The sequence below is a fragment of the Mytilus edulis genome, chromosome 7 (genome assembly GCF_963676685.1).
Source record: "Mytilus edulis chromosome 7, xbMytEdul2.2, whole genome shotgun sequence".
In the NCBI taxonomy this organism is placed as follows: Eukaryota; Metazoa; Mollusca; class Bivalvia; order Mytilida; family Mytilidae; genus Mytilus; species Mytilus edulis.
In genome coordinates this window covers 67,210,129-67,354,307 of record NC_092350.1, presented here as the reverse complement: position 1 = coordinate 67,354,307, position 144,179 = coordinate 67,210,129, and the positions used below count along the sequence as shown (strand labels likewise).

General features: G+C 31.8%; 3 protein-coding genes across 5 annotated transcripts; all 3 read left to right on the top strand.

Moving 5' to 3' along the window:
• Window positions 1–65,329: 65,329 nt before the first annotated feature.
• Window positions 65,330–82,543, top strand: LOC139483356 (uncharacterized). The gene is made up of 11 exons (XM_071267381.1): window positions 65,330–65,461; window positions 67,881–68,047; window positions 68,495–68,818; window positions 70,672–70,775; window positions 71,165–71,333; window positions 72,240–72,300; window positions 78,276–78,331; window positions 79,258–79,581; window positions 80,002–80,105; window positions 80,773–80,941; window positions 82,235–82,543. The coding sequence occupies exons 1-11, from the start codon at window positions 65,418–65,420 to the stop codon at window positions 82,345–82,347; spliced, it is 1,635 nt and encodes a 544-aa protein (XP_071123482.1). The 5' UTR covers window positions 65,330–65,417; the 3' UTR covers window positions 82,348–82,543.
• A 20,360-nt stretch (window positions 82,544–102,903) lies between these two features.
• Window positions 102,904–116,911, top strand: LOC139482038 (uncharacterized). Of its 2 annotated transcripts, none has more exons than XM_071265679.1 (11): window positions 102,904–103,501; window positions 103,987–104,584; window positions 105,401–105,692; window positions 106,332–106,442; window positions 107,177–107,347; window positions 107,609–107,857; window positions 108,464–108,702; window positions 109,429–109,599; window positions 113,272–113,426; window positions 115,155–115,215; window positions 115,624–116,911. In XM_071265679.1, the coding sequence occupies exons 2-11, from the start codon at window positions 104,051–104,053 to the stop codon at window positions 115,816–115,818; spliced, it is 2,178 nt and encodes a 725-aa protein (XP_071121780.1). In that variant the 5' UTR covers window positions 102,904–103,501; window positions 103,987–104,050; the 3' UTR covers window positions 115,819–116,911. The 2 variants fall into 2 exon arrangements, with proteins under 2 accessions (XP_071121780.1, XP_071121779.1); XM_071265678.1 differs by having other exon boundaries at window positions 103,987–104,599.
• Window positions 116,912–127,501: 10,590 nt separating this feature from the next.
• LOC139482036 (M protein, serotype 5-like) lies at window positions 127,502–140,781 on the top strand. Of its 2 annotated transcripts, XM_071265676.1 has the most exons (10): window positions 127,502–128,045; window positions 128,856–129,165; window positions 130,852–130,962; window positions 131,181–131,366; window positions 132,372–132,620; window positions 132,877–133,757; window positions 135,791–135,937; window positions 136,640–136,794; window positions 137,470–137,530; window positions 138,295–140,781. In XM_071265676.1, exons 4-10 carry the CDS (start codon window positions 131,342–131,344, stop codon window positions 138,475–138,477), a joined length of 1,701 nt encoding a protein of 566 aa, XP_071121777.1. In that variant the 5' UTR covers window positions 127,502–128,045; window positions 128,856–129,165; window positions 130,852–130,962; window positions 131,181–131,341; the 3' UTR covers window positions 138,478–140,781. The 2 variants fall into 2 exon arrangements, with proteins under 2 accessions (XP_071121777.1, XP_071121778.1); XM_071265677.1 differs by lacking the exon at window positions 128,856–129,165.
• The last annotated feature ends 3,398 nt before the right edge of the window (window positions 140,782–144,179 follow it).

Below are 144,179 nucleotides of genomic sequence, written 5' to 3'. Positions count from 1 at the left end.
CCAAATCTTTATATTTATGAAAAAATTTAGTAAATGTTTTGAGTGTTTTATGGTAACAATATCCCTGGTTTAACAATTTACTAGTAATACATAGCTTACGTTCGTTAAAATAAAAAAACATCACAACAGACACGGGCATAGCGACCGAGCTGTTAAATATAAACACCGTAAAATGATACCAAAGAAAAATCTCCATAAAAATGTCCCTTTTGTCGTAAATTTTAGTGTGGAGTTCATTTAAAACCGAAATATCTAAATCTAGGAAAGGACAGTTATTACCGTTTAAATTTGATATATTTAAAGCAAGTTCATTGGGTACATTTCAACAGTATATTGAGAAAATTCTTGATTATTTAGCGATAAAATATCATCAAGATAACGGTAAGTGTTGTTGAATTTATCAATGAGATGCAATTTAGACGGCTCTTTGAGTTTAGTCATAAACTGTGATTCGTAACAGTGTATGTTTGTCTTTTTTCATTTCTAGACATGGCGTTGTCAGTTTATATTCGAATTATGAGTTTGACTGTCCCTTTTGTATCTTTCGTCCCTGTCGTCGTCTATTCAGTTTATTATTTGAAGTATTCCGAAAGTAACTTATTTGTCCAAAAACAATATCTGTCTAGGAGAAACCTTCACGTGTGGATTTCCTCGATCCGTTTCAAAACACACACAAGATGATTTGGTTCTCAATATTGCTGATCTGGAACGATTATATTTCAATGTATTACGTCACTGAGTCGATACATTTGTACCTCTGCTGGTGGACTATCATTTTCCGAGAGTATCATTAGCTCAGTAGAAAGTACTTCGGTACTGACATGATTAAAACAAACTTTTAAAAAATGTTCCGTTCGTTTATAAATTTAAAATTGTTAAGAATCTAAGGTTTTTTTTTTAATCTCCCTCAGGCAAAGTTGACTTTAGATGAATTTGGCTATCAATTTTTTTTTTGTCATACAGCTTTTCAACGGTTTCGGTACTTATACATCATCGGATTTCAAATGTTTGGCTTTTAGCCTTCCTGATGAAGGTAAATCCAGGAAAACGCTTCGAACACATTGAAATTATTAAACATGTTGTTTTCAATTGTTACATCACTGCGTCGGTACCTCTGCTGGTGGACTATCGGTCACCGAGGGCATAATCAGCTCTTTGATACTGACATGATTTAACAAACTAAAATTGTCCGTTATAAATGTTGAAATTAGTTTAACCAAGGTTTCAACACCCTCAGGGAAAGTTGACTTTAGCTAAATTTGTCTATCAATTTTAGTTTATTTTTGGTTATATATAAAAAAAGAAGATGTGGTATGATTGCCAATGAGACAACTGTCCACAAGATACAAGGTCACTTGATCTTCTCCATCGCCTTTGCATCGGAACTAAACGCATGCATTTAAAAACCAGTTGTTGGCATGACACGGGTTATCTTCTTCTCATATATATTCATGTGAAAAAGACAATCTTTTAATCAGTTTAATTGAAGTCTGGAGCAGGCATGTCAGTTAACTGCTAGTATTCTGTTGTTATTAATGTATTATTGTTATTTTGATTACATCTTCTGACATCAGACTCTGACTTTTCTTGAACTGAATTTTAATGTGCGTATTATTTAATACTTCAGTTTTATCATGTATATCTTTTATATTGTCATTTTATAAAATTTACTGTTTGCAAAAGTATAAATTATTCTAAATAATAGGGATGTTCTGGTACTTTTTTGAACTTTTGGTCCTCGATGCTGTTCAACTTTGTACTTGTTTTGGCTTTCAAACTTTTGTATCTGGGCGTCACTAGTAAGTCTTGTGTGGACAAAACGCACTTCTGGCGTATTACATTTTAAACCTGTTGCCATTTGTTAGCTGGTATTCGTGTGTTTCTTTGTCAAATGTGTTCTATTTATTTGTATTGTAGTCCTGTAACGTTGTGTTGTCATTTTAATGTTATATAACATGGCCATAAAAGAGGTAATTTGGCATGCCACAAAACCAGGTTCAACCCACCTATAAAAATGTCCTGTACCAAGTCAGGAATATGGTCATTAATACATTAAAGTTCTTTTCTGTGTATTGTACATTTTAACGTTGTGTTTCTTTAGTGTCGTTTGTTTCCTGTTATATTGGAGTGGGAATTCACATTATTATAAAACGTGTCACGGTACTTTTCTATCCCAAATTCATGTATTTAGTTTTGATGTTATATTTGGTTATTCTCATCGGATTTTGTCTAATGCTTAGTTCGTTTGTGTGTGTTGCATTTTGATGTTGTGTCGTCATTCTCTTGTATTTAATGCGCTTTCCTCGGTTATGGTTTATGACCCGGATTTGTTTGTTTTCTATCGATTTGTGAGTTTTGAACATCGGTATACTACTGTTGCCTTTGTTGTTATGCGTTTACTTTTCTACATTTGCTAAAGGTATAGGGGTTGGGTTTTTTTTGTGCCTGTCCCAAGTCAGGAGCCTCTAGCCTTTGTTAGTCTTGTATAATTTTTAATTTTAGGTTCCTTTGTACAATTTAGAGTTAAGTATGGCGTCCTTTATCAGTGAGCTAGTATATATATTTGTTTAGGGGCCAGCTGAAGGACTCCTCCGGGTGCGGGAGATTCTCGCTGCATTTGAAGACCTGTTGGTAACCTTCTAATGTTGTCTTTTCTATGGTTGGGTTGTTGTCTCCTTGACACGTTCCCCATTTCCATTCTCAATTGTATTGAACCACCTATGTAGTGAGATGCACATAGATTGTATAAACAACATTACCAGCTATCTACTCGGGAACGGCGAGTTAATTCCACGTATCCTGACAAAATATCATCCACCATTTTCTACATATTAAATGCCTGTACCAAGTAAGAATTTTGACAGTTCACTGGCCAGGGGTAAATCTGATCGGTTTTACTGCAGTTACGTATATATCCAGAGATGGCGGAATTCTTCTCTTAACCTGGGACAATAATGTAACAATAGAACATATATACAGAAAGATAAAAAGAACGCATCACACGTCATTTAAATGACAAACAAAGTCGGTACCTATGATCTATGAAACAAGACCATGATGTATTCTGTTTAAGACATTTTTACACTAAATTTATTAGCTGTGTAATGATCGATAGTTTATAGTCTTAGATACATGATATTATTTAGTAGCTGTTAAATTCTTCAAACATGCTGTCAGTTACTGTAAGTATTTTTATATCGGTTCTTGGTTTGCATTTTGTTGTTGGGATGTACAAGTACCCTCCGCCGTCAACTTTGTTTTTTTTAGATGTATTTTTATGTGTACCCATCTAATGAGTTGAGTCTTTTTTAATTGATTTGCAGTCTGTTCTTATGTTCTTTTGTTACATTATTGTCCCAGGTTAAGAGAAGAATCCCGTCACATTATGTATGTGCTTGTATTAAGTCCGGAACTTGTTATTCAGTGGTTGTCGTTTGTTGGTGTGTTAAATATTTGGTTTTCGTAAAAAATTTTGTGCATCAGTTAGACCGTTAGTTTCGTCGAATAATTTGTTTTAAATTTGTTAGTTCAGGGCCTTTATAGCTGGCTATGAGACATGGACTTTGTTGAAGGCCGTATGGTGACCTATCGTTGTTAATTTCTGCGTCATTTTGCCTCTTGTGGAAAGTTGTTTCATTGGCATTTATACCTAATTTTCTCTTTTATACTTGGACGATCATTCACGCATTCGACGTTTTTTCAGATACCTGATGGTTTTGACACATTTGGACACATTTTGGCAAAGTCCTCAATGAACATGTTGTTTGCTTAGACAAATTAAAGGCATGTAAATATGTAGAACATAAATCAGGTTTCATGGTATTCCTTTTAATAACATTTGATATGTTATGATCCATTTTTAAGGATATTCTTCTGGCGTGGCTCGGTACTTATGCATCCCGTAATTTGTATGCTCATTTGTTTTATTATCGGTTGACAATAGTTATGTTGACTGCTGTTCCCCGGTTTTACATGTTATATTTGTTTCTTTTGCTCACACATTATTGTCAATAACATGTATCATTATGCAAGTGAGAGGCTAAGCAAGTTATAGAACTAAGTTTAATTGACGATATTTGAAAAATTGAATTGTCTGTACCAAGTCTGGTTTATAACTTTAAGACAGTTGTTAGCAATTAGTTTGATTTGATTGAGCTTATAATTACATTTTGTCATTATTCATGATTTCGATAATTGGAGACACTAATTTCATCACAATCGAGAAGGACAAATGTATAGAAATGTAATCAGTTACGACTATCAACGGCAATTCATTTTGTGCAGGTACCCCTGTCATCGCGTTATTCGTACGACCGATTTCTCCTTTTAGCGGTTTTACTATGAAAAAAAACCCATAGTAATTCATTTTCAATTTTTGGAATTTCATCTTACAGGACACGACATACAGAGGAATAGTTCATATAAAAAGAAGAGGTGGTATGATTGCAAATGAGACAACTTTCCACAAGAGACCAACATAGCAAAGACAATGACAACTATAGGCCAACGTACGGCCTTCAATAATGAGCAAAGTCGGCTATAAATGGCCCCTATATGACAATGTGAAACAATTCAAACGAGAAAACAAACGGCATTATTTGTATAAAAAAATCAAAGAAAAACAAATATGTAACCCATAAACTACGACAACCGCTGAATTACAGGCTCCTGACTTGGGACAGTCACATTCATAAATAATGTGGCGGGGTGAAGTTCATACTTATTACATAAATGCCAAAAGAAAGTTGTCCGCCATCTTTGGATATAAGTAACTGCAGTTACGGCGATCAGATTTATCCAAGTGACAAGTGTTTTTTTTTTAATAATTTAGCCATTTGATTCCGTATTGTGCCCAATCTTGAAATTCATCTACATAAACGCTGGTTTACACTGGGTGCAATCAACAGTTATTTCTATGACGTCATCTTTAAGGGACCATGCATAAGTGACTCTAAGTGGTGGACTGATTAGTAAAGATACGTGTATACAACTAGATATCACAGGACTCAGAATGTTCTCTAGTTTATAATGAAATAAAAATAAAAATACATTAAAATAATTCCTTCCAAAGAACATGGAGGGAAAATGCCTAATTTGAACATAAAAAACCTGAAATAAGTTCATGTGCATGCACATTTTACATCATCAAAATTTTTATAAAATGTATAGGTATATGAAAATCTTGTTTCAAGGTACGGTCTCCTGCTCCGAAAAAAGCAACTGGATGCAAATAAATTTCAATTTTTACTGCCAAAAAATCAAGGGTTACGATCAACTAAAGGGAGTGGATCGTAACCCTTGGCTAGCGAAGATGAATGTACACAAACCAGTCGTACTATAGAACAGAAAATAAGTATAAAATAAGACTAGACTGAAATGACCGCACAATGTAAAATAGAAGGAATCCAAATTCAGTTCGTATCGTAACTATGTAAATTTCACGAAGGTTTTTTTTTCAAAACAGATGGCGGCGAGGATAGTCGATAGTAAACTTGCAACGTGTTTAAATTCCATCAATAGGAGACTTTTGACAATGTCCGACTAGCATCAGAATTAAAAAAAAAAATTTGTCTACAGAGAATTTCAGGCACCGTATGCAATTAATTCAGTAATCAGTTAAAAATCTGTTTAAATCTTGACGGTGTCCGTGTATTAAAACATAAGACAGGGGATACCCAAAGGATCAGTACTTGGGCTTCTCTTATTAATTGTTTTTATCATTTTCAGATATTAATCATGATACCGTAGTTTAAACCCTTGCGCATGAATGTGGCTAGTTTATAAACTTGTTTCGAAAAAAAATCAAGCCATCAAACCATGTTGACGTACGCATTCACGTCCGGTCAGAATGAGGACGTTAAATCCAAACCCTCATGATAAAAGAAATTATTAGTCTGGAAATACTTGGTATTAATAAAACTCAAGATGGTGTTGACATCACAGAGGTCTTTGAAAATGACTTGTGTTATCCTCTACAAATTATAGACTCAAAACTAAGTTGCCTGCTTTTTGCAGATGACTTGTTAATTTTTTCAGAAACTAAAACAGGGCTACAGAATAGTCTCAACAGTTCAGCTTTATACTGTGATAAATGGCAGATAGAATTGAATATTAAAAAGACAAAATCTATGATATTTAATAGGACATGGTCTAAACTAGAAAAATCATATTTAAATTTTAAAAACAGTAACATTGATAATGTATCAGAATACTCATTTTTAGGCTTATTAATTAAATGCAATGGCAACATGTCTCATAGTACTAAAGAACTTGTCAAAAAAGCCCAAAAAGCATTATTTGGGTTGAAAGCTTACACAAAGTCTTTGAATAATTTACCAGTCAAAGTTGCATGCCACCTCTTTGATTCCCTCATAAAACCAATAATGATATACAACTCTGAAGTTACATATTTAGACACATATATATATCTCTTTTTAGAGCAAAAAATAGAGCTTGAAATACTGGAAAAGAAGTAGATATTTTAAGTTTTGCAGAAAAAAGTCCAATTGAAAAATTACACTTGCATTTTTGTAAATTTTTACTAGGAACTAGAAAGAATGCATCTAATCTTGCAACTAGAGCTGAATTGGGGAGACTTCCTATAGAATTTAATATTAAAACACAAACTTTATTATATTTAAAGAGATTTGAATGCTGTAAGTTAAATCCTCTTTTGAAAGAAGCTTACACGCTTAGTAAAAACTTAGACTCAGAAGGAGTATACTCCTGGTTTACATATGTAAAAAATATTTTAAGTGAACTTAATTTAGATATAGCACAAATTCAGCAAAATACTAGTTCAGACAAAAAAATAAATAATTCATTTAAAATTTATATGAAAACAAGCTCTAAAAACTACTTTGAAAATTTGATACAGGATAAGATGCAAAACATTGATGAAAAAAGTAAACTTTATTTATATAAGAATCTTAAACAAAATTTACGTTTTGAAGACTATTTAAGAACATCAAACTTTACATATAGAAAATTAATAACAAAACTAAGAATTAGTGACCATAATTTAAATATAGAAAAAGGCAGACATACTAATATTCCTAGAGAGCAGAGATTATGCCTTAAATGTAAAACATTAGAAAACGAAAAACATTTTATATTAGATTGTAAATTAAATATGGAACTAAGAAATAGCTTTTTTAACAATTTGGATTTTAATTTTTCTGATAAAGATTTATCTGATGAAGAAAAGTTGATTTTTATACTCAATCCATCAACACCATCACAAGTAAATAAATTGGGGTCCTACATCAAAAGGTCATTAGAACTGAGGACAGGGGACACTGGAATATTTACTGTAAATGAATGATTGTGTATATATATATATATGTGAAATATAGTTATATTGTTTATTATTTTGTATGTCACAAACTTAATGTTTAAAGTTTACATGGCAATAAATATTTGAATTTGAATTTTGATAAAAGAGTGCAACGCTCTTTGAGTGGAAAGTTGTGACCGTAAACAGTGGCCAAGTTTGGATGGATATGTAGAGTAGATGGATTTGACATGGTCATGTATAACACCTATTATGATTGGATATAGCTTTCCCGCTATTAGAACTCAATGAGCCCTGCGTTGTGGAAGGGTTACTAGAGATCGACTCGATATCCCGGATGTTATGACGTCGATCCAATCAAATTTGAATGTAAACATATTCAAGGTAGGGGCTGTGTACTTCCGGTAATCTAGTCCTTACTCTTCAAAATTATTTACCGTTCATATGGAACTAGAGTCAGAACTCGAGTTCCATCCGAAGTTGGCCAGTGAGTGGTGGTCTGTTGGAGGGCCAAAATATTGTCCCTCTCCAATACACCCTCATTTTTCAACGACAGAAGAAATTTTTCGCGACCTTCATGACGGATAGCCTCTTACACGATCTGCCTTTCGTATTGATCGTTTATTTGTTCTCGTTCTGTAAGTTCATGAGATATTTGCCATTGGACTTTAACCTTGCACGTTGGAATGGAATATTTAGACCTTGAATGTATTGGCGTTTACTATCAAGATACAACCGTATCTATATCAGCAATAATTACCAATATACTGGAATACACTGGAAAGTTTAACCTCTTGGTAGTGTGATATTCCGAAAAAGAAACGTTTTCTTTTCTATCGTCGAGATGATAAAAAGATCTGTTATTTATAATTCTTTATTTGAGTGTTGGTTGATTGGACTTGACGGACATATTTGGTTGTCATCCATTCTTATCTGGTGCTTTATTTTTTTTAACCACTGCCGTACTCTTTAAACATGTTAAACCCAGCAGAACATGGTTTACATTTTGTAATTAAACGTTCGGGTTAAATTTCTACTGTATGTCAAGTTCAGTATCCGATCCTTGAAACTACTCAATTGGGATTCTCGACGTGCAATGTCTTCTGACGCATATTTGACGTCACGTGCGCCAAAAGTATCCCTTTATGAAAGAGGGACGAAAGATACTATAGTGAAGGACATTAAAACGAAACGGATAGAAGGATACCAGGCCAGTACGTTATCTCCTACTGTTTAGTCAGCCTTCTGTTCCTTTATCATGTTTAATGTTACATGTATATCGGCACTTGACCCTTCATCATAATTAACAAAGTAATGGATGCCATTATAACTTTAATGTTATTAAGTTCACATACCCTGGTTACGGGTCTCGAGATACAAAAACTTTAAACTTGTTCATCGGATTTTTTACTTGATTCTTGTCTCCTATTATTTTGGAAAAATTTCGTAACTCCTTTTTCGCTTCATTATCCTGGATATGGCAGGGAAGTTTGTTTACGATATTCTGGGTAACACTTGTCAGGTCATGCAAAAGTTTTAAGTACACAAAATTTCGTTCCTTGGAATGTTGATGGTTTTATTTGGAAGATTGGGTTACATTGTAGGACATCATCAAAACGTGTGGTGTGCTAATCCCACGGAGTAGTTTAGTAAGGTTCTCTTGTAGTTGTTAACGGTCTTTATCTGCAGTTTCTATATCCTTTGCTTGTAATTCCTTTACAAGATCGGCTATTTAAGATTTTGAAAGGGACTTGAATGCCTTGCTGCAGTTCTCTTAAGAATTGTGGTTGAAGTAGCTAGTTGGCATCTTTCATCTAGACTAAAAGGTTTCATATAAAAGCATCTCATATAATTGCCCTGTTCTACTGCTTGAATGCCAACAAGAACAATAACCCCTTTGTCGGCCCATCCCCTTTGTAACCTGGTTATATAGCGCTAACCCTCTCACTTTAATGACAGTCTCATCAATTTCCGATATATTTACATTGATGCGTTAAATAAACAGACACAATAAATAAAATAGTCAAAATATGGGTACATCAGTCATCATCGTATAACAATTTAAAAAGGAACAATTTAACAGAACACCAAAAACATCTACTATCTACGAACACATTCATTGATTTGAGTGTCTGACGTCAGAAAATTTTATAGGTCACATAAATTTGTCTTTCAATGTGCATACAAACAATTTTAAAATTTACATAGGAATGTTAGCATATAGGGTTAATAAATCGAAAGTATGTAAGAATAAATTTCAGAAATAGACCGAGATTTAAACTAGTCCAAAAGATATATATAGAATTTATAAGAATCCAAAAATAGTTAATTCCACTACGCGACTGAATGATTTTGACGTTTGTGGTTCAACGTATATTGTAATTCATAATAGAAATATATCATAATGACATATAATAGAACAATATCATACTGACGGGATCTTTTAAAGTACAGAGTTACGTTATAAGAACAAAAGAAATACAAAAAGTCGCATATACAAAACAAACCACCAAAAAATGAAAGCCAATACATTGACGAGATGTATAAGTACCGAGCCACGTGAAACGGATATCACATAAAACCATTCAACAGTAAAAGTAATATAAATAATAGAACAAAGACAAATGAAAGAACTATAAAACACGTTGTTAAGATGATAAACAACATCAATCAGTACGCAGAACCTATACATTAATGTATTTGCTGCAGATCTTCAAGTCGTGTCCTGATATACAGTGTCTACTCCTCGTCTGAGCTTTCGGACTGTCCTTAAATATAATATGGACATTACGGGATTAAATATCATCATATTATGATGTATCTGCAGCATTTGGATTGTTGCTGAGACCGATCTGGTTTTATTTGATATTTTTTTAATGCAGTAAAACACAAATGATGCAATATTGGTGATTTTTAAAATGATAATCTTTCATGATCTTAACAAATTAATATTTCTTCAGCCATCAATATATTTTCGTCATACACTCCACTTAGACTACCAGGTTGATGTCATTACTGATCTAAATCGTGTGGTTGGATTGTGTTGCTTTCCCTGAACTCAAGTTGAAGATTTTTTTTACAGCAGAGTTCAATTTCATTACAGTATTGAAATGCTCCCTTTGATGAACAACTGTTTCTCTTTCATTTGTTATATTGTGTTTACAATCTTCTGGGATGTTGTTTTATTCTGAAATAGTGCTCAATGAATTCATAAAGGTCAAAATTTGGTATGAAAATCAACATCTGTGTTTTGTGGTATATATTGCTGTGTTGCTGTTCCAGCCCTGTCGATATCATGTTTTGTATTTCCATTTGATTTTATCATGTGAGGGGTGTTCAATCAACTGGTTTGAAATTGTAGTAAGTAATCGATGATGCATATTCGAATATGGGATTTTAAAGTCATCTTCCGAGTGAGATGCATACAGACGTTTTTTATCATATAAATAATGTGTTTTAGTATTCTGTTTGTTTTTAAGAATATTACTGATACTGTTTAGTCTGTTGTTGGTGAAATCCATATGACGTGACTCTACTTGGGCATCCCGTCATTGTTTATGTTTATTTAATTTTTGCCGGAAAAACAATATGATTTGGCTATTTGCCTTTTAATGGTTTTTTTTCGAATTTTATTATGGCTATGTACTTACACATCCCTTCATTGTGTCTTCATGTTTGCTGGTGTGGTTTGTCTATATGCCATTACTTGTTTCTTATTTGAATATGACGTGGCTCTGTACTTATATATCCCGTAATTGTTCTATCATAAACATTTGGTTTTTTTTTATTTTTGCTTATGTTTTGAGTAAATACCTTTTTTGTATTTTTTGTTTACATATTTCTTTAATAGTAGTAATTAAGGTTATAACATAACGATGACTGCAGTGTCCTCAGTTTGACATTTTTACCCATCATGTCTGTTTGTTTTTCTTCACACATGGTTGTCAATATAATGGAATTTGTTGCAACCGTCATACAAGTGAGAGGTTTCGCTAGCTATATAAACCGGCTTAATTCACCATTTTCTATGTAAAATATGAAGGTACAATTTTTCAACAATTGTCAATATTTCTATGTTTTTCTATACCAAAAATAAAATAATAAAAAGCTAAAAGAATTACCGAATTGGCAGTTAAAACCTATGGCAAGGAATATTGTCAAACTCTAATTAAGCTAAATAAATCATAATCAAAAATGCTTACATCATCCTGTTTCGTATGGTAACAAATATTCAGACCGAGATTTGAACCTGAAACTTTTCAATTTCCAGTTTGATGCTTTATTCTTTAGCTATCTAAATTTGTAATTCCCCATACACGTAGTTGTAACAAATTTAACACGACATTGTATAATTTACACAATGGTAGCAATATTTTATTGAACATAACGTTCTTTGACAATAATGATAATTGGTTCAAGTACAGTAGTATGGTTATAAACGTATAATTCTTTTTTTAATTTGAATATTTCATTCAAAAAATAATTACTTTGTTCAACAATTGTATGGCGTAGCACTGCAAATACATGTTTGCATGGTAAAATGACTTCAAGTATAATAAAGTCATCACATGAGCATGATAGTAGTCTCTCCTGACAACCGAAATCAACAGTGTATAAGTAATACAGATCTGTTTTACTTTCACTCTTAACAAGTAGTACTCCTTTAGAAATTTCGTCAATATGTTCCTCGATGACTTTTGCTGCATTTGCATATCTTGTTAGGCAATGGCTAATGATGGTTATATTGGCTGGTATACTGGTAATTTAGTCTTCTATATGTACTTATCTGGTCCGGCACGAAATCTTATACATGTATGCAATTATACTAGTAATGCCTGTTCCAATTAGTTTGATGTAAAACGTCTTTAGCGATCCATTCAAAGATACAACACCATAATGGTTCTAACTTGAGAGTTTTATACAATTTTAAGGAATGCTCTGCATCTCTGCAAACTAAATTGGATTGCATATCACAAAGGTCTTTAATAAAAATCAATAAAGAAAAGTTCTCAATCTTTTTGTTACTTTCGTTTTGCTAGTATGAAGTACTGTTTATGGATCTATTTTCGGAAATGTAACAGTATACAGATTTGTGTCCTCAAATTTTTACACAATCATGTGTTGAGGATGTTCCTTCCATTTAATATCATAACTTTCTGATTGGATTCCATTCAAATATCCACCCGCGTTGGACATTAAAGAAACAACAGACACGGCTTCCTCTGTCTTTTTTTCAGACTCATACCTCGAAATTGACATAAGCAGTCATCTCAGTACCAGTCTTTCACAAAAAAAAACAAAGCGATTTGAATTTTGAAATTAACAATCCCCCCCCCCCCTAAATCAATAAAATACTAAATTCACCTGCATATATATTCAATTCAGTCGATACTCAAGAGCTTGCAGCTAATACTTCGATTTTGTAAAACGTCACCAGTTTCCTACAAGAAATTGACGAACCAGGATTATGCCAAAGAAAGTCTCTTCTTTTTCTGAAAAAAAATCATCGGAAGATAGCAAGACCGTGTTGGTATATACAATTGTCTTGACGCACATTTTATAGCGTTCTTTTATTTTTATTACTTTTACTGTTTATAACATTTTTGGAAGAACTATCTATTAGACGATGTTCGGTACTTATAAATCACGTCATCGTGTATGGTTGGTTTTTGTATTCTTGCCCATAATTTTTTTCTAATGTGCTTAATGGTATGCCTTTGTGTTTGCTTTATAGAGAAAACGATTACAACACAATATTGACTGATCTATCCTATTTTGACGGTTTAACCGTGTTTATTTTGTACACACATTATTGAAAAATAATTGAATTTGAAGCGACTGTTGTACAAGTGTTTAGGTTGTTTAAAACCACTGTTTTACATTAAATAAAGAAGTCTATTAAGTCAGATATATGCCATTTGGTATGCATTCATTTGATGTATGCACGTTTTAGGTACGATGTTATTGATGTTTATATCCCATTTCAGGTTGTTGGTGTGCTAAATATGGGTTTTGGACAACATTTATCAAAAGGTACCATGACTATAATTTAACACGCCAGACACGCGTTTCGTCTACATAAGACTCATCAGTGACGCCCAGATCGAACTAGTTATAAAGCCAAACAAGTACAACTTTGAAGAGCATTGAGGACGCCATATTCTAAAAAAGTGCGCCAAATACGGCTAAGGTAATCTATTCCTGAGATAAGGAAGTCCTTAGCTTTCGAAAAATTCAAAGTTTTGTAAACAGGAAATTTTTAAATATGACCATATAATTGATATTCACGTCAAATTATTGAGCTTGTGATACTCTCGAAACGTGGGATGAACAGGTTAGGAGAACGAAAAATAACCATTCCCAAGAAAAATTTATTTTCAGCTTACCAAGTTGTTAATGTTAGACACGTGTTAGAAACCAAAATGTCTTGCTCACTGTGTATAATCCGTAATAAACTACATTTCCCGGATCTTGTTAACGCGTTCATTACACTGACAAATATAATCGTTATCAATTTAATTTAATCTACAAAGCTGGATTTTGCATTCCTAAATAAAGGATGAGTTATAAAAGTATTGGGATGTTTTTTTTAACTATTGTATTTTAAATGTCAGTGTTAGGATCCGGCAATTTAAAAAAAAATCAGATAACAATATAACAACCTAGCCTAAAATATAGCCATGCTATTGTGAAGTTACCATCATCCGGAGTGAAAATTGGTGAATCTTTTGACCTTTCGTCTGGTAATTTAAGTGTTGGTTAAAATGGTAGCAAATGACAAGACTTATCTACTCAGAAAGACTCATTACAATAGATTATAAAAAAAATACCTTTCATATCAAACGCACGAATGTTGCTGAAAAATACCTGGTTGTAATTGTGGTCCTTTCTGGTAAGCACATTAACCAATTATATTGGTACATACATAGATCAAGCCTTCTCATAGTCCCAACCATGCTTAAATAAGCTTTTTTTCTTTCCTGCATACATGTGTAGCTTTTTAGTTGGTATTTCTGGATCATGATCATGTTCATTTAAGTTTTGTAAATCTGCAAAAGAAAATAAAAAGATTAGTTTTTTTACGGTTCGGGTCCGTAGACCTCAAACTGCTATAAGTCACAATTAATGTTAAATGTTTAGCACAACCTTGGTGTTAGGTTAGAAGTTCTCACTTCTGGTTATTATCGTCAACATTACTGGTTTTACCATTGGTAGCATGGCTTGTTAAGGCACTGGTTTCATACTAAACACTTTAAAATAATAACAGAGTCTGAATCAACTCTGTATCAATTTAATATACAGCTGTAAGAAATATTTCATACAAATATAATAATTCCAAAAGCATTAAAACGGTACAGAGACCCCCCTTGTGACGTCAAGCGTCAATCATAGTATTTGGTATTTAAGTTGTAAATTCTGTAGTAAAAATAATCTAGGTCAAAGGCTAGTAAATCTTTATATGGGAAAACCTACTAAGAATTATCTAGTAGCGATGTGAGAACAGTTGCTGGTGGTATATTCTCTGGTTTAGCTTACAATGTATAATAATAAAGGTCCCTGTTATCGGGTTGCAAGCTTAGAACAATAGCCCACGAACGATGCCCTTTTTATACTTAGCGCCCACAACCCACATCCCCATTGTATCAGTGGGCAATTCTACGGTACTTCATTGGTTGATTGCCCACAGGGCTATAGGTCGTGTGTCGTCTCCCCACGACAAGCACATGCGCACACAAGGTACACTGATCGACTTAACATAACAACGAAGGATTTTAAACGAGGAAACGAACAATCAAAGACGGGCTTCAAAGTTATTGTGAAACTGCCTATTCTAGAGGTGGCGTGAATCAGATGTGGATACTTAAAAATTCCAAAGATCTTTTAGAGTACATACAATCTAACTCTCTTTCATCTTGTAACAGTATTAAAACATTTGACTTTTCTACTCTTTACACAAGTATTCCACATTCCAAACTAAAAGACAAATTGAAAGAGTTGGTATTACTTTGCTTCATAAAACAGAATGGCCAACGTAGATACAAGTATCCTGTCTTAGGGAGGGATAAATCATACTTTGTAAAGAATCACTCTGATTCAAACAAAAATTTCTCTGAAACCGATATTATCAAGATGCTTGTTTTCTTGATTGACAACATATTTGTAACGTTAGGAGGACGTGTTTTTCAACAGACTGTCGGCATCCCAATGGGAACAAACTGTGCCCCTCTACTTGCCGACTTGTTTCTTTATTATTATGAGGCTGACTTCATGCAGGAACTTCTTAGGAAGAAAGATAAGAAGTTAGCAATATCCTTTAACTCTACTTTCCGCTATATAGATGACGTTCTTTCACTAAACAATTCAAAATTTGGTGACTATGTGGAACGCATCTATCCCATTGAATTGGAGATAAAGGATACTACAGATACAGTTAAGTCGGCTTCATATCTTCACTTACATCTAGAAATTGACAATGAGGGTCGGTTGAAAACAAAACTTTACGACAAAAGAGATGATTTCAGCTTTCCAATTGTGAACTTTCCATGTCTAAGTAGCAACATTCCAGCAGCACCTGCATACGGGGTATATGTCTCCCAATTGATACGATATTCCCGTGCTTGCATTTCCTATCATGATTTTCTTGAAGGAGGGTTACTGCTCACAAGGAAGCTATTAAACCAAGAGTTCCCAAATGGTGAAGTTGAAATCATCTCTTCGTAAATTTTACGGACGCCATCATGAGTTGGTTGACCGTTATGGAATAACCGTTTCACAAATGATATAGGATATGTTCCTTACGTCGTAACTACAATTCCCTTCCCTTTCATGAATGTGACCTACCGAATTAGACTATTTACCGGATTTGTAATCACATAAGCAACACGACGGGTGCCACATGTGGTGCAGGATCTGCTTACCCTTCCGGAGCACCTGAGATCACCCCTAGTTTTTTGTGGGTATCGTGTTGTTTATTCTTTAGTTTCCTATGTTGTGTCATGTGTACTATTGTTTTTCTGTTTGTCTTTTTCATTTTTAGCCATGGCGTTGTCAGTTTGTTTTAGATTTATGAGTTTGACTGTCCCTTTGGTTTCTTTCGTCCTTCTTTTTTTAACCTTTAAAAACTCATAACCATGGCTAGAATCCACAGTGGTCGTGTTTAGAAATAGAGGTAGTGTAAAAAAAAGTCAAGAAAAATGTTTTTTTAATAACAATCAAATAGATATATGTGACAGTTTTGTTTTGGGTATTCTTTTTAACTATAATGGCAGTTTTTTACATGCACAAAAAATGTCAGCCAATGAAGGAAGAAAAGCTGTTTCTGCTTTATGTAGTAAAATTGTAGATGAATATTATAACTGTGAAACGTTACTGTCCGTATTTGATACTTATGTACTTAACTATAGCTGTGAAGTGTGGGGTAATCATAAAGCTGAATAGTAGATAGCATGCATGTAACATTAAACCATAATTTCGCTTCCAAAAAATAAGTTTTTGTAATAAGATTGAAATACTGCATCATGTCAATTTATTGAAGTCGTGCTTCATTTGTATTTTTAATCTTGTTTCTTTTCATTCTCCATCCAATATATGTATTGATGTCATTTACAATCTTTTTGAAATTTGATAGTCTTTAATAAAATAAATTTTATACTCTTTTATCTTATTCCTGGTGTTTACTGTCTCGCTGTGTTCAAAGGAAATCAAATGTCGTACATATTAAACACTTGTAGTTTTTTGTAATAACTTCTTTTTTGAACGAAGTCAGAATAAGACTCCAAACAATTCCGATACATAAGCGAGTAAACATCATCATTTTAAAAAAAAATGACAGTTTAAAATCAAAAGAATTTGAAGATACTTCACATTCTTTAATAGCACTGTTAACAGAGTGTGAGTTTTCACGTTTAAATGAGTTTACATTTGTCATTTCGGGGCCTTATAGATGAATTTACTATATTGGCTTTGCTCATTGTTTACATCTGTACTGTGACATTTTGTCTAATGTGTAAATTTGTATCAAATGCAATCAAACAACATCTTATGTATATTTAGAAATTTGTTTAACAAGTGCTTGTTTATATTTCCCAACCTCATCTTTTTTTTTAAATATATCCTCAACAACATTTGCTGCAAACCTAATAATGCCACAACTCATTTCTGTAGCCAAAATTTCTTGAACTGTGCTTTTCTGTTCATTTATTTTTTTCTTCTTCATCATGAGAAAGACTTTCTTTGCTTGGATCCTTTGTTATTCGCTGCTTGCTTTCTTTTCTTTCTTTTTGCATCCATTTTGATGTCAAAGTGGTAGTTAAACACAAGGAGATGAATTGAAAGCCTCAATAACCTTAAAAAACAATAACTTGTCTATAATTCAAAGTTATATAAAAAGTGGGTAAAAATTAAACTTTTAACTTGACGTGACTTATATTCAATCAAAACATTATAAAGTTGTTATATAGTATGATCTTGACAAAAATGCCACCAGTATGGACCAAGGCAGAGCCGAGTTATTTAAAATTAAAAGTCAGTGGACTAGAAATAAAACGTTGCTTCTGCAGGAAAGGCAAGATAATGGTGCTTGAAAATATGAATAATTTGTTTCGTCAAAAACTAAAACGATGATTAATTAATGCAAGCAAAGTATTAAATATTTGTGTCCGTCGTACCATTATACAAATAAAAAAACTTATGTAGCACAAAAGGAAATTTATGTGAGAAGAGATGTGTCATTAAACCTTTTAATTTCGTTCGCAATACTACAACTTGAAGTGTACGCTTCGTTCCCGTAATTTCATTCTTCTATAAACCAAAATATAAAAAAGGAAGATTATTGAAATACAATGAGAATTTACCACCTATGTTTGACGCTAATAACTTATCATTTAAGCATCAAATTCCATCTTTATAGTTACTAACAAAAAATCGAGGATTTTACCCTCTTTAAAACACTCAAGTATCATATAAAGTACAGAAACAAATTGTTATTCAAAATAAAGAATCAATTAAAATCACGGCTGTCATTCGGTTTAACGAGAGAAATGGTTGTGAAAGAATATCTAACGATGGTCAAGTATTGCGAGACGATCGTGAAAGCTCTTGTACCGGATCGTGAAAGAATTTTAATGTAAATTCTAGTTTAGAATCTGTGATAAAATCGCTTATTTTTTAAAAACGCGGAACAAATCCGAACAAAAAAATATGTCGGTCAAAATGGTTCAACTTCTTCAACATAGCTGTGCAATAAGATGAAGAAAATATGCAGTGCTTTATGAAAAAAACACAAAAGGCGCAATGCATGTCTATGGAATGGATATGAAAAGTACGCTCCTCCCTTAAAAGCGTGTAGTTGTTTTATGAAAACCTAGAATTTTGTTGAATTTTCATCGAACTTGATCTTGAAAGACCAGGCAACGCATTATTTTGATTGTGAAAGATAATGCATGACCACAATTAAAATTCTAGTTATCACAAATCAATATTTCTGTTACCAGTTGATATACCTGCAACTGGTTGAAGCCCGTAACTATTTTTTTAAGAATGAATATGAATAAAATTGAGAATGGAAATGGGGAATGTGTCAAAGAGACAACAACCAAATAAAAAACAACAGCAGAGGGTCACCAACAGGTCTTCAATGTAGCGAGAAATTCCCGCACCCGGAGGCGTCCCTCAGCTGGCCCATAAACAAATATATACTAGTCCAGTGATAATGAACGCCATACTAATTTCCAAATTGTACACAAGAAACTAAAATTAAAATAATACAAGACTAACAAAGGCCAGAGGCTCCTGACTTGGGACAGGCGCATAAATGCGGCGGGGTTAAACATGTTTGTGAGATCTCAACCCTCCCCCTATACCTCTAACCAATGTAGTAAAGTAAACGCATAACAAAACGCACATTAAAATTCAGTTCAAGAGAAATCCGAGTCTGATGTCAGAAGATGTAACCAAAGAAAATAAACAAAATGACAATAATACATAAATAACAACAGACTACTAGCAGTTAACTGACATGCCAGCTCCAGACTTCAATTAAACTGACTGAAAGATTATGATTTCATCATATGAACATCAGGCACAATCCTTCCCGTTAGGGGTTTAGTATCATACCATCATGACATATATGAAAAGAACATAACCCGTGTCATGCCAACAACTGTTTTTAGAATAAATGTGTTTAGTTCCGATGCAAAGACCTTATCAGTGACTCAATATTAACGCCAAAATATGCAATCTTTAATGACTTGACAACAGTATCGTAATTATATCCCTTCTTAATAAGTCTATTCAAAGGTTTTGTAAGTTTCTGAGGTGAATACTGACACCTTTGTGCTTTATAAAGAATATTACCATAACAAATTGGATTTGAAATACCTGAACGTATTAGAAGTCTGCATGTTGAGCTATATTTACGAATGATGTCTTTATACCGATGATAAAATTTAGTAAATGTTTTGACTAGTTTGTGATATCGAAAACCCTGGCGAAATCGAAAGCTATTTTAATTAAACACTTTACCTCGAAAGTTAAAATAAAATTAATTAAAAACGTGTCTTAATCAGTGTGAAAAATTCTGAGAATCGGACAAGTAGAATTCAGGTAGACCGCCACTATTTAGCCAATAATATGGGTATGCAACGTTTAAACCAAAATGTTACCCATCAACCAAAAACTTATAGCAAAAACAGCATCTTTCTGAACAATTCCAGATTGAACGATAACCAACAATTTGTGCAACAGCACTTTCTTAAATCTGTTTCTGTGTGTATTTACATACAACGAAGCAGATGTTGATTGATTTCCAATGATATAACTATATAATACTGACTTAAGAATACCAGAACGCAAACGGTGGAATGTCTAGCCTTCTTTACTTATGATTTATATTTGTTGAACGTCTGTAATATTAAGGGTTTTCCTAGAAGCGCAAATACGCTTAAAATTGTGAATGGTTCATAAAAAGAGGTCAAGGTCAGATGAACCATTCCATACAGAACTCTACAAACATCCCGTACACAAAATATAGGTCTTCCGAACCTTACAGTACCTTAGAAACTGACAAATGTAAAAGTAATGTTTGGCCAATAAATTCGGAACATAAAGTTGAAAGAATATAAACTAATGAATTCTGACTGCTCGGATACTTCTTTGCAAAGTTACATCCATAGTTTCATTCAAGATCAATACAATAAGTCTTTGCTTTATTCGAACTCTTAACACAATGCTGCTTTCTTCAGACCAACATACAAAATGGCACTAATTGCAACCTAATGCTCCCATTTCCAACATAACTTGGCAAATATATCTTTCTAGAATTTTTTAGTAAACAGGAGTGTTGTATTTATATACTGACATGGGACATTTAACTTCTACGGCAAATGTGATATTTTCTGAAGTCATCACATTTTTCTGTGATGCTCGTATACTTCTGTCGGGGGACACACCAATGATATAACGACTTTCATTTTTCACAATTCTTATACCTTCTTCCTAGTAACTTAAATTTGGAAATTATGATGGCAAAACTTTAGAATGAATGGTAGCCAGCGCTTTTTTTAATTTTCTGTATATCATATGGTGTTGGTTGTCTTTGCTTCAAATAATAATTATCATATAATTTAAGAATAATTTAAACGTCTTCGTAGCATCAGATCGTTCACGATCTTCAAAAAGCGGTACGTGATCTTTCACGATCCGAAAAATGAATTTTGTGTAAATATTTCTTATTTTTACCAAGTCAAATTATGTTTATACAAAATAACGAGCAAGTACTCAGAATCTCCTTTGAATCTGTGTTCTGTGATGCACAAGTTCCTGTGACTTGCATGGGGCATGGGTGTGTCCACATGTTTGTGAAGTGCTTTCACAGATTCACATCTGTACATACAGAGGGTACAGAAAAATGGAGCCACCTCTAGGGCCAGGTGCCTCTTGAAGATATTGGCCTCCATACGGGTCTTCTCAGCCATGTAGGCTTCCTCTGTGGGGGACATCTCAAACATCTGTAGGCTTTTTTTTTTCACTTGTGGAGCACTAGCGTATCATGTATGCGCAATGCGCATGAATATATCCAGAGTGAAATAGACGCACAGGGAAGCTAATGTTGGTCATCGCACATTCTCGTAAAAGACTAAAAAGTAAGAACTAACAAGACATTCTGCGAAAGAATTTTGTTTAAAACACATAATGAAACCATTATAGAAAAGCAAAAATGTTCAATATGAATAACTGAATGTTTACAGTCATGAGTCTAATAAACTGGAAGCCATCTACCAGCTCAAAAGTGTTACATGCAAGTTGAAATTGAAACTACAGATGTTAAGTACAGAATTTGCTACAAATCCAAACATATTGTGGTTTTGACAATCAGTTTGACTGTTCACTAAAACGTTCTGATTTGGCATATCGAAAGAGCGGAGTGGGGTTCTTTCGGTAAAGACAGATTGTTCTGTTTCTGTGTCTGTGAGATAGTTTAGAATGTGAGAAACGACGGTTAAAGTAAAAGGGGCAACTGGTACAAGTGCTGCTGATGACGAAGAGGTACCCGTTGCTACATTGTCCAACGCTGAACTAACTGTATGCTTCTGAATTGTGCTTTGTCTTCGGCAATAGGATTTTAGACTTTCCTCACATTTATGGTCCGACATAAACATGATGCTCTCATCTGTTAAACCAGAATCACACGTTACTGTGACACCTGAATGAGTGTCCTGTGTACGCCATACGTTCTCTTATTGTTGCTTTTCGTCTGTTGCATCATTTGTTTGATGTGTTAAGTGTAAAATTGACAGGAATGCAGATCCCCTATCGTCACGTTCAAACTGATGATGGAATTCTACTCTACGGCTGACGAAATAAATGCCGTAAAGGTTCAATACTCTGAAGCGGAATGCAACAGGGTCTTCTTTTTTCATAAGGTAGGTGTTAATGTTCATCAATTCAGTAGTTGATATAGTTAAGTGGTGTTGTGTTGGTCTTAATAAACCATTGCGCAAATGAAATTTGATCTTCATTTGGTACTCAGCATAGGATTTGCTGATTTAAATTCTGCGTCACGGACAATGTCTTTGAGATGTCTGTCTACGTACATTTTTCAATGAATTTTTTTGTGATACTCCTTTGCCTGCTCTTATGGCATTTTTAGAGCCCTTTTGTTTATGTTTTACGGTTGAGTCTCAGCATAAAATTGATTCAAACTGCTGTTCAGACTGCCTACAGACACGGTTTGAAAGTCCGCAGTACTTTTAAGTATAGTTGAACAGTAATCTATACATGTACTACTGTATCTAAATTTTTTGCACATGTTTACAGTATCAAAATATATTTAATAGATTATTTTAATAATATCCACATGTAAATAACAGCATATGGTGCTTGATATAACAATAGTTTGTTCATGATAGTGTCAAACAAAGGAACGTAACTCGTGAATTACTGTCGGCCCCTCTTTGTCAGAAATATCGACACATCGAGGTGGCACATTTGCGTATCGTAGCGTTTCAAGTGGCACAAATTTGACATACATAACATAATTTAAATTCAGCATAGCTTCCCGAGAAGCTAAGAAAGAACGTTATTATTTTAATTTTCTGTGACCAATTTTTCTCGTCAACACCTTGACTTTGAAGACAGATTTTGAGAGAAAAAAATGAGTTTAATCCATAATTGAGTTGAGTAATATATTTCTTATTAGTTTTAATTTATGCAAAAAAAACATATTCCAAAAAACGGGCTTCACTTTTTTGGGTGAAAAAATGCCCATGTATGGTAATCACATGACGTCCAATGTTGCTTTAAGAAATGAGGTCACACCGGGGTCAGCTTTCCGACTGTATATGTCCCAATGTGCCATAATAGGGATAGTAATTTAATATTAATTTAATATTCCAAGAGTTAATTTAATATTAATGTTTTGGTTAGTATTTTTACTGTTGTAACCAAATTATTTTAACACAGAAATAAATTTCTACTCAATTAATACAAGTGGTAGTCAAAATATTCAGGAATAATGGATCAAGACAGAATTAAAATGATAAAAAATAGGAATTCCTTTTCATTACTGGTCCTACGTACCTTTTTCATTTAAATTTAAATATATCATAATAAAAGTATTCTGAATGTAAAATCTTCATTATTTTAAATAAAAGGAAATAAGTTTGTAAACTTTGTATGAACAAACTAAATACAACAATAAATGATGTCTCATTGATTTCATGCAAGTTAGTTCTAATGAATAGACTTGAGGTGGTACCCAACACTTTCACTAAAATTAATTTGGCTCGTTTAATTTTCATAAAATTTTGTCAAAGTATTTACTTTGACCCTTTAACAAAAATATAAAAATTTCAAAAATTTTGAACCAACCGTTTTGTCAGAAAATTACACTGGTTATACATGTTATATAGCAGTTTGACAAACACCAATATTGATCATTGAGAAGCTTAATATTCCTTTTAGAACACAACGTAAGTAAAACGCTTAGCTGACTTTACAGAGTTATCTCCCTGTAGTGTTAGGTACCACCTTAAATTATAAAAAAACCAACACTAAACCAATAAATAAATTGTGCTAATCATGAAAATAAAGAAAACAAAAAGACTCAGTCATATTTTTCTTCTTCTATTAGAAAAAAAAAATAATAACATTAAAAAAACTATGCATTTTTAAAGTATTTCAGAGCAGTTTCTGGGGGCTATGGATTCTGTTCCAAGCAAAGTTTATTTTTCGCCTTTGGCAACAAGTCGAAAACATTTTTTCTCTTTCAATTTAAGAATTTAATTTAATCATAGCTGAGGGTAAAACAAACATATTTGTTTTTCTCAGAGAAAAAAATATTTTTTTCTCCAAAACTTGGAAACAAACTTTTTTTTTCAAAAAAAACAATAGCACCCAGACAAAAGACAAAATATCAAATTGGCGCCAAATTATTTGTTCCGCGAAATTAACGCAATTTCAGAACGGCGGTTTTTAATATCAGTCCCATTGTTGTCTTAAGAAAGTAGCAACAACAGTCGTTTCTAAGTGCTTGCTTTCCGACTGTGTTTGGTTTGAGAATTAAAAGAATCAAACAGTTTTTTTTCTAGTGGTTATTCACAAATTAACCAATGCAAGCTACGGATTTATTAAGAAATTTGAGCTTTATCTAACAGGGAGTAAAAAAGATCAGCCACACACACACACCTAACAAACCCTCTCTTCAGTATTTTAATGACCGAATTTGTCCTATTAGAATCGAAATAATTCATGGAAGCCATAGATTGTTGGAAATTTACGCATGGCCTGCGCCGTGATATTCGAATTCTATGCTGAACGTTAGCGAGGGATAAAATTAACGAATATCACGGCCCAGATCATGTGTGAATTATTTCTTAAATAACACGTCACAGGTGTATTTCATATCGGATTCTAGTAATGTTGTGCAATTCGGGTATACTGTTAATTTGCGACAGCTTGTTATTGAAATATGATATAAAACTCCTTTGTGATATCTGTGACACTTTACTGAAGTTCTTAACTGATTTTTGTTTTATTGGAAATAACTGCAAGAATCTATACTATTAAGGGCATATCCAACAGTTTATTTTTGACGGTGAGAATTTTTTCCCTTGGAGATATTTCATACTTCAATTGACAGAATCAAATATTGCCAAAAAAAATATTAGTCGTCGATTTCGTTTTTTCAAAAAATACTGCTGAAAATTGAACATTTTTGCCATCTTGGAGTAAAAAACGTTTTTTATTTAAAAAAAAATAAATATGATTTTTTAATCAACATAGACTTATATTATGGGGCTCAAATTAAAGCAAAATAATTCATGATGGTTAGAAAAATCTAACTTTACCATTTAAAGCATTAATTCTTACTCAAATATAGCCAAAAACGTTATGATGGACCCAAACAACGGCAAGAAATGAACATTTGAAATGCATATTTTTAATTTATTAAAATATTTCTAACGGTGTCGATTTGGCCAAAGTAAGATATGTTATTCTTTGAAAAAAATGGAACGTCATAACGTTTTGAAAAAATGTTGTCAGCGTACTCGTTTTTGAGAAAAATCGAGAAATATGATACTGTTTACTAAATCCCTTCCATAAGCCTCACAAATTGCGCCGAAAATTAAGACGTTTCGGAACGATATTTCCCCGCTAATTTTTCAAAGGCAGTGCGACGGCAGACATATGTATTTATACACTGTGACTTTGTTGGATAGTTGTCTCGATAGCACTCATATCTCATATCGCAACTTCTTATTTATAATGAACTAGTATATGGACGAGATGACAATTCAGTTAGTTTTACAATGAAGTAACACTGGACACTTTAAATTTGCAAAACACTCATTTGCAAATCCACCGCCGCCTCAAATAAGAGCTACAGTGTCATGTATATAACCAAAATGTGCGGAATAAGATGGGATTCAATAATTTCATTTGTTTTCTACTGTTACTATTATATTTATTTTGCTATTTGATTTATAAAAACTTGGGATTTTCAATATCCCATGGGATTTTTTTTGGTCCCATGGGATAATTGTTGTCCCATGGGATATTTGTTGTCCCATGGGACAAAACAAATCCCATGGGATTATTATTATCCCATGGGATTTTTAATATCCCTTGGGACAAAATAAAATCCTATGGGATTCAAATTATAAATATATAATTATTATAGATATAAATATACAGTATGTGTATGTTGCAATGAATGCTGTTTGGAAGTAAAAAGTTTTTTTTATATTTTTCATATATAAATATAATTTTTTTTTTCATTTTGTCACAAACATGTTTTTTATTTGTTAATATGATAATATGATAAGATAAGATTATAATTCTGATTTTGGAATGTTTAATAAAATTTAAGGTAAAAGAGTAAAGTTCTTTCACTGAAACAAAATGATGACATGTTTAAATAAATAAAAAAATATTGTTTTGAAATCTTTGTCTTGTTTATTTTATAATGAAAAATAGAACTGAAAAAAATATTTCATATTCTGACTGAATAGTTTACTCTTTTCATGAAGTAAGGTTTTTTTTGTTATAGTTTCATTGCAATACATGAATATGCAAACATTTGAATTATATACCTTTGTGGTGTACATAATATTATGCTTATATTTACAAATTTATAATTTAAACACTTTTTGTGTTAAAGTTTTAGTTTTCTTTTTCGCTGCTTGCTATGTACAATTATTCAGTCCACTATATAAGAGTCGTCAATAAATTATTTCTCCACAAGAATATTCCCTCAATTCTTAGACAAAACATTTTTCAATCTGTTCTTCAAAGATCTTCCTCCGTACATCTTTATTGGGTGGAACGATTCAAATGAAAAGACAAAGCAGGTTTATTTGGACAACAACATACTAATATTTTTTTTCATTCGTTCCTTCTTTCAATTGATAATTACATTGTTGCATTTACATGATCAAGTTCTTGAGCATCTATGATTGTGATGGTACGACTCCTTTTTGTTTATAGTCATTATGTTGAAATTTCCTTTTTCTATTTAATGTAGGAAAAAAACGTTCCATTTCAAATTAATAAAAAAAAGTTGCACTATTGAGAAAAATATCATCTTCCAAGTTTTCTGTTCAGTATTGATCTGTTGAATAATGACCATGAAAACCGAGATGTCTGACCTACAAATACACAAAACTCAAAATTTATCAGTGAAGAGAAATACAGCAATAAAATGGCTATTTTATCATGTTTATGAACATTTTAATAAACTTTCATTTAAATATCTATTGTTAGTACTCTTATTTCAGTGCTTTGTGTCTATGATTTACATATTACTGTTTATGGTTTGGTTCCTTGTTGCAGTCTTTTGAGTGAATATGAAAAAGAAGATCTGGTATGATTGCCAATGAGACAACTATCCACAAAAGACCAAAATGACACAGACATTAACAACTAAACGTCACCGTACCGCCTTCAACAATGAGCAAAGCCCATACCGCATAGTCAGCTATAAAAGGCCCCGATAAGACAATGTAAAACAATTCAAACGAGAAAACTAACAGCCTTATTTTTGTAAAAAAATGAAAGAAAAACAAATATGAAACATATAAACAAACGTCAACCACTGAATTACAGGCTCCTGGCTTGGGACAGGCACATACATTAATAATGTGGCGGGGTTAAACATGTAAGCGGGATCCCAACCCTCCCCCTAACCTGGGACAGTGGTATTACAGTACAACATAAGAACACAAGCCCATTGCTGTTATCATGGTTATTAAAACCACTGTCCGGTATACCGTTTGCTCATTGTCAAAGGCTGTACAGTGAATTATTTTTGTTAAATTAAGGGGGCTCGCAGGTTTCAATCAATTTTTTTTTCTTAATATAGGGTTACGCTATAATTTTCTATAATAAATGAACTTTATCTTATACTTTATAGAAAAATAGAAAAATTAAATTAAAAAAATGGGGACACCATTCATTCACACTCACAATCCGCCTTTGAAAGAAGCATATATACATTTTTGTAAAGGTACTTTTTTTTTCTGTTGAACTAATCATTTCTAATAGGAGAAATAGAGGTAATTTTGAAATGAAAAAAAAACTTAATTACAGAAATCGCTTAAATTTTACAATAGTTTAGTTTAAGTAAAGTTAGTTGAAAATGATAATAAAAAATATAGGTCACTGATGAGCTGGAAAAGATATTACAATTCTCATGCCAATAAATGGCATTTCTGCACCAAAGGGAGATAATTTGGAGCTTTTTCAATGATATATACATTTTAAAAGGTGTCTGGGGCCAAAAAGAAATGATTTTTTAGAATGATTTCTGTACAATATGATAAAGTAAAAACTAATAAAGTTATAAATAAAATTAGTTATGAAAAAAAAATATTTAATATTTTCTGAAATTTTTTATACCCTCGAGCCTCCTTAAATGTCATTTGATCTCTATTGGATTAAAGTCTTATTTGAAATCAGACTGCTTCTTATTTTTATATCAACCCAGCCATAATATGCCTGTCCAATATCAGGAGCTTGTACATAGTTCAGTGGTTGATGTTGTTTCATATCCGTCATATTTGTTTTTCATAATATTTTGTTTTTTTATAAATTAGTCTGGTATATTTGAAGTTTGAATTGATGCTTCGTTTGAAATTTTGTTAGCGTTGTCTTCTATAGATTACAATATCATGTATAGGGTATGAGTTTTATCATTACTAACAGGTCATCACTGGCCTCTAATAAGTAATTACAATGGTTACATCCACTTAATTGAACTCTGATGGATAGTTTTCTCTTTTATCGTACCACATCTTATTTTAATAAATATTTAATCATTACTCAAGGGCTAAACTTTTTTTAACAGTGGACTTACCATTTAGGCTTTGTTGACCTTTGTAAATCTATGTTTGTTGATAATTTCTTCTGTTTATAGTTTTCCTTTATCTTCAATATTCTTGCCCTACAAATAAAAGAGTAAACAATATCATTTAATGACCAAAAAAAAATACTAATACATAAAAAGTAGGCAACTGAAACTTCGACTTGATCCTCATTCTTGCTGTTTAATATTATCATTGTTTTATGAAAATGAGGTCTTAGTAAAATTAACCTTGGCAAACAGACATCTTTTTTATATGACACCTTGCATTCATTCCGTACAACAAGTAGACTATGCTTATAATATCTGATAAAATGACAAAACCAAGAAAACTAAGCATTGACCAAAGAACCATAAAATGCGGTCATGGTTTTATGAATCTGCAAGAGAGACAAGCACACCTTACAATTGTTACATATCCTACAAATATAATCTACCTGTAACTTTAAGCATATTTATGATAAACAATGCAGTGTTTCATTGACCAATGAAAATGAGGTCACGGTCATATAAAATATGACAGACAGACATGTGCATCTTACAATCATTCCGTTCACTAAATAAAGTGGCCTTATTGCTTACAGTATCCAGAAAATAAACCAAACCACAAAAACTTAACATTTTCATAGTTCCTTATACCCTGCCACATTCATAATATATGTGCCTGTTCCAAGTCAGGAGCCTATAATTATTCAGTGATTGTCCTTTGTTTATGTGGAACATTTAATTGTTTTTCTATTTTTTGTACATAAATTAGGTTGTTAGTTTTCTGGTTTGAATTGTTTTCATTGTCATTTCTGGACCTTTTATAGCTGACTAATTGACTATGCAGTATAACTGGGAGTACTCTCAGATCTGTTCATTGTGTCTTTTTGTGTAGGGATGTATAAGTACCTGGCCACGTCCACTTGTATTTTTGTCCATCTGATGATTTAAGCCTTTTTCAACTGATTTTTATAGTTTATTCTTATGTTGTACTGTTATACAACTGTTACAGGTTAGGGGGAGGGTTGGGATCCCGCTAACAAGTTTAACCCCGCCACATTATTTATGTATGTGCCTGTCCCAAGTCAGGAGCCTGTAATTCAGTGGTTGTCGTTTGTTTATGTGTTACATATTTGTTTTTCGTTCATTCATTTATATAAATAAGGCCATTAGTTTTCTCGTTTGAATTGTTTTACATTGTCTTATCGGGGCCTTTTATAGCTGACTATGCGGTATGGGCATTGCTCATTGTTGAAGGCTGTACGATGACATTTAGTTGTTAATATCTGAGTCATTTTGGTCTCTTGTGGACAGTTGTCTCATTGGCAATCATACCACATCTTCTTTTTCATATTTGTTCATTGTTAAGGCTGTAGGGTGAGTTGTTAATTTCTGTTTCATTTGGTCTCTCATGAGGAGTTGTCCAATCATACCCCATCTTCTTTTTTTATATTGTCCTATGTACTATGAAAATAAAGTAAGATGAAACTTCTCAGGCAGACATATGCTCCTAGTTGACCTTTTGCTAATTTGAAAATAAGAAAATAGAGAAACTGGCCAAAAAAACAAAAAAGTAACATTGAGCAATGAACCATAAAAATGAGGTCAATATTGAATAAAACATGCCAGTCTAACATGTACATCCCTAAATCCCTAAAAATTTGCATACAACAAATATACTTGACATGTTGCATACAATATTAGAAAACCCGACCAAAACACAAAAACTTAACAATAACCACTGAACCATGAAAATGAGGTCAGAGGATAGAAAACCAGATAAATTGACACAAATCCCTGTGGTAAGACAAAATGTGCCATAATATTAGTCCAAATGATAATGAAGTCTTGCATGGCTATTCTGTTCTGTTCTGGTTTAGAAAATCCCTCCTTCAAAGGAGCACTTCGCACAATGACTATATATATATACCTAAAAAGACATACTAGGTACGCCTCGTGAGATGAATGTTGGTTACTGTTAAAGACCCTTACGCTTGCTTGGCAGAAGGTTTTTAATTATGAATACGAGTTCGTAGTCCATGAAGAGCAAAGCAAAGCTTCCTTGTTATGTATTCTTGTGTAGCAGGCATCCATGCATTTACATTTGCAACCACAAGCACATATAAAGCTACTAGGGTCCAATATAAAGTTAGTGTCTAACTTAGCTATTCCAACTTTTTTCTTGGACGCCGTCATAGTAAAAAAAAATCCTTTCAAGGCGTAATAATTGTTTGTATTACAAAAAGAAGAAACCTAAATCTTACTTGTTAGTTGTTACGGCCTAACAAAAAAGATTGTTTTAAAGTTAGTTATACATACAATACAGCATAAGCTCTAGAGCTTTTATCCAACATACATATATGACAAGCACAATACATAAAACATTAAGTTCATCACTGAGATAGTAGTCTCAGAAAGAGGGAGACGGGGTCAACCAAACCCCTATGCAATCTGAATGTAGGACAGAAAGTCACAGGACAAAAAGTCACGGTCAACAAGTCACAGACAAAAAGTCACAATTCAGTTTAGAGATTATTTTCTTTGAACAAGAAAACACTTTTTTTTGTATTTTTCTTGAAGTTTTATATAAGAAGCAACTTAGTACTTAAAATTTATTCAATAAATATCAATAATAATCAAATAATTGTTATGAAAACAAAATGTCAAAGTAGCTTGGTACTTAAATGGCTTCAATTTGCCAATAAATATGGCCCCATAAATATATCCTTTGCAAGATTAAAATCTAATACATTTCCATTTATCATGTTTATCAAGCTTTATGAGCAATTTCCTTAAATTAAAAATGAATGTATGTAATAAAAAGAAAATATTTCAAGATCTTTTTCATATATATTCAAACCAATATTGTCAACAATTTGTTTGTGACTTTTTGTCCTGTGACTTTTTGTCCTGCGACTTTCTGTCCGTTTACCTTCCATCTTAATCAGTTAACTGAATAATTGTTTTTTGCAGTAGTCCGGGTAACGAGTCGATATCTGTTATTAATCATACAAATTACGAGTAAACACTTACACACTTTTTTCAGAATGTCAGCTTAAAACAAAGAATCACTGGTGATAGGGGAGTGTAACCGATGAATTGCTCCTGAATTAGCTAAGATTTTCCAAGTAATACGGAGAACCTCTTTATTAGATCACACTCGCCTGGAGATTTAATAATAAGGCTACTAAAAACATTTTATTTCCCCATGTTCGCTGTTTTTCGCTATAATTATTAAGCTGAATAAAGCTATTTGAAAAATACATTAATTTGTGTTTTTTACTGCTACAAGATATTTGAATAAAATTCTAATTACGCACCAGTTGCTGAGCAGAGAATCATTCTAAGCCAGGAACAGTATGTACTAACTGTTAACAGTAAGAATAAAAATTCCCTGTAAAAACGCAGTCAAATCTTATCAGAACTGTAACTTAATGATACATGTATATCAAGTTCCAGCACCTCACCCAGCACCCTGGCCCAGCACACTGAATTAGCAAACTGGTGTGTGTCAGTCCATGGAAGTGATATTACTTCCATTATTACTTCCATGAAGTAATATTACTTCCATGGTCAGTCTTTTAATATAAAACTGCGTAGGTTCATATCGTTAGATTTATCGTTTGTTTGGATATTTTTAGGATCGTTGTAAAATATATATCTTAAACTTTGTTAAAATACTATAATTTTAAATTGTTCAATTCGTTATATTTCATAATTTTGTCAAAGTGAACTTTTTAAAGTTTATAATTTTAAAGATATAAAAATATATATATATATATATACATTGTATATATAAGTACGTCTGAGTCAGTGACAACTCTACAACAGATGTATCCATCGGATCGCCATCAATGATGGTGATACATGGCTGTGTACATAATGTATATATACAACTCGTCTAAACATCAACCCAACAATGTTAGATCTGTAAATTTGCTTTCGCAAATTGTTGGTTCTTCCCTCGCCGGGATTCGAACCCATGCTACTGTGATATCGTGACACCAAATCGCCTGCACTGCAGCCGTCCCGCTAGACCACACGACCACCTGGGCTCTCAAAAAAAGAGCTTTCGGTGGGCATGTGTTACCTTTCCACGTCAGTTTTAATCTAGCGGCGTACTACAGTACATGATATATAAGGCATGAAGATGTTATTGTTACAGATCAGCTAAATTATCTATAGTAAAGGATCCTACAAATTAATGTAATATACAGTCACAGAATATAATTATATTCATAAGTACGTCTGAGTCAGTGACAACTCTACAACAGATGTATCCATCGGATCGCCATCAATGATGGTGATACATGGCTGTGTACATAATGTATATATACAACTCGTCTAAACATCAACCCAACAATGTTAGATCTGTAAATTTGCGAAAACATCAACCCAACAGATCCAACATTGTTGGGTTGATGTTTAGACGAGTTGTATATATATATATATATATATATATATTCCATTTTGATTTGAGGAAAATCTGTTTGAACTGTAATGACATGGTCAGTCAACTGATTTGTTGCAAAGCTGATTACAGGTAATTATAACATACAGTAATTTTCCATTACGACAGTGCGTGTACTCTCCGGTGTGTATAACGTAAAGTTTTCTAGAGAACATCCTGTCTACGTGTAATACAGATTGATGGCATTACACACAATTTCTTTTGTTAAATGTGCTTAGGTATCTGTGTATATTCCCTATTTAAACACCACAAATTTTTCGAAGAAATTAATAAAAAAATCAAATTTGAATTATATGAAATAAAGAAGAAAAGTAGCAAATATCAACTTCAGTAACTAGTAACTGCGCATTGAGTAAACATAATTTCAATATTGCATGAACCAACAAATGAAAGTTTTTAACGAATACAGCCCTTGCACGGTCGGTAATGAATCAACCCTTGACAAAACGTATACATGTATGCCTATGTAGAAGTGTTTAAAAACACCGATTCCTATTGGTTATATTTCAAACTATGGCCTTAGATAACTAGAACTAAGCAGTGGTTGATCCAGAAATTTTCATAAGTGGGGACCCATTGACTGCCTAAGAGGGGGTCCCTGCCAGTTATGGTTCAGTGATTATAATCTCCCATTTTCCAAGATTAGTGTGGGGGGGGGGGGGGGGAGGGGCTGGATAAAAACCTAAATCCGCCTCTGCTAATTGGGAAGTCATTTTGTCTGATACACACATATAAATACCTATTATGTACAAATGCTTCAAATATATGCATATATAATAATGGTGCGTCTAAAAACCGTTAATGATCTCCTCGGTGCACGCAAGACATAAAAAGTCACTTAGGACATGTATTTTAGTGTTGAGGGTATTCATTCGATTCATAACTTATTTCATAATCTTGTAATTTTTGTTTTGATAAAATTTGAGACATAAATACATGTATTGAGACATATATTACATGTATTTTATGTCTCTGATAAAATAAAACCAACTTTAAAGAAGTTATTTAAGTTTGAATCGGCTATCACCTGTGTTTTGCATTGGGATGCCAAAACATTAATGTTATTTACAAAAGTGCCAAAACCTGCAAATATATTTTAGACAAAAAGAGACATTTATAAATCGATGATTTTTACACTAAACGTTTTTGTAATTTGTTATAGAAATATTAATAAGTACATGTGCATAGTTTTATCAAGAATTTGTATAGTAAATATACACATCCTTGGTTTTATAAAGTCCTTCATCGCTTCAACCCCTTGGTGAAATTTAAATCTATCTATCTATCGACATGCGCCGTTATTTGGGATTTTAGAATACGTCACGGATGACCGATGATCATATTCAATACCAATCATCATTTTGTCAATTGATCTTTAATGATTAGGACTGATTGGTGATGGCAGAGAATAGGTCTCTGTTGATGGTTATAAACACATAGAAGTAAACTTTACAAAAAAAAGTTTACTTGGAAAAAAATATATAATTATATGAATAGGCTAAATAAATTTTTCTTTGGTATGTAATAATTGAAGACGTTTAGAAATATAAAAAATCTTCACATAATCTTTGGGAAATTTTCTATTCAAGTTATATCATTTAAAAACGTTTAGAAATATAGATCTTTTTCGATGTACAATTTGGCCCGCTTGGAGATCTTAATAATTGTTTGTCTACTTTCGTCTATTTATATTGCTGAAATTCTTTGATCAAGGATTTGTACAAGCCCTTGCTATAATATAATGAATCTCGTCGCCAATATCCCCATAATAACTTAAAGAACAGATACAATCTTATCCTAAATAGTTTGCCATCTAACAATTCAAAAAGAAATTTTGAGTCGAAACTGAAGTACCAAATCTTTAAAAAGAATCACCTTTTTGGAACAGTATAGACGTCGAAAATTAAACTGTATATATATATTCTTTTTTCAAAACTCCTGAAATAATTTAAATTTATCTTTAGACAGCTTTCATATGCAAATCTTTTCAGAAGTATGTGAGCGTATTACCCCCCTCCCCCCTTTTCCTTCTATAATAAACTATTAAATGAATCTGAATCTATAAAATTTATTTGTAAACGATTTTGTGTCTTAATTTGTGTTTGCTAATTAATTGCGGTCCATGCTGCCAAAAGTCAAAAATGTCTCCTTGTGTATAAGTTATTGATATAAAAATATTTTAAGCCGCCAGAAGAATAAATCATTTCCTGAACTTAAATATATTATCTGTAAAGACAATTTGCCTAAAACATTCTCGCATATATTTAAACAATTGTAAAATAATTAATTCAACGACTTTTTTTTTTCCTTTTTAGCTCACCTGGCCCGAAGGGCCAAGTGAGCTTTTCTCATCACTTGGCGTCCGTCGTCCGTCGTCCGTCGTCGTCGTCCGTCGTCGTTAACTTTTACAAAAATCTTCTCCTCTGAAACTACTGGGCCAAATCAAACCAAACTTGGCCACAATCATCATTGGGGTATCTAGTTTAAAAAAATGTGTGGCGTGACCCGGTCAACCAACCAAGATGGCCGCCACGGCTAAAAATAGAACATATGGGTAAAATGCAGTTTTTGGCTTATAACTCAAAAACCAAAGCATTTAGAGCAAATCTGACATGGGGTAAAAATATTTATCAGGTCAAGATCTATCTGCCCTGAAATTTTCAGATGAATCGGTCAATCGGTTGTTGGGTTGCTGCCCCTGAATTGGTAATTTTGAGGAAATTTTGCTGTTTTTGGTTGTTATCTTGAATATTATTATAGATAGAGATAAACTGTAAACAGCAATAATGTTCAGCAAAGTAAGATCTACAAATAAGTCAACATGACCAAAATGGTCAGTTGACCCGTTTAGGAGTTATTGCCCTTTATAGTCAATTTTTAACCATTTTTCGTTAATTAAAGTAATCTTTTACAAAAATCTTCTCCTCTGAAACTACTGGGCCAAATTAATCCAAACTTGGCCACAATCATCTTTGGGGTATCTAGTTTAAAAAATGTGTGGCGTGACCTGGTCAACCAACCAAGATGGCCGCCACGGCTAAAAATAGAACAAAGGGGTAAAATGCAGTTTTTGGCTTATAACTCAAAAACCAAAGCATTTTGAGGAAATCTGACATGGATAAAAATGTTTATCAGGTCAAGATCTATCTGCCCTGAAATTTTCAGATGAATCGGTCAATCGGTTGTTGGGTTGCTGCCCCTGAATTGGTAATTTTGAGGAAATTTTGCTGTTTTTGGTTATTATCTTGAATATTATTATAGATAGAGATAAACTGTAAACAGCAATAATGTTCAGCAAAGTAAGATCTACAAATAAGTCAACATGACCAAAATAATCAGTTGACCCGTTTAGGAGTTATTGCCCTTTATAGTCAATTTTAACCATTTTTCATAAATTAAATTAATCTTTTACAAAAATCTTCTCCTCTGAAACTACTGGGCCAAATTAATCCAAACTTGGCCACAATCATCTTTGGGGTATCTAGTTTGAAAAATATGTGGCGTGACCTGGTCAACCAACCAAGATGGCCGCCACCGCTAAAAATAGAACATAGGGGTAAAATGCAGTTTTTGGCTTATAACTCAAAAACCAAAGCATTTTGAGGAAATCTGACATGGGATAAAAATGTTTATCAGGTCAAGATCTATCTGCCCTGAAATTTTCAGATGAATCGGTCAATCGGTTGTTGGGTTGCTGCCCCTGAATTGGTAATTTTGAGGAATTTTGCTGTTTTTGGTTATTATCTTGAATATTATTATAGATAGAGATAAATTGTAAACAGCAATAATGTTCAGCAAAGTAAGATCTACAAATAAGTCAACATGACCAAAATGGTCAGTTGACTCCTTTAGGAGTTATTGCCCTTTATAGTCAATCTTTAACCATTTTTCATAAATCTAAGTAATCTTTTACAAAATCTCCACTGAAACTACTAGGCCACAATCATCTTTGGGGTATCTAGTTTGAAAAATGTGTCCGATGACCTGGCCATTCAACCAAGATGGCCGCCACGGCTAAAAATAGAACATAGGGGTAAAATGCAGTTTTTGGCTTATAACTATGAATTCAAAGCATCTAGAGCAAATCTGACAAGAAATTAATTTGTTAATCAAGTCAATATCTATCTGCCCTGAATTTTTCAGATGAATTGGACAACTGGTTGTTGGGTTGCTGCCCTCCAATTGGTAATTTTTAAAGAAATTTTGCGTTTTTGGTTATCTTGAATACTATTATAGATATCGATAAACTGTAAACAGCAATAATGTTCAGCAAAGTAAGATCTACAAATAAGTCAACATGACCTAAATGGTCAATTGACCCCTTAAGGAGTTATTGCCCTTTATATTCAATTTTTAACAATTTTCATTAATTTGGTAAATATATGTAAATTTTTACCAAATATAGTTCTCTGTTACTAATGGGCAAAGTTCATTATAGATATAATTGTAAGAAGCAAAATCGTTCAGTAAAGTAAGAACTTCAAACACATCACCATCACCAAAATACAATTTTGTCATGAATCCATTTGTGTCCTTTGTTTAATATGCACATAGACCAAGGTGAGCGACACAGGCTCTTTAGAGCCTCTAGTTACTTTTCTTCTTCAGTTTTTTTTTTATACCCATTGCTTTTTTTTTATCCTATTTTCGTATAACATGTTAGCAGTTGAACGTAATTTTAAAAGTACTTTTTTCAGGAATTTACAACTTAAATTTTCAACAACAAAATTCCACACTTTTTTACTTGAATTTTTTTCTGTTTTGAAGGCGCCACCAGTGACCCCGTAGCACACATAACCAACACCTCACATGGCGTATTCACGATGTTGAGGTATTGACATACAATCACATTTATCAATATACAGCAAGTAGGTAATTTGTGTTGAATGCCAGTAGGTCAGAATTTGTTAATTGAATTTTACCTGTAAAAGGGTCACTACTACCTGTCAAATTCATGTTCATCGATTTTAATCAAATTCACATAACGTGTGGTGTTGAATTGTTTATTAAAATTCAACGCACAATCTTGGCTGATATGCATAAAACCATTATTTCATGAACCTGCATGAAATATTGACTTATCACAGAACTAAAAAAATAAACCACCGAAAGTCCACATAAGAGGGTATGGTGGATGTGAATTAACAGAATAGAGAATAACGGGCAAAGAAAAAAAGGAACAAAGAATAGTGAAAGAAAAAGAATAATGGTAAAACGTGTAAGTCATTAAAAATATAGTTTAAAAAAAGAAGCCTCTCAGTCTGTCATCAATTTGAGGAATTTTATTTTACCCAAGGTTAATTTTACGGCGGCTTATTTTATTTTGGATTAAAAATAAACACAATTGACAAGTTTTCTTCCCCTGCATTTTCGATCGCACATGTAAATAGCACGTTGGTCTCAAATAAGACACTGATACATTACAACACTTGCCGTCAGTATATGAACATATTAATTAAGAAGGTATAGAAAATTAATGCACGCACACTATTATCCTTCACAGGCCTAAATCGTTAGTCTGCAAACAACGAGGGTGATAAAAAAAAAACCAGCACTTTGAACACAGCCACCGGCATGCTATGAATTTGAAAGCTTCCCAAATTAGCAACTATCAATTTCTACCCATAGAAAACTTTTGTCCTTCTTTATGAAAAATGAAATATGTTGATATTAATGGTATAAAGGTTAAATCAATTTATTCATATATTTGACCGACTAGAATTAATTGGGGAATTTAAACCAATTCCTATTGTAAGTGATAAAACTATTAAAATTTATATCAGATCATATCAGGGTGGTTGAAATGAGGAAAGGGTGGGGGTGGTGATCAGGTATTTTTTGGGGGAAGAAAGAAGGGAGGGTGTGTCCCTTGGGGGTAATCCTCACCCCCTTCAATTTGAGAATATGCTATTATCTTGTAAACGGTTTAGATGCCCACCCCTAAACCATATATATTCTTGAATGGGACAATAAAACAAATCAATTAAAATTAAAGGGAAGTCCCTGGGGGTCACCCCACCCCGTTCAATTTGATAATGTGCTATTATCTTGTAAACGGTTTAGATCCCAACCCCTAAACCATATATATTCTTGAATGGGACAATAAAACGAATCAATTAAAATTTAAGGGAAGTCCCTGGGGGTCACCCCACCCCGTTCAATTTGATAATGTGCTATTATCTTGTAAACGGTTTAGATCTGTAACCCAGGGGCGTAGTTACGCGGTCATGATTTTATTTGTAAAATCATTAGAAAAACTATTACGCTATGAAAGTCACCAATATCAGGAACTAGTTGTTGCAGTTCACGAAAATCCAACACATTCAAGTTATATGATTTAATTCCAAGCCAAATACTAGTATAACATATACAAAGGATAACGTCAATATAATGTGACTCCTACTGTATCTAATGGATCTTACTATTTCTCTCGTTCTCTACTGTGCTCTCTTACTATACTCTCTTACTATACTGATTTCACAAAGTTTACAATAAGTATTTATACTAAATATCGAAAATATACAATACTCAATTAACATGACCATACTCAAATTAAAATGACATTTCAAAACTTTAAACTATAAGTGACAACATTCACATTAATTAATGCAAAAGATAATAATAATTTATAATACTCATATAATCTCATTCTTTCAATAATAATCACACCTTTAGTATGAATTAACGTCTTTCATATTAATTTCTGTAACTCAATAAATCTGTCTCAAATATTTGAAAATCATATGTCACTAATTAAGATTAACACATTATTTGTCTATGCATGTAAATATTTAAATTTGTAAAATAATATCTTTTCTAAAAGTTCAATTTCTAAATAAATAATAAAATAAAAATTAAGTCCAAATTAGACTGGTTACAGATCCCCACCCCTAAACCATATATATTCTTGAATGGGACTATAAAACAAATCAATTAAAATTAAAGGGAAGTCCCATGGGGTCACCCCATCCCGTTCAATTTGAGAATGTGCTATTATCTTGTAAACGGTCAAGATCCCCACCCCTAAACCATATATATTCTTGTATTGAACAATTAAACACATCAAATGAAATATAGGGAGAGTCCATGGGGGGGGGGGGTCACCCCCACCCTCACATGTTTGAAAAACTTTTAAATGGTTGACATCCCCAGTGGTTAATGAAAAAAATTCCGGATCACAGGGGGAGGATTCTAGGGGTTGGAAGTTCAACTTGGAACCCCCCCTTTTTTTGGACAATCAATGCATTTGAATGGGAACATATAGTTGGAACCACCCCTCCTAAATCCTGGGTTGGGAACAGGGAACCCCCTTTATAAAATGGCTGGATCCATCCAGGCATACCATCTAGCTAGCTATTAAGGCTTTAAAAATATGAAATAAATCAAACAAGGAAATTAACGGTGTAGGCAACTGTTTTGAATTTTTTAAAAAAGCCTTCATTAACAATGTTAAATTTTGTGTGCATTTATTTTTGCTTATTTTCAATAACAAATAAATAATGGACAGAATTGCGTGATTGATTATTGTAATTTACGAAAAATCTGCATACATGTTATAAAATGGGAAGTAGAAACTGGGAATTTGTCAAAGAGACAACAACACAACCAAAGAGCAGACAACGGCCGAAGGTCACCTATGGGTCTTCAATGCAGTAAGGAAATGTTGGCACTGGTCTTCAGCTCATAAATATGTCTCAGAAATGAGAATGATATACAGCTCTCATTTGCATTAATAAAAACCTTACAATATGTTCTGAATATCAGAATATACAGTATTGCAAGATACTCTCATATTGTACACATGGAGCTGAGAAACTGTAAAATTAATCATGCTAATTTAACATTTAAGTCCTCGGAATTAATCTTAATATGCATTCAAAGGAATATAAGTATGCAAAAGACATATATATATATATATGGTCTTCAAAAATAGGAGTATCAATGCTATTAATTTATGACAAGATCTTAATCAAGTAATAATTTTGGTTTGTTTAAATATTTTGGAGGTTAGTATGACCACCTTTTTTGTGATGATGTTTTCCTTTTAAGCTGGGAAAAATTGTTTGTATCAACAAAAATAAAAACACAAAGTTAATCTAGAATTATGTTTTTATCATTTTTTTATGTTTAGATCATGTAGATTGTCAGCAAGATGAAAAGAAAAAAAAATATGCAGCTCAAAAGTCAAAATGTGGATAAGCTGAGGTTCAAGGTCCTACTTTTGCAGATTTTCATATTTTGCATGAATGAATTTAAAGTTTATACCATGGACAGCAGATAAAGAAAAAAAACTTTTCAATTTTCCTGCTTCTGAAGAGTAAATGTAAAACATCTTGTTTTGGTAAGTTTTATGCTCTGTCTTAATAGTGTTTGTGCATTCATCTGTCCAATCCTTCCTCTAAATTGTATCCTCTTTAATTTTTTGGTGAGTGTTTGCCATGAATTTCAGTAAGTAGCCTTTGGATTTACATATATATATATACTCAAAATTTAGTACTAATATTAAGGGATTTTAGCATGACATCCTGTCGAATGCTTGTTAATCATGTTTATGTTCCAGAACATATGAGTATTAAGACTACGCGTACAGTCTTCCCAATTTTAAGAAGTTGATCAAGTTTATTAGAAACAAATATACATTACAGATCAACATAACGGAAATCTTTAATAGATTAATACAAAAAGTTTAATTGCCGTAGAAATAAAAATACATGTTTGGTTGAGCTCTGGTATTAGACAGTACAAGTACCGGGTATACTAAAATGGTCTGATTGTATGCATATGGTCGGACTGTAAGAGTATACTTATATGTTTCGGACCGTAAACGTACGATCCAAATACTTATATGTTCTGGAACATTTATACATGTCTTAAAACTAGTATCTGACAAACACGTTGGTGTTTGTGAACTTGGTAATAAGTTATTCGATAGAAATATAATGCTTTCAGATTATAAAAATAATATCCCATATTTACTTTTAATAAAGAAGAAGATTATTGATGTATGTATAACTGTAAAATGAGACAGCAAGCCAACAACACAAAAAATAAGTATAAAACAATATATTTTTTTGTATCAATGTTATAATTTCCAATATGTCCGAAGATTTCAAGGTATTTTTACATTGAAATTAAACACAAATTAAACTCTGTCAGAACTTCAAAAGCTTAAAGATATATTGTTTCTGTTGTTTGCATTTTGTATAATATATTGAAAATTCTAGTGAATAATGGAATATGTTATTATAATTGCCTAAAGTTTTAACATTGATCTTTATATATGATATATATAACTTGGGAAAATACCCAAATATTTTAAAGAAGAATAAATTAATTGATTGCTATATACCGGTAGTATTAGAATAGGATGATGTGGTATATTGCTAATTTGACAACTCTCCATCAGAGACCAAAGGATGTAAGAGGTTAGCAACTGATGACACTGGACAACCTTTAACAATCAGTAAAATCCATACAGCATAGCTATTTTTATTAAAAATTATATTATTGCTACATGTATGCAAAAATTTTTATATAATACTTCAGATTTTATTGGTTCTTTTTCAGAAGGATTGAAATTCATCACATAGAATAAATGGAGAAAACATAGAAACAAGACCGGAATAAATTCAAAGACAAAAGTTGGATCAGCTATTATTTTCATCACTCAGTCAATGATTTGAAGATCTTTTAAATACCAAAAGATATTAAAACCACAATAATGTCAATGTTCTGTGCTGAATGACCAAAAAGTAGACTATAAGATCACACAATGCTGGATGATAAGAAACTATTAATGTTTTGTGTGGAGAGATATTGTGAAAAAAATAGATTTACTTAAATAGCTACAGTAAATTCAAGAATTACTGTGAGGGTTTATATTTGCAAAATTGCAACACAGTTGTAAAAGCAATAATTTAAACTCCCATTTGGAAATATTTTATATGAATTGAACTGATCTCAAAATCACGCTATACGTTTAAAAACCATCTAAATAAATGGTTCAAGGGATATCCGAACCTTGAATAAGATCTCTTAACAACAACAAATGTCACATGAATCTTCAAATAAGTCACATGGCTGATTTTAACACATCTGTTGCGCCATTTGCAGTTGTAGATGAAAAAAACCTTTAATTTACAAAACAGATCAGAAAGACAATAACTTGAGAATAAACTCCACCTAGTTTGGCTGCATACAATGTAACCTCTGATGTAGACTACTATATAACTATATTATTATTGATTATTCAAACAAATAAATTCGAAGAGAAAGATGCGGAAAGAAATTCTAAAATTTTCGTTTAAAAATAAAATATAGATAATTTTTTTTAACCAAAACTGGAAAACTGTTTAAAACAATTATCAGTTGAGAACTAATGATTATGCATCACTATATGCAACTAATAAATTGATTGCTCCCGTGCTCCAATGGCAAATATATCACGCATATTTACGACGAGGCGAAAGTGGATCTGAATAAATGATTGATACATTATTAAGGGCATACGATACAGTAGAGATCCCTCGTTGATTTTTTCTAAAAAATTTGATAGAAGTCAGGGCCGTAACTACATTGAGGCAAATGAGGCAAATGCCTCATGTAAAAATTAAAAAAAAAATGAAACAAAAGGTTGTTTTCATATCAAATTGTTTTCGCGGAAAGTGTCTTGCAAGAAGCAAGTTCTCTTCACTCTCTGGTGTATCCTCTGGATGTTTTTCGTTATCCATGTTTTTATTTTACTTTTACTTTTTAGAGTTGATGGTCTATTGTTTGTACTTCTGTGTTCCGGGTTTGTCTTTTGTTCATTTATTGTCCTACTTTATGACTATAGTCTGAGCGTTGATTTTCATTTGTAAACGTGGTTTTGCCATGTTAAATGTCCACCGATATCCAGAATTGTGCGAGAAATATTTTTTAAGAACATCCTATGCTACTCAGTGGACACACAAAAAATGTCCTTTCTGCATGGATAATTAAAATTGATATCAAAGAATACAAAACAGTTTGTTTTATTGTAAATAAAACTAGATAGCTGACATGGTTTGAATTAAAGTGAGGTCACATATTTCCCGGTATCAGATAATGTGAAAAAAAACAAGGTATTGCCATATATGACCTTTTACATTGAAAGGTTAAGCTTGCATTAAGTCGTGTTGAGATCCTTTAACAGATCATAAAGCAGTATGGGGACATAATCGCACACAAAGTCAATGCATAGAAAAAATACAAATGATCAATGGTCAAAGTTTGTGTTCCTGCTCTTCATCTTGTTACTTGATTACCGGATGGTCTTCAACAATACTTTTAAAGAATACCGTAAAAGATCGTAAAACAAGGTAAAGATGGTCCCTAGTGTGGACTTAAGCAGTACTAGTACTTAAAGTATAATACTGCAATGTCACTATATTTAAATCTAGTCATAAAAAAATCACCAAAGTCTAATCATAATACAAGACAAGAACAGATAGACAGATACGGTATTAGTAATTATGAGGATTACGATTTTTGCTTTATCCTACATATCGGTCTTTTAAATGTTGTCTCTAATACCTAAAAGTCTTAAATTAGAATGAATCTTTGTTTTTTGCTTTGGGTCCTGATTGTCGAAAATAATATCTAAAAATCAATTAAGCCGCTTCAATGCAAGAAAGAGTCTTGTAAACGATCAGAATGCAAGATTTTGCGTTATTTTTCTCAGAGCTTCTGGGGGCCGGCCTCCAGACTCCTCGCCCAAAAATTTTCGAATATATTATGCCTCACTATTAAAAGAGGCTAGTTACGGCCCTGGAAGTTCAATTTTCAATGTGTACTTTTCATGACCAGTTTTGTCCTATTGCAAAGAAAAATATACCTTCATGACATACTTTTTGAGATAACTTGGTTCGAAATTTGCATATTTGGAAGAAAATCCCTGAAATTTCATAAATTAGGACTTGTAAAGAAAGTAACAATACTTTTGAACGAAAAGTCATAACGTAACCGTTTTGTTTTTTTTGTAAAATGTGTTCTTGATTCATGGCATCAACATGCTGAAACAAGTATAAGGTTAAATCAAATCATCATTTTCCGGATTGAGATTGCTATATCAGAAATAAAGAAATTGACCATATTTTTGCGTCTTTTCGGATGTGCAGAAAAAATTTGATCGTTGATTTTTTCTGAAATTTTGCGGAGTGTTCTTGAAACAGTACTTGATTGATTGCAAAAGAAAAATATTGGGGTCTATGTGCTTTTTTTTCCATTAAAGCCATATACCTTAGTTGTTTACGACGTCTGTCAGTATGGCGCTAAATTACGTAAAATTAAGTTTAATCGCAACAACCTCGTGTGATGATTCCCGCCGTACACGAGTACGCTGTCAAGTAAATAGCGTTGATACTTAACATAAAAAATTATAAGATGGTTACTCATAAAATGACAAAACATTTGTGATAAACATTTACGAAACGAAATTTGAACAGGAATCTTTTCATAATAAAAAAAAAAAGGACATAAAAAAGGATTCTAGCAGATTACTTCGTCAGATGTACTGCAACAAAGAAAAATCTGATATAAGTATAAAGGTGCATCTCCGTCCGACATTAGTTCTAAATTTCTTCATGTACTGTAAGAGGATAGACAACATCATTAATTTTCAAAGACCCTGACATGACAAAATGTGAACAAACTATAAATTAAGTGAGGTGATACCATAAATTGACAACCATATAACCTTCAACAAAACCGATACCGTATCATCAACTTTTAAAGGCCCTGACGTACATTGATTTATTTTTTTTTACATTCAAAAAATAATCATCTTTCAAATTTAAGTTATAAGGAGTATTTCTTGTTTTATAATAAGAGCTGTTTCGTGCAATTTAACTCGTGTCATTATTGTCTCAATCGACCGAAAATGAAGTTGTAATATAACATGTTATAGGAAGTACAGCAGCCGGTATTAGAGAAGAGTATTGAACGATGTCTTTATCAATAGATAAGTTACATAACCTTTTATACGGCGTATATGTATGAATATGGGTGTACTAGTTTGTCTAGAAATAGAGCTATATTGAAAACACTGTTCTTCTGTCTGATCGTCTAACTATACTTACGTATGTTACTTTTCTCAGAAACAACCCTACTGCATTATTTTAATTATATTTTGATCATCAGCTTAACAGCGACGAGTTTAAACGTGTGTACACATTCTGATCTGTTTGTCTGCAATTAGGCTAAATTTGCAGATACTTCAATTTTCATCTCTCAATACATTGAAGTACAATAGAGATATGCTTATTCAAATAAGAAGACGTGGTATGATTACCAATGGGACAAATCTCAACCAGAGACAAAATGGCATAGAAGTAAACGACTATAGGACACCTGACGGCCTTCAACAATGAGTAAAACCCATACCGCATAGTCAGCTATGAAAGGCCCCTACATGACAAATGCAAAACAACTCAAACGGGAAACTTACGGCCTGATTTAAGGTGGTACCTAACACTATAGGGAGATAACTCTGTAAAATCAGCAGAACGTTTTAATGATGTTGTGTTCATAAGGGAATATTAGGCTTCTCAATGATCAAAATAAGTGTTTGTCAAACTGCTATATAACCAGTGTAATTTTTCTGATTATAAACGGTTGGTTCAAATTTTTTGAAATTTTTATATTTTTGTCAAAGGGTCAAAGTAAATACTTTGTCAAAATTTTAAGAAAATTAAACGAGCCAAATTAATTTTAGTGAAAGTGTTAGGTACCACCTTAAGTACAAAACAATGAACGGAATACACTTATGATGTACAATACCAAAAGACACCATTTAATTACAAACCCTTTTAACAGCATGTGAACGGGCGTTTTCTTGTTTTGGTCTATTGTGTCATATACCAAAAAAAAAACTACAACCAATTAAACAAACTAACGTGTGACAATTCTGCATCTATTGGTAATATTTTGCTTAAATTTAAACCAAAAACGACACCAATATATTTTTATTGAAATCTTTTTAACGGACTTTTATTGACAGTCTTTCTACATACACATACAATATTATATGTTTTTAAATATTAATTAAAATCGGCAATTTTTTTTTATGTACCAGTTTCAAGTCTCATTATTTATTATTTTATTTACGAATAGGGGTGTTGAACGACCTTGTCCACCCATGAGGGTCTCGCACATGCAGTCGGTTTTGTTATTTTACTGACAGTCTGTTAAATTTGGCCTTACAATGACAATTCTCCGTAAAATTTGGAGTCTGCCAAATGTTATATGCAAGAAAAGAAAAAAAGACACAAACTTAACTATTTTGATTCTGATTTTTTTCAATTCAAGATAGTATTATTGACTTGGATTTCATTACTAAGAAAATGAAAATAACTGTGTGCTTACAAAATTTGGTGAATGTAAAAAAATCTAAATATTCTTTCAGGTATGTAAATATTCTTGAAATTCCACATTCAAAGTCAACCCGTTACGGTAAAAAATCGTTCAAATTTGCTGCTGCTACTTTATGGAACAGCCTTCCAAATCATTTCAGGACTGAAAACAGTTTTTCACATTTTAAAAGTCTTGTTCAGTCCTGGAACGGTTTGGAATGTCCCTGTTCTGCTTTCAGATAATTCTTGAGCTGTTTATTATGTTTGTGCTTTTGGTTGCTCTGGTCAAGCATGATTGTTTTTACTTCATTCGAATTTGTTGCATATTTTTATTGCATGCTATGTATATGTGAGATTTCAACTTCGTATTACAGGTTGTTTTTTATATGTCAAAATGCACTGTTTTTATGTTATTTATATGTTCTTATCTTATCTTATCTTATAACTGTTCTCGTCATGAAAAATATTGCACAGCTGTACAATACGCCGTATTAATGTTTTTTGTGTATGGATTTCAAATCCTCCAACACCAGACCCGATTCGGCCACCCTACGCGACAAAGATTTTGTTATTTTTTTTCTCATTAATCACGGGTTTATACGTTTTCATATTTTTAGTTTCTTTAAAATAACATTTTGGATGTCATAAATGTGCAACAAGTATTTGCCGCTGGACGTTAAGCAGCTACCAATACTCATAATTAGCTATTGCATGTCGTTTTGTTTCGAAGTGTCTTATTTGTTAAAATGTTATTCAGCATGTTACAGTTTAAGAAACGAATAAATAAATTTGGTGTTTTTACTGTCTTCTGATTGGTTAAAATTATTAGTTTTATTTTCAATGTTGTCAATTTTGATGGCGACACGCCCACTCTGACGTTGTGTATTCATACGCCAACATGTGTGTACGTTGTTATTGTTAATATAAATAATATAAAAAGTTCTTTTAGCCTTATTTTTGATAGAAATATTATAATGAATGGCAATAATTTATCTTGATTTTATTGAACCATAAAACTAATTTTTGACTCTTCACATTTTACATAATCCGCTTCGCGGATTATTCAATGTGAAGAGTCAAAAATTAGTTTTATGGTTCAATAAATTCAAAATAGATAATAGCCATTCATTAAATAGTAATATAAACCCCAATTCCTTGCAATTTTTCTTTCTCTACGTTGAGGAGATTCCGCTGGGCCGTGCAGTTTTGTCAGTTATTCAGTGCCCGACTAAAAAGCTCCACAATTCTTCTTCCGTCTTTCCATGTTATGCTGTCAGTACTCTCTTCTGTGTCTATCACCATTTCTTCAAATTCGTCATGCAAAGTTGTATTTGATTATTTTTGTTCATCTCAAGTATTTCCTTTGATCTCACTGCTCTTCTGCGGATTTCTCCGTCTTTTAGAAACGGCATGGCAACTTTTTTAGCAGGTACTTTTTTAAAATTCGCGCAACCGATTTATGACGTCAGTGAATATTCCGCGAACGTCGCTAAATGTAAACGTTCTTATTAGAAACTTCGCAAAATTACATTTTGTGTGTCGCTTCTCTTCCTTCCACAATAAATTTATCATCATGCATCTGTGTCCTATAGGTACCATGCATAGTCGCATTTGTCATCTATTCTTATGATTATTCAGTTTGGGTTATTTTGGGAGAAAACCGAAAATAAAGTCGTCAAGTTATGGTTTCCGTCATCAGACCGACTTTTAAGTCAAAGACAAGACTTCCTCTTCTAAACTTACACGTTTTCATAAGTACTCGGAGACAGGACAATTATTGTCGCGTTTATCTACATGTATACTATGATTATACTACTAAAATATATAGACACTCTCTATATAATACAGCAGAGATCGCCGTGGAGAAGTAGCTTGGAATTGATAGTTAATAGCAAATACATTAATTTATCAAAATCAAATGCAATAATAATTTTATAGGTGTAAATTCCTATACAGGAATGATACCAGCTGACATTTACATCATGTAAATACTAAAATAAACAAAAACAAATATATAGAGACACATTTTTTCAATGAAAAGTGACACATATAAAATATCTACATTGCGTGGAGGTGTTATTCATACTATATTATGTATGTTCATAGTATACAGAAACGTGAAAATAATAGAATTTAATTGAAAACAAAAATCATAACGGACTTTGGAAAACACAGGGAGAGGGCTTAGAAAAGTTGTCCTGTCTCCAAGTACCTATGACTTTTAATACCTTTTCTGAAATTCTCCAGACACAAAATATGTTCAAAAATTCATCCTACAACAGTTTACATACTTTCAATTTTATTTCAACTAATCTCTAAATGTCCGCGATTTTGCGGGTGTGTTCTAAGATTAATTAATTGCGTGTCATAAGTTGATTTATTTGTGATTCAAAATCAATACAATTAATTGAATAGATGTGTACGGGACATTAGAATTTTAAAATATTGGTTTCATATTTTATTGAAAAAACCAAGTGTTGTTTACGATGTTTACATGCTTCTGTATAAAGATGTTATTAATGGTAAAACAAATTGGGTTTCTTATGTACGAGATTTATTGTCTAATCTTGGCCTTAACTTTTTGTGGATTTCACAGGATGTAACTAATGTAGTTTTTGATATTGTTAAAAAACGTATTACTGATCAATATTTACAAGAGTGGTCCACATCTTTATGTGATTGTGAAAAACTTTGCATGTATAGAAGAATCAAGACAGATTTTTGTCTTGAAAATTACTTACATTTCTTTTGTGATGTTCGATTACTTACGAAATTACGTAGTGGGACACTTCAATTAAATATCGAAGTTGGTAGATATACCAATACGCCAAGAGAATTACGATTGTGTCTTTGTTGTAATATGAACGTTGTTGAAGACGAATATCATTTTGTTTTAGTTTGTCCTGTATACAGACCTGTAAGGTCACATTATTTACCTAAATACTTTTGTTCTTGGCCAAATATTTATAAACTGGATCAATTGTTAAAAGCTGTCAATAAAACTGTAACTATAAAATTATGTAATTATATTAAGGCAGCATGGAAAATGAGATGTCAAATATTTACTTAACTTTGTATGATGTGTTGTTTTCTGCTGTTTATTATTGTGTCATATATGTAATATATGTTTTGATTGCCATAGCATGTAAATGCTTTTTGCAAATAAATAAATAAATTCATTCACAATTCATTCATTGCACGTTGGTAATCATGTTTATAACACACGCAAAAAAAGTTTCGCACCTTCTTCTTATAACAATTATTAACAAACTATTATTAATAAATGACAATAATTGATAATTATTAATAAGGTACATGAAACAAAAGTAGGACACACACTGCTTTTCAAATAAAATTTTGATGAACTGCCGTTGAAGCATTTTAGTTTATTTGATTCGGACAAAACGACATATTTTTGAACAATGATAAAAAGGGAAAATGTAGAACCAAAACTGCATTTCCAATAATATTCTGATTAAATTTCTATTTTTTTTTTCTTATTTCTGAACAAAAACGACAATTTTTTCATAATTAAATTTAACTCGATAGGGTAAAAAACAAGGAAATGGGAAGACGAAAATTGTTATTCAGATCAGATTTCGCTAAATTGCCGTTTTAGCTTGTTTCTTTCTTTATTTTAGACAAAAACGACTTTTTATAACAAAATTTCACTTCCACATTAACACATTGTCATATATGTTCATTTGATATCTAATTATTGTAATATTGTCAAATCTTTTATCCAAATTTATTAAAATAATTATTTTAGACAAGAAACATAGTGACAAATATAGTCTTTTACATTTATACTCCATTTTCAAATAGCTTTTCATAAAACTGTTTTAAGATAACAAAACCGCGCGAAGAGCAAATGTTGTATTATTGTTTTATAGGCTAGCTTTAATTAAAATGAACCACCTGCGACGGCAAACATCGTGAACGTGTTTTTTTTTTTACCATATTCTAATGACTGCTTAAAACTTCAATTATCTATTACAATGTATATATAATACATCGTCTTTTAATATCTACGACAAAATATTGTAAAAACAAACAAATAATCAATTGCATATCTCAAACGCTTGCAATCGTTGTTTTACATGTACACTTTAACCTACTCAGAATGACCGAGCGAGCATTTTGACAATTCCATATTATTTCTGTCTAATTTGTTTTATTATTTTTCAAACAAGAGATCCATTAAGTACGTATTAAAACATTTATTCTTATTTTTCAAACAGCGATCCAAGAATTTTTGTATTCATCAAAACATTTTCAAAACATTTATTTTTTTATTTTTGAAACACCGATCCAAAAAATAATGTATACCGCTTAACACGTAATGAAAAGTTGTTTTTTTTCTCTATCCAATTCTTTTCATGAAAATTGACCCCCATTTAAACAGCAGGTGGGGAGACACTCTGATAATAAACATATATCGTATATCATGCCACAAAACGGCAAACGGAAAAGGAAGGAATAAACAACACAAAAAACCACTACGGTTTTAATTTTACTAATTCATGTAATTAAAAGAGGGCTAAAGTTACCAAAGGATCATTTAAACTCATGTTTCGAAAATAAATTGACAACGCCATAGCTAGAAAAGGTAAGAACAGAAGACTTGCAGACATACATTAATAATTAAGATAACCGTATAAATTGTTTAGATCGAGAATTCAGATATAGTTCAATGCTAACGTGATCGAATTAACGTCAACAGATATAGCCATACACAAAAAAATATTATAATGAACTGACAACGTGGTTTGGTCAACATTTAATTATCACTTATGAGTTCACACTTCTAAACTATTGTACGATTCTTTTCAACATTGCTTCAATGACTATTTATATGACAATCAAAGCATGACATCAAAAAAAATATGCTATGGATGTAAATAATTCTGTTTAACCGAATATCACGAACACAACTTTACGTTCACACTATTATAATCACTTGCCGTCTTTTGTATGATGCTTTTGAAAATTATTCAATGCATGTAGAACAATACAGGACGGAATATTATAAAAGTCATGCATGGATGTAAGTAATTGTGAATAGAGCCGACAGTGTAAAGCGATCTGACTATCAAGAACACGTCAAAAATTTGTAAGTAAAACTTTTGTATATACAATGTATGTTCTGATTTTGTTTAGATCGCATTATACTGAACAATTCATGGTCAGCGAGTAGACCCTATTTCTGTATTAAAGCAAATCCTCTGGATTAGACTAACATAGCTTTCTCACATTTTGACGAAAGGTACGAACGACCGTAGATTGAGCAATGTTTCGAAAAAGTGCTGTGAATATTGCTATATTTAGGGCTGCAACTTTTTTGAATTGAGGAAGTATCTTTTTAATTATCTTGTTTGTTTTCGTGTGAATGAGGGGGAATTTATTTGGTTTAGTATTTTCTTAGGTTGAATAATGTAATGATGTAATTCTTTGGGAGAGGGTCGGGAGTTGAGCAATAAACTTTTATTTTTAGGGGTATATATCCCGTATATATCATCTATATATATCCTTCTTCTGACGAGCCTATGTTTATATATTTTGTAGAGTTATTTTCTTTCCCATGGGGGTTTCATATTTTCATCTCTCGAACATCACGAAATTCTTATATCGCACTAAAATGAAATTGCTACATGTCGCCGTGCATGCAGTGTACGGTCTTTTATAGGCAAACATTGGGACATAACGACATCGAAGTTCCTTGACGCTTCAATTACGATTATATAAGGGAGAGGGGGGCTAGGATGAAAAATTTTGTCTTTGTCCTGCATTTTTTTTGTAGTTGTAATCTCTGTCCTGCCTTTTTATTTTTCACTCTTTTCGGTCCAGCCTTTTTTTTTTCTTAGTTTATTCTGTCTTTTTTTACATAAATTGTCATCCTGCCTTTTTTTGCAAGTTGCACATCCTGGCTTTTTTTTTACTCAAAACTCCTGTTCTGCTTCTCTTTTCAAATTTCATCCTAGCCCCCATAAAAATCAAATGGTAGCTCCCTAACCTACTGTGACCTTTGCCTGAAGTTGTTTCTATTGACATTTAAGCATTGCACACGTTTTGTTTATTCAAATCAACTTCTGGAGGAAATATAATAATTGTCGCGTGATTCAGTATATAAGGACATTTATTGATGGCATACCTCTTTCTATTCTAATTTTGATTTCTTCGAATTACGAATAGGTAATTTTTAGCATGAAATTGCGGGCATTTTTTTTTTTATTGATTTCAATTTCCACCTGATTTCAAAAATAACTATTTACAATAGAGTAATGTAGCAATGACGCCAAGAAAAAAGGTAATTTGACCTAAATTGTCACAAAAAAAGTTTGTATTGTTGATAGTACGTACCGTATATAATTTATTTAGTAAATAATGTCAAAACAGAACAAGCACTGTAATAACACTGTGTGGTCAAAACGCACATCAGGAAACACTTGCACCAGGAATACAAATAGTAAAAAAGTCAAATACCCGTTTACGGGATGTGTAAATACCGAGTCACGTCAAAAGTCGTTCGACCAAGAATTATATCACGAACATCAATGACGTTAATTTACAAAATTTTAGTTCCGGTACATTTAATAATCAGTAAACAAGGAAAGAATTGCCATCAATACATGTTACTGATAATAGCTAGATAATCTTTACATTGATGGAAATTGTCAAAAAACCGGATCTACAAATAAATCAAATGTTCACAATTGTCATTTGACTCCTTATATGAACTATTGCCACTTAATGACCAAATTTACAAATGCGTTTCTATTTTGTCTATATCTTTAAGAAACTTCGAAAATACAACTTAATACTAGCACTAAGACCATATTTCTGATTAACAAACATATCCATCAACCTAAATCTATTTACACCACTGGGTCGATGCCACTGCTTTTGGACGTTTCGTCCCCGAGGGTATCACCAGCCCAGTAGTCAGCACTTCGGTTTTAATATGAATATAATTATATGGTCATTTTATAAATTTACTGTTTGCAAAAATATGAATTATTCTAAATACTAAGGATTTTCTTATTCCAAGCATACAATGTACGGCTTTCAACACGGAGTCTTGGCTCACACCGAACAAGAAGCTATACAAGGCCCCCAAATTACTAGACGTGGTAAACCATTCAAACAAGACATTTAAGCATTGCACACGTTTTGTTTATTCAAATCAACTTCTGGAGGAAATATAATAATTGTCGCGTGATTCAGTATACAAGGAAATTTATTAATGGCATACCTCTTGCTATTCTAATTTTGATTTCTTCGAATTACGAATAGGTAATTTTTAGCATGAAATTGCGGGCATTTTTTTTTATTGATTTCAATTTCCACCTGATTTCAAAAATAACTATTTACAATAGAGTAATGTAGCAATGACGCCGACAAAAAAGGTAATTTGACCTAAATTGTCACAAAAAAGTTTGTATTGTTGATAGTACGTACCGTATATAATTTATTTAGTAAATAATGTCAAAACAGAACAAGCACTGTAAAAACACTGTGTGGTCAAAACGCACATCAGGAAACACTTGCACCTGGAATACAAATAGTAAAAATGTCAAATACCCGTTTACGGGATGTGTAAATACCGAGTCACGTCAAAAGTCGTACGACCAAGAATTATATCACGAACATCAATGACGTTAATTTACAAAATTTTAGTTCCGGTACATTTAATAATCAGTAAACAAGGAAAGAATTGCCATCATTACATGTTACTGATAATAGCTAGATAATCTTTACATTGATGGAAATTGTCAACAAACCGGATCTACAAATAAATCAAATGTTCGCAATTGTCATTTGACTCCTTATATGAATTATTGCCACTTAATGACCAAATTTACAAATGCGTTTCTATTTTGTCTATATCTTTAAGAAACTTCGAAAATACAACTTAATACTAGCACTAAGACGATATTTCTGATTTACAAACAAAGCCATCAACCTTAATCTATTTAAACCACTGGGTCGATGCCACTGCTTTTGGAAGTTTCGTCCCCGAGGGTGTCACCAGCCCAGTAGTCAGCACTTCGGTTTTGATATGAATATAATTATATGGTCATTTTATAAATTTACTGTTTGCAAAAATATGAATTATTCTAAATACTAAGGATTTTCTTATTCCAAGCATACAATGTACGGCCTTCAACACGGAGCCTTGGCTCACACCGAACAACAAGCTATACAGGGCTCCAAAATTACTAGACGGGTAAACCCATTCAAACAATAAAACCAACGGTCTAATCTATATATAAAAAAAAAAGAGAAACGAGAAACACCTATAAATTACATAAACAAACGACAACTTTGTCAAATAGTTCTGCCGAAACTAATCAGGTACTAATAGTCTGACCTTGCAGTTTTTGAGTTTGTTAGACAAATTATAAGATATATCGATTGGTGACTTTCGAGATCTTTGATGTTAGAAATGGCTTTAGTCAGCATTATATATTCATTTAGCAGAAGCTAATCTATTACTCTGACCTTGCAGATTAAGACAAATTTAAGATACATCGATTAATGACTTTAGATCTTTGATATTCAACATTGAGAGAATCTGTATATTTATGTTTGCTTCCTTAATCCTTCTTATCATTTCTTTGGCCTTTACAATTTGCAACATACAAAGGCAGTCATACATAGTAGAAAACTGTATAACAAATTAGCTAGCCATTAAATAAGTCACGCCTCCTCTGATACATAACCTCACTACTTCGTATTTGTTGGTAGACAACACTTCAAAGAGTGGACATTTGAAGAAGCGCAATAAGTTGATATTTACGCAGAAGGTAAGAAAATTACATGTTTTTGCTGCTGAGTTCCAAGAGAAATATGTTTTAAACGTTCGTGTTGTATTTTTTGTAAGGAGGCTGGATAAAAAATACAATTAATTATTTGACGGAGGAGTTAATTATATTTTCCATACATTTTGTATACTAGTATTAAATCTGTTTCCCTACATTTTTTTTACCATAACATATCAGAGAGATTACCATATTTTGTAGGGAATGTAGTTAAAAAAATGAAAACAACACATTTAATAATTTCTTGCGTCCGAAGCGCTATTCTGTATTTATCTTCATCAGGAACGCTCAAAGTCACACATTTGAAATCCGAAGATAGATAAGTACCGGAAATCGGTGAAGAGCTATATGTCAAAAATACCTAAACTAAATAGCCAAATTCATCTAAAGCCAACTTTGTCTGATGGAGTTGAAACCTGGGTTTCATAATAATTTCAAAATTTATTAACGGACAATTTTAGTAAAGTTTGTTAAATCATGCCAGTACCGAAGCAATGACTACTGAGCTGATGAAACCCTCGGGGACTGATAGTTCACCATCAGAGGTATCGACCCAGTGATGTAAAAAATTGAAAACAACACATTTATTAATTTCTTGCACCCGAAGCGCTTTTCTTGATTCACCTTCATCAAAAACGCTCAAAAATATAACCATCTACAGCTATGAAAAGAAAAGCTACAACTTTTATCTATATGTATTTGACCATTTTTATGAAAACGCATTGCATTCGCTAATGTTAAAAGGACATCGCTGGGTATTTTAACAGCAAAATAAAAGACATTTACAAATAGAAAATACTCTGAATATCACTTAAATTTCATTGCATATAACATCGATAACATACATGTATGGTGCAAATACATGAATATTTCCAAATGTCTATAAACAATATACAAATACTTTATAAAAGCCGTGCTGTAATGGTTAATGCATCAGACTAATAACACAAAAGTTCCTGGATCGATCCCCGCTACGGGGGAAAACGTTCAGGGACTGAATATCGGGTCTCCCTTGGCACCATTTGCGAGTATGTTCTTGAGGAAACGATAATAATCCGTCAGAAGGGAACGATAAAAGGCTGACTCGTTTTAAGAGAGAGCCATGTCTCTTGCACGCGAAAGACACCCTTGTAGATTTTGAAAATAGCAGGCTAATACCGCTATAAGGCAGCACCCGCAAAGTGGAAAGGGAATCATATATGTTGCAATAATTTGTTTCCCTATCCACTATAAATTCATATATTTAAACTAGTACTTGTAAAATATTTTATAAATCACTTATTTCATTGATGACGACTTTTTTCAAACAAAAGTAGTTCTTACATGATTTCTGGTTTTCAGGAATTTAAAACTTTTAAGTTTATTGTGATGACCATGATTACAGCATTTTATAATTGGTAAATAATTTTCAGAAAGAATGACTAACATTAGAAAAGATTAGGTACCTCTGTTTACTTTTTACAATCGCCCTTTTTAAAGTTTTATGACCTGGTGCTTAACTGTCCGGGCTTCAAGAACACGCGGGTCCTTTGCTGAATATATATGCCTACGAATTTTGTTTAGCCTTCGTATTGTCACCTGATATATAAAGTTATGCTGCTTATAAGGTGACTCATAACTCGCATTTGTTCTATGAGCTGCTTAATAATTGTTTAGGTTTAATTAAGAGCCAGGGTCCTCTTTGTCCAAGTATTATAAGTAGTTCTTCTTTTGTAATCACTAGCCAGTCAACATCGATGTTGTGAGTTCGAACTCCGCTAGTGCAGGTGCATTTGACTCTTACCTTAATTGACTAGGATTGTCAATTTTCCTATTGACGGTCGGTGGTTTTCTCCAGGCACTCTGGCTTCCCCACCATTAAAACTGACCGCCGAGATATAGCCCCAAAACTAACTCTTAGAAGTGGCGTTAAAACCTCAACAATCAATCATTAAAGAGCCGATACTTGTGAAGATTTCAAAAGAGTTAATTGCTCCATCAAAAAGATTGAGAATCATTACAGTAACATGGTGTTGCTAATTTAAATAGGTTCTAGTGCAGAATTCGTTATCTATAATACTAAAATAACGAGGTCCAATTTGTTAGCCGTCATGGGGGAGAAAACGACAAATTAAAAAATTCATCTTTATATAGCTAATATAGGACAATGGTGTTAAGTACACAATTCCAATCCCTTTTGTCTCCCACATTCTTAATATTGCCAATAATTAACAAGTTCCGGGTACCAATAGTACCAATAGTATATGCATTTGTTACCTATTACCTTATCTGTACGTTCCGCATCTGACAGGCGCACCACCAAACAATGTATTTAGGATTTGCTATATACACGGGTCACAATCACACTTCTAAATTCAATAATTGTCACATTGTTTTTTATTGTAATATTTTTATCAGCATGACCTTATAAGATGACAATACAACTACTAAAAATCTAGACTTAAAATAAGGCGTATATGTACAGTTTCCGATTTGTTAGCATGCATGACGTACGGTAAAAACGGCGAATCGAAGAATTCAACTTTATTTATAATTAATACAGGACACTGCTGTTGATGGAAAATTACCTTTTTCCAGGCCCTTTTGTTTCCCAAATAATTAATATTATCAATATTTGATAAGTTCCAGGTCGACTGGTTCAAACAAAAAAGATTTGGAAAGCAGAGAAAACTGTTGATCTTTTATTCAGCATGGCTTTATTAGATGAAAATACCAATACTAAAAATCCAGGCTAAAATAAGTCTTACACATCGTTATATACTTGAACTCAGTCATGGACCCGTGATATCGCAGGTGTTTTCTAGCATTGCTTATGTAACCATGTATCAATTGACAGATTTCTTGTAAATGTAATAATGTTTGACTATAGAAATATTTTTGAAGTTGCAGTTTTTTCTCCGATTGAGTGTTGAATTGTGAAAATTATAACTGTTAAAGTGTTCGTTTAAAGACATTAAATTTAACAAATACGTAATTATCTGAAAAAAATGTTGCAAAATCATCAATTTTTCGTAAAAAAATTTCTTTAGGTGATCAAAATGACATTTTAAGTATTGGATTGATAAATTTTAGATACCCGTTTGAATGGTTTATACAAACAATGAAGCTGTATATACTTTGCTTAATATGTGTTATAAATGTATAAGTCCGCTTATATGTATTATCTATAATGGTTGTGACTTGGATGGAGAGTTGTCTCATGTGCACTCATACCACATATTCATATATCTATATATGTTATGATATAAAAGTAAACAACCATCATATAAATGTATCAATGTTTTTATTGTTGTTTTTTTATTGCAGAAATATGATAAATTTCACCGATATTTCGAACTCAAGTTTAACAGTGAGAGGCGGGAATACAACTACTGGAAATCTCATGATGCAGCAGCCAGGTGTTCTACAATATTTCAATTATATTTTCTTACCAGTTGTTACAATTGTCGGAGTGACAGGAAACATATTCACTATCATAGTTATGCGGTCAAAAAGATTTTCAAATACAACTTCATCTTTATCATTGATAGCATTAGCTATATCTGATACCATCTTTCTAGTTATTCAACCCTTCCACAAGGCATTTGTCACAAAGTTTTTAGGTCTGGACATCCGGGCATTCAGTGACGTACTCTGTAAATTATACTTTATTATTCTAAAGTCTTCAAAGATGATGTCTTCTTGGTTCGTAGTTGGTCTATGTGTCGAGCGCTTTATAGCAGTTTGGTTTCCCTTAAAAGCAAAATTAATTGTGACAAAAAGGACAGTCATCGTCATGATTTCCGTCATTTTTATGGTTATCGCAACATTCAATGGATGCTGGAGCTACGCATACACAATCACCAATGGAGTGTGTGTCCATGATGGTTATAATCACAATTCAACACAAGAAGTCCAGTTGTTTGGTGGAATGCTACTAGCTGGATTGGCATGGTATTCTCTGATACCGATCCCCGTTCTAGTGATCCTTACAACCCTTATCATCTGGAAGCTTACGATCCAAATACGGGCTAGAAAATCAATGACAACAAAAAGCAATGATGACATACACATAAAAATAACAGTTATGTTGATAGGTATAAACATATCATTCATTCTCCTTGTTTGTCCGGTCTCTATTTTTCAATTTGTCGCTTTCCAAAAGAAAAGTCTCGGCCAAGGAAATCAACATGAATGGTTAAAGGTATTGAAGGAGTTTTCACAAGGTTTAGAGCAGTTCAACTATGGAATTAATTTTTTCTTGTATGTGTTAACCTCTCAGCAGTTCCGTGATGCTTTTGTGGGATTATTCAGAAAAAATCTGCCTCGAGATACGTTCACATCCAGTACAAATAAGACAAAGAAAACTACAATATCTAGGTAGTTTTTCTGGAACAAATATTTAAGAAGAGTGTTGTATTCTATCCGATATTGGTTATGTGTCCATTAATTGTTTTCGTTTTGTTTTGTTTAAGAATAAAAAAAGATCACCAAAAACTGTCTCAATTTATTGCTAGTATTTGACAAAATTGATATGCATATGTACATGATGTATTCTATACCGTTATATATAATCACTTATTAAATATATTTTTTTTAATGTTGTTAAATCTGTAAATGAAAATATTTTGACAGTTACAATTTGAATTCCACATAGACATAAATTAATGTAACTAATAGTTTTTCAGTTTAAGAGAGAAGCAATACCTCGTAGCAAAAATAGAGGTGTGAGGACCTCACCATATAAACACGATTGAATTTAAAAGTTAAGTTAGATAAAAAATGTCTTACTTCTTAAGTAAGATACAAAGTGTGTTAACTCCTCAGTTAGATAAAAAGTGTCTTAACTCTTTTAAAAGTTAGATAAAACGTGTGTTAACTCTTAAGTTCGATAAAAAGTGTCTTTTTTTTTGTCTTGATAGTAGATTACAGAAGAACAACCTTTGATACGTCCTCTTACTTTCAATGCAAGAAATAGTTGATAAATTATCAAAGGTTTGATTGTCAAACTACCATTTTATTAGGTATCCAGATTGAATTAAAATGTGTGCATCTACCAAATTTTAAAATTGACGCTTATTAATTAGAAAATGCTTAGAAATTTGGATGAAATACAAAAAAAAATGTGTTATGATTGCCAACGAGACAACTATCCACAAGATACCAAATGACACAGAAATTAACAGTAATATATCACCTATCGGCCTTCAACAACAAGCAAAGCCCCTGCCCCATAGTCAGCTATGAAAGGTTCCTTAACCACAAATGTAAAAAATTCAAACGAGAAAACTAACGGCCTAATTAATGTACAAACAAGTATGTATCCCAAGTACATAGATGCCCCATCCGCACTATCATTTTCTATGTGCACTGGACCGTGAAAATGGGAAAAAATCTCTAATTTGGCATCAAAATTAGAAAGATTATATCATAGGGAACATGTTTACTAAGTTTCAAGTTGATTGGACTTCAATTTCATCAAAAACTACCTTGACCAAAAATTTAACCAAAACTTTAACTTGAAGCGGGACAGACGAATGGACGAACGAACAGACGGACGCACAGACCAGAAAACATAATTCCTATATATGGGGTAAAAAAATGAACGAAAACAAATGCGTAACAGTCAAAACGACTACCACTGAATGACTGGCTTCTGACAGAATATGGTGGGATAAATAGATATGATAAGATGTGACAAGACTGCCAATGAGACAACTCTCAATCCAAGTCACAATTTGTAAAAGTAAAACATTATAGGTCAAAGTATGGTCTTTATCACGAAGCATTGGCTTACACCGAATAGCAAGCTTTAAATGGTCCCAAAACTACTAGCGTATAACCATTCAAATGACTACGCATCCAAAATCCAATGGATTTAGTGTAAAGACGTCATAAACAGTCACACAAAAATACGACCGTGTGCAATGCCAAGATACAGGAATCGAAAAGTTTGTTTGTCAACTATGTTGAATGTGATTCATTTGTTTCAAAAACTCTCCCTTGAATAACATCTATCATGTGCATGTTTAAACCATTCGTACTTGAAACATACAAAATGTATTGATGACAATTGATTATGTTGATATTTTTTCTGTAAAAATAATGTTTCTTAGAATTTTACAATACGTTTGTTTCATTTCAGAGATAATGTTCACTTTGAATTTACTAATACTTCGCAAAATAAAAGATATTGATAACAAATGATAATGTCTCACTATTATACATGTTATATATTGTTTAAACCTTTGAAAATGTGAGATAAGTAGCTACTTCATAAAATGAAGACTACATTTGTAGTATTCAAGGACCTTTCTAATTATGTTTTCAGACTTTCATCTTATGCTGAAACAAAGTCTTTTGATGGTTACTTTACTTGATGATTCAATGCTTATTTGTAGCACAACTGTAACAAAACTATTCTTTTGTTATTTTTGTAATGCATTCGGGGACACGAGCTCGTTATCTTTCAACCATATTATGAACAATGTTTTTTTTCAAATTGTTGTTTTCTTCTGTATATGTCAAGGATTTAGAGACCTTGAAAGAACATTCAAAGTTCAGTATTTTTGTGATTTTACTGTGTATTGTGTTTTCTGGCGTTATAAGGCTGATATAATTTTTTTATTCAGAAAATCCATTTTACTATTGATTAAGAAAGATGTATGGTAAGATTATTGGTGTCAAAAGATCTGAAATCTAATTTTCGAGTACTCAGTAATGATACTCGCGAGTAATCAAGTACTAAGGTGAATCTTTTACGTATAGTGAAAAGTTTTGATTTTTGTTGGATTGCTGTGTTTTTGTTATAACCTTTCATAAACATTATTGTAATATGATGACTTCGCTTGCCATCTTAACAAAAGACATACGTATTATTACAACCTAAAACTCAATGTAATTAGATTCAGGGTTATGTGTATCGAAAATCCTTTTTGTTGGATGCAATTAAACAACAAACAAAGGCAACAGTAGTATACCGCTGTTCGAAATTCATAAATCGATTGAGAAAAAAACAAATCCGGGTTACAAACTTAAACTGATGGATACGCATTAAATATAAGAGACCTACGACACAACAGAAGCACAACATTAAAATGTTACAAACACAGAAACGAAATATCTATATCACACTGTACTATAATGAAATACTGACCATCGTTTTTAAAAATAACTAATTTTTTTGGCAATTGTTGTTTGTGTTTATGAAAAAAAAAATGCCAGTACAACCATTAATATGTTCATAAAGTCCGAAATGGTGAACAATATTTAACATATGTTTCCTTGGATGTTGTATTTCTGATATTACGACTCGTTCCATATTTGGTCTACAAAATATTGGACATGAAGTTACTGGTATGAAATGATGTTTGATTAAAATCTAAACAATGATAACGTTTCAAATACATCTCATACCAACCACGTTTACAAAGAATTCTTGATCAACACAAAGGTAATTTTACGGTTTGTGAGTGTTAATCTATGAACGTGCTACTCCGTGTACAAATGTGTCTTCTCGGTTGTGTAGTGTTCACCGCAGGACATTTTGATTTTGTTTTTGTTTAATCATATAATCTGATCGTCAATTTCAAGTAAAAGTATATTTTTCAGTTGTGTACCAACAAGTTCTGCATATGATTAAATACTATCGGAGGCAAAGTAAGTTGTTGGTACAGCTTAAATACGTTTCAATATTATAGATAAGCTAGAAGAAAAAAATGTTATTATAAGTATTGAATTCTTCTTTTTGTAACTTTATAGGGATGTAAAAGCGTTGAGCGTGAGCACATTTTTAGGATGAAGCGCTTCCGCGCTTCATACAAAATGTTCTTCGGTCAACGCTTTTACACCCAAATGAAGTTACAAAAAGAAGCATGCAATTCTTAAATAAATAGTTGCTTTATTTTAACAAATAAAGTGTTAAGTTTCTTTCATCTAAGTTAAACCATAATGATATTTATTGGGTTTTTTTTTTATTATTTATGTTGATGATCACTTAATTGTTGATTTCAGTAAGAAGTTAGAATTAATATGTTTGTTCTTAACCAGACTAGCTTTCCTTCCTGTTTCTTAAACCTCTTGATATTAAGTTCCTATTTTCTGACAATATGATTAATATATTGTATATTTTTATACAGATTAATTATAAACTCAAAACTGTTTGAAAGACATTGTCAACAAGCAACACGGAGAAAATAAAAAAAATCGTTAAAGGCGAGAAGATTCAAACAATAAAATGTAAGGTGATTGACATAGGGTCACCATTAATATACAAATGTATATACTTAAAACTTCAATTAACATAGAAAGTTTAACAATAATGCAAATAAAACATTTTTTTCTTTTTTATATAATTACAATACCATTAACATTAATATCTACTATTTTTTACATTTCGTTCGTTGAACAAAGTAATGTATTTTTTCAAAGGAAGAGTTACATAAGTATTCATATCATGACGAATGTTAAGATTGAAAAATATGATTTTTTTTCTTCAATCCCACAAAGAAAATACTCAAAAATTGAACAAAACTAATGAACTCCGAAGAAAGTTCAAACCGGAAATTCGCTAATCAAATGGCAAAATCAAACACTCGAACACATCAACCGAATGGGTAAAAACTCATATTCCTAACGGTGCAGGCTTTTTGTTATGTAGAAATTTGTGAATTAAACTGGCTAGCTAAACCTTTCAGTTGTATGATAGTTGCATACCACTCCACCAAATTAACACTGATGTGTAAACAACCAAACAGACATAATAGTATAGGTAAAAATGTAAAAAATAGGGGTGCAAATAATATACTCTTTACTCTACTCTAATGCCAAACCTAGCTAAGAGTTGTTCCAAGTACCTTACTAATAGTTTTCATTAAACTCTTATTAACACCTGATGTAAAAGCACGTACAATGTTTAATTTCCATATCATAATGATTGTCAAGGGATTTCAATATAAAAACAATTTATACAAATCACACACATGAATATATTTATTTGGAATTATCAGTTTAACTTACAAAATCGACGTTCTAGAAAATGCCTTCCGTAACTGTAGTTTCATATACCTACATTTATAAACCTTCATAAATATCGTATCAATCATAAACATTATCTCTATACAGAAGTTAACAACTTATAATGGCGGATATACACGATGTTCCCCTAAAAATACATAACGAAAGGTAAAATTAATTAATAACTTCTTATTTGTTATTCTAATGAAAGGTTACCTGCTGTTCATTGTAAAATACATGTTTATCTGATCTATGAATAAACTCATCATAGATACCAGATATATGTTATATATTATAATAAAATACAACTTACATTTCAATATTAAGGATGAACACGAATGCGGCCACTTTCGTTTTACACGAAAACCGTCTAAAATTTAACTAAAATGCTAGAATTGTTAAGATTTCAGAGTAATTTAGCATGACTTAATGGTGCTAGTACCCGATGCATTGTATTGTTATAAACAGACCATATAAATGTAGTAGAAGCATTCTACTGTCCAATAAATAACTAAAAGTTGACATTTTAACAATTTTGTAAAACTGTTATATTTTGGGGCCAAAAAGGGGTCTTACTGGACCTACTCCTTTAGTATATACGCCAGACGCGCGTTTCGTCTACAAAGGACTCATCAGTGACGCTCGAATCCAAAAAAGTTAAAAAGGCCAAATAAAGTACAAAGTTGAAGAGCATTGAGGACCAATATTCCTAAATGTTTTGCCAAATACTGCTAAGGTAATCTATGCCTGAGGTAGAAAAGCCTTAGTATTTCAACAAATTCAAAAATTTGTAAACAGTAAATTTATCAATATAACCATATCAATGACAATTAATGTCAGCACAAAAGTGCTGACTACTGGGCTTGTGATACCCTCTTGGATAAAATCTCCACCAGCAGTGGCATCGACCCAGTGGTTGTAAATAAACTCATCATAGATACCAGGACTAATTTTGGTTACGTAACAATAAGAATATTTAAGCTTTTCAAACTTAATTTCTCGATCGTTGGCAGTTAATGTATATATAGGGTGCAGCAATTTAGCTTAAATGGGAATTACAGTTTTTCATATATACATTTTGGGGAAATTGTTTTCTCTATATAGGTATTGAATTTGTTACGGTTGCGTATTAAGGCAACAATAATTGGCTTGGGTCGAATTATGGTCATTCCTTTGTTTTCTTAGGACCGTAGGTAACATCTCTTTTCTAAGTTGGGCTTGGGGTGTATAAATTTGTAGCCCCGACTAGTCGGAATGGTCATATAAATTATGATGTCTTGTGTAGCAAAGAAGTTCTGGACGGCAAAACTATTTTTAAAAATCTTTGAAGGGTATACTAGGGACCTGTTACAAGGCTAAATCTATATCTTTATTCATTAATATTTTTTGTTACGTCTTGTGTACTATTATTTGTCTGTCTACTATTTTGTTTTTTTAGCCAGGTCGAGCTATGGGTTTCACTGTCCCTAGAGTATTGTTCGCCCCTCTTTCATTCTTATTTTAACTGTATTCCAGATCGTCTGATCTCTGTTTGGTAAACTATTATTTAAGTAGTAACCTATTTATATGTATGTGTGTTTGTTTCCGTCTTGTTCATCAACGAGATGTTTGCCACGAAACGGTTTTCAAAAAAACAACATAATTATCAATACAATGAATGAATTCAGCTTTGTCAATGATAGAAATTACTTTTTAATAAGTTTGTCCACAGTACTGTTTTTATGTCGCTTCACAAAAAAATCGTTAAAAATAAATATCTTCGTTAAATAATTTTAAAGATTATCTATAACAAATTTTGTTGAAATAAACATTGCGAGTATCTTTGATTTTCCGTTACGATCTAAAATTTGAAGTTCAATTTCCCAGGATGTTGCTAGCAAACTACAGCCGTGTGTGATATTATTAAAATTCTTTATACGAGTTTCGAATGAGTGTAGATAAAACGCTGAGGACTATTGTAAGTTACTAAACAATTGAAGCAGCTCTGCAATCTTTATATCAAAATATATTCAAAGTCATGTATTTTAGACCATTAGTAGACATCTACGACAACACGCTGAAAACAGAAAAAGCTATGCATTTTTTTAACGATGTAAACAAATTTAGTAAGAACCAAGGAGGACAAACGATGTTTATGGTCTTATAATATTGGCAAAGAAAATATCATTCATTTATCAGAACAAAAAGACTGCTAACTTTTGATTAAAAAAATTGTATAAATTTATGGTAACATAACGCGAATGTCATTACATTAGCAAAAAATACGTATGAGGAAACTGATTTTACCATTTGTTGAACTAGTAGAAAATATCCACCAGAACATACGAGTTTGTTTTTGCTGGTAAATGTTTTAAGGGGGGTTGCTCATTTGTTTTTGTTGTTATTGTTGTATTACATTTTATAGATTTTTGTTCGTCTTTATTTTCTGAATCATTGCTGTTTTTTCTCTCTAAGTATATTTGGTATATTTTTCCGACCAGAAACGTGTCACTCTGTACGTAAACTGATATTCTACATTGAAGTCTTTCAGAAACCCTAGAGACATCATGCTATTGTTTTTTTCTTAGCATGTTCTTATTTTTTTCAGCGTTACCGATTCCAATTTAGTGATTTATCCGTTTACTCGACTAGGAAACGAAACATTCATTTCAGGTCCCGCCATCAAGGAACATGGTATAGAGAAGAATTTTAAAACCATTCGAACCCTTAAAACAAAAGACACAGATATACTACTGTGTACTGCTATGAAATCAGGTTTTTATTTTTGTCTCATGTATTTTCTATATAAATAATTCAAATCTTCACAAATTTTGATGTATTGTAATTGGGGTTGTCTCTCAAATAGGCAGCATTTATAACAGACTTTACTTGTCCGCTCTATTTACAAAAAGAAACCACCTGATTCAAACAGTTGAAATTGTTGTATAAACAAGATACATTTTTATACGATTCAGGTTAATTTAATTCTATTCCTTCCGTTATTCGGTGTTAATGGGTGTTTACAGATAATATTAGACAGAAAGTGTCCAATCCCATATAATATGTTAATCAATTAGTTCCACTCCTCATAAACCATTTCTTTACATTGATGTACATCGATACCTTAATATATTTTTTTTAAATCTGGATTTTACTTTAATCTCGCCAACACTCAAAGATAAAGGGTTACAAAATAATTAAACTATTGTCTTTAATAAACAGGTACACACTGGTGCCATGAGATATTGTCCATGTTACTCTCTCATACAACAGAGTATAACACAAAAGGTGTTTTACATCACATGTTGTTAGACTTAGCTGCACACTTCTTCGATAAACTGGACGATATGGAGGATCCTAGACTATTCACAACACATTTGCCTTTACATCATTTACCAGATCATCATGTGAAAAATGGATATAAAATTATATACCTAAATAGAAACCCGAAAGATAGATGGGTTTCTAATTACACATTTCTTTATGGGAAGCTTGGAATACCTGACTGGACATGGAATAAATTCTTTGATAAAATGATCCTTAAAGGTACATTTATCACACTTTTTCTGTCGTCTAACTGAGTATAACAGTTGTGAAACAGCAACATTGTACTTGAAATCATCAGTATTGAAACATGAGGCTCTAGACAAAACATCGAGTGTACAGTTCCTCTAACCATGTTGCACACTTTATTGAAAATCAGGAAATGTGGTGACATGATTACATAAGAGACCACTCTCCTCCCTTCCGAGTTTAAATAACGAAAACTGAAAATGAACTATTCACCCTACGGTCTTTAACAATGGAAATCCAAGTTGATTTAAAAAAGTTATTAAAAAAATTAAGTGTACTATCTCTATTTTGTACGAAATTTCAAATCTTAGTCTTTTTTACCTAGATTAATTTGACAGCAATACACCAAACTACATAATGACCGGGAATATATATCTAAGATAGGTGCCATTTGTTGAAAATCCAAGTTGATTTGAAAAAGTTATAAAACAAATTAAAGTGTACTGCATTGTAACTCTATTTTGTCCGAAATTGCAAATCCCAGCCTTTTTTATTGGATTAATTTAATTCTTAAATTTGACAGCAATACACTTAACTACACAATGACCGGGGAGTCAGTAAGCTTAATATATATCTAAGATAGCTGCATAGTTTGATGAAAATCCAAGTTGATTTGAAAATAAAATGCCCATGCCTATCTGAATTTAATCATTTTTATTTTTACGTATTGTAAAATTAAATTCTGTCATTTCACAGCAATAAATTAAACTACCAAATAAGCTTGAATTTTGTAAAATCAATATTAAATTTAGTTAGATGGGCTGATTTACACCAGTCAAGACTAAATTTGAAGGTCAAGACTAGTCGAGACAGGTCAAGACTGGTTGAGACTGAGTCGAGACAGGATGAGACAGGTCAAAACTTGGTCGAGACCATTTCAGACTACACCAAGATCATCAAGTACTGAATCAGACTAATTAAGTAAAGTCAAGACCTAGTCGAGTACACTTAAGTACAGTTAAGTACAGTCGAGACAATGTCGAGTAAAATGTGTGCTCGATTTTACTGGTCGAGAACAAAAACTGGTCCATTCAGACTCTGGGCAGTTTGTAGTGTACAGAAAATGAAGTCACAACTTGTGTAGGAAAACGTGCATTGGACACATTACTTGGTTGTATGCTTAAGTTTCTAAGAACTAAGATTAGAAGTATTTACCAGTAAGAAGATAAGCTATTTTAACCTTTTAAAACAAAATCGTAGATGTTCAGATATCTTTATTCAAAATACTTAATTTTCGTTTTACTTACCATTAATATCTACGGACTTTCTTTATCGACCGCAATGTTACTTTTGCTACTTTATCATTATTTCTTAAAGTCATGTTTGGTTAAGCTAAGTTAAGGACTACATCCACCGACAATTGTATAAGATTGGTTGATTGGTCCAGAAGAGCATATTTCTTTCATGTTCAGGACGACAGTTTTATCAGAGTAAACTTACAATTCTCTTTTGACATGTTTGACCCTGATTCGACTTTAAACGTGATTATTTGATCCATTTAAAAAAAAAAATGCATTTTTTTGAAATTTTGCATCTCATCAGAAGCCTTAAAAGTCTTCTGTTAAAAATAGGTTAAAACATGTGCTTGTTTCCTCGTCGTTTTTGTTTAGTTTAATTATATTCTTGGTGTTATCTAGATTCAGACAAACATTACAGCATCTCTCTAAAAATAATATAGAGTTATATTTTAAACACGAATATACAAAATGAAGATTTCTTAAATGAATTTTATCTTTAAACTTTTAACAAAATGAAACATAAATCATACATCTATACATCTTTTAAGTCATTCAATAATTTTAAATTCCGAATTTGTTGCATTTCAGATGACTTACAAGGAGGTTGGTTCAACTTTACAAAGGGATTCGAAAAGGCGGCACAAGTTGAGACATCAAATATATTACCAGTTAAATATGAAGATTTGAAACTAGTAAGTGTCTGAACAACATTATTTGCATGCGTTTATCATGTTTATATAAATAGCTTGAACAGTTCTTATAACAAAATACAACAATATGCAGTTATTCAAACGCTGTCTTATACCAACAGGTGACGTAAATGACGATTCAATTTCTTAAATAAACTCATCAAAGAAACCAGGACTAAATTTTGTATATACGCCAGACGCGCGTTTCGTCTACAAAAGAAACATAGAATCTTTCGAAGTATAGTGATACATGTATGTCTTCTAGTGATAGAAATCCAGTTCAGTTTGTCGATCTAGTCGAACCAGGTTTCATATCTATTTGCAATTTACATGTTCTAATCACTATTTCGCATTTAATGATTACCACTGATGTATACATCTTTCTATTTTAGCATCCGTTCTCAACAATTAAGAGAATGGCTGAATTTATAGATGTTTCTTATACTGACGACATTATTAGAGAGATAATAGAAAAATGCAGTTTCGTTAACATTAAACAACACAAGTATGACTCCTCAAGAATGATTGATCCAAAACATAAATCGACATTATTCCGAAAAGGTGATTTTATAACAATAGATAAAAGTGATATCTTACATGTCTACTGGTTTTTGTATTAGGTTACTGTCATTTAAATTTCTGACTACGTTCTGTGTCACTCCAATGGTACATTTCTTAACTCATAATGGATTAGCTAGTAAATTTTCATAGGGAAACAAATATGAAAACGATAAATGTCATCTATAGTTAAACGGAAATTAAAACTCACCTATAGTCGCCGTCAGGTAATATTGCTAGAGGTTTTGTGTTCAATATGTTAAAACTAGATAAATCAATATGGTACCTCTTGCTTTAAACCCATCTATAAAAAGTTAGACAACATTGAGATTTGAGTACCAATGTAATTTGTAAATAATTCTTTTTTGAAACGTGTCAACAAAGAATCAATAACTGTTCTCTAAAGGTTGTTTATAAAATATTCCAATAACTGTGTACAATTATAATTATATCAAATATTTAGAATAATTGTGTACAATTGTACAGACAAGTTTCAAGAAAAGAAAATAAGATTGTTAACAGTATACTCTAGAACATCAGTCGAAGAACACCACAATCGTCTGAACTATTGTGTGATGTACTGCCTTTTCAATATTGCAGTTCATTTGATTAATCCGAACCAGGAAATGACGAACTATTCCAGAGAGTAAAAATTTTCATATTTTTGTTTAATCGTCATATACATGATTTTTAAAGTAATACTTTACAATTTTCCAGATTTAAGGAGACTCGAGGGTACACAAATTTCAGCAAAATTTAAAACATTTTTTGTTCTTACAAATTTTATTTATTATACTATAAGTTGTTTGTTTTTGTATGAAACACTCTTTCAAACCATAGCTATTTATAACAATACACGATCGCGTTAAATAATTGTTGTATTACCAGATTTTATTTAATATCCAACAGGTGTTATAGGCGACTGGAAGAACTGGTTTACTGTAGCACAGAATGAGAAATTTGATGAAATGTACAGAGAGGAAATGAAGGACTGTGATGTTAACTTTATATATGAACAATTATAATAATAATAATAATGGAATCGAGTATTGCTTTTTATTTTCATTTCGTTGAATTTTTTTTAAGTTGGGCCAAAATTATTTGCTAGTGAACTAACTCCTTTCAAAATAAAACTTGATCAGTATTCCATTATATAAGATGATTTTGTCAAAATTAGCAATTTCAACATGAAAAGGTAAAATCACAAAAATACAAGAAAAATCTAAAGCTCAAACAAATCAAACGAATGGATAATGGATAACAACTGTCGCATTTCTTACTTGGTACAGACATTTTCTTAAATGTATGTATTAAACAGTGGATTAAACCTGGTTTTTATTGCGAGCTAAACCTCTCACTTGTATGACATTCACTTGAAGTTTCGCGTCATACGAAACAAAGCAACAGGAAAAGGCATATTTTGTATGATAGTGCCTGACCCAAGTCCGGAACCTGTATTTAAGTGATTGTCGTTTGTTGATGTGTTTTATATTTGTTTTGTTATTTGTTTTTACAAAAATTAGGCCGTAAATGTCTCGTTTGACTTGTTTTACAATTTTGTCTTTTCGCGGCCTTTTATGTCTAAATGTGCAATGGGTTTTGCTCACGGTTGAAAACTATACGGTTACTTATAGCTGTTAATTTCTGTCTCATATGGTCTCTCGTTGAGAGTTGTCTCATTGGCAGTCATACATCTTCTTTTTTATTTAATATATCGACAAAGCACATTAATTTAGCGAAAATAAAAGAAAAGAATACAACATATTACCACAGATCAATTACACATCGACGGAATGTATAAGTACAAAACAAAGCATGTGGGAGACAAGTATTGATGAACAATTTTCGTCCCTTACTAGGGAGAGCCAAATAGTAGGTTATTATAATTAGAAATGTTTTATCATCAAAAACTATAAATTCTATCAATTGGTATGTTGAACATCAGTTATATTGAATCTTTCTTCTATAGTGGAGTTAAGAACCACTCATATTAAAATGGATTTAACTGTAAAATAAAAAAAAATCCATCCTTATATATGTTGATCATAGCAATGATAATAGGGCCAACATTTGAAAACATAACTGTGTATCCATCTCCCCTAATCAAAATTTTTCATTCATTCCGATATTTTTACACACACATTTATATCATTTTCATCTGTAAATATCAATTTAACTAACATAGTCGGCGTTCCACCTATTGCCTTTTGTAACAGTTATTTTACTCTGTACCTATATGTAGCTACATTTATTAACCTTTGTAATCATACACTCACATGTAAAATAATGATACTATAAATATTACCTGTACATAAGTAAGCAACTTAAAATGGTAGATGCACACGTTGTTCCACTAGAATTACATAACGAAAGGTAAAATGTATTGTTAAATACTTATATAATTATAATTCGTATGAAGGGCTTTCTGCTGTTCATAGCATAACAAAATGTTAACGTAAAAGATTTTCTGACATCTATACAATAAGAAAAGTTTAACATTTTTGATTAAGGTAGATCACAAGTATATATTTTTTGAGACAGAATTTTTTTATAATATGCCAAAATAAAGATTTTACTATGCTCTTTTCAAAAATTAAGTAAAAAGAATAGGTCACCGTGCTATTTTACAAGCTATGAGTCGTTGAAAATTGCCAAAATTTGGTTAGTTTGTTCATATAAAAACACATTATTGTGCATAAAAAAAATTCTATGAGATAGAATTTTGAAATAAATTGTGAGAAGAAAGGTTTTATAAGATGTTTTAAGAAAATAAAAAGAAAACATGGTGTCACCGAACTTATTTTCTTGCTACAAGTAAAAATAAAAAATTTCCCTATTAGCCCAGTATAAATTTTGTACTAAAAGATTTATCTCCCCTTAAATGGCTTGTTTGATTTTTTTTATTATTTTAAAACCAAAAAATTGATATTTGTTCAAATATTTTGTATAATACGATTAATTAACAAGTTTTCTTCAAATAGAAAAAACAGTCAAACTATTGAATTGCAAATCTGTGTCTAAATTTGCAGAGTTAGTCAAATAACTAGACCGATTTTGTACTGTAATTGTACAATCCAAGATGGCGGTATACCATCAATCTACCTTAAGGTTGCACTTTGTAAATACAGTTGTTTCTCAAAACACGCCTGTTTTGGGGAGATCTTAAATATTCATGGAAAACTAAGTTTGTTTACATACTGGTTCCCAGTTATGCTCTCTGTGTTCCATCTCACAGAGACATAACATGGGAATGTTACTACTGAATAAACATGTGCATATTGTTTACATTAAAATCTGTGGTAGGCTTTCATTTGAGGCAGGGGTAGTTAAGAAAATTAGTGTTAGTTTAAAAAAGAGGAACGAAAGATACCAAAGGGACAGTCAAACTCATAAATCCAAACAAACTGACAACGCCATGGCTAAAAATGAAAAAAGACAAACAGACAAACAAAAGTACAATTGACACAACATAGAAAACTAAAGAATAAACAACACGAATCCCACCAAAAAACTAGGGGTGATCTCAGGTGCTCCGGAAGGGTAAGCAGATCCTGTTCCACATGTGGCACCCGTCGTATTGCTTATGTGATAACAAATCCGGTTAAAAGTCTATTTCGGTAGGTATTTCGGTAGGTCACATTCATGAAAGGGAAGGGGATTGTAGTTACGACGTAAGGAACAAATCCGATATCATTTGTGAAGCTGTAATTCAATAACGGTCAACCAACTCATGATGGCGTCCGTAAAATTTACGAAGGGATGATTTCAACTTCACCATTTGGAACTCTTGGTTTAACAGCTTCCTTGTGAGCAGCAACCCTCTATCAAGAAAATAATGATAGGAAATGCAAGCACGGGAATATCGTATCAATTGGAAGATATATAGCCCGTATGCAGATGCTGCTGGAATGTTGCTACTTAGAAATGGAAAATTCACAATTAGAAAGCTGGAATCATCTCTTTTGTCGTAAAGTTTTGTTTTCAACCGACCCTCATTGTCAATTTATAGATATACTGAGCCTTACATATGATGACTCAGCATAAATTCACAGTTTACAGTATGTATTGTTTACTTAAAGTCCCGGATACAAAATTAATTCATAATATTTGCATATATGTAAGTTGAATTGTTAAGAAGTGTAATTATTTACTCTTCGCAGTCATTTAAACTCTGAGCAGTTCAGGGCATGCATTTAAACGTTGAAAATATGCCGCACAGCTCTATAAATTGACCTTTGAAAAAAAATGTGTTGCATATGAACTTTCAATTTTAGGATAAGATTTTTTCAAAACTTCATAGTAAAAGTGGTTTTAGCCGTAAAAGGAGTTACTATGGGATTGCATTGTCAATATTAACAGACATGCAACCTATATAGGGTGAAAAAGGGGAACATTCAGATTTTAACCAAATTTGCTTTATTTCACAGATTTTAACATGTTGAAAGAAATTAACTGAAATATGAAGTTTTATAAATATTTAATGAAGATTGGTACAATCCTGGGCCTTACATATGATGACTCAGCACAAATTCACAGTTTACAGTATACATAGTTTACTTAAAGTCCTGGATACAAAATTAATTCATAATATTTGCATATTTGTAAGTTAAATTGTTACGAAGAGCATATATTTACTCTTCGCAGTCATTGAAACTCATAGATCCTTCCTGAATATTATTTCTGGGGTATTTGTGTCCTTTCGATAACCCAAAAGTAAGCCGCAAAACCTAAATCTGCTTTTTTATCACCACGGTATAATAAATACAAGCTAGAAAAACAAAAGTATCTCAAGAAAAAATACAATAGTGTGTTCTATCCTGCATCTGTACTAAATATTCCAAATTGCCAAAAACAGCAGAAAGATTTAAGAAATTTGAGGCCCCAGGGGCAAAAAACATAAAAAAATTGCCACCCCTTGGGTCATAAAACAAATAATTTAACTTGTAAATGCTATGATTTTATGATTTTAAAGTTCTTGATATTGAAAACAATAACTATGCTTGGAAGTTATGCAAAAATCAGATGTTAGCGGTCATCTCTACAATATTTTAAGTGAATTTATATCTCAGACTGGTATCCACATACATACAACTATTGCAAATATGGCTTTGTTTGAACACTTCTAGTATGTATATTAGCTAAATTGTTTCAGATATATGGTTACAGATGATACTGTTGTGACAAGAATTTTAAATTGACCATTTGTGGCAGAAAATTTGTTCTTTAATTGACAAATAGGCATACAGTAAGATGTGGACTGGAGACAGGTGCTGGATTGGATACTTTTTATAATCTTGAATGTTGTAATGATTGACTGCTAAACATTACATTTATAGTACTCTGATATGCTTTCTATATGTTATCAAAACAGTTTTAAACGTACTAAATTATAATCCTGGTACCTTTGATAACTATTAAACAGGTTCTTAGCATTTTTTATCAGAAAATATGCAATAAGGGTAAGCTGGCAATAATCAAAGTCTTGTTTTCAAATTCTTTAAAAAAAATTGAAACAGGGGAGGGGGTATAAAATGTATAGTAAAGAAAAACTTAGAGTATACTCAGTGATTTCTTTAAGACTATAATTCTGATAAATGAGTATTAATGTGAGAAAACTGTTTTAAGAGAGTTTTCCATTTGAATAGTTGGTTGTATAGAATGCACTTTGTAAATACAGCTGTTTCTCAAAACACGCCTCTTTTGAAGAGATCTTGAATATTCATAGAAAATTAAGTTTGTTTACATAGTGGTTCCAAGTAATGCTTTCTGTGTTCCATCTCACAGAGACCTAACTTAGGAAGGTTACCAGTAAATAAACATGTGCATATTGTTTACATTGAAATATGTGGTAACCTTTCATTCAAAAGAGGAAGTTCAGGGCATATAAACGTTGAAAATATGCCCCACAGCCCTATATTTTGACCTTTGAAAAAAATTGTGGTGCATATGAACTTTTAATTCTAGGATAAGATTTTTTTTCAAAACTTCAGAGTAAAAGTGGCACAGTTTCAGCCGTAAAAGGAGTTCCTTTTTTTGGTTAAATTATTTGTAACATCTATTCTATGCACGTTTCTTATAAATTTGTGTATTTTATTCTTAATAACTCATATTTATCAATTGTTCATGCATTAAGAAAAAAAATCTTATACATTTATTAAATTGAAAATTGAAAATTGGTACTAATAATCTTCATACGTAATCAAACAAAATGTCGTTTTAAAAGCGAGGGGTCCATGAACTCGTTTTCAAGTTAAACCAATTTGAATGATAAAAATCAGCCGAACAATGCATCTTTTCCCGATATGTCAAAGTACGACGTCGCGAAAATATAAATTTACGTTTGCAGCGTCATTACCTCCCCTGTTACTGTATCATATGCCTTTAAAGTGGATTAAGACAATAAGGGTTGACTGAGATATGGAAGTATAGTAATTCCATATTTTTTTTCGACCTGCAGTAATACTCTTGTCAGAGTAGGTCACGAAATAAAAACATGAATAACAAATAATTATCGTTAAAATGCTGAGGACTATGGTTAGGTAATGTTCTATAAAAGCAGCTTTGGAAACAAGTGCATCGACAAACTTTTCTTTTAGAACATCATAGACACTAACGACAACACGAAAAGGGAACATGATGAATGTTTCACCAAATTGTACAAATAGTTATATATAACCATTGAAATGTATGTGTCAACGGGAGGACAAATGTATATTAAGGATGTACTTAGGTGATCTTAAGTAAAATTAAACAAATCAAGAAATTAAAATTGATACTTTAAGCTGAAACAGTATTCGTTAAGGATCAAATTAAGCTAAAAATATTGATCGGTCCTGGAACTCCTTTTCGGGATATTTGATTTCTAAAATATGGCGGGAAAAGGCTGAATCGGACTATTACCTTATATTTGCATTTGTATGATTTGGATCTCAGATCAAAATAAAGAAAATCAAGAATCTGTTTAAATTGTGTCAAACTGTTGTGTACCTCCATGAAATCAGGTTTTTATTTCTGCCAATCGTAATAATGAATCATGTGCATCACGTACAAACAAAAATGAAATATCAAAGTAAAGTTGATGATTCTTATAATAGGTTTTTTTATAAACAATTATTTATAATCTATATGAAAAGGAAAAAAATATCACAAATTGTTTGCGTTTTCTCAAAGAGGAATCATTTATGTTTTTGTTTTTACTATATGTTCTTGTTTTTTATTTATGTTTTTTTTTTCAATTTTAGAAAGATTAAGAAAGGAGCGTGTAATATACGCAACTACTTACTTAATACGATAAATACGGTAAAGTGATGAAATGCATTGCTGTATTATAGTTGAGGGGTTTATAAGAGATGATAGAACTATCGTCTTTAGTATAATGTACAACGCATCTGGTCTGTTGAATATTTACATAGTACTTCGGTTAGGAGTCTTGAGAAAATCAGAATTTGTAACGATAGATGTTTTTAACAATTATCACTGTCAGAAATTTTGAAATATTTGCAAAGTTAGCTAATATTTTATTGTGTTTTGTGTTTATATCCTAATTTTTCAGATGAAATCGGTATTTGGTGGGTTTTTGTGTTGTCCTTTACTTTTTGGTGTTGTGTTTAAATACTTATGATTACAAATTTGAAAACATCACATCGATATTTTGAGACTCTTTTTAATATAATTTGACAATCTTAATGATAGTATAGGTAAATTATATTTTAAAAAGTCTCACATTTGTTTGGTATTTGAAGTGCAAGTCTGAATATTTTCATTGTGCCATTGTGCGTATGTGTCCATCAATTATGAAAACTAGATATGAATCAATTTCCTCTGCTGTTTTCTTAATATAAAATTAAAGTTTTGTATAAATTTGCACCTTAGATGTGATCCAGCAAACGCATGTACATAGAGTTCATCAAATGTGTGTTTTTTATAGGTACACACTGGTGCCATGAGATATTGTCCATGTTACTCTCTCAGTCTGTAGAATATAACACAAAAGGTTCTTTACATCACATGTATTTGGAATTTGCTTCTTATTTCATGGATAAGTTAGATGAAGTAGATGACCCTAGACTATTTACAATACATTTCCCTTTACATCATTTACCAACTCATCATGTGAAAAATGGATACAAAATGATATATCTGAATCGAAATCCGAAAGATAGATGGGTTTCTAATTACACCGTTCTCCATGGAAAGCTCGGAATTCCCGACTGGACGTGGGATGAATTCTTTGACAATATGATCCTTCAAGGTACACGTACGACACTTGTAGTCTTTATTCATCATAGAAATGCTGGAATTGCTGCATTTTACTTGAAATCAATGATATTTTTACTAAGGATGTGTCAGCACGGAGTGTCAAGTACCTCTGCACATCGTTTAAAAAACAGAAGATTGAGTGTGATAACCATTAAAACAATTTCCCGTCTGAGTTGAAATGACATAGTAAAACTATCTCAGGTGACCTTACGTATTCAAAAGTTGAATAGCTATTAATAGACACCTGTAAAAGTCCCATTTATGAAAAACGTAAAATAATTCAAACGGACAAAAATAACAGCAACCTTAATAAATAATCAACGAAAATCACCATTGATTCAGTAACACATTCATGTTTTTTTTAAATCAATTAATAATTATGAATTTTAAATTTAAAATTAAATCTTTTCAGACGATTTATATGGAGGTTGGTTCAACTATACAAGGGAGTTTGAAAAGGCGGCACACATTAAAACAGCAAATATACTACCAATTAAATATGAAGATTTGAAATCAGTAAGTGTGCAAACAACTATATTACATACTATCATGATAAACTTGAAAAGTCCTAAGAATTTAAATTACCAACATTTAGTTAGTCGATTTATAGATGCATTACTTGACATTTGTTTTCTTCTAAAAATTTAGAATCTTTTGAGGTAGCGTAATATTTTCGAAAATTTATTCCGGTCATAGACTTCATTGAAATTACAATAAGAAGGATTCAGTTATGTTATGAAAATAGATAATTGTAATTATGACACCAAATAATATTAATTTAAATATATATACATCTCATAAGAATCCCCATGGGTGTTGCAGGCACCTTACGTTTGTAAATCACTGGTATTCGTAAACCTTAAAAATATGATGAACCTCGTTAAATTCCCATTTGCGACATTTTAACTAACGTGATCCTTTATATTTGCCGAACACAAATATGAATAATAGAGCAAGCTAATAATACTTTTTTTTCGTTTTAAGGTTGTTCGATCCTCCTGTTGAATGTTATGCCGATATTCGGAATCTTTTGCTTTTATCAATGTAGTGCCATTAAAATTTTGCTACAAAACCCTCAAAATTAAAAGAAGAAATGAAAATCTTGTAAAATTATAGTTCCTTTTCACAGCTTCAAAAGATAATGGTACTCTTAATAAAAAATGTCGTCATCTCTATGTTTCAGCATCCGTTCTCAACGATTAAAAAAATGGCCGATTTTATAAATGTCTCGCAAACTGACGATTTCATTAGAGAAATAATAGAGAAGTGCAGTTTTGATAATATCAAAAAGCACAAGTATGATTCAACAAGAATAATTGACCCCAAACAACAATCTACATTATTCCGGAAAGGTAATTTTATAGCAATAGATAAAATGACTTCTTATATGTCTATTGGTCATTTGTATTTGGTTACTGTCATTTTGACTTTTATTAAAAACTGTATTTTTAAGATATACGAAATGAAAATTTGGCTGAAAATGATTCTTTTAAGATTTTTAAAGAACACGTAGTCTATACAAATCTATAAAAACAGATTTAATTAAAGAATTTCACAAATGGCTTTTTAAACTATATAAAATTGAGACAGGAAATGTGGAATGTGTCAAAGTGACAACAACCCGACCATAGAGCAGACAACAGCCGAAGGCCACCAACGGGTCTTCAATGTAGCGAGAAACTCCGGCACTCGTAGGCGTCTTCTAGATGACCTCTTAAAAAATATGTACACTAGTACAGTGATAATGGACGTCACATTAAACTCCGAATTATACACAAGAAACTAAAATTAAAAATCACACAAGACTAACTTGGGACAGGCACAAAATTGCGGCGGGGTGAAACATGTTTATGAGATCTCAACACTCCCCCTAGACCTCTAGCCAATGAAGAAAAGTAAACGCACATTAAAATTCAGTTCAAGAGAAGTCCGAGTGCGATGTCAGAAGATGTAACAAAAGAAAATAAATAAAATGGTAATAATACATAAATAACAACAGACTACTAGCAGTTAACTGACATGCCAGCTCCAGACCTCAATTAAACTGATTGAAAGATAATGTCTTATATGAATATCAGGCACAATCCTTCCCGTTAGGGGTTTAGTATCACACTATCATAAAATATGTGAGAAGAACATAACTCGTGTCATGCCAACAACTGTTATAACTGTTTTTTTAAATAAAGATGTTTAGTTCCAATGCAAAGACTATATGTTATAAAAATAAATGAAGGGAAACGTAGGGTTTACCAAGTATATTTATTTTAAAGGCACCTCCTAGATAAAATTAGATGATATTGAATATCTAACATCCTTAACTCACGTTTGACCTTTTTCTGCGATAATACCAATAACCTAGGCTTTTTAAGCAATACCTGATCATGGTAAGAATTAATTATAGTTGGTAATATACTGTGGACTCATTTATTTTCGTGGGTATCAATTTTTGAGGAATGCTGAAAACTTACATTTTCATGGATATTTGTTTTCGTGGTTTTGCCGATCTCTGTATACAGAGCCTATTGAAAATAAGTAATTCGTTGCACATTTGAATTCGTGGTTCACCTGTACCCACGAAACCCACGAAAATTGTAATCCAACGAATTATAATGAATCCACAGTAATATTCACTTTTATGGTTTTAGGTGTTATAGGCGATTGGAAGAATTGGTTTACTGTAGCACAAAATGAAAAGTTTGATAAAATATACGAAGAGAAAATGAAGGACTGTGATGTAGACTTTATCTATGAACAATAATAATGAAATTGATTATCGTTTTGTTTCTGTTTATTTTATCGTAGTGTTGCCGTAATTGGCTGGTAAGCAGTAATTATCACACACATGATAAGACAATTTCTTTGTAACAACTGTTAATATCATGAGTATAATTCAACTGTATAAGTCAATATACAAATCGGTCCAAGAGTTTGTATGATATAATGTATAGCTGTCACTGGGTTTTCTCCTTTTCTAGAATTTATACTATGTTCGAAGTCCGTTTGGCTCTGTAGGATGTATAAATTCGTAGATACGAAGTCGAAGTCATATACGTCTACAAATAAAAACAAAACGTATGCGTTTACAGTTCATGTCAGAATAAATAACATTATTTGATAGTAAGGATGATTTTATAATTGGATATAGCTCTCAACTTATCAAACAAATCAGAAATTACTTAAACAGATTATTAGGTATAATTTATGTAGGGACTACTTTAAAAAGACATCATTTTAGTCAATCATCAAGACTTTTCGTTATTGGCGACTCTATTTCTATTGTGTTTATTCATGTTATTATGAAATGCATTCTGGAAAATAGTATGTCTTTTTTTGTTTTGATATGTCATACATCAACAACAGGATACTTTTTAGGATGTTTGTTTCTTTGCTACACGTAACTTATACATAAAACATGCTTGGGAATATAATTAAATGCCGGAAGGATAACACAAGAATGTTTTACAAATTAAAATGTGGTTACCAGGAGTAGTCTTAAAGACACTGTCCAACTTGTATCTCTCAGTGTTCTTGTATAGCTCGAACTTCGCTTTCTTTCATAATATTATTTGAATTAAGTCATATCTCGTCCTGGTTTTCCTAATCCTTTCACGATTATGACATCATAGAAAGTAACTTCTCATCGAATTTTACCTGCCTTAAGCAAAACAGTGGAAGCCCCTTCGGAGACAGGATCTACTTTATCTTCATGAGCATAGGCGGTCACCCCGTTTCTAAATGGGGTTCGTGTTGCTCAGTCTTTACTTAAAGCACATGCATTTGAAATATGGAACAAATCATGTCTTATATATTAAGTAAATGTGTAAAATGTGTAAATGACAACATATATTTCATCCCATATTCACTACAGACAACTCCTTCTACAAGTTTAAGAGCTGTCGAATATATTATCTTTTCTGTCAATTCAAAAATTATTGCAAGAAACAAGAGGTCATTTGAAAATACGTTGTCTAAGAGTGGCGGTAAACTTTCTCATCTTTAATCCAGATCAATGGGTTTATAGTAGGGGGAGATTGCATCTAGCTATCGGATAGAATATTATATGCAAACTGTTAATACTAGATAGTGGAACCTAAATTGGTTGCAAATCGTATAGTTTGATAAGAATTTTTTTTCAGTTTTTTACACACTTAAACAGAATAGTTTCTATTAGAATTGAACAAAAAGTCTAATAATCCTGTCATTGGTCAACGTTAACCTTGATAAATTATTTTTTTCGAATTTTGTGTATATGGACTTTCATTCTAAACTTAACTTATCTGAAAAAATCAAAGAGATCACTAGATTGCGATAAGACTTTCATAAATGAATGGCGTGTGTTTGTTCTTTGATACTTGACAATTCACACACAATCTTTAATGTTTACTTATGATTGATTCTTCGTTAGACAGAACTGTTACATTTGTAAGACACATATTTTTGCAGAGTTGTTCAAGTTCATTACCGTACACGCTTACGATGTCTACAGTTTCAAGACTTTTTGGATAATTAATTGTTTTGAATTTTGATTCCAAAACGTTCATGTGAACTCAAACAATATCAAATTATCTCCAAGTTGAATCGCTACTGCGAAGTGAATGACCAGTCTTAAGGACAAACACACGTTTTAATTAGTCTATTAGTTATTGAAATAATATGCTTGTAATCGGAACCGAATCTTACAACGCGGCACAAGTTTAAATTGACATTTTGCTCATTGTGAAATAGCCATAAAAATATAGCCAGTCCCCAGTCTATGCAATTAATTATTCCTCGGGTAATACATATAAATACTCCGCTGAAGAGTGTTGTCATGATGATTGACTTGTAAACTTAAAAAATATATATTATTAAACTTTGTAATCAAAGCGTTCATATCCCTTGTTTGTTTGTTCACCATTTTACCATTTTCAAACTTGCAATGTTTTAATTAAACAGTCCGAGTAAAGGCAAACAATCATGTTAACAATTAAAGACAAAAAATAAAATTGAACAAGACTGTTGTCGATTTTTACTGCTGTCGTTTTAGATTCATAGTTTTACAAACATCACTGAATTTACTAAATGAAAGAGTACATAAGTAGTGTGGTGACTGAAGGCAGATTTTTTCAAACTTAATCTCCAAATCGCACACAGGGCATAACATGAAGACGATATTTTGGTCTTTAAGTTAAGACCATTTTAGCCGTGTGTTATTTGGGGAGATTAAACTTGTAATCTCGACGACATTTTACACTTCTGTCACCGCGCTAAAGCTATTTCACAAAACCCCTTGGAATATTTGACCGTTAGTGCTCCTCAACTTTGTTTGTTGTTTTATTGTTTTGATCTAAAAAGCTTCACTAATGAGTCTTCTGTAGACGACGTGTGCGTTTGGCGTATTAACTTGCATTGCCACCTGATCAAGAAAAAGCTAAAGATAAAACAAAAAAGCGTTATAAACTAAACACGAATATAATTTGTTTATTTGTCATTGCACTGCAATTGTGAAATTATGAGTTTGAGTGTGTATTTCGGTATCTTTTGGCGTTGCGCACAATGTTCGTACGAATTCCATTTTGATATAGATGATCATAAAAATAAATACGTAGACTGATCAGTCCGATTCCGATAAAGATATATTGAGTTCTGATTGAATTCATAACAATAGACTTGACAAAGAAAAATGGAAACCGAAATTTAAAATACCAAAATTTTAACACTTAATTATCCCATTCTTTTCGCAAAACCGTAATGTGCAAAGTTACAGTTTGTGTGCAAAAGATCGGAGTTCCGTTTCTTTCATATCGTATTTTTGCTTCTATCATCGCAAAACTTCACAAGAGTATGTCTATTGTTACAGTTATTTGCGTGTTAAAGAAAATCATGAGCACTGAAACTGTAAACTGAAAAAAATGTCCAAGCATATGCAAGGGAAGTATATATCGGACTTGCGCATTTATACCGTGAAATTGGAAAAGCTGAGAGGAAAACAAATTATGGTATTTTAAAAGTTTATCTTCTTCTTTTTTGTCTGGTTCACGGTATTTTTTTTGCCTGAAAATTACGTATAGTTTATATTGCAATGACTTCAAAAGGTATAGCCATCTTGTCAGAACATAAAACACTGCTGTATTTTCTTTAAAATTGAGGTTTTCACCGGCTGTATATCAAATATTGATAGTTAGATCATAGAAAATAAAAGTTGGCTGTAATTTTTTTTCTGCTGTTCTTTGTAAACAATATAGTGTTAAACATTTTTTTCGTTAGCCAACAAGATTTTGAAATCGTTTCAAAAAGTATAGCCGTTTTGTCACAAGGTTCACAAAACGTAAAGGATGTCACGCTCAGGTTTTTAAATTTAATTCATAATTTTTTGTTTCGAGTTAAATTCGAATGAAAATAAAAAAAATATATAAGTTATTTTATAACCAATGTGTGAGAAAGAAAAAGTTTAAGGTTAAATTCAAATGATGACCAAATGAGATTTAATAAAAAAAAAATATCAGGATCTTAGTTGTTATGAATATTTGTTTTATTTAACGAAAATTGTCTATCTACAAGTTGTAAATCGTCAAAAGCAACATGTATAATATTTTCGTTAATAAAATAAATAGAGAAAAACCTCCCGCTGATAATATATCAAACAAAGAATATGATCATGCCCCAAAAATACGGAAATAAGAACAACATAACTCCAATATTTGTTTTTATATAAGATCTTATCTAAAAACACATAAAATAATTTTAGAATATTTTGATATGAACAAAATACCAGATACAGTGTTTTCTAGATTTGAAGCGTTACACGTATGACTGTATGTGCATATCCTAAGTCCGAAACCTGTAAATATGTGGTTGTTGTGTTTAACTGTAGATCATGTTTGTTTTCCTTTTGCTGTTTTGTTCATATATCAGGTCGTTTATTTTCTCATTTGAACTGTTTTACATATGCTTATGTCGGGATCATTTGTAGCTTCATATGGGGTTTGATCGTTGTGCGTTTTCTTTGTTATTGATATCTTAAATTTAATGTTACAACTTATTTTTGCAGTAAGAAAATAAAGTATAAAAAGTAAAATGTAGATTTAATCATCCAGGCACAAAACCGTAACATCGTAAAACGGTGAAACTGTATTACCGAAAACATGATGAAATACGGTAGAATAGTCTAAACACAACACAAAAGGATCTGCAACACCGTTTGTTGACAGTATTTCAAAAATTGAAGAGGGAAAAAAACACGTAATCAATTTCATGCATTCTTATGCTTTTTTGGGATTAACCTACATAAGAACACTCAGAGGCAAATGATAAATGATAAATGGAAATATCAGAAGGTTTGATATAAAGTTGAGAATGAAAATGGGGAACGTGTCAAATAGATAACAATCCAGTCAAGGAGCAGATAGCAGCTCTAGACCATTATGGTCTTTATTAGAGCGAACATATTAAATACTTAACTAATGATACACTCCTGGATTGATTGTCCTCTAGCATCAGCATCGACACAGTGTGTTGTAATAAACAAAAACAATCAATGACTTTCGTCTTTATCTTTTCTGGATTAACCTTCATTAGTTATATAAAGTATGTTTATGTGCGTCAATGCTTTCAATTCATATGCGAATCACAGGCATGAACCACTAAAACGTATGAACCAAACTATGACAGTTCTGAGCCAAACTTTGACCTTAATTGTATCAGCAATCAAAATAGGTTCGCGAAGTAATTGTCTGATTTGAATACCAAAAAATTCTCTTTTAGAGTACATTCAATTTACGTTTCTAACTATTTTAATTTATATCAATATTCAACTGTTACACATCTTCAATTAGGGTCAAGCTGAGGACCACCCCTGGGTGCGGGATTTTCTCGCGGTGTTGACGACCCATTGGTGGTGCTTTTTGGTCGGGTTGTTGTCTCTTTGATATATTCCCCATTTTCTTTCTCAACTTTATTACAATATTTCTCATTCCAAACTAAAAGACAAACAAAAGGATCAAATTCGTACTTTTTTTTAAAATCAATTGCCAATGTAGTTATCTTGTCTAATGAAGGAGGAAATAGTACTATAATAAAAAAAAATACAGAATATTCTCTGAAAATTAAATTGTTTAGAATCTTGGTTTCTAGATTGATAACATATTTGTTACACATTGAGAAACATTTTGAACAAACCATCTGTATATTTCCATCATTATCAACTGTGTTCATCTCCTTGTCGACTTCTTTATTTATTCATATGAGGCAGATTTGATACAAGAGCTGTGTTCAAAGAAAAAATGTAGATAGCATAATTTTTTAAACATTTGTTTCGCATGCTATATAGATGTTGGCCTCTTGCTAAATAATTCAACGTTCGTTTCCTTTGTCAGACGCATCTAAGCAATCGTTATCGAAATAACGGATTATAAGGATACAGCTAAGTCGTACCTTGACTTACATCTTGAAACTGACAATCAGGGTCGGCTGAAACTACAAAAGAGATGATTGTAAAGTCCCAATTTTGATATTTAAAATTCTTTTTGAAGCAACATTCAAGCAGAGTCTGATGTATATATCGGCCAGTTGATACGATATTACAAAACTTGACAAGGAAGCTTTTGATCCAAGAATTCAATTTTGTGAAGTTTAAAATCTAAATTGTAATCCACATATCATTTCCACAATCCCTTTTCTTTTTTTCATAATGTAACCCACCTATTTAAATTTATCACCGGGTCCTAGTTAACACGTCCAACAAAATAAGAGCAACATCAGCACAATTTGCCTACTCTTTCGGAACACCTGAGAGTATCCCTGTTTCTTTAGAGTGGTTTAAGATGCTCAAGCTTTATTTGTTTTATATTGTGTTGTGCAAACTGCAAGAGTATAATAGTGTTTGTGCTCTGAACTTTTTTTTACGAAAGAGTTCATGGAAAACAACAAAACTACACGAAAATTCTATTGATTAAATTTATGTTTATTAATATGAAAATATATGTACAATGTAAACTTTTTAAAATAATCAATATATGACATATGTAATAGTTAAATAATACATGTGAATGATAGTAATAATTAGAACCTTATTTGCATCAATTATTCATGTTTGTTTCTGATACACATTCAAATATAGCCATGCTGATTATAATTTATACTAAGTTAAGTTATATCTGTATAACACAAGGCATTTAATAACCCAAACGATGCCCACATGTTTTTTCGCATGTAAGAATAATTCATGTGTACCAAATCTATAACATACCAACAGTGTCATATGAGGTCACACTCTCTGTATCTGTAATGTCATTAAGGTCTCGAATTAACTATTTTTTTGATACGGGTGTTCTTTAATAGTACCAAAACGTGATAAACTTTACCAAAATGTTTTTAAAATGTTTCAGCACCTATTCATAACGTTTTGTATTTCGTTATATTTGTAGTTTTTTTCGTTAATGTATAATTAAGAAAAAAATGTGTTTCAATTATTGACCAACAGCTTCTGGCAAACCAAAGGTGTGTTTGCTGCGTTTTGTGTTCTCTCGCTTGAATGCATTTGATTGCCTGAAATTAATAACTGAAAAGGCAGAAATATTTTAGGATTTTTTGGTAAAAAAATCATTTTTTTACGCTGACACGCGGTATTTATGTGGCAAAATCTGGTATCCATTTTGTTAATTGTTATTCTAAACATTTTATATATCAGAAAGGTCAACGATATGGATGAGTTCGTTCTGATAAATTCTGATTCTATTATATTCAGGTTATTGAATATCAGCTAGCTGTTTGTATAAATAAAAATAATTTTTCGGTCGAAAAGTCTTTTTTCGCGATTGAGTTTAATACTAAAAATGTCCTTTTTACCCACCTTCAAAAGTTTATATTTCGAAATTACTATATTCGCAAAATATGTTGATGCTAAAGAACGTGTGCAGGTATTTTTGACATATTTAATATTTATAAGTGATAAAATATAGATTTTGTATTTGTGAATCATAATAGATACAGTTGTCCTAGTCAGTTTTCAGCTTTTTTATATATATAAATTATGTAAATAATTTTTGCACATATTTGTTTATTGAGATAAAATTTATCAGAATTTAAACATTTGACGTTCCTGTGTGTTCTGTAGGTGAATCAGCGCCTTTCGCTATACTACTCTGAAATGAGGTGTTCATGGGTCCTGTTTGTTCATTCAATTCACATACTACTTCCGAAATATCTGCTTTTTCATCACTTTCAATCTTACTTAAATTAGCTATAGGGCCAGATGTATCCTGCTCAGTTCTGATGTCTGACTGATTGTCGGATTGTGATGACCGGTTCGTCTTGTTTGGCTTTGTGTCCTCATATCCCTTAATAATATATTTTATGATAGATTTTTGTCAACGTTCTAATGTCAACTGAGACTGGATAAGCGAGGGCAATGCACTTGTTATAACAGCAGTAGTACTTTCTAGCACATCACTTATCTTTGTATTGTATACTGTTAAAAATGTAGTTACAGATGCAAACATAAGAATTACTGATGAAACTTTAAAAACAATATCACCAACTGATACATAAAATGGGCGAATCCTCTCCAGTACATAAACTACAAGTTCCTTGTTTATGTATGTAATACTACTTTCTTCATTTATATGTCCGTGAGAAATATTGTTTTGAAATACGCCCTCCTTATCTCTACATGCTTCTATAATTAATCCAAAACATCTTTGTAAAAACGAATCATATCCCTTACTGTCTGAATCAAAAATACAAAACCCCAAAAAATAAACAATAAATAGGTTGAAGTTTCCTTTGGTGACGTTACAAGTGCTAAGCACATGAAATATATAATATAGACAATAAGATAACTTGTGTATGATACAATTTCTGAAAATATGTACATAAACATAACTAAAATCCCGATTGACAAAACCAAGACAAAAACTTTAAAACAAAACCATAGTACATACATAAAACTATAATCTTTACAAGTTTTTTCGTTAGTAGGAGCTGTTTTGCTACTGAATAATTTAGTTTTGCAAAACTTTATCCAGCCAATCGAAGTTATAAAAATAAATGGAATCACAGGAAATAAAAATATTATTACCATTATCGCACCAAACAATTTGATAAGAAAAGAACAAAAACATGTTTCATGTTTCAAATTTTTCCAGTGCCTACAATTAAAAATTAGGAAAATGCCAGTTTTTAAAATTCTGTGTACTTTTTTATAATCTACTAAATCTGTACATCCTTGTGGAGCTATTTTATCTATATATCTATCTAAGCCAATACCTTTAGCTCCACCAGCAATGAGTGATCCAAAATTTCCAGGTAAGATTACAATTATAAATCCTAGAACATGAAATATCAGCAGTGCGAAAAGCGGACCACCAAGAAAAGGTATAAAAGTGTGGTTAAAAGGATCACCTAAAAGAGAGGTAAAACCAAATAAGAAATCATGCTTCACTATATCTCGAATATGAGATCTCGAGTGATGTGTTGAGACATATAATATAAACTCAATGTAAATTCCCAAAGGTACAAGAATTATAAAAAATATTTTCATAATTCTTGGCTTTAGAAACTTACAAAAACAATTCGATTGTTCTTTGAAACTTTCGGTAAGGGCGATCCAAAATATGTTTCCAAAAACAGACATCATAGTTTTATCAGTTTTATCACGAGTGCAGCCTGTGTTTGAATCAATTTCACCAGAACTATGCCAATGGGCAGGATGAAACACATCGCTGATATTTCCTAATTTTACCAGCATAAAAGGGGTATAGCAAAATAATAGGATAGAAATAATATAGGGAACCAGTCTATAGCCCTCGATTCTCTTTAGTTTATCATTACAACAAACAGACCCATTATAATAATTGCAGCACCTGTATCCATATTCCTGGAAAGGTATGCCAAAATGTTTCTTCAAAATCAACCATGGACTATTTTCAAACCAATCAAACTTCGATATAAAGCATAAATTTACCTTTGCATAATCAGTATTTTGATCAGAAACATTCAAATCTTTCAAAGTTTCAATAAATGATTTAACAATAAAGCTGGTTAAATCTTGTTTAGGATTGTCGATAGTGCAGTTTTTCATGTTTTCTTGTATTTGAAGGTCAACTTGGTCCTTTTCAGTGTATTGGTCAAAAAGACCAAAAGAGAGCACTCTGAAATCCGTTCGCCAGGATACATAGTAAAGCGGCCCATTTGGATCAAGGTAAGTTTCTAGCCAGTCATGTGGATGAATTACAGCTTGTGTCTCCAACTTAGAATCATTTATCATTAAATATATATGTCGAGTGGTTTCATAATGACATGTTGACATGTTGACATATGAGCTCTATCTGAAATTTACAAAAATACATTTCAGTTCCTTTTTTCCTATATATAGGAGAAAAATAACGCTGAAACGCTTTTAATATTTGAAGACGATATGCATCATCATATTTTAACAGCTTAATTGTCTATTTGACTCAGGGGATCAATAAAAAATATGACTTTGACAACTCGAGCTAAATATTAAGATATCAAAATCATCCCTTTTTATCACACTGAACATTGTAAAAGCGATGCAAAAGATACCAAATGGACATCCAACCTGACAAGTGGAAAATATACTGAGAAAGCCATGACTAAACGAAAAAAGACAAACAGTCAAACTATAGCACACAAAACAAAACATAGAAAACTTAAGACTGGGCAACTCAAACTCCACCAAAACCTGGAAGTGATCACAGTTACCATTTGCATTAAATGAGATATAATTAAAACAAAATAAGATATGATCCGTATAGAGTTAAAAATAATAAATAAAATAAACATTTGGACCTAACAGGACCAACATGACCATTTCAGATTGAAATCTTAGTACTAGTGTAAGAAGGTAAATATCTAAATGAATAACTATAGTGTAATTGAAAACATGATCTCACTATGACATTTCTTTGTACTTGATACGCGTATATAAAATTGAGAATGGAAATGGGGAATGTGTCAAAGAGACAACAACCCGACCAAATAAAAAACAACAGCAGAGGGTCACCAACAGGTCTTCAATGTAGCGAGAAATTCCCGCACCCGGAGGCGTCCTTCAGCTGGCCCCTAAACAAATATATACTAGTCCAGTGATAATGAACGCCATACTAATTTCCAAATTGTACACAAGAAACTAAAATTAAAATAATACAAGACTAACAAAGGCCAGAGGCTCCTGACTTGGTACAGGCGCAAAAATGCGGCGGGGTTAAACATGTTTGTGAGATCTCAACCCTCCCCCTATACCTCTAACCAATGTAGAAAAGTAAACGCATAACAATACGCACATTAAAATTCAGTTCAAGAGAAGTCAGAGTCTGATGTCAGAAGATGTAACCAAAGAAAATAAACAAAATGACAATAATACATAAATAACAACAGACTACTAGCAGTTAACTGACATGCCAGCTCCAGACTTCAATTAAACTGACTGAAAGATTATGAATTCATCATATGAACATCAGGCACAATCCTTCCCGTTAGGGGTTTAGTATCATACCATCATAACATATATGAGAAGAACATAACCCGTGTCATGCCAACAACTGTTTCTAGAATAAATGTGTTTAGTTCCGATGCAAAGACCTTATGAGTGACTCAATATTAACGCCAAAATATGCAATCTTTAATGACTTGACAACAGTATCGTAATTATATCCCTTCTTAATAAGTCTATTCAAAGGTTTTGTAAGTTTCTGAGGTGAATACTGACACCTTTGTGCTTTATAAAGAATATTTCCATAAAAAAATGGATGTGAAATACCTGAACGTATTAGAAGTCTGCATGTTGAGCTATATTTACGAATGATGTCTTTATACCGATGATAAAATTTAGTAAATGTTTTGACTAGTTTGTGATATCGAAAACCCTAGTGTAATAATTTTTCAGTAATACATAAATTTCTCTCGTTAAAATCTAAAACATTGTTACATACACGAGCGAATCGTACAAGTTGAGATATATAAACACCGTATGTATTTTAGTTGTTAGGGCATAAGGTAACAGCCACCCAGCCATGATGATTATGCTACCGTAAGTTTGGAAAGATACAATATTGTGCTTCTTTGGACAGAATAAAGAACAATAGGCAAAACAAATAAACATTAAAATGGGATCCAAAATGTAAAAAAAAGATATGTATATATGTATGATAGGTCATAAAATACTAAGAGAGAAAAAATACTCAAATCTTAAAAAAAATACTGTAATCAACACCCCTTTTCCATCAAAAATTTTTATTGGAACTTTGTCGATATATTATTATTAACAAACCGATCATTTTGCACATTTTTCAGACCTAAAAGCTTGAGGTAACCCTTTGCCACAACCAAATGTTCTGTAGCCAAAAATGATGACATTGCATCCTACGTGCGGGGTTTGAACTTATAACCTCGTTGATGGTAGGCTAGTGATACATTAGTTCTCCTTCTTAAGACCACTCAGACATCGAAGCGCAACGATGTAAAATGACGATATGTCATAGTTTATTATGACTTCAAGATTATTCGTGTCTTTTGTTATTAAGCAAAAACAACCAATTAGATTCAAAAGTAACGAGTAAAAATCAGAATATATTCTTACCAGATATAAGAAAGTGTTACCTTTAAATGAACCAAAGCTTATAAATAAAATATAAAACTGTAAAACAGTTAAATTGAAGAGATAATATTCCTTTTTTTCGTAGTAACAGAGCTATCTATTTAAGGTGGTACCTAACACTACAGGGAGATAACTCTGTAAAATCAGCTAAACGTTTTAATTACGTTGTGTTGTTAAGGGAATATTAAACTTCTCAATGATCAAAATTAGTGTTTGTCAAACTCCTATATAACCAGTGTAATATTCCTGATACAATGGTTGATTCAATTTTTTTGAAATTTTTATATTTTTGTCAAAGAAACAAAGTAAATACTTTGTCAAAGTTTTATGAAAATTAAACGAGCCAAATTCATTTTGGTGAAAGTGTTGGGTACCACCTTAAGATTTAAAAAAGAAAATAATCAATCGAATTAAACTTTCATCAAACTTTAATGACAGAAAAATTATTTATTAAAGACAATTGTAATGCAAATGATCCTACCAGAATGCTGACGGGGTCTTGAATTTATAGGAATTCTGATTTATTTTTATCCTATAAATAATGATATAAATAATCACGATTCCTGATTAATTGCCAACAACTGAATTTCAAAACAATATTTCGGTGTTGCAAAATTGATACCGTTTTACAAATTGTATTTATATTTTCAAGTCCAGTTTAAATGTTTAATAAAAATAAAGGTCCATCAAACTTTCGTGGTTGATACTAACTCTGTTAGGTACAGATTGGTTAAAATAAGTATGCACCTTAATTGTTTACCATGGTTATTGACACCTGTGATTACTTCTTCTAAAACTAGCGAAAACTCGAAATTTCGCTTACAACGTTTTAGTTACCATCAATTTTAACAAAAATGTACACCACAAGTCTTGGCAATAATACCCTGATTATTTCGAAGATACAACTTCAAACTTCAACCAAACCTATTGCTTCTTAAATTTTCAACCACAGGAAGGTATTATATACTGTTATCCTCATGATACAAACCTCCAGATTGATCTTTTGCACCCCATCGATTTATGAGATTTGAAAATCGATGAACTGCTGGCGTCCTTATTTACAAGTTCAAAACAAGTTTTAATGTGTTTTATTTGGCTAAATTAACAAGAGAGATTTTTTTTTAATTTTGATAAAAGCATGCAAGCTTGATTAATTAAGCTGAGGAGGGTACGAATTATCAAATATTTAATCTATGTAAATGTCATTATATTGATTTTACAAGCTTTATATAAGTGCTGAATGTATCATAAATCATGTATGTTGTTTACATTTAATTAGAGAATGATGCAGAAGCATCTAAAAAAATTGGACAATTTTGACTTCGTCATAAGACTTTGAAGTCTTAGGGAATGAAGGCAACCTTTTATTATGTATTACGTATACGCCTTTTTGTTCTCGTCCTTTAAAGGATACCTCAAAACTAGCCAAAACATGAAATACGACGAAGATTTTTGCAAATGATGCATTGCCGTCAACCTTTTAAATGGTGAAAAATAAACGAGAGAAAAATGTAAGAGAAACCAATACCTTCCCCCTTTAGATACAAATAAGTGCTGTCTAATGTTTGTGCTCATTGTTGCTATAAAAACCGTATTGATTTCATTTTGTTTTTCATTAAATGATTTTATATAGGGTTAATAAAAGATGTCATACCTGGTTTAATAACTGAGTAGACAAAGTGCGATTACACATTACAACCTTTATGATAAATTATTCTTTATCTCTTAATTATAGAAACACTCAAAAACTGTTTTTGTTGTTCCATTTAACTTAAAAAAACATATAGAATAATGACGAGATATTAGGCTTATCTATAATGTTAATGAGGCCGTTAATGAAAATAATATCTCTCATATTTGGCGATATATCTGACATGAAATTTTTGTTCAGATCTCACCCAAAAAAAATATACTATTAATTTCATCTAAGGCCCTTTTCATCATCATATCAAAATATTGTCAGAAACAAACTGAAGACTGTCGCTCTGATCCATAATTAATATTAATCAGTATTGATCGAAGTTTCGTCTTTAATCCGAACCACATGCTTTCAACTTCATCATGTTCTAAATCAACACGACGAATAATATTAATTAAACTTTTATAATACATAATTATGCCACCGCCGTTGGCATTCCGGTCTTTTCGAACTGGTGTCTCAAAACCGAATAATGATATATCAAAATCAGTAAAGTTAACATCTAAATGTGATTCGGTAAAAATACTATATCGAAATCTTCAATTATGTCAGTAATATAATACAGTGTGTTTCCTAGGCTTCTAATATTACCGTGGAAAATTGACAATGTTTTTTCGGGCGGGTCTGGTGTGCCTCCTGGACCAGGATTACTTTCTATATCGCCACATACTAACAATAAGCTATATTACAACATATAAAATGATACAATATCAGAGTATGATTTGTATTTACTTAGAATCCACAACTTACATTTCTCCAAATTTACACATATTTCAAAACGTACATCATGAAAATGTTGTATCTAGGTCAAATATGTCAATTTCGAAATGCAACAAATAACAGTCATATTTAATGAATAAGTAACAACAAGTAAATCATCCAGGAGTTTGGAAGTGTTTTAAGTTAATGAAATATATTAAATGCATGCCAATTTGATAAAATTCATTATTCTTCAATAGTAAATATACGAATATTGGAACACACTTTATTGTATTTAGAGTATGGATTTATTAACAAAGTGAAAGAAGCACGTCATATATGAATACAATACAAATCTTTTAAATACAATCTTTTCCTTTTCCTTCCACAGATGTACTCAAATTTCAAACTATAAAAGTACAATTATTGATGTATATGCCATGTTTTTTAGAAGTATCAACATAGTTCGATACAAACAGGTGATAAATGTGGTTAAATTATAAAATACGCCTGTATAATATGATTATTGTTTTTTGCATATATGTTGTATTTTAAACTTGTAGAGCAAATATATGTGGGTTCATTTACTATGGCTTATTCTAGAAACTTTACCTGACCATATAGGAAAATAGGTATTTAGTCGGATCTTAACACGTACTTGTGATTTGGTTAAAACCGGTTTTGTTCAAAATATACGAAGAAATGTCGAAATGTTCAGGACTTAATTAAATCCGTATTTCGGTAGGATGGTGCAAGCATACGATTTTTATTGCGTCTTACACTTTGAGAAGCGAATAATCTTCAACTACTTTATTCAAATATTGTGTAAAAACGTTAATTTGGAGCTATGAAAGTCAAGTGGCTCGAGTATTTTTCTGAGGAAGTTTTAAAAAATTGCAAAGAAATATTTTTACATTGGGTTAGCTTTCATTAGTCTTAACTATCTATAGATTAACAACTTTTGGTTATATTTATAATTTAGAATCATCATTGAAGGTGGGGGACGATTTCGCAGATAATTAATTATATTGATGTGCCATTTGTATACAGAGTGACATTTCGTTGTATTATGTGCCAATTCGAAAACGTTATGCGAGTATTCTCTCCCCTTAACAGGTTCATTATTTTATAATTAAGTTTAGGTTTCTGATATAATTTTGAATAATTACAAATTGTATCAATTCAATATATTTCAGTTTTTGTTATTGGTGTATCAAAAACATTGATGTACGAATATAATTTCATAAATTTGAAACGTTTAAAATGATTACATACCAATATAAAGAACCGTTCATCATTTTTGAAAAAGACTATGAACGGAAATCGATTTATTTATCTTCCCTTGGTGACAGATTGATTGGGAAATGAACCAGCGTAATATAATGGTAATCACAGAGAGGGACCAGCAAGCAATTTTTAATTGTAGCTTATTCAACGTTAAAACAATTTTCCAATATAAACGAATGTTACTTTATACAAATATAAGGACTTTGTTAGCTAAATCTACAAATTTTATTAGATATTATGATTTTTTATTGCAATAGATTAATATGCTACTTATTCGCCTTTATTGATATATCGACCACGTGTTGTAGACTGACTTTTTCATGACCACGTTCGATGATAAAATCTTAAACTCTACTTATCTTAACCAAACAAATCAATTCACAACCACGTACATATAGTTACAAAATAAAATAGGTTTGTCTTGCCCCCATGGTGTGATCGTTAATATACACGGTCGTGACTAGATCAACTAACATTTACCAATTTAAATCGGTCAATGAACGTAATTTTATACGGGAGATAAATTATGTAGTAATCTGTTTTAGACATATCTAGCAAATAACTAATTATTTTCTGAACAATCTCCCTGTTTGTTCAGCAAAACTAATTTTACATGGATAACATGACAAATCCTGTAGACCTGGTATTTTTGATAACAGCATATAGTGCAATGAACTTTAGATTTTAGAAAAGAAAAGAAAGACACTCAAAAAGGGGATTCAGTTGTCCAATATATTCTTTTCTTTTCGACGTGTGGGATATTTATTGAAACTCTTTTTATTAGTCTTATTTTGTTTTGTTTTATCAAAGCGAAAGTAAAGAACGGTAGTTTCACCCTGACTTTTCTATAACGGATGAAATACTCTTATTCAGGACTACCGTTTAGATAATAGGAGCGTATTCACTTGCAGCCAAGTAAATGAATCAATGTCTAATACAATGTAAGTTTGGTGAGTCTCATGATTGCTACAAGCATAGGAAATATAGGCGGTTAAAGAAAAAACATTGCAAGAAAATGCGTCATAAAGAAATACATTGTTTCGTGGTCACATTACAGTTTTTGTCTTAAATCCAGGTCAATGTCTTAACAAACTCTGTTTAACTATCAAATAGATAAATATGTCCATCGCGACATTGTAGAATCAAAATTATAAAAAAAAGACTAAAAATATATGTGCATCTTAAGCATTTATAGTTTTATGATTGGAATGTTAACACGTATACCTCTGTTGTATGACGACGGGTGACACATTTGGAGCAGGAACTGCTTACTCTCCTGGAGCACCTGAGATCACCCCCAGTTTTTGGTGGGGCTAGTGATACTTAGTCTCTAGTTTTCCATGTTGTGTCTTCTGTACTAATATTTGTCTGTTTGTATTTTTTATTTTTAGCCATGGCGTTGTCAGCTTATTTTCTATCTATGAGTTTGACTGTCCCTCTGGTATCTGTCGAACCTCTTTTTGAGATTCAGATATATTACTAATTATAACTCATATTTGGCTAGTATCCTGGTCATTCACTCTGAAGTACTGGTTAAACAGTTAACTCGATTCATTTGGAGTCAAGCTGAACTTATGGAATTAAATCTACAAAAGAATTAATTCTTGAAATATATATTAAAACTATATACATCTTAAGCGTCTAAACTATTATAATAACAGGGTCAAAAACTTATATATATTAGTAAGGTTCTGTTCTTTGCATAATAGTTCCAACAAACGAAGAATCAATTCGACTTTTCAGAATCTAAAGAATCATGGGTAATTTCATTGCTCTTACTCCTAAATGAAAATAACGTCACGTCATTGGTTGAATTTCCATTGTTTATAACATTTTTAACCAATCACGACGTTTTGGTGTACACTTTTGAAAATATTACCCATGATGCATTAGATTCTGAAACGTCGAATTAGTAGTAAATGTTATATATTATGTTTGATATGTCTTAAGTGTTAAGGAGAAAACAAACGGCATTCACTTGTGTCATTTATATATCTAACTTCATTTACTCAAATTATAATCTCTATGACTTAACTGTTTTAAAACATGTTTAGATTTTTTTTTTATTTGAAATGTGCATCATAATAACAAAAATTAGAAAACCAATTAACAAGATTAATAATCAACCATTATGGGAATATTTCGTTTTTTATTGGTGATTTCTTGTGAAAACTTCAATCATGTCAAGAACTAAATTATTGTGTATATGATTTGTCTGACGTTAAATCCGATGCATCATGTAATGAAAATGCCGCGCTCCTTTTACACGTCTAGAACCCTTGCATCAACCCTTTGAGGAGTCCGTTAATGGCCTGCTGTAAGGCTAACTGTCTATCCCTATTTAATATACCCTCATTTTCCCGTTGCAGTCCAAATTGCCTAGACATTCATCCCTGACGGCCACTTTGCAGGACCTACCTGTTGAATTTATTGTTAATTTGTTTCTAGTCCTGAACATGCTTGGAATATTTGCCATTATACGTTAAACAACCAACACTCAATCAATCATAATCAGTTGTGAGGTAGAACTGTATACATATTTGTTAAATAACCCCAATTATTAGTCGGGTATATAGACATGTTCACATTGGTCTTTATCCGACTGACAGTGAAAATCTTGCCAAAATTGAATGTTCGATTGCCTGTCGTAGGTGAATGCATGTAAAGTCACGTCAGATCAGAATTGAGGGTTAAATCCAATGCCTTGTATATAGTGTAACGTTCTCTTAACGTTACAACCTTTTTGTAACAACTCTTAAAGATCCATAAATAAACATGTGTTAACTATTTTTTTTCATTATTTTTTTGTAAAGAAATAAGGCAGTTGTTTTTCTCGTTTGAATTGTTTTACATTTGTCGTTTCGGAGCCTTTTAAAGCTGTCTATGCGATGTGGGTTTTCTCAGTGTTGACGGTTGTACGGTGATCTATAGTTTTTAACTTGTGTGTCATTTGATTTCTTGTGGAGATTTGTCACATTGGCAAATATATCACATCTTCTTTTTTATATTTATTAGCTCATAAAAGGTCAAATTCCAAAATTTAAGCAGATTCTTGTTTTTTTTTCTTTCGATTTGAGATTCAATGAAAACATTGCCATTTTTAAAAATTCAAATATCCCAATAAGTAGCTCCATAATCTATCACATGCATCAATATTTTTTGCTATTTTGTTCCTTAACAGATGCTCTTTCGACTTGATTTTTTTTTAATTTCACCTAAGTGCATCATTAATATATCTTCAAAACTTAGCTCGAGTGGGTATGTGTGTATGGTACATTGCGATGAATTGTTATTCTGAAGTACATGGTATGTCATTCAGAGATTATATCAACGTAGTAACTAGTTTAAACGCCACACATATTATTATGCGTAGATGTTATCGTGAAATGTTGGAAAGATTGTAATCAAGCTCACAGCATGGTTGATCAACGTTTCGAAATTTTGAAAGATTATCAATAGCAGAATGGCCATTCGTTAACACCTGAAACAATTAATCACATACAAAACATATATCAAGTATCACGTTATGAAAATAATAAAGACTCAGCACAAATAATTATTTAAAAAGGCCATTTAAACATCTAACCTGTCACTTTATTTGGTAAAACGTAGTATACTTTTACGTCGATATCTGCCTTCAAATCACCACATAAATGTTATGTTTTAACCATATCTACTTACTAAAAAACAACTTTACGTCTAATTCTGTATTTTTATTTTGTAAACTTTTACGTTTTCGGATATGATATTATATTGCAAAAGTGACATATAGGTCCAATGGGCCGGGTGTAAATATCAAATTGCTATGTATATAATTGTATAAATGTATGTTCTGATACACATGTCACTATAATAAATAATTACTTACTTACTTACTTACTTATTATGTTGGTAGCAGTAGAATATATATATGTACATGTACGACTTTCTTTTGCCTAAAAATCCTTAAGTTTAATTGTTTTTCCCATATGAGAAACTTACGTTATATCTAACATGTTGTCTAAAAAAAAATTAAATAACGAGAGTATTTTACGGAGAACATAATACATGAAAAAGGATTGTTGGTGGGAAAAGGTATACAACATTAACTAGGCTGTAATCTGTGCATTATATCAAATACCCGTTGACACCTTTCCGATTTTACATACGTCTGTGCTTATTTCAAAACTAGATTCTGCATACATGGTAGCGTCCGCCATGCACATTAGAACTTTAGATCTGCGTTTAAATCTATTAGATTTTGATTTTGTCTATATATTTCTTCTGAGTTCTTTCTTTTCATAAATAAATAAAGATTCACGATCCCCGAAGCAAGTCATTGTTAAACCTACAGTGGAAAGGAATTAATATAAGTTGCAAAACGTTTTTCCCAAATCACTATAAATAAATACATTTAAACTAAACCTACATGTAGTTGTTTTATCAATGTAATTATTTCATATTGATACCTTGTAGTAACTACTACTTGTACTTGTACTAATATTACCTAATTGTACCTAAATTGTGACACCTGATTTATTTTTGTCGTAAAGTTATGTTATCGAACATCGAATATGTGTCTTAGTGTGAAGAAGATAATAAGCGTTTTAAAGTAAAAAACACAACAACAGACTTTTATATATTATATTGTTCCTATTATAAGGCGTTGTATCGATACATGTATCATATTGAAAACGGTTAAAGTTTAAATGTCGACCTTTGAGATTTTAGTATATTTATGAAAGCAATAGAAACTTCTATTTTTTTTTTTTTAATTTGTATACTCTTGGGTTTTTTTATCGTTTCAGTATCTCACTTATTTATATTTAGCACTTAGCTTTTTCTTCAGATATATCATGTAAGTTTATATGCGATCTACAAATGATATTTTGTTCATTCTAGTATTAAACAAACTGACTGATATTTTTCTATACCGATTTGATAAGTTTAAAGTCATTCATAAGCCTTCACCGAATTAGGATAGTCATACAACAGATAATTTTAATATTTATCCAACAATGGTTCTTTTGTTATTTCAAATACCTTCCGTGTTTGAAATAATTTTTGCACAATAGAACATGTTACGCAACAAGCATAGAGATACTTGGAAATTAAATCGGGGGTGTCCATAGGGTTTACAGATTCGAAAAAATGGGCGATATAAATAATACAAATGTGCGAAAACATATTGCCACAAATATATAATCATGTGCCAGATTATAAGGAATATATAGTAAGAAACAACTAATTTAAAAAGCTGGACATGAATTTTAGAATAGAAAATGCAGACACTTTTCCCATTCTGAAATTTTATTAAGAACGTCCTTCCAAAATAAATAAATTATGATACACATAAGGCAACAAAAGGAATCACCCAAAGATTGTAACTAGTTTTTAATCTGAGGAAATACCATGAAGTGTTCGATATTCATTTCTACGAAAGGCTATGAGACGTGCATTTCTAAGAATTAAACACAGAGGAGTGACAAATAAAAGAAATACATTTAATTGATATATAAATATCGGTTTTGTAGGCAAATACTTCTATCGCATGGGTTTTCTACAAAGGTGTCGTTACAAATATCCACATAATTATCTAAATTCTCTAATACATGTGATAGGAATATTCTGAGTGCATTATTGCCTTGACTGGTAAGATTATTATAAAGTAGTTTATAACATTAATTGATACTGTTCAAAGCATACTGTTCAAAGCAAGATCTAACCCTCTTTTTGGTTTTATACTCATCATAAAAATACCTAACATAAAAAAATGAAAATCAAACAAATTGAATTTGAATAAGTTTCTTGTATGAAAATGAATATTACACATAAGTCTGGGAAAAAATAAATTATTTCTTAGTTGTTATAAATTTTGAACATACTTTAAGCATTTGTAACTACTTTAAAGTCGACACTGTGTGTAGTTGTTTTTATTCTATGTATTGTGTGTTTCATATCGACCTATAAAGTTATGTCATTTGCAACAAATGTTAAAAGTTTGGTCTTGTCTTGTGCTGTTGTAAATCTTTGCTCCTTTTAGAGGAGCAGTAAGCCTTTACAAACACAAACACAATTTGTTATTATTTTTCGGAACTGTCATGGTATCATAAATATAATATAATATTTTTTTTCAGATTACAAAACCGTTTTTGTCATAAAGCTATTCTTGATTCTGTTGATCATATTGTGAGTGTTACAATGTCAGCACTAGGAGAGGATCTCGATGAGGCAACATATATAGACAGTAAAAAGACGAATCATGAACCAGTGGATTGTTCCAAAACAATTGACTCGATCAAAACTAGTATGAAAGTAATTAAAGAAAACCAAAATAAAGGAACCAGAGATGGCTTTGTTACTAAGCAATTTCAGGATGCTGCTTTGTTATTGAATGACAGTAGATCAAATATCACTAAAACAGAATCTTCCAGTGAAAAGTCAGACATGCTAAGACAATTAATAAAGCTTTCAAAAGATTACCAGACAGTCGAAATTTATTGTAAAATATGTGCTGACATATTGGAGACAGGAGAAGGGTTTGGGTATCCAAAAATTAACACAGAGTACATTAAACCATTGTTAACAATGTTCGATTTTTTGGTTCATTGCTCAGGTGTTAGCGAAAAACTGAGCGGAGTTATTTCTCAGGACAAAAGCTTTCTCATCAAAGCAACTAAAGAGTTAGAGGACTGGAAAGATTTTCAGCGTTGTGAAAATGACAGCACGTCTAAGGTAATAAAAGCAAAAGTATGTATAATCGACTAAAATTTGGTTGCATATTGTGGGTCTATTTTCTCCTTATTTGCTTTTTTCTCTATTTTGTAACTAATAGTATATGAGCTGTACGTTAAATATTAACCATGAAAAGAGGGGCGAAAGATACCAATGGGAGGTTCAAACTTATGTTAAAAATAAACTTACAACGCCATAGCTAAAAAGAAAAAAAAAACACAAATATTAGTACACACTACACTACATAGAAAATAAACGTGCTTCTTTCCAAAATGCACAACATCATATGACGAAGTTATAAGGATGTTCATGAAATTAGAGAATGACACAAAATGACCAAACGAGGGATTAAATAAATGAAAGACTAACTTTTTTTAACTCATTACATGACAAAAACACAGCTGAATAAAAATCTACATTATAAGATTCATAGTAGTATATATTTGTTTTGAAACATTTTTTTTAATGATTTTTGACAAAATGCTACTGCTGTCGGATTTTGTGGAAAAAATATATGTACTCTACAAGTCAAAAATATAGATTAGTAAGTGGGAAATCCTCAAAATAACGATGCAAACTGATGGAACTATCACTAATGAAATTATTTTGTATTCTGCCAGATCAAAACAATTATACTTTGAACATTCTTTCTGTATTTCTCCTTTAAGAAGCCTATTTATCTATCTTACACCATTTAAAAATTAATAAAATCACAAAAATACTGAACTTCGAGGAAAATTCAAAACGAAAAGTTCTTAATCTTACATCAATATAAACTTGTTTTAATATGTTTACATCTTATTCATATTCGTGAAGAAAGAGGGAGAAGATATTGTTGAAATGCTCTGTCGTTTATTGCATAATATATCCATGTTTGAGAACAATGTTCCAAACGTTCGAGGCGCAAACTGCATTGGAGCAATGAAACCATATTTGGAATCAGAAAACAACATAATTCAACTTCTATGCTTAGCAACCCTCGCTGACCTGGATAAAGAATCTGAATGTGGAAGCAAATCAAATATCATTAAGGCTTTAATGTCGACAATTGCGAAGGTTATGGAAATTGGTATTGATGACGACTGCTCTCTTAAAGAAATAGCTAGAAGTAAGTACACATACATTCTTAAAATTTTAACTAGTATGCTGAACCAGACACACGTAAATAACAGTTATTTATTAGACTGTTTTAATATTACCGACTTTATTATTTATTTTCATCTAAATAGTGCCCAAATTTGATTTGATTTTAAAAACTAGCAGGCCACCACCTCAGATTCAAATGATTGTCCCCTTTCATATCTTGAATCTGATTTCGTTGAGATATATGATAAGCAGATGAATACATGACATAATCTGTATCGCATGCTTTATCAACACTCGGGATCTGCGGCCCTTGGGACTGATATTGATTTCTCGTGGTGATACTTCATGCGATACGGATTTTCCTATGTACTATTCTATATTATTGTAGATGTACTAGTATGACATGCCTTTAATACTTCCGCGATAAACCGAATGATAATTATGAAACCTGTATAATTATCGGTTATTTTCTGTGTTATCGTTTTACAATGTTTTAAATACAAAACCATTCAACTGGATTTTTGTATTAAAGAGTGTAAATACGTTGTACAGTTTCGTATTACAAGTATGTCATTTTTAGTTCTATTGAGAACCACGACATCACCTAAGATATCATCATGGATAAACTACTATTTATCATGATGGTTATTATATGTTACAGTTATTCAACAAGTGGGGAGAAATGACAACAATAAAAGATTGGTTGTAGAGCATGGTGCTATTCCACTTCTAGTGAAAATTACTGAAGATGGCAACATTGAGGAACAGCGTGGTAATTTAATAATACTAAAATGTTCTTTTTTAAATTGAATTACAAATTCCTAATATTATTATTAGTAGTTATTTGTGCTAATAAACTAACTACAGAATAATCCATAACATTAGTTTGTAATTAAACATGTTAAAGGAAATTTAAATTTTTAAAATAATAGAATTTATGTTATTTAAATATATGTAGTCGTTAAGATGTATAATGATGACGTCAATTTGACGTTAACGTTCTTTTTAACTTTGAGCTGCAAGAGAGCAGACGTGTATAATTACAGAGAGAAGTATTTTGAAAATATCAAGTGGATTAAATAGTGGATATTTAAAGTTGGTATTTTATAGATGTATAATAGACAAAGAGACATATGGATAATACGTAAAAATTGTTTTAATCATAAAATTGTATAAATAGTTAAAAATTGATTAATTTCGACACGGCATGGTCGCCATATGATGACGATTATGCTGGAAAAGAAAAATTATTAAATCACAATACGACTACAGTTAAAAACAATGATATTTTTGTTGTGACTATATATTTGGTGAATCATTCATCCAGTGATTCTGCTGCAGAAGTAATTATTTGGTAGAACTGATAAATTTTTTTCATAAAGAATTACATGTTTTAAAACGAGTACAACTATTTTGAATAATTCTATGTAAAAAAGAACCAATACATGTACTCGAGATTGAAAGTATAATACATTAACTTTGATTTTTGTTTTCTGTTTACAACAGAGGCCGTCTATGCTATCTGGGGGTTATCGTTTGATAACAAGACAGAGATGATCGACAATAAAGAATGGAAGGTGATATCAACATTAGAAAGATTGTCTAAATCCCCAGATAAAAATGTTAAACTGCTTAGCATGAAGACTTTATGGACGATCAGTAACTACCAAAACAGATGTAAATATATTATAATAGTGTTCATATATTTCACAATCCTGTAAGAAGCAATATCATCTTGTGACATATTTTCTATTCGCAAATTTAAAGTATCTTTACGATACAGTCGTGGGTGACATTCAACATCTTTCTTTAAATTGTTAAATTGAAACTATGTGTTTTAATAACGATGGTATAATCTGAAGCAGTTTAAGTATGGCATTTTTTTTTTTACATTTTTATTGTTCGTTATTTCCAACAATAAACTAATTACTTTTCTAGATGGTGAGCAAGAAGAAAAAGTAACAGCAAGTGACAATAGACACATTTTGATCAGTCACAATTGGGGGAAGCAACCAATGGTAAAACAGATATATGATGGTATAAAACAGAATTGTATCAGTGTATGGATGCATGTCCATAATATCCAAGGTGCCACAGTCAAGGCAATGGTTGATGCTGTTGATCAGGCAGAAATTGTACTTGTATGTCATTCATATAAATTCAAGAACAGTTATAACTGTAGAGCGGGTACGTTTTTGTTTATATGTATTTGTAGATATAGAAAAAAACCAGATATGAATCAATATTAATAGAAATTAAGAAATTTCCCTTATATAATTTAGAAATATATTCATGGAATAAAGACGAACATTTTATAAAACAATCGGAATATTCAAATTATGATTTACTTGAACAAATGTTGAAAAACATGATATACTTTCAACTAATAAAGAGCTACCAACTTTATTGTATCTAAAGCTTTGCAGCCGTCAATCAATAGCATTTGAGCTAACCTGGAGACGCGTAGCGTTACGTATGTAAAACTACCGAAAAAAAATATAATTATTCAATTTTTATCATTATTTCGAGCTTTGGCTAATTATTTAAGAAATTACATGTCATTACATTCAGGAATGGAAAACATCAGGTTCCTGTAGTAACAGACAGGGAGACAGATATTTCTTTTCAAATATTGTCAAATTGAGAAAGAAGGTACATGTAGCATCAACAGACTGAAATACAGAGATTATACATCTATGTACATTACATAACATATCATATTGGCTAAAGCAGTTATATCATCAATGTTGTGTTCTTCTTTTGTTTTACTAATATTTGTGTGTACTATAACAGAGACAGAATATGCACATCAAACTAAGAAAAAGATAATACTATTGAAAATGGAAAGTGGATACGAGCCTGATGGTTGGTTAGAACCTATAATCGGTAACAATCTGGAATTTGACTTCAGTGGAAAAGATCCACTGGAGAAAACAGTCAACGACGTTATCGGAGCCATACAACAGGAATTGAACAGAAAGAATGGAGTAGTAGTAGATGTGACAAAACCTATAATTCAATCTGAGCATGAGGTAAATAATTGGCAAATGGCAAAAAACTACACTTGAGAAATTTTTATTTACTTATTGGTTATTTTGAACTGAACGTTTTAAGTAAAATATTTAACACATATTCAAGGGAAGATTACATCGACTTCATATCATAGTCTAGGGTCTGATAATATTGATGGGTTGGAGAAGGAAAGATATTTAGATTGATACTGGCAAACCGGGTGTATAGAGTATTAAAAGAAAATTGTAACCAAAAGCGAATCTTCTCTTTCATCAATTCACGATCACCAATATAACACCTTTCTTGTCTGTATATGTACAGAAAATTTATACTCTTAATTGGTTCATATTATATAGTGCCCCAACCTTGTATCTTTAAAAACGATATCTCATTGTAAGTGCGATGAAGCTAAATCCTTCAAAACAAGATATGCAGTGAGAAAGGAAAACACATTTGTATTATTTTCGGTGTATGCCTTCTCTCCGACTTCTATATATTCTATATTTTTCTACGTTCTATACTTATATGCGTAATAGTGAGATTATGTAATCTAAGGAAAATTACTGAATGTGTATTATCTTTTTTTTTCGAACATGAATAGTCGACCAGAATGCTTAGAATATTGACTATCATTTCAAAAATTGTCATAGACTGCAATAAAATGAAATAATATCTGACAACTGAATTTAAACGTCGTTATCATACATGTATATACTACGATGATGTTTTTTTTTTGTATTTTGAAGGTTATAATAGCACAACGACCTTCTAATCAAAGCAGTGGTAAAAGCAAGGAGATACCAGTTCTACCAATATGTCTCTCTCTATCTTTTATGCTGTTCCTGTTACTGTGTCTGTTGATAAACCTTGCTTGCTTTAATTCTTCAAATACAGTATGTCCATACAAAGAATGTGAGGTAAGTTTCATTACATTTCTTTAAAAATATTTGTAAAGCATTCTCAACTTTCATCACGAGAATTACATAATTATGTTTGTAACATTCATTTTGCTGAGAAAGTGAAAACGTAACCTATGGTCATGCATACATACAATATGGAAAACTATTAAATGTTTAAAAATATAAAATGCAATTGCTTTAAAAGAGGTAAAATGCGAGGCAATAGAAATAATTTCTCTTTTTTAAAGCCAAGTACATGATAAGATACATTTAATAACTGTTTTTCAGTGAAGATGGTTGCACAACAAACTGAAAAAATGATGACCTATTGATAAATCACAATTGGTCAATTACTACCTATCGATGTATTTCCCCTGTAAAATTGCACCACGTTGATACATAAACACATCAAAACGGAATCAATTCCAGCGGCACATATGTATATGTTAGCGGCAATAAGTGAAATTAGGCATTAAGCTTAAATCCTAGGCAATGAGCTAACGCCTAGGCATTAAGTCTAATGTCTAAATGATGTTAGGCATTAGTCTTAAATCTTGAAAAATGTGTCCAGGCATTAAGCTTAATGCCTAAAATATAAATGCGAGTAAATAAAAGATTTTTTTTCCATTAAATAAAAAATATACATTTGTTACATAATAGCATAACGAGAATTGAAGTTTAAAATATCATCTACTGGAAATAAAATCAAAGATAATCCTGGCTATCATAGTGTTTGCCTGCTTCAGTTGACTTTCCATGGCCCCAGAACGATGGCGAACTCTGTTTGTATCAATTGTACAATTTGGACATAACACCTTCCAACCGTATCCCTCTTCACTAACAGTTCCACATATACCATTAATGTGTTTGTCACATTTACTACACATATGAACTCCCAATGTATCTTTTTCACATACATCATGTACATAGAACTTTAAGACATCCTGAAAAATAGTTTGAAAAAAATAATAAGATAAAACATTTAATTTGGTGTAACTATAAATATTAATCAAGCCAGACTAGAATAAATCTGTTTTTAAAATTTAGTTACAATTTTTTGATAATTATGTTTTTGTTCATAATGATCGTTCGACTTAACACTCAATCTAAAAATATGTTATACATTAAATTTTACACGGAAATACTGTAATACTTTAGTTAAAGCCCTCCAAGATTAAAGAGTCGTTTTAATATTTTTAAAGATATTTCTTATTACTTTTTACAACTTACCCTTTGCTTTTCATCAGTGATTGAAGAAGAAGTTTCCACATTTGGTTTTGAATTTGATTAGATGGTATATAAAGGGCATTGTCAATGTTTTCTGTAGTATTTGAAATTATATGTTGGTTATTTAAAGACTCGGTCTTTAGCTGAAGTAAGTCCTCCTCCGTTTCTAAGGTCACCAATCCTTTTTTTCGGAATTTTGGTTTCTGATGTTAATCCAATTGTTGCACATTTACCAAACATGGCTTCATAGTCCAGTGCCTTTTTTAGAGCTGAATTCTTTTGAATCTGGAAGAACTTGATACCAATCGACCACTTTGTTAATTCATTGTCCCTCAGCCATGCAGTTAGCATGTCATAGATATCTCCATTCGATCGCTCAAAGCTACCCTGTGATTGGGGATGTCTCGGTTTCCCATGAACGATAACAAGTTCTGGCCACATTAATTTTAACTCGGTATGACCAAAGCTGTGAATTCCCGACCATTGTCTCTTTGCAGTATATTGGGCACACCAGATATTGTAAAAATATCAATTAGATTAAAAGCCACTTCTGATGCACATTTTTTCACATTTTTTAGGTAAGAGCTTTAATGTTACAAAATTTTGTAAGGTGGTCTTGAAACACCATAATAAATTTATAGTTTCCATCTTGGTTTGATTTAAAATCCATCAAATCAACTTGTCCTCTACTGTTGAAGACTTGAGATAAAATGGGCTTTACTACTACTCCTTTCCCTATATGTTTTTTTCATATTGCAATTTTCACAAAGTGGCAGAAATAATCCAATTGCAGCATATCCATTATTTAGTTGTTTTATCATGCGATCTCTGTCGCCATGACCTGTTTCTTTATGTGCCTTTTCCAAAATACCATAGAAAAACATAAATTTTGAAATTTCCCTCGTCATTCTCGCTGACTTTAGTTATCAACCTCTCAAAACCATCAATGTTAAAAAATGTCATACCTTCTTAAACTATAGTAATCTTGTGTCGCTTTCTTTTCTTATGATTCTAAAAGTTTAATCTTTGCTAAAAGATCATGGTACTTTACTCTTAGATATATGCTCCTTGTTTTCCCTGATTCAAATTCATCACTGAAGAGACATGTATTGTCGAAATGCGCATCTGGTGCAGAAAAATTGGTACCGTTATTGTTATTAGACCTCATAGACTCAAGATATGTATCCTCTATAGACATGGTGTCACGTGATGCAAATGATCCAGTTAAAGAAGTGAAAAAATAAATATCTAAATTTTTGTCTACTTTTTACCAGCTTGACTAGTGAAGTGTAAACATTTTCAAAAAAATATTATAAAGATTATATTGAGTCTCGCCCTTTTTTTATTGGATACAATCACTTTTTAAAATGGTTTTTAATGTTTGTACTTCCACACAAAAGTATGAGTTAATTATGTTTTGAATAAGAAAATTACTAAAATTTGAAGAATTGTCAGATTAATATATATTGATATTTGGAATATAATTAAGAAACAACTTTATTTCAAGAAAAAAAATACTTAATATACATAAATTACAGATTTCACTTATTGCCTAAAATCATGTTCGGCAATAGGATGAATAATCATCATAAGAATTCAGGTAATAAGCTTAATGCCTGATAATTTCAGGTAATAACTTAATGCCTAGGCGTTAGCTTATTGCCTAGGATTTAAGCTTAATGCCTAATTTCACTTATTGCCGCTAAAATATATACCTTCATATAGGAAGAGACACCGTGCATGTTACGTACTGTCTTTGAATTATGTTCCCAATTTTCAATTGAAAGATCGATTTGATAGTCGATAAAATGGGATATCTCTCTGATAATAGCATGAACATAAAGTGCTGATTAAAGTACTTTGTTTTGGGGTCATGACATACTGTACCCTGTTAAAAAGAACACAGATCCCAACAATGAAGAAACAAGATGATGATAACATTACAATGCTGGACTTTTTGAATGACATCATATTTGCTAAGTTTGATGGATGGATATTTCAAAGGGTATTAAAGCAATTGTTTTCTTCAACAGAAAACTGTTGATGAACGTTCGAATAAGATTCGTTGTTTACAAGCAGAAAAATGATGCCCCTGCTAAGCAAATTATTCGTTTTTACCTGATTTGAATTTTAAGGTTAATAATTTCACAGAATCTACTACTTTCAACATTACGAGGGAAACGTGTGGACCAGGATTTGCTTACCCTTCTTCAGCCTACAGCACCTGAGATCACCCTCGGTTGTTTGTTATTTTAATTTATGTATCTATTTTTTTTATTGGGGGGATTCGTGTTGCTCAATCTTTGGTGTCTCATGTTGTTTTTTGCAAAATACTGTTTGTCTTTTTTTTTTTTGTCCTAGCATTTTCAGTTTGCTTTCATTTAATATTCCGATTTGTATCTTTCGTATGTCTTTTACCATGCGCAACTGGTTCGTACACACATATCCTTTCTATTGTTACAGCCAGCTTTGCCAAAACCGCAACCTGGTATGTCAGATAAAACTTCAAAGGTAAACTTGACAAATGGAATTGACAGTGCCATGAATTGGACACTTTCTCAAGTAGATGAATGGCTTAACAAAAAGATTCTTCGGAAAGATATGTTTCTATCTACGCAGTATGTATTCTTTTCATTTTTCTTTCTTAATCACATTTTGTAACTGAATCTGATCCGGGGTTTGATTGTAAATGTGAATTTAAAAACGTTCTCATGTTCATCAAATATTTTTAATACAAGTAATATACATATGTTTAAAAATAGCGTAAAACTATATGAATTAATAGGAGTTAATACAATGTCATCATATTTTTATTGAAAAGATTTTTTTATACAAAACACATATCTTGTTTCAATATTTGTGGACGGTAGTATTGGTTGACTCTATCGAAATCTATTAGCCTTCTGCAAAGATTTCAAATGTTGTTCAACATCTGTTTCATATATAAAAAAGTGTAGTTATTGTTTCACTTGACAAAGTCAAAAAGCAAGAATTAGGTATGCTGTTTCCGGTGTCGTCGTCGGCGGATGCGATGTCAACAATGTATTAGTTTGTGATTAGGACAAGTTTATGGTGCACCACTAGTGGTAAGCAAAAGATATTTAGTATGCAGTTGTATAAATATTGGCACATTTTATTATCATGGAGATTATTTGACCCCACCCCCTCAGTTATGATCTATTGACTCTAAAACATTTGCTTATTTTTCATGATTATGTCAGTTTATGGTGAACCACTAGGGTAGGCCAAATATATTTGGTATGCAGTTGTATAAGTATTGGCACATTTCATTATTTGACCCCACCCCCTCAGTTATTGTTTATCGACTATGAAACTTTTGCTTATTTTCTATGTATTAGTTTGTGATAAGGTCAGTTCATGGTGAACCACTAGTGGTACGTTAATGGTAATTGGTATGCAGTTGTTGTAGAAGCATTGGCAGATTTCATTACCATGGAGATCATTTGGCCCCATCCCTCATTCATGGTCTACTGACTTTTAAAATTTTGCTTAGTTTTAGTATTAGGTTGTGAATAGGTCAGATAATAGGGAACCACTAGTGGTAGGTTAAGTATAATTAATATGCAGATGTATAAGCCTTGGTTTTCTCATTTTCTTGGAGATTGTTCGCCCCGTATTAGCATTGGCACATCTCTTAATAATGGAGATTAGTTGAACCTGACCCCTCAGTTATGGTTTATTAATTTATTAATTTTGCTTAGTTTACAAGTATTAGTTTTTCTTGAGGTTTGTTAAAGAGAACTACTTATGTTACGTCAATGGTATTTGGTTTGCAGTTGTTTTAGCATTGACACATCTCATTGCAATGTCATTTTTATGCATGTGCCTTTATTCGTGGTTCATTAACTTTGAATATTTCCAAAACGTGCACGTTAAAGTGTTGCTATTTAATTTCAACATTTTCATTATCGATATTACATAAAAAGCGAGTCATATCTCTGTGATAACAGTTTTTATACGTTATTTGTAGAAAACAAAGAGAAGTTGTTATCGTTTAAATGCTAATAATATCTGAAGATAAACCCGTCTCGTACAGGCCAACATAATTATAACGTCCTTCCCTAAATGCAATTGTCCTCTAGCAAACATAACAGTATAACTGTGTATTGGTCAGTTTTTTTCTCTTATTGCTAAATTTAAAAGTCAGCGCGATTTACGACTTTATTATTTAAACGTCTTTGTTTGACCATTAGGTATGGGACAAACAACATACTCCACTTAAGGTTGATATTTTACCAAGATATGTGTCTTAGTGGCATACTCACAGACCGTACATTTAGTACATTAAAATGTTGAACACTTTTATCTGGTTTCTTTTTTTTCAGAAGACAGCTAAAGACTTTAAGAGGAAAGGACATTGCATTTCTCAAGCTCCTTGTCAACGAGGTTAGTTTATACTTACCAAAGAAATAAACACTACCAAACATCAAGCAAACATTTTGAACCGACAATATCATCGATACACCTGTAAGCAATGGTTTCCTGACATATAAGGAGACATTTGGTTATCTGTTTTCTGTGTAGAAATAAAAAGCTAAATAGAAAAGAAAAGCAATTTTAAAACAATTCAATTTCAATTAGGTAACGGGTACCGTATAATAATCCCATGTATATGTCTCTGTTCTTCATTTTGATAAGATTATAAAAATATATTGTGTCTTGTAAACAAATGTTTGTCGGCACAAAATCATGCATGTTCACTGTCAAAACATATATAGCGGTGTTAATTCTAATGTAGACAAGGAAACGAGTAAGAATTAAAGAAAATAATAATTTTTGTATTTTGCTTTTCAGTGTCCAACTACTTTCTACCAAACAATCCGAGAACAGTTAGGGATGAAAGATATTCAATCAATGTCCGATTTCCGATTCGCTTTCGAACACATTGATACCACTGTGATTGATACTGATTTGCATTCAACTACCCAACAGTTTACAAGTACCAGTACGAGAACAGTTGAAACAACTAAAGTTCGCTTAACTGTATAGAAAATTATTGTGCATTCTTCACTATAAAGTCCGTGTGAACTATTATTAGTCTAGCCTGCTTTAGTTTTGCATATTGGTTTTTTTTAGTCAAGGATATTAATACATACATGCATGAGATTTATCAAATTTTAAAATTGAAGATAAACTACGATATAAAACAACTAAGTTGAAAAAAACGTATGAAATTCGTTTTTCCTGTATAGATGATCAAAATCAAAATAATTGTATGCGTTCCTTTTTTTTCTGTAACCAAATTTATAAGTTATAAACACAAAACTTTATTATTACAAACGAATTTTAAACAATTAATCCTTGGTCTATTTTTTGATCACATTAAAAACAAGAGAAAGCATTCCTACTAATTAGTCTGATCTCTTATTTACAATTATTTTGCAAACATCAAATGTGTCTGTATAATAGTAAGTTTTGTTTTGCCATAATAAGTAGTAAAATATGATATTTGAATTCTTATTCCTGTACCAAAGAAAAAATTATCAAAGTGTGATAATTTTATATAGTAGGCCAGTCTCTGTCTTGTATTCAATCGACTCATTGATTTTTGGAACATCGAATTTCATGAGTGTAATATAGAAACGTGAATTTTAGATAATTACGTTATCAAGATATATACTGAAATGATATATTATAAGGAAAATAACTATTGTTAACAGTTATGCTATTACACAACGCATTCTTTTAATGTGAGTAACAATTATATTTTTTACATTCTATGTGTCGATGTAAATAATTTCAAGCGCTACGTCTTTCCATATGCGGTATTTTGGAAACAAAATCAAAGAGCTATACACAAGAACAAGTAACTTTACTTTTGGTGATCAAGTTTTGTTTTTGTTTTGTTAAATGTCGTTTTATTTTAGAATTGCTTAGGTTTTTGCTTTTGATAATGACTTTTGCTTGTTTCTGTGAAGTGTGTGCCTCCTTTCATAATATAAATGGTACATCATAAATATATGATATATATTTTTATATACATTTAATATCACAACTGCATAGAAGTTACATTTACTTGACTGTGATAGCTTTTTGTGTGTTTTTTTTATCACGTGCTTTAACTTAATAAATCATATTTTATATTTCATGATTTTTTTTTCAATACACGAGTGATTTTCTCGCTTTATTGAATATTTATTGGTGGTCTTCGAACTTTTCCACTCTATGTTCGGATAGTTGACTTGTTGACACATTTCCCAGTTCCACTCTCAATATTATTTGAATTTGTGTTGGATTTTCATAATTTCCAATAACAGAAACACACACTTCCATGTAAAAGTCTTAAACTTGTAATGGTGGAACGGAAAAGAGTCTCAGGCAATGCTGTTTGTTTTTGTCATTTGCTGTTTTCCAATCCTATTAGGTTTTCGTTTCAAGATTTGATTATGAATCATGCCATTGTCTTTCCCTTTTGTACTGTTTCACACTAATCATTCGGTAGACTTATATACATAAAGTGAGCTGATGCTACACGTTTCAGGTCAAATTGTTCTTAGGTGCATACATCAACGTCATTTGTTCAGTGGAGGATATTTGGTTTTCTGTTTGAAGCCATTTTTTGTATATGAATGGGTCCGTTATATTTCTCGTTAGAATTGTTTTACACTGGTCGTTTCGATACCACCTGTTGCTCCTTATAATATACCATTTCGGAGTAAGTTATATAGGTAATCTATAATTAATTTAACTAACGACGTTTAGTCATTAAGAGACTTATATCAGTGGTAATGACATAATAATACATGGAGTCGCTTGTTTACTGTATTGTTCACCCGTGTCCATCTCTTTCACAGACACGTGTGTCTAAGTGCTGACACGACTAATGACATAATTCGAATAAAAAGTTGATATAAATAACGACATTCAAACTCTGTTTTTTCAAAGACTGTCATAGGCATTTCTAAATAAATTCATCATGGATACCAGGATTAAATTTTGTATTCACGCCAGACGCGCGTTTTGTCTACAAAAGACTTATCAATGACGCTCGAATTCAAAGAATAATTTGGCGAAACTTTTTGGAATTGTTTGTCCTCAAAGCTCTTCAACTTCGGACTTTATTTGGTCTTTTTTACCATTATTGATGCGAGCGTCACTGATGAGTTTTTTGTAGACGCGCGTCTAGGATAAATATGAAATTTTAATCCTGGTATCTATGATGAGTTTATTTGATGATATACAGTGAAATGCAGTGAAGTCTAGCATTTGATAGTTCATTGATAACATTCTGGCGTATCATAAACAAACAACTTGTAACGTCTCATTTCATTGGCCGAAAGATTCAAATACAAAAACAATGTAGTCAGTGTGCACGTGAATTGACACAGGTGACCAACAATGGAATGTACTATGTTACTACGAACGTAAAAACAAGGATTTGTTTAATTTACAAACCTTTGGTCAAAAGAATTAAATTAATCTTTTGTTAACTTCAAATAGTGGGGTCGAACTTTATACTGATATTTTGTATTAAGTAATATTCTAAGTTCTTTATGCATGCAGCAACTCAATTATTGTGTACCGCATAATGAGAAATATAAAGATAAAATAAAATGCATGTGGCGCTTTTATACAAATGAATATATGAACCACTTTTAAATTCTTTCATACTGACGATAGGTTATAATCCTAACAATGTCGTAGTCACTTATAATAAGTATCTCATAATACTGATCCATTACAATAATTAATGATGGGTTGCACTGACATTCCTCTTTTATTGTTTTCATGCTATAAAAAATACACACAGTACCATAAACAGAGGAAATTGTCCCCTAAAATAGAAACAAAATAACTTTAATCGTATCATTTGTGCACCTAAATGAATTCAGTGAAGGCATGTTGTTGTAATAAATTGAAAAGTTACATCGGCGAAGATTATTCAGTTCTTTTGCATGTGTTGAACAAAATAATAAATTAATACTTGTGAGAAATGTCGTAGTTTAAAGCAACAATTCTCGTTTGAATTATTTTACATTGTCATTTCGGGGCCTTTTATGGCTGACTTTGCGGTATGGGCTTTGCTCATTATTGAAAGCCGTACGATGATCTATTATAGTTGATTTTTGTGTTATTTTGTTCTCTTGTGGAGAGTTGTCTCATTGCCAATCATACCACATCTTCTTTTATATATGTATTTATAGTATACAAGGTATTATCCCGCAGTTAAGATTTGTCCACTTTTTAAGAACACATCCGTAAAAAACGGACGCCCACCGGACAGAAGGGGTCAGAAGTGCAATCATACCACATCTTCTTTTTTAAATATAAATGTACTGTTTTCAATTTTAAATGGATGAACATTTATTTTTTAATGTTATACTGTAAGAATAGAGCTGCATAACATTGTTGAACTATTCGCTAAAGTACATGTAGTATGTATTCGTATTTAAAATGAAATACAAAACGAAACATGTATGATAAACTGATAAACAAAATATCAAGAAATTAAGGATGACTAAATGCATGTACAAGAAGAAACTCACCTTTTTATCAAAACATTTAATGAATAAACACTTTTTTTTTAAACTGATTGTTTCTATTTACATGTACATATTTACAATTATTATATACAGTTTACGTTCGTTTTTCAACCGAGAATAGCAAAACCTAATGAAGTATAGCGTTGGAGTTTATAAACTACATTTAATTCCCCTGTGCCATGGTTTGCCATCTGCGCTTTTTTTTTAACAAAGCATGGTTGGTTACATATTATAAATTTACTTACAATTTCGGAATTTTTTTTCTCAGAAAAAAAAACACTATCCTGTGTCGAATACCTAAAACTTGTCAAAGAAAAGTGTTTGTAGAAAAGTACGGTTTCATTTTTCAAGTACAACGCTAACTCATCGAGTCCATTGAGTGAAAGAAAAGGTAGGATGAGCAATTTGTGGGGGGGAGGGGGGAGTCAATGAAAAAAATATGTGCATTGAGTTTTTTTTTAGTTTTTCATTGAACTTTTGATGTCGTCCCTTGATCCAGAGGACAAATTTGAATTAAATATTTCGATGTGAAAACTGTTAAGATTTTAAAGTTTAAAATTTTACTATCAATTGCAGAAAATTATAAAACCAATGAATTTCACAAAAAAAGTCATGCACATTTATAAAAGCTAGAATTGTGATTGCTTAATCAAGAACACAATCATGTACGCAAATACGACGATGGAAGCTTTAAACGACCTTGACCAGCTACGTGAATACTGATCAGTCCATTCAACGTTATAGTACGTGTGTTCTATTTTCGCAGGTGTGAGGTCGAAGGTTTGAATTGACAAATGAAAATGATCGTTCCTTAAAGAGTTAATCTAATAAAGTTTGTTTGATTGATTACGTCGCAATACCTTTCGCTAAGCTTTACCGCATATGAGTATATTTGCTCTCAATAATGACGACTTCAGTATGTTCACTAAAGAAATTAATCCTGTTGAACTTACTTTAAATAAAGCTAATACTAACAATAACCTCGATCTTGATATCTATATCATTAACGGGAAGCTTGATACATGTACAAAAAAATCATGATAAAAGACATGATGTTTCATTTCTTATCGTTGATTATCCATTTTCAGATATTTCTCTTCTTTTGTCACCATCTTATGGTGTTTATATATCTCAATTTGTACGATTAGCTCGTGTATATAACAACGTATTAGACTTTAGCGAGAGAAATGTATGTATTACTGGAAAATCATTACACCAGCGTTATCGATATCACAAACTTCTTCAAACATTTACTAAGTTTTATCATCGGTATAAGGAAATAATTCGTAAATTTAATTCAACATGGTAATATTCTTTACCAAGCATAAAAAAAATCTGTATTGTTCTCAAAAGCTAACAAAACCTTTAACCAGTCCTTACTAAGAAAAGATATAGTTACGATACTGTTGTCAGGTCATTAAAGATTGCATATTTTGGCTTTAATATTGATTCAATTGTAGGGTATTTGCATCGGAAATAAACACATTTATTAAAACCAGTTGTGGGCATGACACGGGTTAGTTTCTTCTTGTCTATTTTATAATGGTGTTATACTAAACCCCTAACAGGAGGAATTGTGCCTGATATTCATATAATGAAGAAATAATTGTTCAATCAGTTTAATTGAGGTCTGAGGCTGGCGTGTCAGTAACTGCTAGTTATCTGTTGTTATTTAAGCGTTATTGTCATTTTGTTTATTTTCTTTTGTGGTTCATATTCTGACTCGGACTTTTCTTAATCTGACTTTTTACTGCGAGTATTGTTGTACGTGTTTTTTTTTCTACATTGGCTAGAGGTTTAGAGGGGAAAAAATGTTTAACTATGCCGCAACTTTGCGCCTGACCCAAGTCAGGAGCCTCTGGCCTTTGTATGTCTTGTATGATTTTTTATTTTAGATTCTTGTGTATAATTAGGGGTTAAGTATGACGTCCATTATCACTAAATTAGTATACATATTTGTTTGGAAGCCATCTTAAGGACATTTCCGGATGCGGGAGTTTCGCTACTTTGAAGACCCATTGGTCAACTTCGGCTGTTGTCTGGTCTATGTTCGGGTTGTTTTCTGTTTGACACATTCCCCATTTCCATTCTCAATTTTTAGTTAAAATGGTAAAAAAAAAGGACAAAGCTGAAGAGCATTGAAGACCAACATGTATACGTTTGACGAAAACTAAAGATGATCAACTAATCTTGTTTGGAGACATAATGTATAGAAAATCATAAGCGGACCCAATAAACAAAGTGAGAAGGCATTTTAACTGATTATCTTATATAAAAAAGAGTGTTAACTTTCTAGATATGTTTAATGATAGATACTTAATAACAGAGCGTGTTTTCATTGTGCCTATGTGTGCCTCTTTTTGAATTGCAAGTTCCCATAGCTTAATTTAACTATGATATTTGATTATTTGAGACAGCAGAAGAGTAGTGTGATCTGTACATTTATCGATTGTGTCTCGTTACTGATTTTTTTTTTTGACTGAGTTAGGATTCGCAGGAGCAATGAGTACTTGGATTATCTCTGTCAATGATAGTTTCATTTTCATTTTTAGTAAATTTCATTTGAATAGCGATAACTCGTAGATCTATAAAATACAACTACGTTGACAACATTTGAGAGTTTTCATAAACGAATTATTCAATTTAAAGTCATACGAAACCTCAAATTAAAACAAAAACCCTAAGGAAATGTTTTCATAACAAAATGGATAGTTTTCATTATTAGATTTATGTTCATATACTTTTTTTGGAAGAAAATTCTTTAATTTTTCCACTATTAGAAGAATTTAACTTTATTTTACTTGATTGCTTCCAGGAGACAATTTGCTGGCATATTTTCCGCATGTAAGTGACCTGATCGTAACTCTTCTCGTAAAAATCCGATAACCACACTACGCATAGATCTGTCACTAAAATAAACTATTATCTGATTGAAACAGCGATTTTGCTTTTACCGAAACAATGAAACCGATAAAATATTCATTCTTAAACAATTATCAACGCCAATCACTAAATCACTGGCACCTGATAACATGAGACAGACCAATGAATAATATGATAGTGATAAAAATAGTGTTTTAGTGCTACAAATAAAAAAAAACCAATTTCATATATGGCTCATTCATTAGATTAAAACGACCAATTAAAATGAGAAAAAAAGATTAACACAAAAGACACAAATCTCCCATTAAAAACACTGCAATGTGTATTAGCTACGTCGAAGCATATTACAGATAAGAAATGAATCATGTTATTTCAGGCTCAAATATTTTTCGGTACACATCTTGTATACCATACTAATTCCTAAGGAATCAAAACCTTGTACATTTAAAGTAAATGTGTTGACATGGTGTATTTCAATCAGTTATCATAGCTGTAAGACACTGTTTATTAAACTAAGCTGCAGTGAATAAACTCATCACATATACCAGGATTGAAATTTTATATTTACGCAAGACGCGCGTTTCGTCAACAAAAAACTCATCAGTGACGTTCGAATCAACAAATGAATTAAAATCCATATTGTCATAAGGTTATGCATATTTTTTTCTATCCTTATACAGTTTCTGGTTTGAAATATGCAGATATATAATGACAAAAAATTATTCCATTATAACATCATAATGAGACGACATTACTTCTTTCATTTCTCCAGTGTAGCTTGAGAGTTCTGACTTTATACAGACTATACTTGTGTGTTGACCCTGCTTCTTCAGATCTTAAAAAATGTGTATTTTGATGAAATACGGATAGATCACAATGAACGTATTGCAATATGTCAATCATTTAAACTATTATAATATTTCTTTCGTTAAAGACATTAATTCCTTTCAACCAATAAATCTTTACTGAATACTTAAACGAATTCCTTTTAAAAAAATATGTTGTGTTATCTTCATATACATCTTTTCTTTAAATATATCAATTACTATCTTTTTAAACAAAATTCAACATGTTTGACATGAAAGTAGATTGTTAACTTACACGAACACTTGACGTAGATATAATCGTGATGGGATATCCCTTTTAGATTTCTATACCATATAGTACTTTGGCTAACTCCGTGGTCATTTATGTATCAACTTTTTGATATGTTTTATAGATAAAAACTTTACCATTTTACTTGACACAAGACAATAAAAGAATATAATAACCATTCTAACATGACGTTCTTAAAACGCTTTGAGTACATGGCAAAATATGAATATATTGTTTGGGCTGTTCCGATCGTACTACGCGTCATATGCTTTTATATGAATGAACTACTCGACGTCATAGATTGATGACGTAAGAATATAAGCATTTTACGGGAAAAACACACGCTTGTGAAACCCAAAGATATCACAACAATAAAACGTAAACAAACGATGCCAAAATGTCTTATATAAATCGTTTTTGTATACATATAAGACATATAAATACAATTATCATTTAGATACATCCAAACCTATCTCAATATGTTATTGTAAATAGTTTAAGCATGCCACTTATTCAGTTTGCTCATTTCTTTTACGTCAATTTAGTAGTGCGTTTATTTATGGGAACGGCAAATACTGCATTCACCTAGAGTTCTTCGATCCACAACCATTGCTGTATTTGTACTATTAGAAACGAAATAACTCATGGGGGCTTGAATATCGCTCAGGGTAAAATATTTGTCATAAAGGGCCAACCCGTTGTAAAATCACGATATGTTCAAGCCCCCATGAATTATTTCTTAAATAGAAGCATGACTCTTTACGAATGACAATGTTGTCTTACATACAATGGCTTGACTCATTTAAAGAATTTCTTCAAAAACATTTATAATTGTTTGTTGATATAATTTGGACTATCTATAGAGACCCCTAATGATATGGCCTTCTACAATCCAAGACACTTCCTTTTACAGATGTAAATAAATTCAAGGTCGTGGTTTTTTTTTAATTACTATCTAACACACAAAAAGTGGTTAATACCGTACATATATAAACTGTGTTGTATTTTCAATTATTTAAAAACTCACATTATTAATAGTATATTGGTAACTAAAATTATGTCTGTTTAATTTTCTAAAATTTAAAAAAAAAAAATACCGAATACCAAGGCAAATTCACAAGGAGGAAGTCATTAAAAATCTGACAAAATCAGATGCTATTAGTGAATATTAACTGTCCAATTTCTGATTTGGACTGAACTACTTTTGTGTTAGTAAAATATTTGAAATACTTGCTATCTAACTTTTATAAAAGAGTCAACCTTTTATCATCAATCAACATTTTGTTTTAAAAAAAATCATTATTGAAAATGCATAATAGAATTTGATAATATATATAAAAAAATAATAATAATTATTGAAATTGCATCATAGAATTAGATATCATAAAAGTACAAAAAATCAAAATCATTATTGAAAATACATTATAGAATAAGATATGATAAAAAAAATCATTACAATATATTTTAATATGTGAATATTTCAATCCACCGGTTCTATTTCTGTTGAGTGAATTTAGAATAAAATGTTTTTTTCTCATTTTGTAGATAAGCTGTATAATTTGTTTAATTTTCTTTTATAAATCTTAATATTTTTTGATAATGATAACTTAACACCGAAAACAGGAAGACTGATAAAATACAAAGACGTCTGACAAAGACATAAACTTAATCACTATCGTACTTGTATTGCATATATCAAACGTTATAGCCTAAGTATTCAAAATGCATCTGTGGTAATTGCATGAAATATAATAAACCATAACATATTTAATGCATGTAAAAAGAGCATTGATTTATGTTTAAATAATTTGATTTCTACCTTAAATAAATCCTAATATACGTCCGCAATACATTTCCACGAAACATTATAAGCCGTTCTTTTCTGTTGATTTCTCCGAAATAAATTCTAAAGGAGTGATGCATGATTGCCGATTCGTTCGACGAGTATATAAAGCGTATAACCAAATATAGATCGTACGAAGCTCAAAATTTCATATTTTGTGGTGATAAGTTGTCGTTGGGAGAACAACGTGTATAACTTTGCATTTCAGATTGACCTGACCGCATTACAAGGTATGATTTTTAACATTTAAAGTTCAGTATATATTTTTTATTCTATCAATAATGAAAATTAGCACTCAATGAAAACTATATTTATTTTGAACTGTAAAATTCAATTCAAATCATATTGGATTACTTCATTTGTATAACGAAAAACATTGTTGTAAAAAAATACATTATGAATACGTTCTGGAAATGAATTTTCCAACTCAAAACAATAGTGAACATTGCAGCTATTTAAATGATAAGCACCTATTTCATTTAATTTATGCGCAGTTAATTATCCAAAAAAGGGGAAATTATTGACATTTTTAAAAGTCATACAACCCATTTTAAAAAAGTATTACATTTACTTCCAACACCATCATAAATGGTGACCATCATCTTATGCACGTCTACGTATGCCTTTATTTTCCGTCATATTTCCAGAATATAAAAGCACAAAGGTGTCAGTATTCACCTCAAAAACTAACAAAACCTTTGAATAGACTTATTAAGAAGGGATATAGTTACCATACTGTTGTCAGGTCATTAAAGATTACATATTTTGGCGTTAATATTGATTCACTTATAGGGTCTTTGCATCGGAACTAAACACATTTATTCAAAAACCAGTTGTTGGCATGACACGGGTTATGTTCTTCTCATATATGTTATGATGGTATAATACTAAACCCCTAACGGGAAGGATTGTGCCTGATGTTCATAATTATGATAAAATCATTATCTTTCAGTCAGTTTAATTGAAGTCTGGAGCTGGCATGTCAGTTAACTGCTAGTAGTCTGTTGTTATTTATGTATTATTGTCATTTTGTTTATTTTCTTTGGTTACATCTTCTGACATCAGACTCGGACTTCTCATGGACTGAATTTTAATGTGCGTATTGTTATGCGTTTACTTTTCTACATTGGCTAGAGGTGTAGATCTCACAAACATGTTTAACCCCGCCACATTTTTGCGCCTGTCCCAAGTCAGGAGTCTCTGGCCTTGTATTATTTTAATTTTAGTTTCTTATGTACAATTCGGAAATTAGTATGGCGTTCATTATCACTGCACTAGTATATATTTGTTTAGGGGCCAACTGAAGGACGCCTCCGGGTGCGGGAATTTCTCGCTACATTGAAGACCTGTTGGTGACCTTCTGCTGTTGTTTTTTTCTATGGGCGGGTTATTGTCTCTTTGGCACATTCCCCATTTCCATTCTCAATTTTATTACTGAAGGAAATGTCCTCATGAAAGCAGTAGTTTATATCATTCTTTTAACAAAATGTTATGGTACACATGGTTTATCTGTAAATTTTACAGTCTTTTGAATAATAGGCCGTATAGATAAAACATGCTCTAAGTATGCAGTGAAAACGTTGTTTGATTTAAAAAAAAAAGTAAACATGAAATATCTAAAGTATCTCTCGGATACATTATTGAACTACCAAAAAATCAATCAAATCATAGAAATATCAATAAAAAAATAGATAACCTTTATGTCCATATTACTTCACATTGTTGATCAACTGTGTACCTTCCACCCCTTCTTTTAAAATCAAGTTATTGATTACAAACTAAGGTTGTTAATATATAATAAGTCTTGCCATTTTGCAGTTGTAAGATTTTTTTTATTTTGTTCTGATTCCATTTGTTGTCCACACTTTCGTTTTACAACCATTTAAAACATGTCGATATATATTTTATATATCATGAATATGATATCGTACAGTTATTTAGCTTTTGAAACTTACTCTGTTTACGAGTATGGGATTTACCTCCTCGTAGAATAATTCTCTTAAGAAACTGTTAAAGCTTCATTTGTTCACTAAAACATGTTCTTAACTTCCCGCTATTTACCAAGATCTTTAGTCAATATAATATCCTAGGGAACTTAGATTGTAATCGGAATTCTCAAGAACCGAGAGGGTTATCAAAATACAGCGTTTGTCTATTTAAAGTTGTGACAGAACTTTGTAAATTCTAGTGTGATTCTTCAACATTCAAATTTAAATGTACTACAGTAACTGTAATTTATTTTTTTAATTTATTTTGAAAAACATGATTTGAATGATGACTTTTTTTTACTGTATTGAAATTACTAACTGTACTTAATTTTTGATTCAGAAAGACTCACGACGACGTACTGCCATGGAAATCCAGTTATCTTTGCAGTAAATGAACCTGTTATACTGCAAAACGATGTAAAGCCATGTGATGGTTTTGAATCGGACAGCGAAAATGAGTTAGTGGATTTATCAAATCTTATTGTTTCAGCCGAAGAATCTATGAAATCTATAAAAGAAAACGAAGCAAAAAGAACCGAAACTGATTTTGTTACCGAAGAGTTTCAGAAAGCTGCTTTATCGCTGGTTACAAAGCACTTGTTTGTCATTGAAAAGATATCTTCTATTGAAAGATCAGACATGCTTAAACAATTATCAAAACTTTTGATAGATTATCGGATCGTCGATTTTTTTTGCAAAATTAGTGCTGAACTATTGGAATCTGGAGAACGTTTTAAATATCCTGGAATAAAACCAGAATGCATTGCTCTCTTAAGTATAATGTTGAGATATTTAGGGAGCTGTTCAAATAACAACTGTGAACTGAGTGGCATTATTGCGCGGGAAAAATACTTTCTAAAAAGAGCGACTGATATACTACAAGAATGGAAATGTATTTCTTTTGGTGACAATATTGACATGAAGGTATTTAAACGTAATGAAATGATATATTTTACTAATAGATTGAATTTTACAAAGAGACATAGTACAATTTATTAAAGCCCACAATTGATATTAAATATTTTTAAAATATAACAAATATTAAAATCTGAAAAACTCAGACTAAATCTTATGGTTGATGGGCCTCCCATACAATCCAGTGGCGCCTTCATTTTATGACGAGAACATGCTACTTAGTATTCAGATTAAACAGTTTGACTAATCCTATTGTGGTCATTGTGTACACAAAGTATTTATGATTATTCTTCTTTACTCTTTTATAAATACGCGCAGAATAATGTTTTTTTATTTGTATTATACAAATAAGAACTGTTTTCTAAAATTTGAAAAAAATAAATATACATTTTATGTTCAGATTGATAGGTAAGGGAGCTTAGTAAAAATTGCGAATAAAGGTTTGGAGATTTCTTTTCATAACACCGCAAAAAGTATAGTCAAATTGTCTGTTTTTTTATATAGAACTCCTTATCAACAATTACTAAAAACAGTTGTATTCTTGAAACTTAAAAGAGAAATGCTTTCCAGGGAAACAGTTGAAGGTTATCAAATGATTTGAATAACGACTTCAACCATCATTTCCAATTGTAAAAATTGAGTTTAAATTTAAAGGTATAACCCGTTTAATGTAATCCTATGGAAACTTTTCACAAATTACCATTTGTCTCTGTATATTGTTTTTTTTTATAACATATGCAATTCCACGAAACCTCTTTATTATTTCATTCTAACAATATGTTTGTGTTCTGTTCATTTTTTTTCTGTCTATTATACAAGTCAGTAGAAGGTGGAAATACTCTCGAATTGCTTCTTTCCATCCTGTATAATATATCCATGGTTGAGGATAATGTTCAAAACGTTCGAGATGTTGAATGCATTGAAGCACTGAAACCATATCTGGATTCAAAAGACAACACGATTCTACTATTATGCTTAGCAACACTAGCTAATCTGGTGGACGAAACTGAAAGTGGGATTTTAAACAGAAAACCTGATGTTATTGAATTTTTAATGTCTACAATTACGAAGGCATTGAAATGCAAAGAAAGGATGTATTACGGATGGTCTCTGATTAAACTAGCTAGAAGTACGTCCCATACTTATTTTTCCTCTATTTGCTAGGCTTTCAGCTTTTTTAGTACAGAGTGAATTCAATATTGTTTAACAAAACGGGATATTGATTATTGAGGAATCCATATAAGCTCTGTTTTTTTCTGTTTTACCAGACTTTTAAAATGATTTTCAGTGTTACTAGACTAACACATGTATGTTGTTGTTAAAAACGTTTAATGCAAAATATAAAATTGTATATGCATTATTTTAAGATCGAAGGATTCCTTTAACCAATTTAGACGTTTCTCAGAGAAAAAAATTTCGATGGTTTTGTTAATATTTTTGATCGCATTTGACTTTTCCAAACATTTAAGAAAGGCGAAAGATACACATTGTACATTCAAATCTTTAATTAGATATGGGAAGATGTGGTATGAGTGACAATGAGACAAGTCTCTAACCAAGTCAAAATTTATAAAAGTAAACCATTATAGGTCAAGGTATGGTCTTCAACACGGAGCATAGGCTCACATCGAACAACAAGCTATAAAGGGCCAACAATATAATCGTTTAATGATCGAAAAAGAAGCGTGGTGTTCGGGCAATGGATCGATAAGATTGTTAAAGATAGAAACAGCACAGACATACAAAAGTGTCAAAAACAAGGAATTTTAATTTAATACATAAATTCCGCCCCCCCCCCCCCTCCCCCACCAAAAAAAAATACTAGTGTAAAACCATTCAAACGGGAAAACCAACGATCAAATCTATATAAAAAACGAGAAACGAGAAACACTTATGAACCACATAAACAAACGACAACCACGCGTTCCTTCTACATTTTTTTAACAACATGGATGCCATCGACAAGTGTATCTATTTCACCTGCAAAAATATCAATTGAAATAAAAGCACAAACAATATAGTATTATGCATTATTTTGTAGAAAACACAATTTCGAACCAACATGACAGATCTTTTGATGCAAAAAAAAAGTTCAAAGTTTGCTTTTTAAATTACAACTCTTTTTGTCTCAATGCTCTTCAAATTCGTACTTCATTTGGTATTTACTTTTTTGGATTCGAAAGTCACTGATGTAGACGAAACGCGCGTCTGGCGTAAATAAAATATTTAATCCTGGTATCTATGATGAGTTTATTGTCGTATAGTCTACAAGTTTCAAGCATATAAACATCCATGGTTTTTAGTTTTATTGGGATAAAAGAGAACTTTTGATGAAGGTTCAAAGAAACACTTAAATATCCGTTGATAAAATAAAGTTCCGTTCCCTATGCCTAATACACATTATAGGTAGACTATCATATTCTCTTTATGTTCTTATTACCTACATATCCCCGCCAAATTGAAACGGATCAGTGGAAATACAAGGGGGAAATTGGTAAAACAATCATTTTTAACAGAATATAGACGAAAACACTAACTTTTATGTAGATTAAAGAGAGTGCATGTATTACTCTCAACACTGCAATGATGTCTTCTTACATAACACAATGGAGACAAAATAAAGATTAATCGTCCAAATTATCGTTCTATTTCAATTTTATTGATTTTTGTGTTTCTGTAGAAATAAAGTATCAAATATTTTTTTTTTAATAAAACAAAATAATGGGAAATCAAAAACGTGTGTGTATCAAAGTCAGAAATTATAACCGAGTACTTGATATAATAAATAACAAACTAGTATCTATATTTGTAACAGTTGTTCGTCAGGTGGTAAGAAATGATAGCAATAAAGGGACGGTAGTACAGCACGGTGCAGTTCCAATACTTGTAAAAATTATTGACACTGGAAACGTCGAGGAACAACGTGGTAAATATATTGTACCTAAGTTTACTTATCAAATGTTAAACATTTTGTACAAAATGAATAATAAAGAGTAAGTGTTGAAATGAAAGTTGAGGAAATGATATATATGAAGTTATATTCTCAATTAGTATTATTATTGAATTAAATATTTCCATATCTCAAACAATGTCTGAATTAAATTGTATTATATATTTTATAACTTATATCATTGTCTTATTAAGAGGCCGTTTGTGCCGTTTGGGCGTTGTCGTTTGATAATGACAACCGAAAAGAGATGATAGAAAAGAAGGAATGGAAGGTGATAGCGACATTGGAAAGATTGTCTAAATCATCTGATCAAACTGTAAAAATGGTTAGCAGAAATGCTATATAGACGATTAAGATGATTAAAGACCATAGGAATACATGTAATTATATTGTTATTAGTAATCAACAAAATATCACGGAATTTGACAATCTAAAACAAAGGAGTGTTTTCTAGACTTTTAAAACGAATGAAACATCAAACTTATCTTAAAAACATAACCATGATCTTGCTTCAAAATCATGTATGACATGAATCGTTAAATCAAAGCTGCAATGATAAAAAATGTAATATGTTTGGAATATACAAAGAAGATGTGGTATGATTACCAAGGAGACAACTCTCCTTAAGAGACCAACTGACACAGAAATAAACAACTGTATGTAATCGTATGGCCTTCAACAATGAGACAATCTCATACCACCTAGTAGTCAGCTATGAAATGCCTCGAAATGACAAAATGTAAAACAGTTCAAACGAGAAAACAAACGGTCTGTTTAATGCACAAAAAATCAAAGAAAACAAATACGCAACTCAACAACAGACGACAATCCCTAGATTCAAGGCCCCTGACTTAGGACAGCACATGCATACATAATGTGGTGGGGTTAAACATGTTTGCAGGATTTCACACCTACCTTGACCTGGCATAGCGGTGTAGTAGTACACCATTACTGTAATGTAAACTAGCGTACTGTAAAAATCAGTTAAAAAAGGCTTAACTAATCTGATGGATACAAAAACACTGAGTGGAAGTGGCCGGGTACTTATACACTCCAACAATAAAAAAAGACAGTAAGTACATATCTGATAGTATACTCGCAGTTACTTACAGCAAGTTCAAAGCCAATAGCAACTTAAAACATCATACATCTAAGACTAAAGTATCAAGCGGCATGTTTTGTTTTCGTGAACACTTACATAATAACAATGAACAATGCTAGAAATATTTTGCATTTGACTGAATAATTTTATCAGTCTGTTTGTTTTAATAAGAGTTTATCGACATCATTGCCGGTCAATCATATATTCGTCCTTTTACTCTCAATGTATGAATGAACGAATGAATGAATGAATAAACAAAATATTTATTTTCTATGCAACTTAGGTGATTTGCAACAAACCGTGGTCGGAGGAAGAGGCGAAAGGCACATTGTGATCAGTTACAACTGGGGACACCAAGAGGTAGTTAAAAAGATATCTGAAAGTTTGAAAAACGAAAATATCAAAGTATGGATGAATGTAGATAATATGCAAGGTTGCATAGTCGATGATATGGCTAACGCTATTGAGCAGGCAGATATTGTACTTGTCTGTTATTCGTCTAAATACAGGAACAGTTATAATTGTAGAGCTGGTATGTATTGCTCATTAAGTGAATTTAAGAAACATATAAATATTTACATGATTTGATGAATTAAAAGTGTTAATTCCAATCTTTTCAAACAATAAGTAGCTTTACATTGTATGTACTTACAAAGTAAAACCTTTTCGATATGATATGATTAACAGACGAATATACTTTTTTCCATATAAACAATGCATTTTGATTGACCATGTATGTTAGTATGATATAGTCTTGTAATAAAATTGATTGTTTTTTAATGTTATAGAGGCAAGATATGCGTATCAATTGAGGAAAACTATAATACCATTGAAAATGGAAAAAGGTTACACGGCTGATAGCTGGTTAAGTTTTATAATTGGCTCCCTGCTCTATTTTGATTTTGGTGAGGAATTAAACCTGGAGGAAAAAGTAAACAAATTAATCAGAGCTATACAGCAAAACCTGAGCGAACAAAATAAGGCAAACACAGGAGCAATACAGCAGGATCTGAGCGAACAAAATAAGACAAACACAGGAGCAATACAGCAAGATCTGAGCGAACAAAATAAGACAAACACAGGAGCCATACAGCAAGATCTGAGCGAACAAAATGAGACAAACACAGGAGCAATACAGCAAGATCTGAGCGAACAAAATGAGACAAACACAGGAGCAATACAGCAAGATCTGAGCAAACAAAATAAGACAAACACAGGAGCCATACAGCAAGATCTGAGCGAACAAAATGAGACAAACACAGGAGAAATACAGCAAGATCTGAGCGAACAAAATGAGACAAACACAGGAGCAACACAGCAAGATCTGAGCAAACAAAATAAGACAAACACAGAAGCAATACAGAAAAGTGTGAGCGAACAAAATAAGACAAACGCAGAAGCAATACAGCAAGACCTGAGCGAACAAAATCAAACAAACACAGGCGCAACACAGCAGGATCTGAGAGAACAAAATAAGACAAACACAGGAGAAATACACCAAGAACTGAACGAACAAAATCAGACAAACACAGGAGCAATGCAGCAAGATCTGAGCGAACAAAATAAGACAAACACAGGCGCAACACAGCAGGATCTGAGAGAACAAAATAAGACAAACACCGGAGAAATACAACAAGAACTGGGCGAACAAAATAAGAAAGACACAGAGGTAAATATAATGATAATGAAAGAGATAATTTTATAAAGAGTGAATACTGGTATTTGTTAAGTGAAAGGTTATCGGAAAATATGTCTCTCGTACTAGTGATTCACAATAGGTGAATGACTCCACTTCGAGTCCAAATATGCGTCAAAATAATACAGATTAAAAGACCGGTACAATCTCAAAATAATACAAATATAGTAAATAATGTACAAAAATCCGAATAGTTTTACTTTAAAAGTTTTGTTGGCGATTGACAATATTAAATAAAAGTTTGTAACGAGGTTGTCTCTAAGGAATTTGCATGCTTCATTTCATTTTAATTCGGCAATAACATACTGAACGGAGATTAGGGGTTCTGTAATGAGTCAATTGAGCTTCCTGCGCTTTCCCTTTATATGTTTTGGTCTTTCTAGTTTTTATATATCTCCTGTGCGGTTAATGCAATAATCCATTTTCTTTCCGTTGCCAAGAATCAGGAGCCAAATACTCCTGTACGAGCAGTAGAGGAAATTGAACTTGAAAAAACGTATTTCAAACCTGTCAATAGAGATCTCAATGAAGACGAGGATACAGCGAAAGCTTATTAAAGAAGAGGGACGAAAGAAACCAGAGGGAAAGTCAAATTCATAAATCGACAATAAACTGACAACGCCCATGGCTATATGATATATTAAATTAGTCTTAGAATTTTGTTATTAGTTTGTTAGTGGCTAGTAGCTTTTAACTAGCTGTCACTAACTGCGAGTACTTTAAGATCTGTACTTAATGTCTTTTTGCTGTTAGGATATACAAGCACCCAGCCACGTCCACTCTGTATTTTGTTATATGTATTTCTACGTGTACTCATCTGATGATTTAAGCCTTTTTCAACTGATTTTTATAGTTCGTTCTTATGTTGTACTGTTACACAACGGTCCTGGGTTAGGGGGAGTGTTTGGTTCCCGCTTACATGATCAATCTCGTCATATTCTGTGTGTATGTGCTCGTCCCAAGTTAGGTGCCTGAAATGTCATGGCTTCCATGAATGATTTTAATTCGAATAAGACGAATACGATCATTAAAAATGAAGCGAGGGTGGGAATGTCGTGTGTTTGGCTGATCTATTTTATCCCTCGTTGGATAACTTAAAGCTACAGATTTCTAATAAATTATCGCTTGCATGAATTATTCCTTAAATAACCATGATGACCGTTAAAAATGTTTGTAATTCTTAAATTCGAAAGCCCAACATTTGCCATTTTTCAATATACATTTTTTTTTCGTAAGTTACCATCAAATCCACAGTTGAAATTTCGTAAATAAGGAGCCGCTATTTTGACTCCCTGAAAACAGTAAATGTGCGAATAATGCAATAGAATAGAAAATAAAACTTTACCTACCAAAAATCAAAAATATTATCTGAATTTTGAGGGTTAACGTATTGGAAATCCTTCAGCTTATGTGTGTTCATTTGTATGACGTCATGTTTTAAATTAATGGTCTTTCGCGGAATGTCATCTTATTCTTATTTTTAAACTTTTTACCGGGCTCTATCGCATTGATTCTTTATGTTATACCTTGGAATAAGAATAAAGGTTCCGCAGTTTTCATTTCAATTTCAACTTTTAACACAGCGAAATCGGCATAGTGTTTGCGCACAGGTTACGATACATGTGGGAGGTAAATTTCAAAAGCCATTCTAATGTACATCTCTGAGTCTGCGCTAAGTAAAGATACATCGAAAATGTTAACACAATGTTGTTAACAAAGCGAAAAAAGCACGTCATATTAAAATAATGTGTTACATATTTATTGTTCGATCATTTTTTTTGTACATAAACTAGGCCGTTAGTTTTCTCGTTTGAACTTTTTAACATTTACCATTTCGCGGCCTTTTGTAGCTGACTATGCGATATGGGCTTTGCTCATTGTTGAAGGCCGTACGTTGACTTATAGTTGTTAATTTCTGTATCATATTATCTCTTGTGTATGGCTGTCTCATTGGCAGTCATACCACATAGTCGTTATAAAAGCAATATTATTTTCGTATGTTGCAGGTTCTACAGAATCAACAACCTCTGCGCAAAAACAGTTTCAAGCCTTCAGAGATACCAGATCTGCAGACATGCTTATGTTATTTTTGTATCCGTATGCTGTTACTGTTACTGTTAATAGGCCTTTCTTGCCTTTATTTGTCAAGTAAAGTATGTTGCTACAAAGAATGTAGAGTATGTATTGTAAAACCGTGTGTAGCATTACTATGGTAACGTTCAAACGTATTCTAAGATCGTGCATATTGGTGTTGGTGTGGTTCATCAGTGTTTTCGGTTTCTCGTTTTAGCCAATATTACCCTTGCGCATTGTCCATAGGGCCAAGTGTGATTTTCTCAACTCTTGACGTCTCTCGTTCGTCGTCGTCTGTTTACTTTTCCAAACATCTTCTCCTCTGAAAACCGGTATGGCCGATATGGCTAAAATAGAGTATACGTATAAAATGCAAGTTTTGTCTATCAGAAAATTATCTTTAAAGATACAATATAAATTGAAATTTAATATTTAGTTCCAGAAGAAGTCTTCCCAGATCAGCTCTTGCACCTAAATTTAACGAAGATCATCTGCAAATAAAAAAGACTCAATATTGGAAGAAACCTATGTTACAGGATCTGAAAAAGTGTGATGGTCATTTGGATTTGATTATTTCGTTCTTTTTATAATTTGTAAGAAGTTGCTCGAAGTTGGACTCACCAAAATGTCTTGTTTTAAGCAAATAAATATCGTCTGGTTTACACGATTTCCCCATATTATACATGTACCAAATGATATACTATTAGTCTTCATGTTGTTTATTTTTTTGTATAACAGATTACATTTAATTCTACCATACGAAAATATCATATATGTTACAGCCAGCTTCGCCACCAGCGACCCCTGATATGTCAGGCGACAAACCAAAGGAAGAACAGACTAGTGAAATATACGATGCGATGAATTGGACACTTTTACAAGTAGAGGAATGGCTTAACGATAAGATATTTCAAAAAGATATGCTTTTATCAACGCGGTACGTGTCTGTTTTAATTGTTTGTTATTTTACTTATTTTTCACAACTGATTCTATTTCTGATGCTGAATATGGTATATATATATATACAAGTACATGTGTATAGAAAAATCCGTTTTTTATATTGCATATAACTGTTTAGTGTCTTTAAATTTCTGATGTATATGTACAAGGCTTAGAAACATAATATGTAATGCGAGTTTCTTGGAATTTGTACGCACATTGTATTATTTTTCATATTAACCATTAAAAGTCTGTTATTTGTTTTGCGTTGGGATCATCTGATTTTGATATTAGCAGATATTGGTCTATTCATCGACATATTTTGAAATTTGCTCTCCAAATTTCTTTCCTTGGTAGTTATGCAAAACACACAATACTGAAATTTCACACGGTAATGGTCCCCTAGAAGGTGCTATAAATCTGGCTGTTAGCTGAATAATCTTTACTTTTACTGGTTAAGTCAGTTTTAAATTTGATTGTTAATATTTGGTTTTAACATGGCGGGAATAGAATCAACGACTTCCTTTCCTCAAGACAGAAACTCTACCGAGCGACCAAAAGCGGAGTCTTGGTTAATTTAGAAAATAATTGCCACTTATTTCATTACTAGTATATGTTTGTTGGACGCACAAGACGCACAATGTATATGTATATAAACTTTGCTTTATTATAGAAGACAGCTAAAGGCTTTGAGAGGAAAAGACGTTGCTTTTCTCAAGCTCCTTGTTCGTGAGGTTAGTCCGTATTATTAATCAAAACATGCACTACTAAGAAAAACACCAAGAAAATGTTTGGAATTGAAAGATTAGAATAAAAAAACACCTTATCAAATTCGTACGTTCGAAGATAGTAATTTGAAGAGTTTAGAAAGGTGATTTAAAGAGTTTAGAAAAAGAAAGCAGTTATTGCACGAATTTGAAATTCTCTTGACGGTCCAAAACGAAAAGTGGTAGACAATAATAAACAAGTCAAATAGGAAATGCAACCATACTTTTTGAGTATTTCTTATTTATTTTTTTATATTATAAGAACTTCCGAAATAATACATTTATAGGTTTACAATGTTACTGTGCAATTTCTGCAATCGAATAAATGGCAAATAAATCACAATATTTAAGATATATTGTTATTTGTCATATGAGCCACCAAAGGGACAATTTTCAAATCTATTTATGAGGAAATAATTCGTTATTTCTTAAATCAACATGGTCGGTGCTTTGTTTCTTTTCTCTGAATTTCTTTTTTTAAGTTTTTGTTTTTTTTTATTGTGGTTGCCTTTGGCCGATCATTTGAGTTCAGCCAACTGCAACTGACTTTTACTGATTATCATCATGGTGTGTTGTAACACCACCTAATTTGAAAACTAGCATTGGTGGGCAGGGTAGTCAAATTAGCAGTTATAACACATTTACTTATTAATTATTATATAAGACAAGGAGATCAAGAAACATGTTATTGTGCAAAATAAAACACATAAGTGTTTATTTTTGTCTTTCAGTGTCCGAATACTTTCTACCAAACAATCAGAGAACAGTTGGGGATGAAGGACATTCAATCAATGTCCGATTTCCGTCTCGCTTTGGAAGACATTGGGCATGTTGATAATTGTCTGCATTACTCTTCGGAACAGATAATAAGTTCAAAAACAGTTGAAACAACGAAAGTACGCATAACTGTATAGATCTACATAATGAACAGATTAGACCTAAAAGTATATAATGTACTGCATAATGAAGTCAGTGCATGTATACCATCACAAGTTAATTTCTGATATATTGTGGTTTATGGTAAAATCATGAATATTTTTTCAGCTGAACCTAAATGTTTTTGGATTTGAGATTTTGTATCAAGTCTATAGTTAAGATCAATTGAGAATTCAATGTATAATCAGTGTTCAGAAAGTGAAAATAAGATAATTTTCCATGCGTCATAACGCCGATCTGCATTTCACTTGCGCAGATTTTTTTCTTTCACTTGCGCCTTTTTTGTCTTTCATTTCCGCCTATTTTGTACATGCATGTAAGGTGAATGTTATTTTTGTATTTATCATTATAAATCTCATCTGTTAGCCAGATGTACATTATGTTAAGCCTCGGTCACACCTTTACGGATAGCTCGAACGGATGCCAAACGGATACCTTTTTTTTCAATCCGTGCATGTCCGTTAGACGTCCGTTCCTTTCCGTTAGATGTCCGTCCATATCCGTTTCATGTCCGTTAGACATCCGTTCATATCCGTTTCATGTCAGTTAGACGTCCGTTCCTTTCCGTTAGACGTCCGTCCATATCCGTTACATGTCCGTTTAGCTTACGTTTTATCCGTCGACGTCCGTTCTGTCTGGTGGAAAATTTTGAGCATGTTCAAAACTTTGAACGGACGTTCAACGGATAAAGTGTCCGTTGAAAGTCCGGTAGGCGTCCGTTTTATACGGTATGCGTCCGTTTCGTTTCCATTTTGTATCCATTACTTGTCCGTTATACATCCGTTGGAGGTCTGGTAGACAAATTCACCAACGGACTTCGACCGGACGTTTAACGGATAAAACGGATGTTGAACGAATTGGAAACGAACTTCTACCGGACGTATAACGGATAAAATGGAGGATGAAAGGATCTGAAACAAATAAATGCCAATTGAAAATTTCGTGTCAGAAATACCAATTACTGGTATGTCAGATTTCTTGAGTCATGAATTTTTATTATTCATAATCAATCTTAAAGTAAGGGTACGTCTCCGATATCAAGAAGTTCTTATTCAGGCCAGACACTACCCTTTGGTGGCATTTTGAAGTACAAAAACAAAACCAGTTACAACTTTTTGAAATCTATGCGATTGACGTGTGTTATTATTGTCGTCTTTAATTTTTCCGTATATCTTGTTCATCCGTTTTATCCGGTACGCTTCCGTGAGGTGTCCGTTTTATGCGGTACTCGTCTGTTGGATTTACGTTCGGCATCCGTTCTGTCCGGTATTTTTCGGTCTCTCGTACGTTGCATATCCGGTGTGTGTCCGTTATGCATTCGTTACGCGTCCGTTTTATTTGGTCAGCGGACTCCAAACGGATAACAACTTTGTCAACGGACAACTTTTATTTTCATCAGTTAGGCGTCCGTTCGTATTACCGGATAGCACGGTATGGTGTGACCATAGCTTTATGAATCATAGTCAATTATAACATGTATATAACATATGTCATCTGCTCACCAAAGGAAAGTGGAAGTTGGATTTTGAGCAGAACTAGTCAGTTTAAAAGATAAAAGCATATTGTTAATTTACATCCATTCAAATCACGGAGTTCAAAAGTACAAAAATTGAAAACCATAAAAACGTTATAAAATGAGTAATAAATCTGTTCTTGTCGAGATTTAAATATTACACGGTTGATGCATTCTTTCCTTGTTATATACTAGTTTTTTCACGTATTCGTGTTGTACTTGGCAACAACGAAATTCTGGGCAATATGAAAACGACAACAATCTATTTACAGGGAACAACAATTATATACTAGTACATGTTTTAATTGACATTTCACAAAATATGTACAACTGCATGGCTAACGAAAGAGGTGTATAACGATAACTAAAAATTAACATTAACCTGTAATTTACTTTACACAAATTGCTCAAATTGAATAAAAGAATCAAATCGGCGCAAATGAAAGATCGAAACAAATTTAAATTGCCGCAAATATAATTCAAACCATGATGACACCGTTCGTGCTGCTCTTAAGTTTCTTATGCATGGAACGCTGTATAGGCTGTTTGTTGTATCATAGTCGTTTTCGTTTTTAAAATGTTATTGTTAGTTTTTTTTTTCGATCAATAATGTTTGATTTTACTTAAGTATTTTCTTTTTCCGTTTATCCTTTATATATTTGTCTGCAAGGATATATAATAGATACTATAGTATTGTTTTATATGTGAATTATAACATAACAGAGAGCACATAGAATATGATATATTCACTTGGTTATGGTTTTTCGTAATTGTTTCATTTAGCATATGTTTCAATTAAATAAATCATATTAATACTTATAATAGTTGCTTATAAGCCATTATTGGGAATATTGCTTATTTTCATGGTTCATATTCATGCAACGATTGCGTAAACCAAAAATTCTAATTTATCAATTGGTAACCTCACTTAAAGGTCATCGTTTAACCTTAAGCAATAAGCAAAACCGATAACGCAAAGTCATCTGTAAAAGGCCCGAAAATTGGCAAATGTAAAACATTTCAAACAAGAAATCAAACGGTCAGATTTATGAACAAAACAATGAACAAATATAATATACAGCAACACTTTGTATGCAGAGAAACTAATGTCGCTGTTCTTCAACTTGCATAAGTATAAGATTGAATTGTCACTCTTTTAATACTCTGCTGAGCAAGTCTGTTCTCGTTAAACCTAGTTTATAATAAGGTTATTTGTCCCAAAAATTAATAGTGATTTTTGCGTTTACAAAAATTCTTAGCGGACATACGACTGGAAAGACGGAGAGAAAAAAATGGAAACTACAGTTCTACGCATGCTTTCAATGCGTGGCCCTTGATACCATTTTTTTTTTCGTGAACATAGACAATAATAGTGCATTGACTCGAAATACCAACGATATAAGGATCAGGCTTAGAAACGGGGAAATGCGAGGATGTGCCGAGATTTTTCCCCGTTTCGGGCCGAATCCTTATATCGTTGATATGTCAAGTCAATGCACTATTATTGTCTTCATACTGCAATCTAAAAAAAAAAAACATTTTCAATTGTTGTTTAATGTGTTAATGTCATCATTGATTGAAATATTGGGAAACTTCCCCCTTTTATAAAAAGGCATCATATCATGCAGGCGGAGAAATATACAACACGATGAAATGTACATTTACCTGTTGAAATTCGCAATCGATGGTGAACGAATTTGTTTAAGAATGAACTAAAATATCCACAATAAGCATAAATATAACTATTTATAGTATGCAGACCAAACATATTAACAAGTGAAATATGTTTTTTTTTATAAAAATTGCAAAGGAAATAAGTTTGAGTCGTTGTATACATTGAAAACAAGAACAGGTTGAAAAGATCGTATGAATAATTAATTGTATCTCGGCAATATTTAAATATTCATGAGGAAAAGTGATATCATGTCAGTGACCGTATATGACATATAGAAATATACGGTCAACGCAATTTGGCTGCTCAAAAAGAACGAGTGCAGTATAAATATAATTATATGCCTAATCTATTAACATTTTGCACCCAATCGATGCGACCCCGGCAAAAACAAACACACGATGGGGTCAAATATACGGTTTTGATTAAGGGTTAAAAGTTCAAAATTTACTGGACAAAAAGTCACAAACATTTTGCAATCGATGCGACCCCGGCAAAAAAAAAACCACATGATGGGGTCAAATATACGGTTTTGATTAACGGATAAAAGTTCAAAATTTTACGGGACAAAAAGTCACAAATAATTTGTCATAAGTTGTAATTTTTTTAATATATATTTGAAAGGTCTTGAACAAACTACTATTTATTACATTTATTGATGTTACAGTTAAGAAAATTGTTCCTAAGCCTTGATAAATGAAGATTTTAAAATTGAAATCATGCTTAGTCAAGTAATATTTCTTGGCACGAGGTAGCCATTACGTACATGTACATACACATTAAGCCACTATGACAAATTGTTTAATTGTTTTCTGAACAATTATTTGATCAGTATTGATTTTTTCTAAATACATGTTGTTTAAAAAAAGTTGCATTAAAAACAAAAGTCCAAGAAAAAAAGTTTTATCTTTTAAAAGAAAAATAATCTCGAAACTGAATTGTTTCTTTCTGTCCTGTGACTTTCTGTCCTACAATCTTATTTTCATGGGCGATATGGCAAGCACAAAAAATAAAAAGTGGATTAATGGCCCATGAGACAACTCTCCACAAGAGACAAAATGACACAGAAATTAACAACTAATGTTCACCGTAGGGCCGTCAACAATGAGCAAATCCCATACCGCATAGTCACCTATAAAAGGCCCCTAAAATTAATGACAAATTTAAAGCAATTCAAACAATAAAAACTAACGACCTAATTAATGCACAAAAAAAAAATAAACGAAAAACAAATATATGTTACACAACAACGAACGACAACCACTGATTTACCGCGGCTACTGACATAGGACAGGCACCTACAGAATGTAGCGAGGTTAAACATTTAAGCCCGCGGGATCTCAACCCTCCCGTAACCTAGCTGAGGCAGTGGTGTAACAATAAGCATAAGAACGAATATAAAAACCCGTTGAAAATGAAAGATTTTCATTTCAACCCCAACATAGAAGTCAGGTGCCGACTTACGGTACATACATTATGTACCCCTTCCCGCTTTTCCCCAAATAAAACTAAAAGAGACAATAACTACCTATAATTACATTAATTTGTTATCAAGCATATGTCAAAAGCCTTCGAATTTAAATACATATCTTGTTTTTTTAACCCGTAAATTTTGTTAAAAAGTTACTATCATGAAATTAAATTAAATAAAAGCAGAGACGTACATCATATATAATAAAATCAAGGATTTGTATACATAGTTATCCTTGATACAATTGTATTATATATAAGTCGGCAAAAATAACAGGCCAATGAGCAAATCACTTGGTTTTTTCATAGTTAAAGTCATAAGAAACCTCAAATTAAAAAAAAATAATGCATATGTTTTTTTATAACTCAATGGATAGTTTTCATTATAAAATTTCTGTACATATACTTTATTCATATTTAGAAGAAGTTTACTTTATTTTGATAGCAATTCCCCCGACATATTTTCCGTATGCAAAGTGACCTCAGTGTGACCCATCTTGTAAAAATCCGGTGATCGCAATACGCATGGATGTCCTTAAATTAAAATATTATCTGAATTTACATGTTAAACACGTGCTCAATTTCCATACTTTTTTGTTGATTTTTTGTCGATTGTTGACAAACAGGTGACAATCGTTAAACTTCGGCTTCAAAACACGAACTTAAATTACCTGCCATATTTTCACAATAACACTGACCGATTGAAAAAAAAAGTAACGATTATACGAAATTTACACGAAATAAATTCGTGCACAGAAGACTTTAAATTTATAATGTTTGTATGCATTGGTTCAAGAATTGGAAGAACATTATTTTTCACCGGTCACTCGTTTCTTAGGACTTTAATTTTTATTCTTTATACTGTTCTGAGTTGTATTTTAGTTTACGCGATGACGGTACTCCTTCGTTGGAAAGATCTTTAGACACATAACTTCTTCTTTTGTATCTCCCTCCTATTGTAGGAGAACCACCGTCCTTGTATAACGGCGTAGACTTTTAAAATCCCAACATCATAAAAATAAACA

Excerpts from the sequence above, each read along its gene's own strand:
- LOC139482038 (XM_071265678.1), top strand. The coding sequence starts at position 104,051 with ATGTCAGCACTAGGAGAGGATCTCGATGAGGCAACATATATAGACAGT. Across the intron at positions 105,693-106,331 it reads TCTTAAAGAAATAGCTAGAA|TTATTCAACAAGTGGGGAGA; the intron begins GTAAGTACACAT and ends TATATGTTACAG. Across the intron at positions 109,600-113,271 it reads GTCCATACAAAGAATGTGAG|CCAGCTTTGCCAAAACCGCA; the intron begins GTAAGTTTCATT and ends CTATTGTTACAG.
- LOC139482036 (XM_071265677.1), top strand. The coding sequence starts at position 131,342 with ATGATTAAAGACCATAGGAATACAT. Across the intron at positions 135,938-136,639 it reads GCCTTTATTTGTCAAGTAAA|CCAGCTTCGCCACCAGCGAC; the intron begins GTATGTTGCTAC and ends TATATGTTACAG. Across the intron at positions 137,531-138,294 it reads TCAAGCTCCTTGTTCGTGAG|TGTCCGAATACTTTCTACCA; the intron begins GTTAGTCCGTAT and ends TTTGTCTTTCAG.
- LOC139483356 (XM_071267381.1), top strand. The coding sequence starts at position 65,418 with ATGGCGGATATACACGATGTTCCCCTAAAAATACATAACGAAAG. Across the intron at positions 70,776-71,164 it reads AATATGAAGATTTGAAACTA|CATCCGTTCTCAACAATTAA; the intron begins GTAAGTGTCTGA and ends TTTCTATTTTAG. Across the intron at positions 71,334-72,239 it reads ATCGACATTATTCCGAAAAG|GTGTTATAGGCGACTGGAAG; the intron begins GTGATTTTATAA and ends AATATCCAACAG.